Raw genomic sequence first — 142,203 nt, forward strand, 5'->3', positions numbered from 1 at the left:
TTCCATGGACTGTATAGTCCATGGGGTTGCAAACAGTTGGACACAACTAAGTGACTTTCACCTTCACAATCTGCAGCTACTATGGGATGCTAAAACCTTTAGTCAGTTTGACACTGACTGGGGCCTCTGGAGGAGAGAAACAGCTCTGTAGCTCTGGACAATTCCTACAAAACCCTGATCATAAACAGCCAAACTCACATTCTTGGATGCAGCTTTAGAAAAGACCCTTTCATACCTGTTTGCTAGTCTCTTACTTCCTTTTAATGCCCTGATGCTTTCTGTATCAAGTATGATTCCCTCCTGATGTTTATAACCTAATACTTAGCAACACCAGCCTGCCCACATTGTGGATATTAAGGCACAACTCTGCTCCACCCACAGAACTTCTTCCCTTGAATTATACTGGGGGAATGATGTGACATCCCATGTGAGAAAAAGAACAATTTATGCTGCTCCAAAAACCACTGGTGGTTCTCACTTGTCCTCACCTCAGGATAACTTCAGGACCCACCTAAAATTCTGACACACAGGTCTCAACATTAGTCCCAAGGAACCCTGCAGTCCACCCCAGAAGGCCTTGGACAACAATGCAAAGTAGACCTAAACTAGAGTGAACACTATTCTCTGTCATGATACTATTCTCAGTGAGGAATACAAAGATTGGAACACACACAAATGCAGTGGCTTTAAAAAGTTTTTATTTATTAAAAGAAAAGAGAATTGCTTAGAAGAAAGCACTTGTCAAGTAGGGTGACTTGAAGCTAGAAACATGTCATAAGCATGACATGACTCAATGCCATCAAAGAAAGTAAACCTCTGTCAGCAACCATCAGAACCCAGAGTGCATGTGCAAGGTCAAAGCTGCTTAGTTCCTTTCCTAGGCAGTTGATAGGATCTAAGAGCATGACACCACCCAAGTGCTCAGGTTACATGTGCTTTCCTTCAGGGAACAGGAGAGCACAAAGGTCTATCTACCCTGATCACACTGAGGGGACTGACGCCCATATGAGGATCTGCCACTTGGTGGAAGAAACTCACAATGACCAGAAATCTGGCAAGGCCGCTGCACAGGTTAGGAAGATCTTAGCTTCTTAGAGACTTCCAATGAATCGGGTACCCACAGGCTATATCCATACTAGGGCTGTGCAGATGGATGGCATTCAACTTCCAGGTGATGATTCCCTTACAGAGCCTGTTCAGTAAGACGTATTCACTAAGGACACAGCTCATTTGCTGGTCTCTTCCTCTGGTTTGAAGGCCTTTCTTGAGTATGAACTTTGCGGTGATAGATGAGGTTAGACCTTCAGCAGAAACTTTCCTACATGCTCTGTATTCTTGGGTCTATCTGTGCCACAGTGGTTTTGGTGCTTGGAGTAGACGTTTGACCAGAAAAAAAAAAAAAAAACCACCAAGTTTCCACAATACTGTACTTGTGAGGCCCTTCTGTGGTGTGAAATTTTCTTTTCAGGTGCTTTGGCTAAAGACTTATCCACATTTGGTGCACTCAGGTGACTTTTCTCCAGTGTAAATTCAGGTGCTTAATGAGACTAGTTCTATCCCTAAAGCATTTCGCACATTCACTACACTTATAAGGTCTTTCTCCAGTGTGAACTCTCTGGTGTTTAGTAAGAACAGACTTTTGGCTAAAACATCTCCCACATTTACTGCACTCAAAAGTCTTTGCTCCACTGTGAATTCTCTGGTGGCCTTGCAGGTGGGCCTTTTGCCTAAAAGACTTCCCACATTCACTACACTCATAAGGCCTTTCCCCACTGTGAATTCTTCTATGCATAAAAAGGCTGGAGAAGTACCTAAAGGCTTTCCCACACTCATTGCACTCATAAGGCCACTCTCCAGTGTGGACTCTCTGGTGTTGCTCAAGCATGCGTTTACAGGTGTAAGTTCTCCCACATTCAGCACATTCATAAGGCCTCTCTCTGGTGTGGACTCGCCGGTGCTGATCAAGTTTGGTTTTAGTACTGAATGTTTTCCCACATTCACTGCACTCATATGGTCTGGCTCCAGTGTGAATTCTCTGGTGCACAACAAGCTGGGAGTGTTGCCTAAAGAATTTTCCACATTCTCTACACTCATAAGGCCTCTCCCCTGTGTGAATTCTTCTATGTATAGCAAGGCTGGAGCTGCATCTAAAGACTTTCCCACACTCACTGCATCCATAGGGCTTCTCTCCGGTGTGGACTCGATGGTGCTGAGCAAGCCTAGACTTCCGGTAGAAGAGTTTCCCACATTCATTGCACTTGAAACGCTTTTCTCCATTGTGAAACTCTGCTACAAACTCCATCATTTGTGGTTTAACCTGGTGCTGGACATGGCCAGAGCTACCAGGGAAATCCTTCCTCGCCTCCTGGCACACAGAAGCCTTCTCCAATGCATGCACTGTGCAGTTTTTCATTAAGGACTTACCCAAATCTCTTCTCATGAGTTTCTCTCCACCATGCTGGTGGGATTTCACATCTGTCCCACACAGTGTCTGGCCAGGGTTTGTTCGCAGGACCTCGGGTACACACAAACCACCTTCTAAGGCCAGGTTACCCATCTCCCAGGGACAGATCTTCTGGCTGGACAGGTCTGTCTTTTTGGTATTTCTCTGTGGCACTTCTACAGAAACATTCTCTGCTGTATGCCAACACCCTGCAATTAAAAAGAAAACCTGTTAGTGAACTTCATGGAGAAAAATGTACAAAGAGGCAACCCCATCACAAATTTGTGTCTGACATAGAAAGAATAAATCCAACAGGAAAAACGAACTGTGGGCAGGACAGGAAAGCCCCGATCTGCTGTACTGGGCCTCTGCAGATCACAGAACAGGGAAGATTCACCAGGCAAACATACAAAGATGGAAAGTAGTGCAAAGAGCCACAGTCAGACAATACACTCCTATAGGAACAGTTTTCACCAGGGCCTTGGCTGCTGGTGACACATGTGTGCTGTGTGGAAAGCTATGTCCAGGCCCAGGATATTCTGATTGTCACTGAATAGCTGGTGTTCAGGACTATTTCAATGCTAGATGCAGGCCTCGTGACACATTAAGCATAGGTGAAAAATGGAAAGCATGAGAGTGAGGATGCTGAGGAATAATGAGGAGTGGAAGAGAGAGAGATATGAGAGATAATCCTGGGTTGGAAGCTAGAGTAGAAATCACAGAAGGAATCTGTCAGGAACTGAGGAGAAACAGAAATGAGATAATCAGTCACTGGTTGTAAATAAATAGCGTAAATAAATATTACTGGACAGTAAATAGCGTTGGGACCAGGGGAGGCTTCAAATTTGCTTTGAACCTAGCCATATCATTTCCTCCCCATGCTGCCAACCAGGACCAGACCCACTTTGGGCCCTTCTTCCTGTCGCTAGAATCATGTCCACTTTGGTCCTATATACCAAAGATTCTCCACCCAACTCCAACTGGACAGTAACATGGGACCTAGAAGATGCAAGTGCTAAGAGAAAGAAAGGACAGGTGAGTGGTCAGTACTGGCCCAGGAGTCCAAAATAATAGTACAAAGAATCTTCTATGATTGTTTCACAGAAACAGCCAAGAGTACCTCCTAAATAGGGACCACGTTGGATCCCAACAATTCCTGGAATAGTGAGCCCCAGGAAATGTCAGCTGGAAGGGAAAAGACTCTGGAGGACAGAGGTGCAGAGGTCTACAGAATCAACTTAGCACGCAATGGTTGAGAGAAATGGAACTCACTGAGCTGATTCAAATCATTTGACCTATAAAAGCTTCACTGAGAAAATTTCAGAATAGCTGGCATTGGGGCTACTTGTAAGCATTAAGAGAGAGGTGCCCACTGTCCAGTTGTTAAGACAAACAGACTTGCCTTTGGAGAAAGGGGAAAGGCAGAAAACTGGCCAGAATGCTAGGACAGGGGTGAGGGCCTTACCCAGGGATGCAACCAGTGCGAAGTTCTCCAGCATAACATCATGGTACAGGAGTCTCTGGGCCTCACCAAGGAGCCTCCATTCCTCTTGGGAAAAGTACACAGCCACATCGTCAAAGGTCACACGGCCCTGGGATGATGGGGACAGTGTGTGCATAAGCAGCCTTTCTCCCTAGGACCCCGTAAGTACCCTAACCCCAGTCCATACTCTGGACCACAAAGTTGGCTTATCTCCTGTCTCCTCATAGACCCTTCTGCACATGGCAACAGAAAATCCTTGTCAATGTAATAGGTTCCCACCACACCCCAACTCTTCACTGGTAGCTCCCCAGCCCTGTTCTGAAGGTTTCCCTACCAGTCCTTGGTCCTGACTTTATCCTCAGTCACAACATGCATATCTAGATACCCCTGGTCCAGCTACACTTCCATATTGCACATTATGTCTTTTCAACAGTTACAATCTTTGTTCATATAACACCCATTTAAAATGGTGTTATATGAACACACCTGCTTGACACATCTTCAGTAAACTCATCTGACATCCTGTCACAAATTTCCCAAGTTCCACTACAAAAGCCAGGTGAGTCACAGGAAGGGAAATATGCACCAGCCTGACTTTGCTATCACTTCATCTCCATTTCTGCTTTCATTCTGCATCAATTTCAAAGCTATTCTCCCAAAGAAACCTGACCTACTATCTGGACTTCCCCTTCCCTTCTCGCTGATGACCACTCCTCTTGTCTGTCTTGTGACAGTACCCCATCTCCTCCTCTGTCCCCTAATGGCATCCTGAAGCCTTCCCAGCACTCTAGATGTACATGTTCAGCCATCCACTTGTCTCCTACACTTGGGAGTCACTGGAACATCTGAGGCTCAATAGGGCTGAAACTCAATTCCTAATACTCTCACTGAAAACCACTGACTTTCCCAAATCAGTTGATGACACTTCCACTCTTCCAGATGCAAATAAAAAGACTTTGGAGGCATGTGACCCCTCCATATTGGAAAATCTGGTCAGCCTCTACTTAAAATCCAAATATTCCTCCTACCTTTACATCCACCACTTTGATCCAGCTATAACCAATGCAAATCTGGAAAATTAAGACAGTCCTTTGATTATCTCTTGTCTTCCTCTCCCCCAAGTGATTGCACACTCTGCAGCCAGAGGCAGCCTCTTAAAACCTAAGTCACATCACTTTTCCTCTCCATTCCAAAAATTCTATTTCCACTATCATTCTCAGAACAGAAACCCATCTTCTCATACTACCAGTCTACCCTAACTCTTGTCCCCTTGCTCTCTGTTCTTACCAGACTTTTAACAGAGACATACAAATTCTAAAACACACCCATCTCAACAGCATGCTCAAGCATCTGTGTGGACTTTCCCATGAACTTAAGACAACGTCTCACATCTCAGTCCAGTGGGTGCCCAAAATGGAAATCTCTTCAAGCTATCTCTGACCTGGACTTGTAAACCTGGGCTGAGGGATTCTGAACAGTCTCCAGGTACCAAGTCCAGGAAGAATAGCAGCAAAACACTTCCAGGACCCCCGACACTCACCAGTGAACAGTCCATAAGTGGTTCCGCTGAACGTGGAAAGAGCAGGGCAATGTAACTTTAATTTCCACCAGCTACATAGACAAAAAAGATGACCATTTAACATTTAAGGCAAAGACAAATACTCAAGGGAAAAGGAAAGTATGTAAAAGATGAAAGAAAATGTTATGGAGTTATGCAATAAAGTCATGTGGATATCTTGAGAAAAGGTTTTCCAAGAGTGGGACAAATAAGTGCAAAGCCTATCAGTCATATCTGATGTGCCTGAGTAGTACCCACGAGTCTAGTGTGACTGGAGCTCAATGATCCAGAAGAATGAGATATTGGGTTGCAGATGAAATGCTTGTGGCAGGTCATATAGGACTATTATAGCTCTGTGTGTGCATGCTCAGTCACTACAGTCGTGTCTGACTCTCTGTGACCCAATGGACTGTAGCCCTCCAGGCTCCTCTGTCCATGGGACTCTCCAGCCAAGAATACTGGAGTCAGTTGCCATGCCCTCCTTAGTGTTAGTCACTTAGTCATGTCTGACTCTTTATGACCCCATAGACTATAACCTACCAGGCTCCTTGGTCCATGGGATTCTCCAGGAAGAATACTGGAGTGGGTTGCCATTTCCTTCTCCAGGGGATCTTCCCAACCCAGGGATCGAACCCACGTCTCCCACATGGCAGGCAGATTCTTTTATCTCCTGAGCCACCAGGGAATCACTTGGGACCTTCCCTATTCAGAGATCAAGCCTGTGTCTCCTAGATTGCAGGTGGATTCTTTATTGCTGAGCCACCACGGAAACCCCTATTATAGCCGTAAGCCAGGTATTAATATATCAAAATTCAGTATATCTGATTCTGACACTTCCATTTGACTGGCTGCTTCTCTTTTCTCCCTTGCCAATAAAACATTTTTCTGTTCTCATAGATTACTACAGTTTGACCTAACTTTGAACAGTTTATGATTCCTTTTCCAATTTTACTTTGGTAATCTTAAAAATTGCTTTTTAAAAAATTGCTATACACTAAGTTCTGATCTAAAATTATTATAACATTATATAATAGAATTCAAGATGTTCAAACAGACTAAAACAGAATTACAAGAAAAAAATGGGACCAGAAAATTAATCTGTGATAAAGGGGTTGTTGCTAGAATCTAAAACTGCTTGGCTTCCAACAGTTTGAGATAACTGGACATCACTGATGACTCTTCAAACCCAAAACAGAGAAAAAAACCTATAGGACCTGACCTTTATTCCACCCTCATTATATAAACATGGAAACATCTTCTTGGGTTCTAAACATCTTGATAGGAATTTCAAGCATTATAACATTCTATCATCACAATGATTAATTTAGTCTCCCTGAAAACAAGTATTTTAACAAGATATGTTAATCATTTTCTCTTCCAGTATCATCAGAGGACGATGACTTAATAGTAAAGTAAGTATTACTAGCAGAGTACGATCACTAAAAAAGCAGAAAAATAAAAAATAAAAAAATAAAAAAGCAGAAAACCTCCAAGTGGCTGTATACTGCAAAACTGTTAACTTTACATAATGCATGAGTGTGTATGAAAATACAACTACAGGATCCATTAATAAGTACAATCATGTCATTCAAAGAACTAAGCTAAAATTAATAACATCTTTGAGCAAAAGATCAAAAAAGTGGAAACGTTCATTTAAATACACACTAACATGTCCTTTATATACAACAGAACACATGGAAGGTATGGCTAGAATAGCAATGATTATAAATACTGAAAGCAGAGAGAGAGAGAGAAAGCCTTCAACAGCAGGATTTATAGACATTTTACTCACTCACTCACTATATAGAATTACAAAAAATGAAAAGTTAGCAAATAGCCATGAAAAAAATGGGAAAAGTCACACCATCTTGTGCAAGTGAAGAAAAACATAAAATACTTATATGATTTCAGTCACAGAAAAGTTTTAAAACTGAGCAAAGGGAAACTCAGTCGTCGAATATTTTCCACACAGCCGGCAAAACTATCAAGAAAGTAAAGAAATGCTCACCTGAAACATCAGACAACGCCTTAACATTTGGGAGACAGGATAATTGTTTTGGCAGAACCTCCACAGGCGGCTTTTGGGTCCTACTTGTATCTCGTTTCTCGACGTGACCAGTGAACGGCTATTAATAACAGCTGCTTTTTCAACTGCAGGTGGAAGATCTCAGCAATTTTTTTTCCCACGCAGATATTTCAAAATTAGAAAAACAGAGGTTTGGGGAAAGAAATACACACACACAGAGGACACTAGTAAGAGAACACAGATAAGAACAAAAATACCGCAGAATGGTTAAGAGTTGGCTGAGGGCCCGGAGAGGGCAGCGTTTACCTCAAGCGGATCTGTCAGCTGGACGTCTCAGCAGAGCCTGAGAGCGATGGGGCCCGGGCACGGCGGCGCCTGTCCCGGACCCAAGTCAGAATCAGGCCGGATGGCGCCACGCAGCCTCAGACCCTCCTCAGAATTGCGGGCACAGCGTCTTTACCTGGGGACCTTTAAGACCCAAACTTCCCCAGCAGCTACCAGATCAGAGTTTAAAAATGTCGCCTCTCTGGACGCCGGAAGACCCGCCCGGACGCCGTCCTCTACAACGGAAGTGCCTCAGTCCTGAGCTTTCAGTTGGCCCAGCGACCCATACGCACCGCGCCTTGCATTCCGGGTAGTGTAGTTAACATCGCTCTAGTGCACTGCAAGGGGCGCTGCTACCCAAGTCAGGGAAAATTCAGCCTCACCCTAAGGCTCCGAATCCTGGCGGGGTTCACCCTTCTTAAAGGGGACGCACCCAGATTTCCTTGGAACACACTACTTAAAGGGGACACACACAGATTTCTGTGGAATGTAGTCTGTGCTGATCAGAGGGAGGAACCCAGATATTGGGACTTCCCTGGTGGCCCAGTGGTAAACAATCTGCCTTGCAATGCAGGGGAAGCTGGGATTGGATCCTTGGTCCCGGAAGATTCCACACGCGGAGGGGCAACCAAGTCCATGGTCAACGAAGTCCACATGCCACTACTAAGACCTGAGGCAGTCAAAATAAAAAAAATGAGAGGAACCCAGATACAGTATCTCAGATGTCTCTCAAACCTAAAGAGCAAATGGGCACATGATACCAGGTTGTCACTCAGACAGAAAGTGCATCTAATAAACTATCTTATTGCTCTACCAATACCTGTATGCTGAAGCTTTAGATTTATGAGTGTCACTGTGTTTGGTCATGGTCACGGAAGCAGAGAGTGAAGACAGAGCCATAGCAAGCAAGACAGAGGAGGGGTGACGGGTAACCAGAAGCAAGCGGGCCACGTGCTGCATCTCTGGATGCCTCAGAAGAAATGTAAACCAAGTGACAACGTCCAATCCAAGACCTGACACATATTTCTTACTTCACATTTTGATGTGTATTCAGTACTTTTCTAGCAGCTAAGACCTACCTATCTGAAAAGTGACTTCCTGCTTGCTATTTTCTCCCCAGACAGTGGCTGCATAGTCTCAGTCCTAGTATATTTCCAAAGCGGGCAACTGAAGCCTGAGATAAAGGATTGGATTACAAGATCCTCTTTCCTGGCTGGGGACAATATAATTTCACCAGCAACTGCAGTAAAAATGCAAGAAGAGTTGAACATATTTGTGAAGTGTTATAACTGCTGAAACCGATCATTATTTTATTACTCAGTTAGTGGTCAAAATCACTTTTCACCATGTGAACGTTTAGATCTCAGCAAGGTCCCTAGACACAATGATTTCTGAGAAGTAAGGGAATGAAGCAGAGCTCACAGTTACCTAGGAAACTTTGCCAACCTGTGATTACAGTTTTGTAACATGTGATCTATTAATTTATTTAAAAAAATTTTAAGTACACCTGGAAGGGCTATGAAAACAGAGCAGACAGCTTTGCCAGAATACTTAAAAACAAAGTATCTATAGCATCATATTTACTCCCTCTTTAAAAAAACAGATATTAACTATCTATCCAATTACAGGTACTAATTTGGCTGCATGGCACACATCAAGGGCCACAGAGTCAGAGACTAAAGCTTTCATGAGGCTATCATTCAAGTTAAAGGCAATGGACAGTAAAAATTAATGACAACATAGTCAATTACATAATACTTTTATTACTGAGCATTAACCAAAATTTCAGAAATGAAGACCTAATTGAACTAAACAAGCATTTATTGAGGGCTTGTTAGGACAGCAGCCCAGGAGACAAGAGATGCAAGAAGCACTTGAATTGTTTGACCTTGAACTGAAAAATGGAGAAAGCTTATAATGGCAAAAAATAAAGGCCAGAGTTGTTTCCATAAGTTGTTTGCCAAGAATTAAAATTGGAGCTGGCAACAATCAACAGTGCTTCTATTTATTTATTGATGGCTTCACGGAGTCTTCGTTGCTATGTGTGGGCTTTCTCCAGTTGTGGAAAGTGGGGGCTATTGCAGTTGCGGTGTGTGGGCTTCTCACTGCAGTGGCTGCTCTTGCAGAGCATGATTTCTAGGGCATGGGCTCAATAGCTATGGCTCATGTGTTTAGTTGCCCTGCAGCATGTGCAATCTTCCTGGAGCAGGGATCAAACCTGTGTCCCCTTCACTGGCAGCCGGATTCTTAACCACTGGACCACCAAGGAAGTCAAGGGTACTTGCAAAGCAAAGATTGGTTTGGGTCTGAAATGGCTGTACAGTTACAAGGGAGAATGTTGAAACTGCAAAGTTGCAGCTAGCAGATATTTTAAACAGTCTAGTGTGTTACTGAACTGAACCTGTTTGCACTCACCTACTTTCTTCTGATTGGTTGGTAGTAAGTTAACAAGGCAATGCTTCAGGAATCTTCATCAGCAACCTTATGGTTCCAGGAAGGCTCAGGTCAATGTGCTTGTGGTCAGCATGTAGTCACCATCCTCAACCTAGGTACAAATTTCTTTCTGTAAAACACCACAAGGACATGCCTTAGATTATTGTTTATATCCCTTTGGGAAGCAGTAGACTTCCTCTGATTGCTTTATCACTGATTTATTGTTCAAGGTCTCATAACTTTTCTTACTTGACTGCTTTTCCTTTTTTCTGGACTCTCTAGAATCTCTGCTTAGGAACTGATTAAGACTGCTCTTTGCAAGCAGGGAATGTCTAGGAAACTGGAGCCTTTCTCTACGAACAACAAATGAGGCTGGGTGGGAGCGGGGTGTCCCTGCTGGTCCAGTGATTAGGACTCCAAGCTTTCACTGCTATGGGCACAGGTTCAATCTCTAGTCAGGGAACCAAGATCCTACAAGTTATGTGGTGTCAGGGAAAAAAAAAAGATAAAAGAAATGAAGGACAAAGGTGGACTTGGGCCAGCCACCAAGTCAGTTCTCATCAAATGGTTTTCAACACGCATATGGCCACTGGTGACTAGTAAGCGCTGTGTTGAACATTGCTGATGGACATAGACATACCTGACTCTCAAAAACAATGCCTCACTTCAAGGACTGTAAGAATATGTACAGACTTCATAACATCTAACATGTAGGTCAAAAGTGAAACACCGTAAAGGGAGCAATGAAAGATCACATGTGACCAGTGAAGGCTGCGCGGGTGTCACTGGAGTGTAGCAACAAAAAGAAAAATGGGGAAAAAACGGTGTGTGTCCAGTGATCAAAGCATCAGTCAATGATGAACACGGGACAGGCACCCAGCTCTGTCATCACAACTTTCCTAGTAACCTCGCAACAACATCATGTACTTTTAAGCATCTCCTGCCATTGATATAGTAATGTCCACACTATCAAGCACCCAGGGTCCTTACTGCTCCACTGATGTGGCACCTGAAAGAGGTCAGTCCTATGTGAAAGAGAAAAAGGAGGGGCCAGCACACATAGCAAGAGATCAAACACAGGGCATCCAGCATTCTAAAATTCTGAGAACTTAAGAACATGAAATTGAGAATGTGGCAGATCCCAATTAGGTACAGGACTCAATAATGTCAACATTTTGGAAAATTTTTTTACAAGGTCATACTTAAGAGATTAAAGGCAATTAATCTACAAGTAATGTTTTGCATCATGACTGCAATGAATATACCTTAAAACAAACACATTTTTAAAAGACTCAAAGTGGCAGGCTGATTAATATCCCTGGAGACAACTGATTCCTCAACCCTGAACCTCCTCGTAGCTGTTACCTTACATGGTCAGAGACTTTGCCAGTGCAATTAGGGATTTTGAGATGAGATTAGCCTAAAGTTCATGTTGGCCTGGGGGGTGTACACACAAGTCTCCTCATAAAAGAAAAGCAGAGGGAGATGTACTCTGCAGAGGAAGGCGATCTGATGACTGAAATGCTGCACTGCTGCTCTTTGAAGATGAAAGAGGTGGTCTTGAGTAAACAAACACAAAGACTGCAGCTCTGGAATTTGGAAAAGGCAAGGATGGCGATTCATCACTAGAGCCTCTAGAGAGACCATGCCCCTACCAACACCTTGACTTCACCCCTGTGAAAGTGACTTAAGACTTCTGACTCCAGAACAATGAAATAATTAAACAGATGCTGTCTGAAACTATCAACTTTGAGCTTATTCATTACAACATCTGTAGGAAAGGAATACAATTTAGTAACATACATTACAGGTTGCTCCTGCCATCCTGAAGCACAGCTTTCCTAGAAAATATTTCATAAACTGAGATGCCATAAAGCAGGAGTATACCCTTCTTTCTCAAAGTTCTGATACACCACTTCAGTTTTATGGAAGAACCTCCATTCATATGGTGTAATGGCTTTTTCATAAAAGTGACTAAAATCCTTGCCAGGTTTCTTTCGATCTTGTGAAAATAAGTACTAACATAAGTCTTTTGAGACAGGACAAGGCTAGGCGTTCTATGTGAAAATGACCCATAATGTGAGAATATGAATGAACAATACCCAAGAAATTATCAATAATGGTGGAAAATTGCAAATTGGTTCACTGGGCATCAAACAGGGCCCTTCCCATTTTTGTTATGCTTGAAAAATATCTATTCCAGAAAGGATTTTCAGGTTTGTATTTTATAGTTAAAAGGGGGACAATTCTCAAATGGCATGAGAAAACTTTTGGCTTGAGAAGTATAAGCATGGGAAAAACTTTATCAAAGCCTGCACTGCTAAAATGTTTTACATCAATTATCCTTAAGGAAACCCTTTCAAAACAGAATTATGTTCCGGAATGCCCAAGACCACCCTCAGATTCCATAGGACTCACGGAACTCATGGAAGCTGTTTAATTGAAGGAAATGGCAACCCACTCCAGTGTTCTTGCCTGGAGAATCCCAGGGATGGGGTCGCACAGAGTCGGACATGACTGAAGTGACTTAGCAGCAGCATGGCTTATTACAGTGAAGGATACAGATAAAAATCAGCAAAGAAAGATGGCACAATAGGACAGAGTCCAAGAGAGATCACGTTGCCAGCTTCCAGTTGCCCCCTACCACTCCACTTCAGTCTGACATCGACATATGACAATGCACATCTAGTATTCCTAACAGGGAACCCCATGCAAGCCTAGGTGTTGTCCAGGTTTTCTGAGTGTCTGTCACACAGACAAGGGGCACCCGTGTGACTGACCTGTTACTCTCTAGCTTCTCCAAATGTCAAACTGGTATCGAGAACCTAAGCCTCTCAATATCCCAGTACAGTATTAACATAAACTGCACAGCCCAGCACAAGAAAGGCCCCAGGTAAACAAAGACACTCTTATTGAGCCAAAAATGTCAAGTGCTTAGAGGTTATCTCCCAGGATCTGAGCAAGTCAGTGCCAGACATTTCTTTGGAATGAAGAGGTTGCACAACTCAGGCGTGTATGTCTTCCTTTACATAGGCCAAGTAAAGATACTCAAAACTCATACCATTCCTATTTTAATGCATTTTAATATTATCTGGGTTCTCAAGGATAAAGTCATCTGATAATGGAAATAAGAGTACAAAGGTGTGCTACTGCACCTGTCTTCCCACGTCCACATCGGGTGACCTTGAAACATGCCCCAAGGATGAACAGAAGCTGACAAACGACAAATTCTTGGGCTTGTAATACAGAACTACAGAAAAGAAAACAGCATGTTAAAACCCTCCTGCTTGTAAGCTGCCTTCACTGATTAAGTTTGCTCTGGGGACCTCCCTCCCCCTCCTTTAGTTGTATATAAGTTTCCCATGGCCAAGGTGCTAACACAAGAGGTGACACCTTAACAAGCCCTAGAGGTGACACCTCTGACATATGGGTCACTATAGTAAAGGAGTCTCAAGTTCTTGGGAACCTGGAGTCAACTCTTTTCCAGTCTGAGCAGGCTACAAATGATCAAAACTACCAACCCCTAAAACTGGGCCTGCCCAGGTGTCTGATGAATTAATTTTGACATCAGATAGCTAAAATTCCATGCTCAGATCATGCAAAGTGCCTCCATTTATGAACATGTATCTGTGAAGAGGCATGTAATGCACACGCCAGTTAACTCACCTTTTCTCTGATCGCTTGTCCCCACACCTAAGAGCAGGCTGCCTCTTTATCCCCTAAATATCACAAGCACCTCACCTCCAAGAAGGTGGTGGTTCTGAAACTTGTCCTTCTGTGTCCTCATGTGGCTGTCTTGTGAAAGAAAATTCCCCCCAGCAAACCTCGGCATCTCAGCATTTAGCTTGCTGCGCCTCTGGTTCAGTAGCAACCACACACAAACAGCATGAAATTGCCCACAGTTGGAGGACTCGTGCCGGGAAATTGGCAAATACAACAAGGAAAGGTCAGTTGCCTTTTTTATTAACTGTCTAGGCCTGAAGTAATAGAAATATGTTAATAATGAGGAGTATACATGGTGAATAATGTTGTCAGTACAAATATTTATGCCACTCAGCAAAGTCAGTCACTGAAAGTCAAGTTCCCACATATTTATCTTATTCTCAGTCACTAATAAGAAAACAGACATTATGTCAAAGAAGATATACACTTGCCAATAAAATACAAAAATGGTCAACATCATGAATCAGTAGGGAAATGAAATCAAATCATAGGGAGATACATCTCCACACTTCTCAAACAGGTATATTTAAAATACTGACCATACCAACCAAGTACTGGTGAGGAATACAGGGGAACTGAATACTGCTGAAGGGAATGCAAATGGGTACAGTTATTCATTTTAGAATATGAAGCTGGATGTTCATATAAAGGATTTTATGTATGATTACAGTAAGCTCATCTGTGACAGGCAAACTAGAAACAAACCACAAAACCCCATTTTTTAAGAGATGAGTGGATTAAGAAATAAAATGAAAATATATCAAATAGCATATTTATCAGGAAAAAATGAGTTATTCACATTGGCAACTTAGATGATTCTCAAAATAACTGTGCATGGGGAAAGAAAATGACAATTACAAAAGTAATCATTTAGACTTCTTCAATGATATTACTGTGCTTAGTCCTGTCCAACTCTGTGCAACCCCATGGACTATAGCCCGTCAGGCTCCTCTCTCAATGGGAACTCTCCAGGCAAGAATACTGGAGTGGGAAAAAAAAAAAAAAGAATACTGGAGTGGATTGCCCTGCCCTCCTCCAGGGGATCTTCCAAACCCAGGGATCAAACCCAGGTCTCCCTAACTGCAGGTGGATTCTTTACCATCTGAGCCACCAGAGAAACCAATGATATTAGAAGTCTGGAAAACACTAATTTAATGAGAGAAAAATCAGTCAACAGTAGTTGCCTGGGATCCTGGGAGACATATGGTAGTGATGGATGTTTGCTATGATGACGGTTCTGTGACTTTACAAGCTGCTAAGTTTGTAATTCAGCTGCAGTTATGCTCAGTGCATGGCAACTGTACATCTCAACCAAATCGGGAAATTGGCTTCACAGAAAAATCTGAATCTCCATTTTGGAAAAGAACTCTGGCAATCACACCTCAAATCTATCACCTCTCCTGGTCTCATGGGAGGAATTGTGTCACAGTAGAAATGAAGACTGCTGAACAATAAAAAGGTGCTTACACTTGAGTTATTTAGGAACTCTGCCTGGGTCCTAAAAATCACATGCCTGGACTACAGGACTCTCACTCTCATTTACCCACTGCTTTCACTGTGCAGCAATGGCCTTAAGATAAACACTTTGCAGACGCTATGCGATGCTAAAACCTTTACATTCTTCAGTCACTGACTGCAGGCTCAAGAGGACGCAACAGAAACAGAAACTCGTCTGTAAGTTCTGAAAATTTCTGCAAAAACCTTATCATCAACAGCCACAGTTATGGGAACATTTATGAAGGCCCTTTTAGAAAAGTTGTATCCCTTCCTGTTGCTAGATTGTCAGTTCCTACCAATCCCCCGTTTCTGAACCAAGTATGGTTCCCCCTGATGTCTGTAGCCTAACACTCAGCAACACCAGCCTGCCACACTATGCACATTATGGCACATGGCTCTGTTCCAGCTGGACCTAGAGAACTTCTTCCATTGAACAGTACTGGGGGGATGATGTGATATCCCACGTGAAAAGAGAACAATTCACGCAGCTCCAAAAATCACTGGTGTTGCTCACAGTCCTCATCTCAAGGTGGCTTCGGGACCCAACAAAAATCCTTTCGGGACCCATCAAAAATCCTAACGTCCAGGTCACAGCATTAGTTCCACAGAGCCCTGGAGTCCATACCAGGAGCCCTTGGACAATGCAAATTAGACCAAAACTATACTGAACATTGTTCTCTGTCATATCATTCCAACTGAGGTATTATACAAAGTCTGAAACACCCATAAAACTTTTTTACTCTTCATCTTGACAGTCCAGTTTAGTTCTTAACAGCAGTCTGAAGGTGAACAAACCCCAAGATGCATGTTGTCTTAAACAATAGTCTTTATTTTTACACAAAGCAGTGCAAAATGAGGCAGTTCCCCAAAGGGTGACTTGGAGCTAGAAAATCCATCTTGAACATGACACGACCCAGTACCACCAGAGTAAACCTCTATGAGCTGCCAGTAGAACCCACACTGGATGCCCAAGATCAAAGCTGCCTAGGCCATATCCTAGGCAGCTGACAGGATCTAAGAGCATGACATCACCCAAGTGCTCAGGCTACACATGCTTCCCTCCAAGGGACAGGAGAGCACAGAGGTCTACCTACCTGATCACACTAAGAGACTGACAACCAGAACGGGAATCTGCCATTTGGTAGAGGGAAGAAACTCACAGTGACATGAAGTCTGGCAAGGCTGCTGCACAGGTAAGGAAGTAGATCTTAGCTCCTTAAAGCTTCCAGAGAACCAAGTATCCACAGGCCCTCTGCACACCAGGGCTGTGCACATGGATGGCATTAGCTTTCAGCTGATGATGCCCTCATAGTGCCTGTTCAGTAAGATGGATTCATTAAGGAGACAGCTCATTGGCTTCTCTTTTCATCTCGTTTGAAGATCTTTCTCCAGTATGAACTTTCTAGTGACCAATGTGGTTATACCTTCAGCTGAACGCTTTCCTGCATTCTCTGCACTCTTGGGTTTATCTGGGCTGTGAAGGTCCAGTGCTCAATCAGAGCTGACCTATGACAGAAAATATTTCCGTATTTGTTGCACTTGTGAGGTCTTTCTGTGGTGTGAACTTTTCAGCTTTTTTTTTTCTCCTTCAGGCGCTATGGCTAAAGAAATTCTCCACATTTGGTGCACTCAGGTGACTTTTCTCCAGTGTAAATTCAGGTGCTTAATGAGAGTAGATTTCTGGCTAAAACATTTCCCACACTCACAGCACTTATAAGGCCTTTCTCCAGTGTGAACTCTCTGGTGTGTAGTAAGAATAGAATTTTGGCTAAAACATTTTCCACATTCACTGCACTCAAAAGTCTTTGCTCCAGTATGAATTCTATGGTGGACTTGAAGGTGGGCTCTTTGCCTAAAGGACTTCCCACATTCATTACACTCATAAGGCCTTTCCCCACTGTGAATTCTTCTATGCATAACAAGGCTGGCCATGTATCTAAATGCTTTCCCACATTCATTGCACTCATGAGGCCACTCTCCAGTGTGGACTAGCTGGTGCTGAATAAGCATGCGTTTACAGGTGTAGGTTCTTCCACATTCTCCACATTCATAAGGCCTCTCTCCAGTGTGGACTCGCCGGTGCTGATCAAGTTTGGTTTTAGTACTGAATGTTTTCCCACATTCACTGCACTCATATGGTCTGGCTCCAGTGTGAATTCTCTGGTGCACAACAAGCTGGGAGTGTTGCCTAAAGAATTTTCCACATTCTCTACACTCATAAGGCCTCTCCCCTGTGTGAATTCTTCTATGTATAGCAAGGCTGGAGCTGCATCTAAAGACTTTCCCACACTCACTGCATTCATAAGGCTTCTCTCCGGTGTGGACTCGATGGTGCTGAGCAAGCCTAGACTTCCGGTAGAAGAGTTTCCCACATTCATTGCACTTGAAACGCTTTTCTCCATTGTGAAACTCTGCTACAAACTCCATCATTTGTGGTTTAACCTGGTGCTGGACATGGCCAGAGCTACCAGAGAAATCCTTCCTCGCCTCCTGGCACACAGAAGCCTTCTCCAATGCATGCACTGTGCAGTTTTTCATTAAGGCCTTACCCAAATCTCTTCTCATGAGTTTCTCTCCACCGTGCTGGTGGGATTTCACATCTGTCCCACACAGTGTCTGGCCAGGGTTTGTTCGCAGGACCTCGGGTACACACAAACCACCTTCTAAGGCCAGGTTACCCATCTCCCAGGGACAGATCTTCTGGCTGGACAGGTCTGTCTTTTTGGTATTTCTCTGTGGCACTTCTACAGAAAAATTCTGCTCAGAAGGTGTCTGTTCATCCTCTGCTGTATGACAACACCCTGAAATCAGAAAAACGAGGGTGAACTTAATGTAGGAAAAGGTTTTTTAAAAAGGCAGATGTGTTGCGCCATATGTGTCTGACATAGAAAGAATAAATCCATGGGACTAGTTCAGGACAAAGGAGCTGTGGGCAGGTAAGGAAAAGCCCCAATCTGTAGAACTGGGTTTCTACACATCACAGAACAGGAAGGACTCACCAGGCAAAAGACACAAGAGGGAGGATATTAAATGGAGGCGCCAGTGGTCCACAACGCACTCCTACAGGAACGGTTTTCACCAGGGCCTTGGCTGCTAGTGACACATGTGTGCTGTGTGGAAAGCTATGTCGAGGCCCACGATATTGTGTCACTGAGTAGCTGGTGTTCAGGACTATTTTAAGGAAAGGTGCAGGTTTTATGACACAGTAAGCATAGGCAAACAGTGGAAAGCTTTAGAGTGAGGATGTTGAGGAACAATGAGGAGTGGAAGCCAGAGAGGTGAGGGATAATCCTGGTTGGAAGCCAGAGTAGAAATCACAGGGGGAATGTGTCAAGAATGGAGGAGAAATAGAAATGAGATAACAAGTCACTGCTCTTAGACCACAAACAGTGTTGGGGCCAGGACATATTCAAAATTTGACTGAATCCAGCCACAACGTCACTGCTCCCTGTGATGCCAATCACCAGGACCAGACCCATTTTGAGCCCTGCTTCCTGTGCCTGAAATCATGTCCACTCTCTCCTATACCCAAGGTTGTCCTCCCAGCTTCAACTGGACAACAACTTGGGACTTAGAAGATCCACGTTCTAAGAGAACAAGACAGGTTAGCGTTAAGTACTGCCCATGGCAAAACAACCAATCTCAAAAGAATTCAAGAAAAAATGCTGGGTCCCAACAATTCCTGAAAGAGTGAGGCCCAAGGAAATGTCAGCAGGAAGGAGGCAGAAGCTGCACAAAGGTACAGGGGTCTAGAGAGTCAACTTGGCAGGGAGAGGCTGAAATGAATGGAAATCACTAAGCTAACTCCAAGGCTTATGATACAGAAAATTCTTTACTGAGAAAACCTCAGCCGCTGGCATTGGGGCCCCCTGTGAAAGGAGGTGGAACACACACTCACTCAGTCTTGGCACCCACAGCACAGAGGGGAGGGAAGCAGTAATAAAGAGGTGCCCACCGGCTAGCTGTGAACAGAACAGACTTGCTCTTAGAGAAAAGGGGAAAGGCAGAGACCTGTCCAGGATGCTGGGATAGGGGTGAGGGCCTTACCCAAAGACACAACCAGTGCAAAGGTCTCCAGCATGACATCGCGGTACAGGAATTTCTGGGCCTCACCAAGGAGTCTCCATTCCTCTTGGGAAAAGTACACAGCCACATCCTCAAAGGTCACAGGGCTCTATGATGATGGGAACAGATGTGTGCATGAGCAGCCTCTTTCCCCAGGACCCCATGAACACCTCCAACCCTAATCCACATTCACTCTGGTGTCATCATCCTCCCTGGCTCCCTAATTTAGAGGGCAGTGGTACCCAAAACTCTTCATGATTGAGCACTAGCTCTGAATCCCAGCAACAACACGCAGGTCTACAGACAGATGCCTTCTTGGCTGTGGGCCTGGCATGCAGGGCCCCTTTCCTCTCCTGTAAGACAACAGCCTGACAGTCCCCAGGGTGATCCACTCCAGACACCAGCAACTTGAACCCACCCTTCTCAAAGTACTACTACAGAGCCCTCAGTCAATCAGTTCACACACCTTCCCCACATGCATATCATATCACTCAGTGGACGTTCTCAGACATCTGACCCCCATCATCACCACCTGGACCACAAAGTTGGCTTTCTCACCAGGCCTTGATCCTGACTTTATCTCAGTCACAAGACACATAATCTAAATACCTCTGGTCAGATTCCACTTCCATACTGCACATTATGTCTCTTTAACAGTTACAATCTTTGTTCATATAACACCCATTCAAAATCCACACCCCCTTGACACAGCCTACAGAAACTGTGACATTCTGTCACAAGCTTCCCAAGTTCCACCACGAAAGCCTAGTGAGTCAGAGGAGAAGAAATAAGCACCAGCATGACTTTGCTATCAATTTATCCCATTTCTGCTTTTCTTCTGCATCAGTATCATAGCTTTTCCCCAGAGAAACCTGACCTACCAACTGGCCTTCCCCTTCCCCCTACCTCCTTGCTGATGACACTCCTCTTCCTTGTCTGTCTGTGTCTCCTCTGTCCCCTAATAGCATCGGAAAGCCTCCCCATTACTCTAGATCTACATGGTCAGCCGTCCACTTGTCTCCTACACTTGGGAGCCACTGCAGTATCTGAGGCTTAACAGGGCCGAAACTCAATTCCTAATATTCTCACTGAAAAGTCCTCTTACCAGACTTCCCCAAATCAGTTGATGGCACTTCCACCTTTCCAGATGCAAAAGGAAAAAACTTTGGAGGCATGTGACTCCTCCACATTGGAAAATCTGATCAGCCTTTACTTTAAAAAAAAAAGTAGAAATCAAGTGTTTCTTATATCTCCACATCCACCACTTTGGTGCAGCTAGAGCCATGCACATCTGGAAAATTAAGATAGCTTCTGTATTTCTTTGTCTTCCTCTCCACCAGGCTGTTGTGCATTCTGCACCCAGAGGCAGCCTCTTAAAACTTAAAGTCACATCAGTTTTCTTTTCTATTATAAAAATCCCATTTCTGCCATCATTCTCAGAACAGAAACCCATCTTATCAGGCTACCAGTCTAGCCCAGACTCTGGTTCCCTTGTTCTCTGTTCCTGCTGCATAAACAGAGACCCAACAGTCCTAAAATACACTCATCTCAATTGCATCCCCAGGCATTTGGACATACTAACCCCTATACCTACAATCTTTCACATTTCAGTCCCCTGGTTGCCAAATTTGGAATCTTTCCATATACCCTCTGGCCTGGACTTGGAATTCTGCACTCAGAGTTTCTCCAGGGTGTCCACACACCAAGTTCACAAAGAGCAGCAGCGAAACCTTTCAGCACACCAACACTCACCAGTGAAGAGTCCATACGTGGTTCTGCTGAACATGGAACCTGTAGGAAGAGGAGGGCCACGTAACTTTAATTCCCATCAGCAACACAGACAAGGAAGATTAATGAGATAACTATTTAGTATTTCAGGTGAAGACAAATCACTCAACAGAAAACTAAAGCATAGAGAGGGCAGAAAATGTTATGGAGTTGTGCCATAAGGTCATATGTCTGACTTCAGAAAAGGTTTTCTAGAAGTGGAACTAATAAGTGCAAAGCCTATCAGATTCATGTCTGATGTGTCTGAGTAGCTCCATGAGGCTAGTGCGACTGGAGCCCAATGATCCAAAGAATAAGGTATCTGGTTAGATAGGAGATGCTTGTGGCAGGTCATATAGGGCTATTATAGCCCCAAGCCATGCATATAAAAATTAAGCAGAGCTCTTTCTGACATTGCCATTTGATTCCATTCTTCCATTTCTCCCTTGCCAATAATAACTTTTTCCTCTCATAGCTTGTAGTTGGACCCAACATTTGGACAGGAGTCCCTATACTCCTTTTCCAATTATACTTTGGTTATATTAAAAAATTGTTTTTTAAAAAACTTATACTTTAACCATATTCTTTAATATATCCAGTTTTTTTCCCATAAATGTTCAAACAGATTATCTTTAACTTCCTACAAGCTTTTTTCTCCTGTTGTAGAGAATGGAAACACCACTGACTAACTTCACTTTGAAAATGAATCTCAGAATTCTATGGTTGCCCAGAGGTTAGAATGTTATACTTTCACTGCAGTGGACCCGGGTTCTATACCTGGTTGGGGAACCTAGATTCCATAAGCCAAGCAGTGCAACCCAAAAAAATAAAAAAAGAGAGAATTACAAGAAGAAAATGGCACCAGAAAATTAATCTGTGAGAAAGGGGTTATTGGTAGAATCAGAGTAAAAGTGCTTGGCTTCCAACAGTTTGAGACAACTGCATCACTGATGACTCTTTAAACTTAAGACAAAGGAAAGAACCTATATGACCTGATCACTATTCAATCCTCTTTAAATAAACATGAAAATACCTTCTTGGGTTCTAAGTATCTTGGTAAGGATTCCCAGCATTATAAGTTTTTATTGTTACAATGATTCATTTAATGCCCCCTTTAAAACAAGTGTTTTAACAAGATAACTTAATCATCTTCTTCCAATACTACCAGAGGAGCATCACATAACGGTGAAATAAATATTAACAGAGTATAATCACTGAAACAGAAGAAAAACTCTTAAATGTCTGTATACTATAGAATTGTTAAGTAGGCATAATGCAAAAAAAGAGTGTGAAAACACAACTACAGGATGCATTAAAAATAAGTATAATCATCTCATTCAAAGAACTAAATTAAAATTAGTAACATGGAGCAAAATAAGATCAAAAGGTGGAAATATTCATTTAAATACAATAATAATTTTAACATATATGCTAGACAGATATGTCCTTTACACACAACAGAAGGCAAAGAAGTTATGGCCAGAATAGCAATGGTTATAAATACAGAAAGCTGACAAAAAAAGCCTTCAACAGCTGATTTTATAAAGACATCTTACTCATATAATGTATGTGCTCAGTCACTCAGTCCTGTCTGATTCTTTGTGACACCATGGACTGTAACCCGCCAGGCTCCTCTGTCCACAGGATTCTCCAGGCAAGAATACTGGAATAGGGTGCCAAGGGACCTTCCACATCCAGAGATTGAACCTGCTTCTCTTGTGTCTTCTGAACTGGCAGGTGGATTCTTTACAACTAGCGCAAGCCCAGAAACCCCATAGACTGTACACTCACTATATAATACTGCAAAACAAAAGAAAAGAAAATTAGCTGATAGACATGAAAAAATGGGTGAAGTCACACCATCTTCTCCAAATGAAAACAAAAACACTTAATACTTACATGATTTCAGTTGTAAAAGTTTTAAAACAACTGAGCAAAGGGAAATTACGGTCGTCGAATATTTCCCACACAGTTGGCAAAACTATGCATGTGTGCTAAGTCGCTTCAGTAGTGTCCGACTCTTTGCGACCTTATGGACTGTAGCCCGCCAGGCTCCTCCGTCCATGGGATTCTCCAGGCAAGAATACTGGAGTGGGTTGCCATTTCCTCCTCCAGGGGATCTTCCTGACCCAGAGATGGAACCCACGTCACTTATGTCTGCTGCATTGGCAGGTAGGTTCTACCACTAGGACATTTGAGAAGCAAAACAATCAAGAAAAAAAAAAAATGCTCACCTGAAACAAAAGACAACATCTTAACATTTGGGAGACGGGATAATAGTTTTGGAAGGACCTCCACAGGCGGCTTTTGGGTCCTACTTGTACCTCATTTCTTGATTTGAGCGTTGAAAGGCTATTTATAACAACTGGTTTTTCAACTTCACGTAGAAGGTTAGAAGCATTTATTTTCCCCCAAGCAGGTCATATTTCAACATTAGAAAAACCGAGGTTTTGGGAAAGAAAAACACACACAGGACACTTGAAAGAGAACACAGATAAGAACAAAAACACCGCAGAATGACAAGAGTTGGCTGAGGGCTCGGAGGGCGCAGCGTTTACCTGAAGCGGATCTGTCAGCACGGCCGTCACAGCGGAGTCTGAGGGAGAAGGTGGGACCCGGGCACCGCGGCGCCTGTCTCGGCCCCAAGTCAAAGTCAGGCCGGATGGCACCGCGCAGAGCCTCAGACCCTCCTGAGAGCAGCGGGCACAGCGCCTTCCTGCCTTCCCTTACCTCAGGCCGGCCAAGTTCCGAAGTGGCACATACGAAATCAGGAGGGCGTTTAAAAATGTCGCCCGCGGTACCGGCCGGAAGATCCACCCAGACGCCGCCTTATAGAACGGAAGTGGCTCAGTCCTGCGTTTTCATTGGCCCAGTGACCCATACGGGCTGCGCTTTGCTTTCAGGGAAATGTAGTTAACACCGCTGTCTGCCATGGTTAGGGTCGGAGCTCCAGACTTCCAGGAAAATTCCGCCTGACCCCGGTGGGTGGCTGGGAAGCGGTTTTCCAAGGCTCCGAGTTACTGGCGGGGTTCACGCTTCTTAAAGGGGACGCACCCAGATATCCGTGGAACCACTCTTCTCAAAGACAGAAAAAGGAGGTGTTAGCACGCGTAGGGAGTCGTGCCACACAGGGCATCACGCATTCTAAAATTTTAACTTGTCAGCGTGAAATTGAGAATGTGGTAGAGGTAGAGGACTTAGTAACGTCAATATTTTGGAAAAATTATGAGGTCATACATACTTAGAGGTCAAAGACATTTATGATACACACCTACAAGTAATATTTTGCATTATGATTGCAATTGAATATACCTTAAAACAGACACATTTTGAAGGACTTAGACTCAAAGTGGCAGGCTGATGAATATTCCCTGAAGACAACTGGGTCCTCATCTTTGGAACTCATAAATGTTACCTTATATGGTCAGAGACTTTGCCAACTTGATTAGGGATTTGTTTGTATGTTTGTCCGGAGGTGTACTCCAAAGCCTCCTCATAAAAGATAGGTAGAGGAAGGAAATTTGATGACTGAAATGCTGCAGTGCTGATCTTTGAAGAAGGAAGTGGTCTTCAGCCTTCAAACACAAGGAATGCAGCTCTAGACTTTGGAAAAAGCAAAGACAACAACACATTCCTAGAGCCTCCAGAGAGACCAGGCCCCTAGTCACACTTTGACTTTATCCCTGTGAAAGTGACTTAGACTTCTGACGTCCAGAATAGTAAAATAATTCATAATGTTTCGTCTGAAACCATTAACTTTGTGGTTATTCATTATAGCAGCCATAGAAAATGAATATGGTTTAGTGACTTGAGCTTAATTACAGATTGCTCCTGCTCTCCCAATGAACAGTTTTCCTAGGAAATATTTCATAAACTGAGATGTCATAAAGCATAAGTATTCCCTTCTTTCTCAAAATTCTGATACACCACTTCGGTTTTCTCAGTGGACAGCCATTAATATGGTGTTATGGCTTTTTTCATAAAAATGATTAAAACACTTCGGAAGTTTCTTTGGATTTCATGAAAACAAGTAATAAGATGTCTTTTATAAAACCCAAGTGATGTAATCTGAACTTTTGCAAAGCAGGAGATTCCTGTATTTGATCAAATTATGGAAATTATGAGAAAGTGTCAATGTCTGGAAATACACTTTGAATTATTTAAAAGTTATATAAGGCAGGGTGGGGCTAAGTGTCCTATGTAAAAATGAGTAAATATTTTTTATGTATGTCAAGTATGTTAATTATTAGGAGTATAAGTGGTGAATAATGTTATGAGAACCTAGCCAAGTCATTCACTGAAGAAAACTGAAGTTCCAACACACTTATTGTCTTCTCAGATACTAGTAAAACACACTATATCAAAGAAGATATTTATCTGGCAAATGAAAACAAAAATGTCCAACATCATGAATTAGTAGGGAAATGCAATCAGATAATAGTCTCCACACTTTTTAAACAGATAATATTCAAAATACTCACCATACCAACCAACTACTGGTGAGGAATATAGGGGAACTGAATACTGTCAAGGGGAATGCAAATGGGTAGTTATTCATTTTAGAATATGAAACCAAGTGTTCAGATAAAGCATTTTATTTACTTGTTTGTTTACTTGTGGCAGGCGAACTGGAAACAAACCACAAAACCCCATCCTTTAACAGATGAATGGATAAATAGTTAAATGATGGTTTATCCAAATAATATATTTATCAGAAAAAAATTATTTACACTGGCAACTTGGATGATTTTTTTTATTTATTCGTTTATTTGACTGCACCAGGTCTTAGTTGCAGCACGTGGGATCTAGTTCCCTGACCAGGGATTGAACCTGGGCCCCCTGCATTGGGAGCTCAGAGTTTTAACCCCTGGGCCAGCAGGGAAGTCCCACTTGGATGATTTTTAAAGTAACTATGCATGTACAAAGAAAATGACAAATAAAAAAGTAAACAATAACACTCCAATGATATTAAAGTTCTGGAAAACACTGAGTTACTGAATTGGAGATGTACCCACAGGCCATCTCCACACTAGGGGTGTGCACACAGATGGCATTCAACTTACAGTTGAGGAGTCCCTTACAGAACCAGCTCAGTAAGATGTATTAACTAAGGAGACAGTTCATTTGCTTCTCATCTCACTTGAAGGCCTTTCTCTAGTATGAGCATACTGGTGACAAATGAGGTTAGACCTTTGGCTCAAAGCTTTGTCACATTCACTATACACACAGGGGCTCTATGGGTAGTGATGGATGTTTGTTATGATGATGGTTCCATGCATGGTTGAAATTTATCAAGTTGGACAATTTAGGGATGTTCTATTCAGTGCAGACCAATTATACATAAGCTCAATTAAATCTGGATAAAAATTGGCTTCACATAAAAATATGAATCTTTTTGGAAAAGGAGAACTCTGGCAATCACACCTCAACTCATTATCTCTCTTGGTCTCACGGCAGGGATTCTGTCACAGTAGCAATGAAGACTAGTGAGCAGTCCAAGTTATCCAGGAACTCGGTGTGGGTCCTAAAAATCACATGCCTGGACTACAGGATTTCTGCTGTCATCCCCCACTGTCTGCACTGTGCAGCAATGGCCTTAGATAAACAATTTGCAGATGCTATGTGATGCCAAAACCAGTTCTGTAACACCTGAGAATTTTTGCAAAAACTTTATCATAAACAGCCATGGGAACATTTGTGGATGCAGTTTTAGAAAAGGTGTGTCCCTTCTCGTTTGCTAGTCTCTCAGTTCCTATTAACTCCATGCCTGTTTCTGTAATAAGTATGATTCCCACCCAATGTCTGTAACCTAACACTCAGCAATGCCAGCCCCAAGTTGTGGACATTACGGCATGTGGCTCTGTTATGGCTGGACCTAGGGAACTTCTTCTCTTGAACAATACTGGGGGCATGATGTGACATCCCATGTGAAAAGACAACAACTTATGCAGCTCCAAAAAAAAAAAAAAAAACAAAACACTGGTGCTGCTCAAAAATATCCTCATCTCAGGGTGACCTGAAGACCTACCAAAAATTCTGACATCTGGTCACATTAGTCCCACAGAACCCTGCAGTCTACCCCAGGAGGCCTTGGACAACAATGTAAGTTAGATCAAACTAGACTGAATACTGTTCTCTGCCATTATCATTCCCACTGAAGTACACAAAATTTGGAACACCCACAAAACCTGTCCCTCTTCATCCTTATAGTCCAATGTGGTTCTTAACAGCAGTCTCAAAGTTAACAAAACCAAAGACGCATGTTGTGTTAAACAGTAGTCTTTATTTTTACACAAAGTAGTGCAAAATGAGGCAGTTCCCCAAAGGGTGACTTGGAGCTAGAAAATCCATCCTGAGCATAAAATGATCCAATACCACCAAATAATGTAAACCTCTATGAGCTTCCAGCAGAATCCAGACTGGCAAAGCTGCTTAGGTTGTGTCCTACGCAGTTGACAGGACCTAAGAGCATGACACCACCCAAGTCCTCAGGCCACTTATGCTTCCCTCTAGGGGACAGGACAGCACAAAGGTCTACCTACAGTGGTCTCACTGTATGTGGATCTGCCACTTGGTAGAGGTAAGAAACGCACAATGACATGAGGTCCATCAAGGGGCCTGGGAGGTCACAAAGTACAGCCTAGCTCCTCAAAGTTTCCTAGGAACTGGGTGCCCACAGATTATTTCCACATTAGGGCTGTGCACACAGATGGCATTCAACTTACAGTTGAGAAGTCCTTCACAGAGCCAGTTCAGTAAGATGTATTAACTAAGACAATAGCTCATTTGCGTCTCTCATCTCATTTGAAGGACTTTCTCTAATATGAGCTTACTGGTGACAAAAGAGGTTAGACCTTCAGCTCAAAGCTTTGTTACATTCACTACACACATAGGGTCTCTATGGGCTGTTAGGTTCTGGTGCTCAGTTAGAGCACACATTTGACAGAAAATATTCCCCCACTTGCTGTGCTGGTGCTGCACTTCTGTGGTGTGAACCTTTTGGTGTTAATTAAGTTGAGTGCTTTGGCTAAAGACTTCTCCACATTTACTGCACTTGTGTGGTTTTTCTCTGTTGTGAACTCAGATGCATAGAGTAGAGTAGAGCTTTGGCTAAAACATTTCCTACATTCACTGCACTGTCTTTGCTCAAGTATGAATTTTGTAGTGGACTTTAAGGTGGGAGCTATGCTTAAAGAACTTTCCACATTCACTACACTTGTAAGCCTTTCTCCAGTGTGAACTCTTCTATGTTTACTGAGGCTGGATATGAACCTAAAAACTTTTCCACATTCACTGCATTCATAAAGCCTGTCTCCAGTGTGGACTCTCTGGTGCTGAACAGGTTTGCTTTTAGTGGTGAAGCTTTTCCCACATTCACTACACTCATATGGCTTGGCTCCAGTGTGAGTTCTCTGGTGTACAACAAGTTGGGAGCTTTGGCTAAATAGCTTTTTACACTCTCTACCTTCATAAGGCTTTTCTCTTGTATGAATTCTTGTATGTATAACAAGGCTGGAATTACATCTAAAGACTTTCCCACATTCACTGCACTTGTAAGGCCTTTCTCCAGTGTGGATTTTCTGGTGCTTAAAAAGTATGGGTTTACAGGTAAAGGTTTTCCCACATTCGCAAGCACTCGTAAGGCCTCTCACCAGTTTGGACTCTCTGATGCTAAGTCTGTATTTGTGACAGAAGGATTTCCCACATTCACTGCACTTGTAAGGTCTTTCTCCAGTGTAAATTCGCTGGTGCCACACAAGTACATGTTTGTCACTAAAAGCTTTCCCACATTCACTGCACCCATAAGGCCTTTCTCTAGTGTGGACATTCCAGTGCTAAACAAGTATATATTTATAGCTGAAGGCTTTCCCACATTCAGCATATTCATAAGGCCTCTCTCCAGTGTGGACTCTCTGGTGCTGAGCAAGCTTGGACTTCCGGGAGGTCTTCCCACATTTGTGGCACTTATGCTGCCTTTGTCCATTGAGAAAGCTCCAAAAACTCAGTGTCCTTTTGCAGTTTAATCTAGTCCTGGAAATAGTGAGAGATACCAGGGAAATCCTTCCTAGCCTCACAGCACATAAAAGCCTTCCCCAGTGCATGGACTGTGCATCTCTTCATAAAGGCCTTACCCACGCCTCTTCTAAAGAGTTTATCTCCATTGTTCTGCTGAAATTTCACACCTGCCCCACAGAGGATCTGGCCAGAGTTTACTCCCAGGTCCTCAGCTACACACACACCACCTTCTACATTCAGGCTACACATCTCCCAGGGAGAGGTCTTCTGGGTGGAGAGGTCTATCTTTGAGGTATTTCTCTGTGGCACTTCTACAGAAACATTCTGCTCTGAAGTTCTCTGCTTGACCTTTATTCCATGCCAATAACTTGAAACTAGAGACATGAAGAGGAATTTCACATAGATTTTGGTAGCCCCATCACACATATGTGTCTGACACAGAAGGAATGTGGGACTATTTTGAGGACAAGGAAGCTCAGACAGGTTAGAAAAGCACTGCTGCGCAATAATGGACCTCTCCACAAGACAGTCTGACAGCAACAGCCAAGTGGACACCACAAATAGTGACCACATTGGTTCCCAATAATTCCTGGTCAGTCAGGCTCCAGGAAATGTCAACTGGATTGAGGCAGAACCTGGAGCACAGAGATGCAGGGGTCAACTGAGTCAAACTAGCAGTGAGTGGCTGAGAACCCAGTGAATTCATTCCAAGTCTTTTGACTTAGAAAATCTTCATTGAGAAAACTTCAGAGCTGCTGGTATTGGGGCTGCCTGTGAAAGGAGGTGGTACACACATTCACTCAGCCTTAGCACCCACAAAACAGAGGACAGGGAAGCAGTATCAGACATGCAACCACTGTCAAGCTGTGAACAGAACAGACTTGACCTTGGAAAAAAGGGGAAAGTCAGAGACCTGCCCAGGATGCTGGGACAGGGGTGAGGGCCTTACTCAAGGATGCAACCAGTACAAAGGTCTCCAGCATGACATCATGGTACAGGCATCTCTGGGCCTCATCAAGGAGCCTCAATTCCTCCTGGAAAAAGTACACAGCCACATCCCCAAAGGTCATAGGGCCCTCTGATGATGGGAAGAGATGTGTGCATAAGCAGCCTCTCTCCCCAGGACCCCATAATCAATCAACCCCAGCCCACTCTAACTCTGGGATCATCATCCTCCCATTTCCTAACATAGAGGGGAGTGGTACCCAAAACACTTCATTCTTCCTTGCACACTAGGTACAATTCTCAGTGACAACAGGCAGGTTGATAGACAGAGGCTATCTGTGTGGTGGGCCTGGCATGCAGGGCCCCTTCCTTTTCTTGTAAAACAACAGTCACAGTTCCCAGGATCATGTCTTCCAGACATACAGGAACTTAGGCCCACCTTTCTCTCAGACTCCTAGTACCTCAGGAAGTTAGTTCACACACCTTCCCCCAAGTAGATCACTCAGTGCACTATATATCTGACCCTCATCACCGCCACCTGGTTCACAAAATTGGCATATCTCCTGCTTCCTCTCATCCCCTTCTGAACATTCAGAAAGTGCCTGACAAATACAACACAACCCCACTGTATAGCCACTTTCCACTGGCAGCTCCCTAGCCCTGTTCTGAAGGATCCCCCACTAAACCTCGTTCTTGACTTTATCCTCAGTCACAACATGCAGATCTAAATACCCCTGGTCAGGTTCCACTTCCATACTGCAAATTATGTCTCTTCAACAGTTACAATCTTTGTTCACATAACAATCATTCAAAATCCACACCCAGTTGACAGATCTTGAGTAAACTAATCTGACATCCTATCATAAACTCCCCAAATTCCACCACAAAAACCTAGTGAGTATACAGGAGGATTAATAAGCACCAGCCTGACTTTGGTATCACTTCATCTCCTTTTTTGCTTTTCTTCTGCATCAATTTCATAACCACTATCCCATAAATACCTGGACCCCATGCTGGACTTTCCCTCCCCCTATCTTCCTGCTGATGACCTTTGTAACAGCCCCCCACCTTCCCTTGTCCCCTAATGGCATCATGAAGACTCCCCAGCACTCTGGGTCTGCAAGTTCACCCATCCACGGTTCTCCTATACTTGGGAGTCACTGAAACATCTGAGATTCAACACAAGACCCAATTCCTAACAGTCTCACAGAAAGGGACTCTGCTTGCTGACTCCCCCATCTCAGCTGATAGCACTGCCACCCTTTCAGATGTAAAGGGAAAATACCTTTGGAGTCATCTGTGACTCACTCCACATCATAAAATCTAGTCCACTGTTAAAACTTTAAAAACAAATTCAGGAGCCAAATATTTCTCCTACCTCCATATCTATCACTCTGGTCTAGGCAAAACTACTGCTAATCTGGATGACTACAATAGCCTCCTTGCTATCTGCCTGTCTTCCTCTTCCCCAGTCTATTGTGTACTCTGCAGCCAGAGGCAGTCTCTTTAAACCTAAGTCACATCACTTTTCCCCTCTATACCAAAAATTCCACATCTGCCATTATTCTCAGAAGAGAAACCCAACTTCTCAGGCTACCAGTTTATGCCTGACTCTGGCCCTCTTGCTCTCTGTTCTTACCAGACATTAACAAAGACCTACAAGTCCTAAAGCATTCCCACCTCTATCATAAGCTCAAGCATTTGTATGGACTACCCCTGTACCTAAGACAACTTTTCACATCTCAGTCCACTGGCTGCCAAAAATGGGAATCCCTTCATATAACCTCTGGCCTGGACTTGGAAATCTGTACTTAGGGTTTCTCTAGGGTCTCCAGACACCAGGTCCAGGAAGAGTAGCAGCAAACACTTCCAGAACATCTGACACTCCTCAGTGAAGAGTCCATAAAAGGTTCTGCTGAATGTGAAACCTATGAGAAGAGCAGGGCCATGCAACTTTAATTTCCATCAGCAACATAGTCAAAAAAGAATATCAATGAGTGAAACATTTTATATTTAAGGCAAAGAGAAATACTTAAGGATAAAATTAAGCATGTAAAAGATGACAGAAAATATTATAGAGTTCTGCCATAAAGTAATATGGATTTCTTGAGAAAAGGCTTCCCAGAAGTGGAAAATACAAGTGAAAAGTCTATCCGAGTCATGTGCAGTGTGTTTGAGTACCACGTATGAGGGTAGTGTAACTGCAGTTCAATGAGACAAAATGAAAGCAATCATGTTGGTGAGGAAATGGTTGTGGCAGGTCATATAACATTATTATACCCTGGGCTATAAATATCAAAATTAAGTCTCTATGTACAGCTCTGACACCTCCATTTGATTTCCTTGTTTCTCCCTTGTCAATAATACATTTTTCTCTTCTTCTCGCTTGTAGTTGGCCACAACAGGTGACCAGGAGTTCTTATACTTCCCCTTGAAAGTTTACTTTGGTTATGTTAGGTAGTTAGAATAGGAAAAAGGAGTCCAGAATGCTGGTGGCTAAAACACGAAGAAGGGAAAAGCCTATGAAAATAGAACAAAGGAAGGTCTGAGGACAGGAGTGAGAACCTCAGGCAAAGCAAACAGCCCTCCTGGCTAGCCCAATTAAAGCCTGTGAAAATAGAACAAGGGAAGGTCTGAGGACAGGAGTGAGAACCTCAGGCAAAGCAAACAGCCCTCCTGGCTAGCCCAATTTACATAGAGCAGGCTGAGGGGGAGGAGAAAAAACATTTCAAAAGAGGAGCCAAAATTGAACACCTGGCTTCTATTCTCTTCGTGTCTTTTGGGTTGGCCTGCTCTCACGCCTTGAGGATGTATTTTTCTTTGCTTGTCAAATAAAACTGAGTTGTAACACCAAGCTGTAACGCTGATCCATCCATCGCTTCAAATTTTTGCTGTGGCAAGACAGAACCGAGGAAATTACACATTTCCCCCAACAGTTATGTTAAAAATTGTTAGATATAAAATTTCAGCTTACATAATTCATATATTAAACTCTGATTTGAAGTTATTATTACATTATACAACAGAATTAAACAACATGTACTTTTTATTTATATTTTGATAAATTTATATGGGTTTTTTTCCACCAATGATCAGAGAGATCACTTGTAAATGTTCTTGGATTCTAAAACATCTTGATATGGAGTCAAAGCCTTATAACTTATTACCCTTAAAATGATTCACTCTGTTCCCCTTATAACAAATATTTTAACAAGATATCTTCATCATTTTCTCTTCCGATACCACCAGAGTAAAGACTTAAATAACTTATAAATGATAAATATTAGAAGAGTACAATGACTGAAAAAACAAAAACTCTCTAAGTGGGTGTGTAATGTAAAACTGTAAATGTATGTAGTGCATAATAAGTGTTTAGCAAAATTAACTACAGGTAGATTAAGTATAATCAAGCCATTCAAAGAATTAAGTTAAAATTAGTGACAAGGAATTTAAAAAAATTAGTAACAAGGAATAAAACAAGACTAAAAAGTGTAAACGTTCATTTAAATAAAATAATAATTTTAACATATATACTACACAAATATGTGCTGGGTATATCCCAGAAGACATGGCAGGTATATCTACAGTAGCAATGTTTATAAATACCAAAACAAAACAAAAACAAAAGAAGTTTCAACAGCTGAATTTATAAGGACATTGTCCTCATATGTTCATGCTATAGAATACTGCACAAAAAAGGAAAATAAGTGAATAGCTATGAAAACACGGATAAAGTCATGCCAAGTTGTGCAAATGAGGAAAACACATCATATTTATGTGATTCCACTCAGAAAAGAATTTTAAAACAATGGAGTGACAGTAAGCCATAGTCCTTGAATAATTTCCACATAGCTGGCAAAATTATCAAGAAAAGCAAGGAAATGCTTCCATGAAAGAAAAGAGATAATACTTTAACTTTTGGGGGATGGGATAATCATTTTAGAAGAACACCCACATTTATGCAGCTTCCAGGATCCTATTTATACTGCATTTCTTTTTCGTTTTTTAAATTTGGCTGCATCAGGTCTTAACTGCCACACTAGGGATCTTTACTGCCTTATGCAGGATCTTTTCCATATGGTTCAGGAACTCTTGAGTTACCTCATGTGGGCTCAGTAGCTGTGGCTCATGGGCTTAGTTGCTCTGAGGCATGTGGGATCTTAGTTCCCTGTGTGTATGTGTGCTAAGTTGCTTCAGTCGTGTGGACTCTTTGTAACCCCACGGACAGTAGACTGCCAGGCTCCTCTGTCCATTGGATTCTCAAGGTAAGAATACTGGAGTGGGTTGCCATGCCCTTCTACGGGGGATCTTCCAGACTCAGGGATCAAACTTGGGCCTTCCACATTGCAGGCAGATTCTTTACCATCTGAGCCACCAGGGAAGCCTCCTAATTTCCTGACCAGGAATCAAACCCTCGACCCCTGCATTGCAAGGCAGACAACTTACCACTGGACCACCAGGAAAGTCCCTATATCGAATTTCTTGGCTTGAGAAGAGAATGAATATTAGAGCTGCTTATTCAACTTTACTAGGAGGTTCTCTGCAATTTTTTTCTATACACCTCATATTTCTATATGTGGAAAACCAACCGTTTTCCAAACCAACCAACCGGAAACAATAAATAGAAATATATGACACTTGTAAGAAAACACTGTTAAGGACAAAGGTACCACAGAATGGTAAGACTTGACTGAGGGGCTTCCCTGGTGGTCCTGTAACTAGGACTCTGAGCTCCCAATGTAGGGGTCCCTGGTTGGATCCAAGGTCAGGATCCCAGCCACATGACTCAACCTGTATGCCGCAAAGAAGACCTGGCGCATCCAAATATATGAATAAAGAGAAAATATTTTTTAAAAATGAAGAGTTGAAAGTGAAGCCATTCAGTCGTGTCCGATTCTTTGCCACCCCATGGACTGTAGACTGCCAGGCTCCTCCGTCCATGGGATTTTCCAGGCAAGAAAACTGGAGCGGGTTGTCATTTCCTTCTCCAGGGGATCTTCCAGACCAGAAGATCGAACCTGGGTCTCTGGCATTGCAAGCCAACTCTACCGTCTGAGCCACCAGAGGGCTTCCTCAATGGCTCAATGGTAGAGTCCGAGTCCACCTGCCAATGCAGGAGGCATGGGTTCCATCCCTGATCCGGAAGATCCCACAGGCTGTGGAGCAACTAAGCCTCTGTGTCACAAATAATTAGCCTGTGCTCTAAAGCCGGAGAGCCACAACTACTGAGCCCACGTCCTAGAGCCCCGGCTCCGCAATGAGAAGCGCGAGCTCCACAACAGAGTAGACCCCACTCTCTGCCCTTAGAGAAAGGCCAGCGCAGCAACAGCAAAATAAAAGTATTGGGGGAAAAAACAAAAACAAAAACACAATACTTGCTGAGGGGCCCAGAGGTCAAAGCATTTACCTCAATCGTACTCATCAACGCAGCCGTCCCAGCCGAGTCTGTAGGCGAAGGAGGGGCCCGGGCACGGCGGCTCCCGTTCCAGCCCGGAGACAGATTCTGGCCGAATGGAGCCCACGCCGAGCCTTAGACCCGCCTCAGAACAGCTGTACCAGCGCCCACCCAGCTCGCTATACCTCAAGGCGGCCCAGGGTTCCCAAGATCCCCACCAGGGAGCTGATTTCACCAAATGTCAACTGAGTTCACAGAAAGTCGCTTACGGTTGACGCCGGAAGGTCCGCCCAGACGCGGTCCTCTAGAACCAAAGTGCCTCTCTTCTGATCCTTCATTGGTTCTGCGCTGCAGGAGGCGGCGCACTGCCTTCCGGGTAATGTAGTTTACGGAGTTTCAGGTCCTGGCAAGGGGCGGGGCTGCCCACCTCTGGGACAGCTCAGCCTCAATCACAGGGCACCTCAATAAGGGGTGTCCCTAGGCTCTGAGTACTGGGGTGGGGCTTCACGCGTCTTAAAGGCGATGCATCCAGATTTGCGTGTAATATACTCTGTGCTGATCACGACAGGTACAGAGACAGTATTTCAGATGGTCCCCAAACCTACAAAACCAAGTAGGCACAAGATACCAGGCTGTATCGTGGGGACGACAGAGGATGAGATGGTTGGATGGCATCACCGACTCAATGGACATGAGTTTGAGCAAGCTCTGCAAGATGTTCAAGGACAGGGAAGCCTGGCATGCTGCAATCCGTGAGGTCACAAAGAGTTGGACACAACTGAGCGACTGAACAACAACTACTAGGCTGTCGCTCAGACACACAGTGCATCCATCCATAGTTCGGGTCTAATAAATGGTGTCCTGCTGCTCTGCAAATACATGGAGCCTAAGCATTAGATTCAATTTATAACTTTCCCTGTGGTAGGTCAGGGTAAAGCAAGCAAAGATTAAAGACAGGGCCATAATGGGCAACACAGGAAGGCAGACTTCCGTGCTTGTACATTGGTTAAGAATTCACCTCCCAATGCAGGGAATATGGGTTTGAACCCTGGTCTGGGTATATTCCACACGTCACAAGGCAACTAAGCCTATTCTCCACAACTACTGAGCCCGCTGGCCTAAAGCCCATGCTCCACAGTCAGAAGTCACTGCAATGAGAAGCCCGAGTACTGCAATGACAGTAGCCCCACCGTCACCCCGCATTAGAGAAAACTAGCACACACAGCAACGAAAACCCAGCAAAGCCAAATAAAATTAATACATTTAAAAAATATATATATTTCTTTTTTCTGTCTTTACACAAATGCACGTGTGTGAGGATGCACACACACACACACTGATGGGTTGTTTTGCTAGAGATCCCAATATATCATGGAACTAAACACTCAAAATAGTTAGATGATAAAGTTTATGTTGTGTATTTCACCGCTAAAATTCCCTAGGAACTTTTATGACACAAAGATGTAGGATAATGACACTAGAAAAGCCAATTAAGAAGAGAAAAATCTAGAAAAATGTCAGTGGAAGCTGTGTATGATGCAAAAGGTTCAAAATTTTTTATTCATAAAGAATTCATACAAAACTGAATTTCAGTTTAGTTTCAACTTCAGTTCCCACTTTAAATAACATTTTTCTCAGTGATAATGAGAACAACAAAAAAACTACCCACATTTGCTTACAAACAATGCACCTCTAATACATAAGAAACCCCTGCTTATTTTTATTTGATGTTATTCCTTTGCACAAATATAATAAAAAATATATTTATGAACTTAGTGAAAATTCATATTAGAATACCTGTAGGATTTCTTTTATATAAAATTCTAGAAAATGTAAACTACAATGTCTACCTGGAGATGGCAACTTGGGTAGGGTTTGTGCTAATGGAAACTCTGTAAGTAATGGACATGTTCATTATCACAACTTTGGTGATAGTCCCACTGTGTACACCTATGTGAAAATACAGTTTATAATCTTAATAAATGAAATTGAGTATGCCAATACCTCAGTAAAGCTATTAACATATGTTCCATATAAAATCAGGATATCATGTTTCTCTAAATGTCATCATATCAGACAAACTTGTATCGACAATCAGCACTCTTCCCCACATTTTAGGCAGGTCAATTCTGATTCCTTCTCAAGGCAGAAGAAAATGCTGACAAATGCTTCAACATGGGGACATTATTCTAAGCTAAATAAGCCAGCTGCAAAGAGATGAAAAAGTGTATGATTACACTTATGAAAAGTATCCAGAGTAATCAAATTCATAGACAAGAATATAAAACAGAGGTAGACAGGTAGGGTAGGGAGGGAGAAGAGAGAGATGTTTAAGGGGTATAGTTTCATTTTTGCAAGATGAAAAAGAATTCTGGAGACTAGATATTAATTTTTAAACACACTACACTGAACATTAAAAGGGAGAGGGTAAATTTTGTTACACATGAAAATGAAAGTTGCTCAGTTGTGTCTGACTCTCTGCAGCCTCATGGACTATAGAGTCCATGGAATTCTCCAGGCCAGAATACTGGAGTGGGTAGCTTATCCCTTCTCCAGCAGATCTTTCTTACCCAGGAATCGAACCAGGGTCTCCTGCATTGCAGGCAGATTCTTTACCAACTGAGCTATCAGGGAAATCCTAAAGTTACTCAGTCATGTCCAACCCTTTTGCAACCCCATGGACTATACAGTCCATAGAATTCTCCAAGCCAGAATACTGGAGTGAGTAGCCTTTCCCTTCTCCAGCAGATTTTCTCAACCCAGGGATTGAACCCAGGTCTCCTGCATTGCAGACAGATTCTTTACCAGCTGAGCCACCGGGGAAGCCCAAGAGTACTGGAGTGGGCAGCCTATCCCTTCCCTGGCAGATCTTCCCAACCCAGGAATCAAATTGGGGTCTCCTGAACTACAGGTGGACTCTTTACCAGCTGAGCTACCAGGGAAGCCCAGCATTGTTAGATATATTTTACTATCATAAAAAAAAAAGATGTTCTCAGGGACAGATTAGAGCAACTTGCTAGTCTTTCTCCATTTGCAATACTCCCTCTGGTGTGAACTTTTTGGTGCTGAATAAGGTCGAAGTTTTGGCAGAACATATGTCCATAACTGCTGCACTAAGGCGTTTCTCCATTGTGAAATCATTGACATTTAATTGTTTAAGATAAAAACTTACATTCACTGAAAAGGTCTGCATTGGTATGAATTCTTGATGTCTAAAGTGGGGAGCTGTACCAAAACAACTTTCCATGTTTGCTGTACTCAGAAGTGAACACACTAGGGCTTCTCCAGCACCTATGAGTTAGGAGTTTGGAGTAGTACCTCATTTACCATAGCTTCTGTACTTATAATGGTCTTTTGTTTTTTAATTGAAGCATAGTTGATGTACAGTGTTTCAGGCATATATCAAAATGATTCAGTTTTATATATAAAATTCTTTCCCAGATTCTTTTCCATTATAACTTATTACATGATATAGAATATAGTTTCCTGTGCTATACAGCAGGCCCCTTCCAAAGGTCTCTACCACTGAACTCCCTGCTTCATGAGGTTGGAGTGGTATCTAAAGAGTTCCCCACATTCACAGCACTCATAGTGTCTTCAGTGTGAATCTTCTGGTGATGAACAAGGTGGGACTTCCTAATGAAGGCTTTGTGACATCTGCTGCACTCATAAGGCCTTTCTCCGGTATGGATTTTCTGATGCTCAACAAGTATATGCTTGTGGCTAAAGGCTTTCCCACATTCTCTGCACTCATAAGGCCTCTCTCCAGTGTGATTTCTCCAATGTTTAATGAGGTTGGAGTTGTACCGAAAGAATTTCCCACATTCGCTGCACTCATAAGGCCTCTCTCCACTGTGAACTCTCTTATGTCTAATGAGTCTGCAGTGATACCTAAAGGCCTTCCCACATTCACTGCACTCATAAGGCCTTTCTCCAGTGTGATTTTGCCAATGTTTAATGAGTTTGGATTTGTATTTAAAGTATTCCCCACACAAACTGCACTCATAAGGCCTTTCTACCGTATGAACTCTCTGATGTCTAATGAGGGTGGACGTGTACCTAAAAAATTTTCCACATTCACTGCACTCATAAGGCCTTTCTCCAGTATGAACTCTCTGGTGTTTAATGAGTGTGGAATTGTACCTAAAGAATTTCCCACATTCATTACACTTATAAGGCTTTTCTGCAGTATGAACTCTCTGATGTCTAATGAATGTGGAGCTGTACCTGAAAAACTTCCCACATTCAATGCATTTATAAGGAGTTTCTCCAGTGTGAACTCTCCCATGTCTTATCAGTCTATAGTTATACCTAAAGAATTTTCCACATTCTCTGCACTCAAAAGGCCTTTCTCCATTGTGCTTTCTCTGATGTTTCATGAAGTTGGCATTGTACTTGAAAAATTCCCCACATTTGCTGCACTCATAAGGCCTTAATCCAGTGTGAACTCGCTGATGACTAATGAGCGTGGAGTTGTACCTAAAACATTTCCCACATTCGCTGCACCGAAAAGGCCTTTCTCCAGTGTGGATTCTCTGGTGCTGAACAAGGTGAAACTTTCTAATGAAGGCCATGCCGCATATGCTGCACTCATGAGGCCTTACTCCAGTGTGGATTTTCTGGTGCTCAACAAGTATCTGTTTTCGGCTGAAGGCTTTCCCACACGGAGCGCACCTGTAACCGCTCTGTTCACGACCAAAGGCCTCCCGGCACTCAGTGTCCCCATGTGGCTGCCCCTCACCACGAGGGCCCAGCTGCTGCAAAAGGCCTGTGCTGCCTGGGAAGGGCTTCCCATCTCCACTGCAGGTCAAGGTCCTCTCTCCTGTGTGAACACTGCTGTTGGTCAGAAATGAAGGCTGCCTCTCAGCCCTTCTGCAAAGTTTGTCTCTAATCTCCTTCTGGTGCTGGAAAAGGTCTGCTCCACAAATGTACAGTCCTTCATCAGGGTACATTCCGTCATGCTCAGGCAGGGGCAAATGGTCTCTGGAGAGTGGGCCACACATGTCACTGGACTGGGCCTTCCTGGAGGATGGATCTGGCTTTGCAGTCCTGACCTCTGACATCCCTATAGAAACACCTTGCTCAGAAGAGGCCTCCTCACCCTGGGCTCCATGCCAACAACCTGTAACCAGATAGATGCTGGTAAAGTGCATGTTGATTTTGATGGAAAGGAGAGCCCCATCAGAAATATGTGTGTCACACACACCCAAGACCAAAGCCAGAGAGAGGAAGGTCTGCTGTGCAGAGATGGACCTGGGGAGCTCCCATGATGAGACAGTCCTGTCAACAGGTAAAGACTGAAGGAAGAGTTACTCTTTCAGTCCATTTGGGATCCTATGATAAAGTTATAAGCTGACTGGCTTATAATGAACAGAAGTTTATTTCTCACATTTCTAGAGGATGGAACCCAGAGACCAGTATGCATTTTTCTAGGTCACAGACTTCTCAATGTGTCCTCACACATGGTGGAAGGAGCCTGGAAGCTCTGTGGGGTCCCCTCCTTTTTTTCTTTTAATCTTTTGGGCTGAACTGCACATCATGTGGGAGCTTAGTTCCTCCAACAGGAATCTAACTCAGGCACTCTGCACTGGAAATGCGAAGTCTTAACCACTGGACCACCAGGGAAGTCTCAGTGGGGGCCCCTTTTAAAAGGGCACTAACCTCATTCTTAAAGGCTCTGCCCTCATGACCTAATCACCCCAAAGACCCCATCTTCTAATATTGCCACCTTGGGCATGAAGTTTTCAACATATGGAATGTGTGGAGACACAAACATTCAGACCACAGCAGGCCTCCAAATCAGTCCTCTGCAAAAGGCCTCCACCACACCCATGGCTATGGTTGACAGGTGAGCACTATGACGAAGATGGTGCCCAGACCTTGAAACACCTGATACAAAGGAGATGCTAAAGTTCTAGCACTATTTAAGGATACATACACGCAGACCTCAGGACATCTTACATACAGAGCAGTGATACGGAACGCGTGACAAGTGAGGGTCACAAAGGTGTGGCTGGAGGGTGACAGAAGAAATAAAAATTGTCAAGAGAAGAAAGAAATGAGGTACGATCAGCGGTCACAGCATCAGTCAATGGTGAACACAGAACAAGTTCCCAGTTCTGACGTGGTGCCATTTCCCAGGACCTCACACAGAGCTCGAGTAATTCTGAGTGTCTCCTGTCAGAGACGCAGTAATGTCCACACTATCAAGCACCCAGGGTCCTCCCTCTCGCACCAGGTGAGCACTGATGTGGCGTCAGAGAGACGCCAGTCCTACATGAAAGACAGAAAAAGGGGGGGGGGGGGGCCAGCATATGTCCAGAAACTCAACACAGGGCATCTGACGTGCTAAAATTCTAACAGCTTCACAGGGGAGACTGCAGAAGCAATAATGGTCCCAAAATTCGTATACTGGTTGGTGCCTGAAAGAAATGTCAGCAAGAGGAGGGGAAGGCCTGGGGCAACAAGAGTCCAAGCATCTAGTTTGATCACCTACCAGGGACAAGCCAGGTCAGAGGGGGTCTCAGATAAAATTTAGATTTCTGACTCCTGAGCCCTGTTGTGCAAGTTCTCAGAGTGGAAGACAGAGGGCTCTGTGCGGAGAACAGTGACACTTACACATGGTCCAGCCCCAGCACCACAGCACACGTGCCAGGAAACCAGGGAAGGAGCGTCTCAGTGTGGGGAGCACAGAGCTGCCCTGGGAAAGGGGCAGAACAGAGTGCAGCCAGAACACCAGGTGAGCGTGCAGAGCTTACCCAGGGAGGTCACGAGTGCCAAGTTCTCTGTCATCACAGCACGGTACAGGTGTCTCTGAGCTTCATCAAGGAGGCCCCACTCCTCCTGGGAGAAATATACAGCCACGTCCTCGAAGACCACACAGTCCTGCCAAAACCAAAAGAGTCTGGTTCATGAACAGTTTTGTGGATTCTGTATTTATCTATTTGCCATCCATTAATTACAGGGCTAAACTTAAGGCCAAATTTGTTCACATCTCCCTTGCTTCCAGAGCTCATACTCTGAACCAACTCCTGAACTAATACTCACTCACCAGGTCAGTATCTCCCCTGCCTTAAATCAGTCCAGAGCCAGGTACCAGACAGCTACAGACAGCTCCCGTACTCCAGGTACACAGAATTATTCAAACTAGTCATCCCTAAGCCTTCTGTCCAACGCTCCCCACATTTCCCCTGAAAATGAAAAAAAGGCTCTGACCACTGGTTTCCCCAAACTGGTGCTCGCACCTGCTAACCAAGTCTGGTGCTTCCCCACATGAGCCTGGGTTACACAGTGAGCCTCCTCTCAGGAAATATAAGTAATGAAATTGTCTTGAAATGTCACTGGCCTCTCTGTGTCACCACTCATCACCACTCACTCACTTCCACAAGTTAATATACTCTGAGTTCAACCACTGATACATGTCGCTCTCCAGGACTTTCACCCTCTCCCAAAGCCTCTGTCCCCACTCAGCCTCATCCCAGATGTCCCACCCTCAAGACACGCCCTAGGGGCATCAGTGCCTGTTCTCTCCTCATGACCATGGATCCCTGCGTCCAGTACACAGCAGAAAACAAACCACCATGTAGGCTGTGGACTGCCATGCATGGCCCTACCCCTCTCCTGCTGGACAATTTCCCTGGGGTCCCTCCCCCATATGCTGACCCTCAAACAAACTCAGATTTGTCCTTGTCTTTATAAGCTCAGTGCCAAGGCTCAGGGCCAACCATTCACTCTCCTCCTCACTGCATCTCACTTGTAGAACTGCACCTTCCTGACAACTCTCACCCCTCCCTGGTGACAGCACCACAGACACCCCAGCCCACACCATAGGCACTTCCTTCACCTCCTTACAGGGCACTCTGCACATGGAGTCCAGGCAGTGAATGGCAAATGCATCCAATATTTAATGCAGCCAATCCTGCCCCTGAACACCAAAGTCCTCTAAAGCCAGGCCCCACCCCAAGCCCTTGAGGCACACCCCAGAAGGTCTCCCCACAGGGCCCTGTTTTTTGCTTCCTCTCTAGCCATCCTGCCTACACAAGACCTCATGTGCCCTTAGCTCTCTTCCTCTTCTGAACTGCAAGGACTGTCCCACAAGCAGTCAACACCTTCCTCTCCCTTCACGTGAAGCCCAGGCACGCAGACCTCCCCAGTCACACTCCCACTGCACCCTAGGCCTAGAGACTCTCTCAGCTAATCCCTTTTCCATCCTCAACATCCATCTCCTGTTCTCCCTGGCCTGAAGACTTTCTCACACCTACACCCTGCTGTCACAGAGACACACGGACACTTTGCTTCCTCATCTGTCTTGGTGAAGCTCATCACCACCAGCCAGGTATCCAACCCAGAGACCTACTACTCAGGCCCTTCATCCTCACTCCTTGTCCTCTAATGGCATCCCCACCACCAACTAGAAATGATACTGACTAAATCTTACCTGCAGCTTTATCCTAGTCCACACCAAAGCCCCGATGCCATGGCTGTCTCCACCTTGGATCCTTCCCCTGAAAGCCAGACTCTGTGTGAAGGTGATTCCCTGGGGTTCCTCCCCCAGATGCTGCCCCTCAGACAAACTCAGATTTGTCCTTGTCTTTATAAGCCCAGTGTCAGGGCTCAGGGCCAACTGTTCATTCTCCTCCTCACTGCATCTCACTTGTGGGACTGCACCTTCCTGACAACTCTGGGATACCTCCCCTTGGGAATCTCTGGAACATCTGTGATTTCCAAATTTGGAAATTTCCATTTGGAAATTTTCCCTACAACTAGAGCTGCTTCCTCATTTTAGCTGATGAGGTACCCATCCTTCCTAATAAAGCCAGAAACCTGGGTCCTCCCTGATTCTTCCTATCAGCCTACCTCCTTAAGTCCCTCATTCTCCATTACATAAAATATGGACAACACATCATTGTAAACCACCTATACTTCAATTTAAAATATATGATAAAAAAAAACAAAACAAAACATGGGTAGCTCTATCCCTACCTTCACAGCCACCACTCAGGTGTAGCCCCCACCAACATGCACATGGATGATTGCAGAAATTCCTCTCATATCTCCCAGCCTTCATGCACACCTAGTCTCTCTTCTACTCTGCAGTCACAGGGAGCCTGTTAAAATCTGAGACATGGAACCTTCTTGCTCTGCCTCAAACCTTCCCTACATGCCCTCAACCTGAGGGTTAGAGAACCAGGACCTCAGGCTATCAGTCAAGGCCTGATACCTGTGCACCCCTATCCCAGCACCCCATTCCCACCAGATATGACAGAACCAACAGTTCCCTGCATATTCCACCTCAGTATCACCTGCAGCTGTCTGGACATTCTAAATCCTATGGTCAGGACTCCCTGCCACACCTTCCCCCATCAGCTGTCAGCAATAAAATCGCTGACCAATCTATAACCTAGGACTAAATATAAGATCCTAGGCATGGTGAGAGTACATGGTCTACAGATGCAAGACAGAAAATAGGGATATTAGTCTTGGGACACTACCATATCTCAAGGGCATATATATCAGGATAAAACTATCAGGTTGATAATTATGACTCACCTGTACAGGACTCATGAGCACCTCTACTACTGCCATGGGGCCCTGGGAGAAGAAAGAAGTCATGAGACAAGGACAACAGTACTAGAATCCTAGAGCAGAGTTGGACCTCCACCCCTTCCAGGCCCTGGTGTAACAGGACCTCTGCCTGTCAGTCTAAGCTCAGGCTTCCCTGATAGCTCAGTTGGTAAAGAATCCGCCTATAACACAGAAGACCCTAGTTTGATTCCTGGGTTGGGAAGATCCCCTGGAGAAGGGAAAGGCTACCCACTCCAGCATTCTGGCCTGGAGAATTCCACGGACTGTATAGTCCATGGGGTCACAAAGAGTCAGACACGACCAAGCATGTCAGAAAACAGTACTGCCTCTTACCAGGTGACCCTGGAGAAGGACTGAGCCTCCCTGAACTTCAGAAAAAAGAAAATTCTACTGAAGATAAGAATTATTTCAACCTCAGAAGACTCATATTGGTATCTAACCGAAGGAGGACATACCATGTATCAGCTATGACTGTCCATAGCAACAATAGTTTTATATGTATTTTCAGGCAATTGAAGTGGTATAGTTTTGAAATTTGGGGTCTTTACATTTTTAGGATCTCAGAAGATGTCATACATAAAACTTTACCTTGTAAGCAAATATATAGAGGTAAAGCAATGACAAGCCAATTACAAAGTGTTCACAAAGATTTAACTGAGTGAATAGGCTCATTTCTAATTGCCTGTGTGTGTATTTAGAGAAATTTTGATTAATTCTTGGTTAATTTTCATACAGTCTTAAGTTAATGAGTCACTGGGAGGGGCTGAGCAGGCAAGTCAGCTACTAGTCCAGCCAGCAAACAGGCCTACTCAGTAAATAAACCTCAAAAGGGAGCTTGCTGGGAGCCCTTGACTGAAGCAGAGTCTCATCCGTCCCGCCCTGAGGGGTGAGGTGAGGGGTGAGGTAGGGGTGAGGTGGGTCTAGGACCCACTGGCCACACCAGCCTGGTTGATCTTTCCCTCCTTCCATCCGGGAGGCAGTGAGGGTCGGCAGAGCCTGCCAGTGGAGAATCCACTCCAGCACCCACAGCAGGCTCCACAGAAGAGAAGCTCTTTACCTTGCAGACACAGGCCAGAATCCCTCCCCAGACAGGTATGCTGTTTCCTGGAAGGAGCATCAGGTATGCCAGCACCCAGCCTTCACGTCCTGCCCTCTTACTCTCAGCCCTCCCCTCCCTCAACACAGGGCCCATCTCAGGCAACAAGCTTATGGCCCCCCCTCCTCAATCTGATTCCCACGCCATGCTGGGCCAGCCCACATCCTCCTGGCCACACATGGAGCATCAGAAAGTCCTGTAGACTCTACTGAGGAAACCTACCCAGAGTCTTATCCCATCTCCGATGTCCTGCTACCTCCCTGGCCCAGCCTCTCCTAAAATTCTCCTGGGGTCTATAGCACCTCCCACTGCTGAGGTGGCCTCCTCAGCAGTCTTCCTGCTTCCATTCGCATCCTTTTCTCCCAACTTCTAACTCTAGACACGGTTCTCCCAGTCCCACCTCCTTCACAACAACCTTCCATGGCTCTCACCTGCTCAGGTTGCCATTTCAGATAAGGCACTTCGTTCCCTTCTGTCCCAGAAAAAAGTGACCCCAAGTTTCCCCAAGGCTGCCGACTAGGGGAGCACCTGCAAGCCGTCGCCTCCGAGGGAACTCTCTCCCTCACCTCAGCCCACTAGCTGAGGCGCGACCCCTCACAAGGCCGCCCTCAGTTCTGGACTCTGGGGCTGAACGGCAGGGACCTGAACGGGCACCCTTCCGTCCGGATCTGGGACTCGGAGTCGGGCCAGGTCGGGGCCCGGGAGACGCAGCACCCACCTGCGCCGACCTCGGTCACTGGCCGGTGGGATGAGCTGGGCCGGGAGATGCGGCGAGTGGGGCGGGGAGGAGGACACCGCCGACAACTACGGGCTCGAAGGGCCTCAGAGCCGATTCTGGATAACGGGGCCAACTTGTCTCCTCCCGCTTTTCCGCTAGGTCACCTCACCGATCAGCGGGCTAAGGAAGGCCCATAGCCGGTGAACAGCCGAACAGCCTCCCAAATGCTACGAGAGAAAACGCCGGAAGTCCCGCCCCAACGCAATGCGCACGCACGTACGCTTGCCTCTCCTAAGCTTTCACTGGCTCAGTCAAAGCCGCCTCGCACCGTACAGACTTCTGGGTGATGTAGTTTCCGCTGCCACCACACCTGCTTCTGCTCAGAGCAGAACTCACTTCCCTTTTTTCCCACGGGCTGAGGGAAACCAAGTTCTCAGGCTCCAACGATGGGGCGAAGCTTCGCTTGCTTTTACAAGAGGTGCACCCGGATTTCTGGAGAGCAGTCTAGAAATTCACATAAAGTTTCAGTTCAGTCGCTCAGTCGTGTCCGACTCCAGGCCTCCCTGTCCATCACCAACTCCTGGAGCTTACTCAAACTCATGTCCATCGAGGCGGTGATGCCATCCAGCCATCTCATCCTCCGTCGTCCCCTTCTCCTCCTGCCCCCAAGCCCTCCCAGCATCAGAAAGTTTAGGGACCTCTTATTTCAGAATGTGAAACAGAAGGAGGGTCTCAAATCTACAAATCCTAAGAGACAACAGCATATTATAACGACATTCTGTGTGCACTCCGATAATCAGCTGTGTTGTCGCTTTTCAGATACAGGTAGACTTGAAATAGAACTGGACCCTTTGGGGCTTTCTTGAAACAGACTTCTCTGCCCAACTCCACGTCCTGCCTCTTGTCTGTGAAAAAGAATTGTAGCCCCCTAGGCCTCCCTAGGTCAGGAAAGACAGCGACAGGTCCAGGGAGAGTGTCCTCATGAACAGGCAGAAGGCAAAGCCACCTGCTTGACTTCCCCCGCAGTGAGAAGCCATGCACCACAACTAAAGAGTAGTCCTGGCTCACTGCAGCTGGAGAAAAGGCTGTGCAGCAAGAAAGACGCAGCACAGCCGTAAACAAATAAATAAAATTATATAAATATAATGCAGCAGGAATAATTCTAGGGGAGCATAACTGTGACATGTAAAGAAAAAAAAATTAAAATCTTAGCCAAGTTTAAACTAGAGGTAGTGAAGTCTGAAAAGCCAGAAAATGAAGCTGAAGCTGTGGCTTTGTCTCCAAGATGTGCTTCTATTTCATACTTTGACACCTTCTCTGTGTATGCGTGAATGTTCCTGTTTCATAAGATTCTGTATTTGTCCGTTTAGCATTCATTTATAGCAAGGCCAAACTAATAATTTCTCTCTCTTGCAAGTCAGCTTTCTAAGGCTCACAAACATATTACATGTTTAATATTAATATTACATATTCTAAACACTCCTCATACAAACACTGACATGTGGGTTGTTTTTTTTTTTTTTTAATCCCTGCTGAATTAGGGATATCCCCACCTAGGCTCAGATGGTAAAGAATCTGCCTCCAGTGCAGGAGACCCGGGTTTGATCCCTAAGTTGGGAAGATCCCCTGGAGAAGGAAATGGCAACCTACTCCAGTATTGTTGCCTGGAGAATTCTGTGGACAGAGGAGCCTGACAAACTACAGCCCGTGGTGTTGCAAAGAGTTGGACATGACTGAGTGACTAACATTTTCACTTTCACTTAGGTATTCCATGCTTCTTCAGTCTCAAAGTCACTGTAAAAATTAAGTAACCTCAGCTAGTGAAAGTGTTAGTTGCTCAGTTCAGTTCAGTTCAGTTCAGTCACTCAGTCGTGTCCAACTCTCTGTGACCCCATGAATCGCAGCACGCCAGGCCTCCCTGTCCATCACCAACTCCTGGAGTTTACTCAAACTCATGTGCATCGAGTCAGTGATGCCATCCAACTATCTCATCCTCTGTCGTCCCCTTCTGCTCCTGCCCCCAATCCCTCCCAGCATCAGGGTCTTTTCCAATGAGTCAACTCTTCGCATGAGGTGGCCAAAATATTGGAGTTTCAATTTCAGCATCAGTCCTTCCAATGAACACACAGGACTGATCTCCTTTAGGATGGACTGGTTGGATCTCCTTGCAGTCCAAGGGACTCTCAAGAGTCTTCTCCAACACCACAGTTCAAAAGCATCAATTTTTCAGTGCTCAGCTTTCTTCACAGTCCAACTCTCACATCCATACATGACCACTGGAAAAACCATAGCCTTGACTAGACGGACCTTTGTTGGCAATGTAATGTCTCTGCTTTTTAATATGCTATCTGGGTTGGTCATAGCTTTCCTTCCAAGGAGTAAGCGTCTTTTAATTTCATGGCTGCAATCACCATCTGCAGTGATTTTGGAGCCCCCCCAAAAAATAAAGTCTGACACTGTTTCCATTGTTTCCCCATCTGTTTCCCATGAAGTGATGGGACCAGATGCCATGATCTTAGTTTTCTGAATGTTGAGCTTTAAGCCAACTTTTTCATTCTCCTCTTTCACTTTCATCAAGAGGCTTTTTAGTTCCTCTTCACTTTCTGCCATAAGGGTGGTATTATCTGCATATCCGAGGTTATTGATATTTCTCCCGGCAATGTTGATTCCAGCTTGTGCTTCTTCCAGCCCAGCGTTTCTCATGATGTACTCTGCATACAAGTTAAATAAGCAGGGTGACAATATACAGCCTTGACATACTCCTTTTTCTATTTGGAACCAGTTTGTTGTTCCATGTCCAGTTCTAACTGTTGCTTCCTGACCTGCATATAGGTTTCTCAAGAGGCAGGTCAGGTGGTCTGGTATTCCCATCTCTTTCAGAATTTTCCACAGTTTATTGTGATCCACACAGTCAAAGGCTTTGGCATAGTCAATAAAGCAGCAATAGATGTTTTTCTGGAACTCTCTTGCTTTTTCGATGATCCATTGGATGTTCGCAATTTGATCTCTGGTCCCTCTGCCTTTTCTAAAACCAGCTTGAACATCTGGAATTTTATGGTTCATGTATTGCTGAAGCCTGGCTTGGAGGATTTTGAGCATTACTTTACTAGCGTGTGAGATGAGTGCAATTGTCAGTTAGTTGCTCAGTCGTTTCCAACTCTTTGCAACCCCATGGACCACAGCCTGCCAGGTTCCTCTGTCCATGGTATTTCCTAGGCAAGAATACTGGAGTGGGTAGGCATTCCTTTCTCCAGGGGATCTTCCCCACCCAGGGATCAAACCCAGGTGTCCTGCAATGCAGGCAGATTCTTTACCATCTGAGTCATCAGGGAAGCAGTCTCCATGAAGGAAAAGTAAAAATAAGATAAATTCCTTAGGAAAAGAACATAGAAAATGGACCCAGTCTAACAGGAACATGGAATAAAATGGAGTTGGGAGGGGCTTTTCTCCCATCCCTGCATGCAGCTCCACTGTTGCCTTCTTGATTCTAAAGTTTTTTTAAGTGCAATGCTGACCCCCTTCTATCCTTGGCCAAGAGTAGCCCCGCCCCTCTGCAGCAGGGCTGCTGGATCAAGCAGACAGGGCACATGGGCCAATTCAGAAAGGCCAGCAAGGGCCTCTCCCAATATTCTTGAGGACCAAATATAGGGACAAGTCCCAGTGCTGACAACCAGAGCAGTAGAAATTCAGAGGCTCTCCCACATGATCCTGAACCTTCTCCATGACTGGGGCTTGAGGGTAGTTGATGTGCACCATTCACTTAGTAGAGTTCAGAACTCTCCCATCACAGTTATTTTATTTATTTTTTAATTTACTGACCCCTTGGCACAGCTTGCAGGATTTTAGTTCCCCAACCAGGGATTGAACCTGTGGCCCCTGCAGTTCTAGTGTGGAGTCCTAACCACTAGAATTCCACTAAGAAATTCCCTAGATATTTTTAAAAGAAAAAAAAGTTTTCTTGGGACTTCCCTGGTGGTCCAGAGGTTAAGAATCCACCTTGAAACCAAAGGGATACCGGTGTGATCCCTAGTCCCAGAAGATCCCATATGCCATGAAGCAACTAAGCCCCTGAGCCACAACTGCTGAAGCCCGAGCACTCTAGAGCCCATGCTCTGAAACAAGAGAGAAGCCACTGCAGTGAGAAGCACAGTGAGAAGCTGGTATACCACAACTAGAGATCAGCCCCTGCTCACCACAACGAGAGAAAGCCAGGGTGTAGCAACGAAGACACACCACGGCCAAAATTTAAATAAACAAATAAGATAAATCTTAAAGTTTTCTTTTCTCCCTCTTCCTGAATAAATGGTAAAATTTCATGTCTTTATCACTCCTTTCCTTTGGAACCATATCTAAAAGAGAGTACCTTGCCCTATACTGGTCTACACTGGTGGTTAAATTGTCCTATATTCCTGTTGTGTATATGCTGCATTTTTTACTTACTTATGGCAAAGGCTACTGTTCACGGGGTTCTCGAGGCAAGAATATTGAAGTTGTTTGTCATTCCCTTCTCCAGAATACTTTCTAATTGTGGTGCTGGAGAAGACTCTTGAGAGTCCCTTGGAAAGCAAGGAGACCAAACCAATCTATCCTAAAGGAAATCAACCCTGAATATTCATTGGGAGGACTGATGCTGAAGCTGAAACTCCAATACTTTGGCCACCTGACTGAGACCTGGTTCGATCCCTGGGTCAGGAAGATGCCCTGGAGAAGAGAATGGCTACCCACTCCAGTATTCTTGCCTGAAGCATCCCATGGACAGAAGAGCCTGGCAGGCTACAGTCCATGGGGTCGCAGAGTTGGACATGAGTGAGCGACTGACACAAAAAACAAACCCCCACCCAGGTGGAGGATGCTGATTACTTGATGCCTACAATTACATTCCCAAAACATCACCCAGGTACCTCAACACCAACCAATTAGAAGAAAGTCCACAAGCTGCACCCCTCAACCCAAATGTTGCCTCCAAACACCACTGCCTAAAATCCATCAGGAAGTCTGGGTCTTTTAAGCTAGAGCTGCCTGTTATCCTCACTTGATGTCCCACAATTAACAATGTACTCTCATTCACCACAACCCGGTTAGTAGATTGGCTTTGCTGTAAAGCGAATGAGTAAATGCAAGTTCAGTTCGATGTAGACACTAGATGTTTTAAAGATTCTGCTACTGGACTTGCCTGGTGGCTCAGTGGATAAGAATCTGCCTGCCAATGCAGGGGACAGGGCTTTTGATCCTAGGTCTGGGAAGATCCCACATTATGGGGAGCAACCAAGCCGGTGCGCCTCAACTATTGAACCCGCATCCTGCAAGGATGGAAGCCCGCGCCACCTCGAGCTTGTGCTCTGCAGCAAGAGAAGCCACCGCAATGAGAAGCCCAAGCACTGAAACCAAGAGTAGTTCCCACTCACTGCAACTAGGAAAAACCCACGCACAGCAACGAAGACCCAGTGCAACCAAAAATTAACAAATAAAGTTACTTCTAAAAAAATCTTCTACCTATAGCCTCGTGGTCTCAAGATTCCCCCTTGTAAGTATGCAGACATTTCCAGTTCCAATCAATCCTTGCTTTACAAGCATCCTTACTTCGTGACAGCTCCAATTACAATTCTTAACAATTTATTGAAAAAATCATAGCCTTCCATTTTTTTTTTCATCCTAAAATTCCTCCATTTTGTAGTCTGCTGCTGCTGCTAAGTCACTTCAGTCATGTCTGACTCTGTGCGACCCCATAGATGGCAGCCCACCAGGCTCCCCCGTCCCTGGGATTCTCTAGGCAAGAACACTGGAGTGGGTATTTTGTAGTCTAGGGGAACATGATTCTAATGCTTGTCAAAACTGAGTCTTCAAGGCTGCAGTCCTAACAAGCCCCAAACAAATGTCTCTATCTACCAATCAGGTATTTTTTTCTGAAATTTTGGTTAACACTCATTACACATAAATCTTATGTAATTGAATATCTTATCATTAAGTTTGTACTGTCTATCACTTTGACCAAAAGGTCAGACTCAAGAGGAAAGAGGTTCTTGGTCTCTTTGGATCTTGATGAGCCTATACAGCCAAATTAGTGCTTGGAATGGAATACACAATTTAATGAGTGCTTGTCAATGAGGGTACAAATATGATGCTATGGATTCCCTGCTTGCTTTCAGCATTCTGGCAAATCAATCTGCTCTCTCCACATCTCCCTTCAAGCTGGTATTGTTTCATATACAAAAAAAAGATTATTATTGTTTATTAAATAAATAAACAATAAACCACAATTTAGAGAGCCAGCTCCACAGACTAGCCAAGTTCCTGTGTAACTACATGCTTAGCTTCATTTCCTCATTCTCAGTCTTCAGTGTCCCTTTAAGCTTCACTAAGATTCTAACTTTGTGGACATGGCCAAGAGGTATTTTGGCCAGCACTTTGAATAACTGATGATTGGTTTCAACAACTTCAACATTTCACAGATATTTTCCTGAGGTAATCTCAAATCTGTGCATTGTCTCTGCGCTTGCAGGTGAAATTATATTGACTCCCCAGAAAGGAAAGAGGATCATGAAATTGCAAGGCTTTATCTCAGGGTTCAATTGCCTCTGCCCCAAATAAACTATGACTGTAACCATGGAGTCACTCTCCAGGCAGGAAGTGACATGTTATAAGTCACTCTTCTTTTCAGATAGGTAGATTTTAGCTTCTAGACAAGAACTGCTGCTGCTGTTAAGTCACCTCAGTCGTGTCCAACTCTGTGCGACCCCATAGATGGCAGCCTACCAGGTTCCTCTATCCCTGGGATTCTCCAGGCAAGAACACTGGAGTGGGTTGCCATTTCCTTCTCTAATGCATGACAGTGAAAAGTGAAAGTGTAGTCGCTCAGTCATGTCTGACTCTTCACGACCCCATGGACTGCAGCCTACCAGGCTCCTCCATCCATGGGAGTTTCCAGGCAAGAGTACTGGAGGGGGTTGCCATTGCCTTCTCCGAGACAAGAACTGGATATGTATTAAAATGTGGAGTCTGAAATATGCATCAGTTCCTGAATAGGACACGCCATCACTAAGTCTACATTTTTTCTGAGGGAACCAAAGACACAGTACATGGTCCATCTGCTTCTAGTTGCCCCACATCCCTCCTCTGTCTTGTTCACCATGGCCCTGTCTGGAGTCTTAGGTTGTTTGACTATGACCTAACACAGAGCCACTCATAAACTGTAGCCAACAAGTTAGGGTACATTTATATGAAGAGCAATAAGACAATATTTACTGGACTCCAGCTATGGATGGATGCACTCTGTCTGAGTGACAATCTGGTATCATGTGACCACTTAGTTTGGCCTGTTTTGTTGTTGAAGTTTAGTCGCTAAGATACCTCCGACTTGGCAACCTCATGGCCTGTAGCCCGCCAGGCTCCTCTGTCCATGGGATTTTTCCAGACAAGAATACTGGAGTGGGTTGCCATTTCCCTCCTGGATGGGATCAGGGCTAGAACACTGGGTTCCTATATTGGCAGGTAGATTTTTTTTTTTTTTTTTTTTTACCACTAGCGCCACTTGGGAAGCTTTGGGGGTCCTCTCAAAATTTCTTTCTTTCTTTTTTTTTAAGTAAAAGAAGGCTAAATCAGAAAGAGACACACTCCATAGACAGAGTGGGCCATCTCAGAAGGCAAGAGAGGCCAAACATCTGAAATATTACTGCCACTATACTTCTATGTGATCAGCACAGACTATGTTTCATGGAAATCTGGGTGCAACCCCTTTAAAGAGCGTGTAACTGGCCCAGTCTTCGCAGCCTGGGGACTTCACAGCAACCCTACTGGTGAGGCGGGGCAATTCTCCCGACTTGAGGAGCAGTACCTCTTGCCCCCGAAGGGAGCGCTATGAACTACATTACCCTAAAGGCACCGCGCCAGGCGCCAGGGACAATGGACCAATGAAGACTCAGGACAGAGACACTTCCGTTCTAGAAAACGGTCTCTGGGCGGACCTTCCTGTGTGGGTCCCCGGCGACATATTGTAAATTTGGTTCAGTTCACGGTTGGGGTGTCTCCTAACGCTGAGCCGGTCTGAGACCTGGGAGCTGGAAGGCCGCTGTGCCTGCTTCTCCGAGGCGAGTCTCAGGCTAGGCGTGGGCGCCATCCGACCTGACTGTGTCTCGGGGTCGGGACGGGGGCTGCAGAGCCCGACCCCGCCTTCGCCAACGGACTTCTTTGGCGGCAGCCACATTGATGGTTCCGACTCAGGTGAATCCTGCGTCCTCCGGGCCCTCCCCCCTGTTCTTTTCTTTTTTTTTTTTTATTAGTTGGAGGCCCCCTGTTCTTTTCATCCTGAGTTATCTTTGTTCTTATTAGTGTTTTCTTACTAATGTCTTATATGTATATTTATTCGTGCCCCCCAAACCTTGACTTTACGATTTTAAAATACGACCTGCGTGGGGGGAAAAAAAATCCCAGAGAACTTACTCGTGCAGTTGAATAAGCAGATCTAAAATTAGTATCCGTTAACCACCTGAGATAAAAAATATGCGTTATCAACAGGACCCCAGGAAGCCGCCTGTGTGCTTAGCCGCTTCAGTCGTGCCCTGGCGACCTCTTGGACTGAGAGGAGCCGCCAGTCTCCTCTGTTCTTGGGGATTCTCCAGGCAAGAATACTGGAGTGGGTTGCCACGCCCCCCCGCAGGGGGTCTTCTCAACCCAGGGATCAAACCCCGGTCTCCCACATTGCTGGCGGATTCTTTACCATTTGAGCCACCAGGGAAGCCCAAAACATACCCATCCCCCAAAGTTAAGGTATTGTCTGTTATTTAAAGAAAGGGTTTCCTTGCTTTTCTTAATAGTTTGCCAACGGCTGTAGTTTAGTTTCGCTCCTTCGTTTTAAAACTTAGTGAATGGAATCATAAGTATTACGATGTCTTTTTCTTCATTTGCACAATATGATGTGACTTTACCCATGTTTCTCATGCGAGGTTGTTGTTCAGTTGCTAAGTCGTTTCCGACTCTTTGTGACCTTGTGGATTGCAGCATGCCAGGCTTCCCTGTCCTTCATTATCTACTGGAGTTTGCTCAAATTCATGTCCATTGAATTGGATACCCTCCCTCATGCAGAGTAGCCAGTCATTTTCCTTTTTGTATAGTTTTTTATAGATATGAATATATGAGTAAATGTCTTTATAAATTCTTCTGTTAAAGGCTTTTCTCTGTGTTGATGGGGGTGGTCTTTGTTTTAGTCCGATATGTCTATAAACAGTGGTACTGTAGCCACACTTGCCATGTGTTCTGGGAAGATACATTAGCATACATCTGTTTAGTTTCTATGTTAACATTTTTATTGTATTTAAATTAACATCTCCACTTACTGAATTTGTTTTTCCTCCATACTACTAATTTGAACTTAGTTCTTTGAATGAAATTATTAAACTGTTTCACAGTTATATTTTGATACACACTTATGCCTTCTATAGACTTTTCTGTTTTACAGTCTATACACACACAGACTGTTTTAGTATTTTAAGAGATTGTGCTTTTCCAGTAATATTTATTTCACTGTTAAATAATTTTCCTCTGGTCATCTTGTAAGGGAAAATTATTGAGATATTTTATTAAATACATATTTTAAGTGGGCCAAATATATCATTATAAGGATAAAAAGTTATAATGCTTCGAAACCGTAACGGGATGTTAAGAACTGAAGAAGATATTTCCATGCTTCTATGATGAGGATGGACAAGAGTTCAGGTCCTATCACTTATATCCTTTCTCTTAAGTTTAAAGAGTCCAAAATGAGGTCCAGTTATCCCCAGCTGCTGGAGGCAAAGCACTTTTACTCGGATTTAAGGAACAACCCCTTTATCAGAGATTCATTTTGCATGCATAGTCAGTACATGGTGGTTCCATTCTCTACTGCAGGAGAGAAGAGCATGTAAAAAATTACAGATACTCTGAATATTTATGGAAAAGTTTTAACATCAAAGAATATGGATAAATAGCAAAAGTACATGTTCTTGAATTATACTATTAATGTTATAATAATTTCAAACCAGAATTTAATCTGGATTATGTAAACTGGAAGTTTATATACAATAACTTATAACCAGAAAAAAATTTGAAAAGGACATATAAGAACTCCTGGTCACCTGTTAAGAGCCAACAAGCGATAGGAAGAGAAAAATGTATTATTGGCAAGGGAAAAACAGAAAAGGGACTCAAATGGGAGTGTCAGAAACAGACCTAACATAAAATGGAGTAAATTTTGATATTTGTGGCTCAGTGTTATAATAGTGCTATGTGACCTGCCACAAGCATTTCCTCACTAATACAATCCCTTCTTCTTCTGGCTCATTGTGTTGCAATCACACTAGCCTCGAGGATGCCACTCAGACACACCAGACCTGACTCTGATAGGGAGGCTTTGCACTTGTTTATACCACTGTTGAAAAACCTTTTCTCAGGTTACCCACATGACTTTGTGGCACAACTGCATAACATTTTCTGCCCTCTTTTACATGGCTTTAGTTTTCCTTTATGTGTCTGTCTGAAGTATTAAGTGGTTCACTCTAATCTTTTGTCTATGTTGCTGATGGGTATTAAAGTTACACGGTCCTTCTCTTCCCACAGGTTCCACATTCAGAAGAACCACTTATGGACCCTTCACCGGTGAGTGTCTGGTGTCCTGGACGTCTTTTGCTGCTACTCTTCCTGGACTTGGTGTCTGGAGACCCTGGAGAAACCCTAAGCCCAGGTTTCCAAGTCCAAGCCAGAGGTTCTATGGGGAGATACACATTTTTGGCAGCCAGTGGCCTAAATGTGAAAGTTTGTTTTAGGTACTGGGGGAAATCCACACAAATGCTTGAGGATGCAACTGAGATGGGTGTGTTTTAGGACTTGTAAGTCTCTGTTAATGTCTGGTGAGGACAGAGAGCAGGAGGGCCAGAGTCAGGCCTGGAATGATACTCTGCTGAGAAGCTGTACTCTCAGAAGTCTGTTCAGAGTGATGGCAGCCATGGAGTATTTGGAATAGAGGAGAAGAATCATCTGACTTAGGTTTTAAGAGGCTCCCTCTTAAGTGCAGAATGCAGAACAGACTAGGGGAGGGAAAGACGAGGAGATAATGAAGGAGGCTATTGCAGTCATCCAGATGAGCATTTGTTGCGACTGGACAGAGGGGTGGATATGGAGGTAGGAGAAATACTTGACTTCAGGACTTTTACAAGTAGGGCTGACCAGATTTTCTAAAATGGAGGGTTCATACATAACACCAGAGTTTATTCCCTTTGCATCTGAAAGGGTGGAAGTTGCATTAACTGATTCAGGGAAGTCAGTGGTAGCAGTCATTTTCACTGAGAATATTAGGAATTGGGTTTTGGCCCTGATGAATCTCAGATGATGTTCCAATGACTCTCAAATACAGGAGACAAGTGGGTGGCTGAACATGCCGCTCTAGAGGGCCAGGATGCAATTATGGGACAAGGGAAAAAAGAGGGCTGTTACAAAGGTCATCAGTGGGAAGGTGTTGGGCGGGGGTCAGCAGGTGGCCCAGGTTTTCATGGGACAGTGGCTGTGAAATTGATGCAGAGGGAAAGCAGAAATGGAGATGAAGTGATAGCAAAGTCAGACTGGTGCTTGCTTTTCTTCCTGTGCACTTACCAGGCTTTCGTGGTGGAACTTGGGGAGTTTGTGACAGAATGTCGTGTGAATTTCTGTAAGGTGTGTCAAGTAGGTGTGGATTTTGAATGGACAGAGATTGGAATTGGTAAGGAGACATAATGTGCAGTATAGAAGTGGACCCTGACCAGGGGTTTTAGGTCTGCGTGTTGTGACTGAGGTTGGAACTAGGACCAAGACCTGGTGGGGAAGCCTTCAGAACAGGGCTGGCGAGCTGCCAGTGGAGAATTCGGGTTTGGTGGGATTCTGTTGCGTTGAAAAGGATTTTCAGGTGTCATGTGCAGAAGGATATATGAGGAGACAGGAGACATGACAATTTTGTGGTCCAGGTGCTAGTGATGTGGGTGACATAGATGTGGGGAAGGTGTGTGAACAGATAGTCCCAGTGCCCTCATTCCAGGAGGTTAAGAGAGGAGGATGAGCCCAAGTTGCTGGCATCTGGGGTGCATCACCCTGGGAACTGTCAGATTGTTGTCTTTCAGGAGAGGGAGTAGGCCTTACATCCCAGGCCCACAGCGTAGAAGGCGTCTGTCTGTAGACGTGCGTGTTGTTACTGGGGTTGGAGCTAGTGCTCAAGAAAACATGAAGAGTTTTGGGTACCACTGCCCTCTTAAGTTGGGTCGCCGGAGTGAGTTTGGACTAGGTTGGGGGTACTTATGGGGTCCTGGGGAGACAGGCTGCTTATGCACACTCTGTTCCCATCATCACAGGGCCCTGTGACCTTTGAGGACGTGGCTGTGTACTTTTCCCAGGAGGAATGGAGGATCCTTGATGAGACCCAGAGACGCCTATACTGCTATGTCATGCTGGAGACCTTTGCATTAGTTGCGTCCTTGGGTAAGGCCCTCACCCCTGTCCCAGTGTCCTGGGCAGGTCTCTGACTTTCCGCTTTTCTCCAAGGCAAGTCTGTTCGTCTCACAGCTGGACAGTAGGCACCTCTCTATTACTCTTTCCCTATCCTCTGTGCTTTGGGTGCCAAGGCTGAATGAGTGTGTGGACCAATTCCTTTCACAGGTAGCGGCTCTGAAGTTTTCTTAGTAAAGGTTTTCTGAGCCAAAAGACTTGGAATGCATTCTGTGGGTTCTCAGCCACTCCCTGCTGAGATGACTCTGTAGACCCCTGCACATTTGCGCTCCAGGCTCTTCCCCCTTCCAGCTGACATTTATTTCCTTGGCCCTCACTATACCAGCAATTGTTGGGACCCAACATAGTCACTTTTTCTGGGGTTCACCTGGCTATTTCTATGATACCCCCCCTCAAAGATTTTTTATGTGATAGTGTCTGTTTCCTGAGATTATTTTGGAATTGATTGCCCCCGTGGGCCAGTACTGACCACTCACCTGTCCTGTCTTTCCCTTAGGACTTGCATCGTCTAGGTCCCATGTTATTGTCCCGCTGGAGCTGGGAGGAGAACCCTGGGTACAGGACAGAGTGGACATGACTCCAGGCACAGCAAGAGGGGCTCAGAGTGGGCCTGGCCTTGGTGATTGGCATCAGGGGGAGGAAGTGATGTCATGGCTGGATTCAGACCATATCAGGAATGTGTCCTGTGCCCAACACTATTTTGGTGCCAAGGCCAGTGACTGTGAACCTCATTACTCTCTCTCCTCCCCACTCCTGACACTTTGCTCTTTCCGTCATACCTACTCTGACTTTGCGCCCAGGATTATCCCTCACCTCTCTGCCTTCCACTCCTCGGTGGTGCTCTCCATTCTCACCTCTCTGCTTTTCAATATTGGCCTACACCTAATGTGTCATGAGGCCTGCACTTATCCTCAAAATGGTCCTTGAACACCAGCTACTCAGTGACAATTGGATTTTCCTGGGTCTGGATACAGCTTTGCACACAGCACACACGTGTCCCCAGCAGCCAAGGCCCCGGTGAAAACCGTTTCCGGAGGAGTGAGTTGTGTTCTGCACCCCATCCTTGTGTCTTTTGCCTGGTGAGTCGTCCCTGTTTTGTGATGTGTAGAGGCCCTATCCACACAGCAGCCCTTTGCTAACCTGCTCCCACCTCCCTTGTCCTGAAAGTAATCCCATGGATTTATTCTTTCTCTGTCAGACATGTGTTGTGATGGGGCTCCCCCCTTCTACCAAGATGTACATGAAATTCACCCACATTTCTTTGCTTTCAGGTTGTTGGCAGAGAGCAGAGATAAAGGAGAAAACTTCTGAGCACAATGCTTCTGTAGAAGTGCCACAGATAATTACTTCAAAGACAGACCTGTCCATCCAGAAGGCCTATCCCTGGGAGATGGGTAACCTGGATGTAGAAGGTGGTCCGCGTCTACCTGAGGACCTGGGAGTGAACCCTGTCCAGACACTGTGTAGGGCAGGTGTGAAATTTCAGCAGCACAGTGGAGAGAAACTCTTTAGGAGAGACATGGGTAAGGCCTTTATGAACAGTCGTACCATTCATGCAACCAAGAAGTCTTTCCCATGCCAGGAGCCTGGGAAGGATTTCCCTGGTGGCTCTGCTCTTCTCCAGCACCAGGTCACTCCACAAGAGGTCACCGAGTGTGTGGAGGCCTCTCACAATGGACTGAGGCACTATAAGTGCAGTGAATGTGGGAAAACCTTCTGCCGCAAGTACAGACTTGCGCAGCACCAGAGAGTCCACACTGGCGAAAGGCCTTATGAATGCAGTGAGTGTGGGAAAACCTTCAGCTATAAACACATACTTGTTCAGCACCAGAGAGTCCACACTGGAGAAAGGCCTTATAAGTGCAGGGAATGTGGGAAAGCTTTTAGCAACAAACCCACACTTGTTCGGCACCAGCGAATTCACACTGGAGAAAAGCCTTATGAGTGTAGTGAGTGTGGGAAATTCTTTAGCCAAAGCTCCAGCCTTAGTGAACATCAGAGAATTCACACTGGATCACGGCCTTATAAATGCAATGAATGTGGAAAATTCTTTACATCGAACTCCAATTTAATTAAACACAGGCGGGTTCACACAGGCACAAGGCCTTATGAGTGCAGTGAATGTGGGAAATTTTTTAACCAAAGTCCCAGCCTCATTAAACATCAGAGAATCCACACTGGCGAAAGGCCATATGAATGTAGTGAATGTGGAAAAGTTTTTAGCCAAAGCTCTACTCTCATCAAGCACCAGAGAGTTCACACTGGAGCAAGGCCTTATAAATGCACTGAATGTGGAAAACTTTTTAGCCAAAGCTTTGGCCTCACTCAACACCAGAGAATTCATACTGGAGAAAGACTATACAAGTGCACTGAATGTGAAGAATTCTTTAGCCAGAGCACCCAGCTTACTCAACACCGAAGAATTCACACCAGAGCAGGGCCTCTCAAGTGCAGCAAATGTGGAAAAGTCTTTAGTCAAAGGTCTACTCTGATTGAGCACCAGAAACATCACAGCCCAGACAGACCCTATGAGTGCAGTGAGTGTAAGAAAGCTTTCAGCCGAAGGTCTAACCTTCTTCGCCACCAGAAAGTTCACACTGGACAAAGACCTTCTAATGAGATGAGCAGAGAAGCAAATAATGAACGGTCTCCTTAGCTAACACATCTTACCGAACAGGCTCTGTGAGGGACTCATCAACTGGAAGTTGAATGCCACCATCTGCACAGCCCTAGTGTGGAGATTAACTGTGGGCACCCGGTTCATTGGAAGCTTTTAAGAAGCTATGCTGTACTTTCTAATGTGCCCATGGCCTTTCCAGACTTCATGTCACTGTGAGTTTCTGTGGTAAAAATCATCTTACTTCTACCAACTGGTGGTCACTTCAGTGTGATCAGAGTTGGTAGACTTTTGTGCTCCTTCTTCTATGGAGGAAAGCTTAAGTAGCCTGAGCACTTGGATGTTATTCTCTTATTTCTAACTGACTAGAACATTGGCTTAACCATCTTTGACCAAGGTGACCCAGTCTGCCTTCTGCTGGTGGCTTGTTTACTGTCTTCAGTGGCATTGTTTCATGTCATGCTCAAAATGGGTTTTTCCAGCTGTGTGTCACCTGTTTGGGAACTCTGTATTCCTCAGTGAGGACAGTATCATGGCAGAGAGTAGTTTTCATTGCAGTTTTGGTCTAATTTGCATTGTTGTCCAAGGCCTCCTGGGGTAGACTACAGGGCTTTCTTGTGACCTGAATGTCATAATTTTTGGTTTCAGAGGTCACCTGAGATGAGGGCAGCCGTGAGAACCACCAGTGATTTTTAGAACAGCATGAATGTTCTCTTTTCACACGGGATGTCCCATCATCCCCCCAGCACTGTTCAAGGGAAGAAGTTCTCTAGGTCCAGCTGGAACAGAGCCACGTACCATAATGTCCACAGCATGGCAGGCTGGTGTTGCTGTTAGATTACAGACACTGAGCAGGGACCATACTTGGTACAGAAGACACTCGGGGAATTAATAGGTCCCGAGAGACTAGCAGAGAAGAAGGAATGGGCCTTTTCTAAAGTTTCATCCACAAATGTGACTGGTTGTTTAGATTTTTAAAAGAAATTCTCGGGATCTACAGAGTTACTTTGTCCTGAGCTTCCAGTCAGAGTCAGACTGAATAATGTAAAGGTTTTAGGATCCTCATAGCATCTGCAAATTGTTTTATCTCAAGGCCATTGCTGCAAAAAAAAAAAAGGGAGAGTAGAATCCTGTAGTCCAGGTATATGATTTTTTTTTAGGACCCAGGCAGAGTTCCTGGAGAACTCAAGTGGAAACACCTTCCATTGCTCATCTGCTTTCATTACTACTGGGACCCAACCCCTTGCATGAGACATGGAGAGGTGATGTAGTTAATGTGTTGGTTTCCAGAGTTCTACTGTTCTAAAAAGGAGATTTGGATTTTTATGTGAAGCCAGTTTTTATTTAAACTTAATTGAGCTGTACAGTTGATATGCCGTGGACTGAATAGACTTAAAATGTATAGCTTGGTAACTTTTACTATGTGTAAAATCACAGAACCACCATAATAACAAACATCCATTACTCCCACATCTACCTTCTGAAATCTCCCTGGGCTCCCAGGCAACTGGGATTCAATTTCTTTATTTCACATTCTATTAGTTAATGTTTTCTAGAACTTGAATGTCATTGGAATGTTAATGTGTTTACTCTTGTATTTGCCTTTTTCTTTCATGGTACATAATTATCTTGAGAATTATCCATATTGCAGATATGAATGGTTGTGTTTTTGTTTGTTTTTGCCATGCCACAAGGTTTTGGGATCTTAGTTCCCCAAGCAGGGATTGAACCCAGGCCCTCAGTGGTGAAAGCACAGAGACCACTGGGGAATTACCTGATGGTTAATTTTTTTAATTCCTGAAAAATACACTGTTTGGACACACTACCTGTGGACTGTTTATCCATTTATCTGTGAATGGATGAATGGGATTTTGTGCTTTGTTTCCAGCTTGGCTATCACAGAAAGTTTACTGTGAACATGTACATAAATTTTCTTAAATGAATATATGGTTTCATATTCTAAAGTGAATGACTACCCTTTTGCATTCCCCATCAACAGTACTGGGAGCATTCCAACTCCCTTATATTCCTCACCTGTACTTGTTTGGTATGGTCAGCATATTAAATATTACCTATTTTCAAAGTGTGTAGTTACCTCACTATTGCCTGATGGTCTGTCTGGTTGAACATTTTTAATGTGTTCACTTGCCAAATGCATGTCTTTGATAAAATGTTCATAATAGTTATTTACCATTTGGTACTGAATTTTGGCTGATATTTCCTTTTTTATGAATAACTAAGAAGACAATAAAAGAAATGTGTTAGAACTTGACTTTTCTTCAGTTCAGCTTGGCTGGGTGGAATGAATGTTTGTGGTATTCCCCATATATAGTCCTCATTATTAACTCATTCTGCACTACTTTTTAAAGTCTCAAAAATTTATAAAACAGCAAATTGACCCCTGGTTGTAGTGTTTGCCATTTTCCCTGGTACAAATACTCCAAACTATGGCAATTTCAAGCTGTGAATGAGGTTGTTACCAAACCAGGTCACATTTCCAGAGGTGCACAAGCCAGAAACTGAGACACTAGGACTTAAGCAATGGGGCAACTGGAACCTGCCAACATGGTTCCTCTTGGAGTCTGTCACATTATGCCATCTTCCTTTGCTACTCTTCATCTGTATCCTTTTCACTGTAATAAACTGTAGCCACTGAGATCTTAAGTTTAACTTTTTATTTCCCCTATAACAGTTAAGTTTCTCTAGAACTATATATTTTTTCCAATTTCATTGAGTAACTACACAATCATTGTTAATAACTTTTTGTAATGTTCAAGTATTATTAATGTTGAGTTTAGCACGGGATTTAGCTAAGAGGAGAAAAGAAAAGGAATAGATTTTTGGATAGGGAGGTTACTCATAAACTCAGCAGGGGAACTCAGTTTCTGAGGTGGCGCTAGTGATAAAGAACCTGCCTGCCAAAGCAGGAGGCTTACATAAGAGACATGGGTTTGATCCCTGGGTCGGGAAGATCCCCTAGAGGAGGGCATGGCAACCCACTCCAGTATTCTTGCCTGGGAAATTCCCATGGACAGAGGAGCCTGGTGGGCTACAGTCCATAAGGTCAGACACAACTGAAGCAACTTAGCATGCGCACACAGTTTCACCACCTTTTCCCAATAATTCCTCTTAAAACTCCAAATACCAGTTACTTCTGAAGATCGACCCCAGCTGTGAGTCACATGCAGAAAATTGTAGAATTTAAACCCTGGACCTGAGCTGAATTAAAATATATAACTACAGATTCTCCTCAACCCAAATAAACCAGCAAGTAGTTATTAAAAAATTTAGAATTCTCTAGGGTACATCTAACTAAGGTCATCTAACCTATACAACCTTGTTGGCTGGAACATAAGATGCTAAGCTTATGTGAAAAGGTAACAAAAGCTGATTGGAAACTTATCAGGAAGGGATTGATGGGGAGTTCTCGTTCTACAAAAACTCTGGGGATCATAGAAAGGTCAGGAAAGGAAGTCTAAGGCTCCTAAAATCCAGACCTGAAGTATTAAAAAGAAAAATTGATTGCAGTTTAATCAATGAAACAAAAATATGTTTAAGTTGTAGATTTTCAGGACAGATTAGCATATTTATAAGACGGGATCCAAAGAAATGTGTCCCTGCAGATGATGAGCAGAGGCTAAGGGGCCCACATCCCAACCAACTACCTATTGGCAAGGACACTTGTAAATAAATGGAGTGAACACTGGAGAAAGATTTTCCTATCTTATGGAGAAAAACTGGCACACAGAATATGCCTCAATTCAAAACAGGGTGCCTTGAGGAAAGGAAAGTGCCCAATAATCTGTCATACCCTTTAGTACTCAACATGAGTTGACTGTACGTGGTCATCCTCATCAAATTCTGGTGGACATGGAGGCTAATCCTACATTAATCACCAACAGCTTAGCTCAATCTCTTCCTGACAGTGGAAGGTATTTCAGATAACCCAGATTTTCCCCATTTCAGCAGTAAATACTTGGACTGAAAAATCATAAGCATTCTTCCCACTCTTGTACCATCCCTGCAAATTTAATAGGAAGATTTATTAAACTATACACTGCCCAATATCTTAATTACAAGGGGAGTTTTTAAAGGAAATGTATAGCTTTATTTACAGTTCATTACAGAAGAATGATGTCAATAACCTAACCTTCCTTGTTGAGAAACCTAGAAAATAAGACCAAACCCCAAAGCAAAGATAAGAAAGGAAATGATAAAATTAGAACAAAATATTGAAAAAAAAACTTTTTAAAAATCAATGAAGAAAAATGTTGGTTCTTCCAAAATTGACAAAACTGTAGGTTGACTGAAAAGAAGACAACAAAACCAAGAGTGAAGACACTACTGACTAGAGAAATTGAAGGTATCATAAGGGAATGATTAAAAATAAACAAACATTTAACAAAATAAACAGATGCACAAACTTAGAGAACAAACTTGGGTGGTGGTGGGGGGAGGGGGATGGGAGAGATTATTGAATTGATTGACATGTACACAGTTCTGTATTTAAAATAGACAACCTACAAGGACCTACTATATATAGTACAGGGAACTCTGTTCAAAACACTGAAATAACCTAGATGGAAAAAGAATTTGAAAAGGAATACATACATGTATATGTATAACCAAATCACTCTGCTGTCCACCTGAAACTAACAGAATGTTGATAATCAACTATACTCCAAAGCCATTCAAGAGAAAAAAACTGAAAAAATTACTTGACTGTATTTTTATTGAAAGTCTTCCCACAAGAAAATTCCAGGCTTAGGTGCCTTCATAAGGAATTTCAGCAAGCATTTAAAAAAGAAGTATCATTTATCCTTCAAAACTCCTCCAGAAAATAAGGAGGAGGAAACAATTATTCTTTGACATCAGAATTACTCTGATGCCAAAGTCAGAGAAAAACAGATCTATAAACCCACTACCATTCATCTATCTATACAATACATTAACAAAATATCAGAAAAATGACTCAGCAATATATACAATGGATTATACAAGATGATCATGTGGGATTTCTTGCAGGAAATGCAAGATTAGTTCCCATGGACAGAAGAATCTGGCAGGCTACAGTCCACAGGTGTACAGAGTCGGACATGACTGAAGCAACTTCGCACACATGCACCATTTAAATAAAAGACAACAAGGAAAACAAAAACAAAAACACAGCCACGTGATGATTATCTCACTAAGTGCAAAAAATGAATAGAAACCACAGAAACAGATCCACACTAATACAGTAAACTGATCTTTGAAAAGGGAGCAAAGGCAAAGGAATGAAGAAAGGATAGTCTTTTCAACAGATGGGGCTTTAAAACATGATCCAGTGGTTAGGACTCCCTGCTTCCACTGCAGGGAACATGGGTTAAAATCCCTGGTTTGGGAACTAAGACCCTACAAGCTGCACAGCACGGGGGGAAAAAAAAAAGTGATCCAGACACAGACCTCACACCTTTCACAAATATTTTCTCAAATGGATAATAAGCCTAAATACAAAACAGTAAAACACGTAGACAATAGTACAGGGGACACAGACCCTGGGTTAGGCAATGATGCATTAGACACACCAAAAACACAATCCATGAAAGAAACACTGAGTAATTTGGACTTGACTAAAGTTTAAAATTTCTGTTCAGCAAAAGACACTGTTAGAAGAATATAAAGATATTCAGCATATTTCATTAGAGAATTGCAAATGAAAGAAACAACAATATACTATTACTACATACCGACTTGAATGGCAAAAACCAAAACATTGACAACACCAAATATAAGAACATGGAGCAACTGGAACTCTCACCTACTGTTGGTGGGAATGCAATATGATACAATCACTTTAGAAGGCAGGTTTTTGTTTTGTTTGTTTTTTAGTTCTACCACTTTATTGCTACCAACCCATCTCCCTCCACCCTCGTGCACACATGCTCAGTCATGTAATCCCATGGACTTCAGCCCGCCATACTCCTCTGTCCATGGACTTTTCCAGGCAAGAATACTGGAGTGGGTTGCCATTTCCTTCTCCAAGAAGGCAGTTTTTAATAAAACTAAATATTCTCTTACTATGTGACCCAGCAAATCATGCCCTGAGGCTTGAACCCAAATGAACTGAAAATGTATACCCACACAAAACAATGCATAATGCAGGTTTAGTCATAGTGCCAAACCTTGGAAGCAATCAAGATATCCCTCAGTGAATGGATAAACTGTGGTACATCCATACAATGGAAGGTGATTGAGTGATAATTTATACACAAATTGTCACAGTGGTTTTATCTGTGATAGCCCCAAACTGGAAACAACCTAAATATACACTAACTGGCAAATGGATAAAAGACAATTGTGGTATATCTATATAATGGATGAATATGCAACAATACAAATGAATAATTGATACATGCAGCAAAATGGATCAATCTCAAAATAGTTATGGCTCGTGAAAAAAGTCAGAGTTCCCACTCCCCAGAAAGTATATATCACATGATTTTGTTTATATAAAATACTACAAAATGCTTGCTATTACTCGTGAATTGTGGGAAAGGGGGTTAGAAAGGACTGTGCGAGAAACATAAAGAGACACAGGGAATCTCTTGGCTGTGTTGGATATCTCCATTATCTCCATGTCTGGTCTCATCGATATATACACATGCTGAAACATAACACATTTTATATTTTACATATATTTATTTCATATCACCATACCTCAATAAAGATGTTAAGAATTAAATATTCCCCATAAATATCCATATTTACCATTCTTCTTGGAAACTGCCAAGTTCTGCCAACTGTTCTGGTTCTACCATATCCCTTTCCACACAACATAGGAGCATAAGCCCTGCCTCAGGATCAGCAAAAACTGCAGAACAATGAAGTCCACGTCCACTTCAGTCACTAGGAATATTGGCTGGTCTGAGAAGCCTGAGCCCTGGATCTCTCTTCTGTCACTGCTGGGGTTCCTGCCTGTGCAGTGATGGCCAGAAGGTAAACAGCCTAGGGAGGTACAGGAATCCACAAACCTTTATTTACTGAGACAGTGTGTCAGCCACAGGAGACTTAGAGGTGTGAAGGTCCTGAGAATTTCTGTATACTTTCATGCCATAGAGCCAAAATCGCAGGGACATATAGAGACGCCGCCTTAAGAACAGACACCCATCCTCTCACGAGCCTCAGTCATCCCCACTCCACTATCTCAGTGTCTCTGTACCAACGATGATTCCCACCTTTGCTGGTGTGAGTCCTATAATCTTAAACAAGGACACAGCGCATTGACTGCATTCATAAGGCCTTTCTCCAGTGTGAAGTTTCCCAGTGTTAAACAAGTTTAAGAGACGCAGCTAAAGGGTCACCAAAACTGTTGCATTCATGACGTCCTTCTCCGGGGTGAGCTTTCTGGTACCGAACAAGATGGGAGCTTCTGCTATAGGCCTTCCAACATTCACTGCACACGTAAGGCTTTTTCTCCAGTGTGAACTCTCTGGTGTAAAATGAGGCTAGAGTTGCGGCTAAAGAATTTCCCACATTCACTGCACTCATAAGGTCTCGCTCTAGTGTGAACTTTCTGGTGTTGAACAAGGTAGGAGCTACTAATGTAAGCTTTTCCACATTCACTACACACATAAGGCCTTGCTCCACTGTGAACTCTCTGGTGTAGAATGAGGCTGGAATTGTGGCTAAAGCATTTCCCACATTCACTGCATTCATAAGGCTTCGCTCCAGTGTGAATTCTCTGGTGAACAATAAGGTTGGAGCTATGGCTAAAGAGTTTTCCACAGTCATTGCACTCATAAGGCCTTTCTCCAGTGTGGATTTTCCAGTGCTGCACAAGCATGTGTTTACAGCTGAAGGCCTTCCCACACTCACCGCACTCATAAGGCCATGCTCCAGTGTGCATTATCTGGTGCTGATCAAGTGTGTCTTTGCAGCCAAAAGTCTCCCCACATTTGCCGCACACATAAGACTGCTCCTGTGGGGACTCTCCTATGTTTAATGCGGCTGGAGTTATGGCTAAAGAATTTTCCACATTCAATACACTCATAAGGACTTGCCCCGGTGTGACTTCTCCAGTGCTCAATAAGGTGAGAGCTTTGGCTAAAGAATTTTCCACATTCACTGCACTCATAAGGCCTCGCCCCGGTGTGACTTCTCCAGTGCTCAATAAGGTGAGAGCTTTGGCTAAAGAATTTTCCACATTCACTGCACTCATAAGGCCTTTACCCTGTGTGAATTCTATGATGCTGCACAAGGTGGGAGCTTCTGCTGTAGGCTTTTCCACATTCAGTGCAGTCATAAGACCTTTCGCCAGTGTGAACACTGGTGCTGAACAAGTGTGTTTTTATGACTAAAGGCTTTTCCGCATTCACTGCACTCATAAGGTCTTTCTCTGGTGTGAGTTCTCTGGTTCTGAACAAGGTGCAAGCTTCTGTTGTAAGCTTCTCCACATTCACTGCACATATATTGTCTTTTGCCAGTGTGAAATTTCTGGTGGGTTTTTAGGTGAGATAGGTGAATGAAGGCCTGTCCACATTCCTTACACACATGTGATGTTTCCCCACCAGGAAGTTTTCTGTGATGAATAAGAGCGGATTTCTCCTTGGACAGATTTCCACACAGTAAGTACCTAAAGGCTCGCACTTCATCCTGAGTTATCTGGTTGTCAAGGAGAGTGAAAGCGTTCAGGAAGGCTTTCTCATTGTCAGTGCAATTGAAAAGCATCAGTTCACCACTGTCTCCCTGGTGTTGCCCAAGACTGGACTTCTGTGAAAAGGTTCCACGAACTCAGCTGTTCTCTGTGGACTCAGTCCACTGTGAGTGCTTTGGTGTTGGAAGAGGCCAGAGTTACCCGGCACGTCCATCACTGCCCCCCGCAAGTAAAAGATCTCCCTAACTCATGGACAGCACAGCTCTTCATACGTGAGGCCACAGCATCATCTTCACGGACAGGATGCTTACCACTATGTGGTTTCTGGTGCTAATGAAAGTTTTCACTCAACAGGAATCCTCACTCACAGGGGTCACAAATGTCCAGGTTCAGTGCAGGGCATGACCCCTGTTGTTCATCCAGGTGTTAAAATGCCTTTCAAGAGCAGGTCATCTGTCTCACATGGATGAGCTTTCTGGATAGGTGCACAGGACCCAAGAGCCCTGAACTCTTGACACTAATTCAACAAAAACACTCCGCTCAGAAGGGGCCTCCTCACTGCTTCACAGCAACAACCTGAAAGCAAAGAAATGCTAGTGAAGGACATGCTGACTTCAGTAAGAAGCAGCAAGTCCATCACCTCTGAGTCTGTAACACATCAATGAGTGAGTCCACGGACCTTTGGCAGGATGAGGGGGCCAGGATCAGTGAGGAAGGGCCCACTGTCAGTCCTGGGCCTGAAAAAGTCATAGTACAGAGTACTTCTAATGATGGGTAAAGACACAATGATGGTGAACAGTACTGGAAGCAGAGGCGAGGTCTCCAACTCACTCGTTTAAGAAGGGTTTAAACAGGGTATCAGCTGTTGGTGTCAAGCTCACCTGTCAGAAGGCTCTGTCCAGGCCCAGGAAAATCTGATTGCAAGTAAGTAGCTGGCTCTTCAGGACTACATACAGATATGTGCACAACTCGTGGCATACTGATGCAGCCTATGTTGCAGAGCATTGCAGGGTGAGCAGAGGAGAATGAATGACAGACATGGAGGCCAGGAGGTGGGACAACAGCCAAGGGAAGGAAGACAGAAGAAAAACGTCAAGTGCCAAGAATGGTGAGGAAAGGGAGACGTGAGGTACTGCTATGGGCCTTGGCAAGAAAACACTGGTGAACACAAAGTCGGCTGATGGTATGATGTGAGCCCAACCCTCAGATGGCTCTCTCTCAGCTCCCGTGTGGCAAGGCAGACCTGCTCTGTGCTGTCAGTGTGGCTGGAGACAGGTCCACACACAGGTACCCAGGGTTTTCTGCCTCTCTGCTACTAGGCAACTACATGGGATCTGGAAGGTGGAAGTTGTAAAACAAACAAACAAACATAGCACAAATGAGTGGCCCAGACAGACCCATCTCAGAGAGAAGAAAAGGTTAAAATAAAAAAGACAAAAAACCACAAAGGAGGATTTGGCAGAACACCCCTATGCCCTCCACAAGCAGTGACATGCCAATAGCTACAATTTCTGGCAAAGTCAGTCCCTGAGAACTGTCAGCCAAAGGATGGGGGCAGAACATAGACATAGATGCATCATGGATCTGGAAGTGCCCAAGCTAGGGAGAATCTGTGAAGCCAACTCAAGAGCCCTAAACTTCTAACCTGATCCAGAAAGGCTTTGGGCAGCAGGTGTTGGGACTGCTCAGCGAGGGGACACTACACACAGCCCTGGGCATCCACAGCCCCTACCCTGGGAACCAAGACGGGACGGGGAAGAGCCCCTGATTTGGCAGGACAGGAAGAACTGCCCCCGGGGCACCAGGGAAAACACCTAAGGCCACTGCAGCAGGTGTGGCAGTGGGGGGCCTGGGGCAGGCAGCCTCTCCGATGGCCCCAGGAAGACCTGTCGCCCAGTGATCTTGCCCTTGCGTGAGCCACTTTCCCTTGACCGGAGGTTTTACTGACTGACCCATTTCTAAGAACAAAACAGGGAAAAATGATGGGATCACTGTTTCCAGGTGGGATTAGAAAAAGACCAGCTACCATCCTGAACATTCTCTCCGCTCAGAGAGAAAGTTCCTTCCCCGCTGTGAGATGTGCTATGGAAAGGCTACGGTGACAAGGAAGCCAGGGGGCGTCTGACCAACAGCCTTACAGTCCAACAAGCCACAAGAAACGACCTCTTGGAAACACAAAACATGAGTGAGTTTGTGAATGAGATCCTCCCAAGAATGGCCTTCAGATGAGAACAGTTTGGCTGAGAGCTTGACTGAAGCCTCATGAGAGATCCTGAGCCAAAAGCATCAGCTGTAACGAGCTGTGATGAGCTCGTGACACACTGAAGCTTACATGAGGCCTTTCTATTGTTTTACGTCACTCACTTCTGGAGTAGTGTGACATGTACCAATGGGTAACTGAAATGGGGACTTACCCATGTGCGAAGTTCTCCAGCATCACATTGCAGTACAGGAGTCTCTGAGGTTCCTCCAGCACCTCCCACTCCTCCCGGGAGAAGTACATGAACATATCCTCAAAGGTCACACCGCCCTGCCACGATGGGGACAGCTGAGCCCACAGACAACAGGACTCCCCAGGCCCCCCACTCACCTCCCACCCCTTGGCTCTGGTGCTCCCCAGCCTCCCAACTCAGAGGTGATACTCGGCCATGACACCACTACTAGCTGCCCTCTCCTGTCCCTCTGACCACCGTGTGCAGCCCAGAGCAAAATCAGGCAGGTGGGCAGACAGAGACTATGTAAGCCACGGGTCCAGCAGGAAGGGCACCAAATCTCTCCCACTGGCATCCTCCTGACTATGCCTCCCAGACACAACTTTTAAGGCCATCAGTCTACGCTCCTCCCACCATGAACCTCACTCTGAACCACACCTTCCTCATATCTGGGGTCCCCCTCCATTAAGACTGAAAACTTTCCAGTCCACACTTCCAAGGCTCGCCCCACCCCTGAAGCCACTCTGCACACAGAATCCAGGAAGAACACCTTTGTGTCTGACAGGCTCCACTGCCACCCCAGTGCCTGAGCAAGACACCCAGTCCTCAGTGCCCAGTTGGGACTTTCTTTGCCACCATCAACACTTCTGTAGATCACTGCAGTAGCCTCCTCCCTCATGCACACACTCCATTCTCAACTAGACAGCAGCCAGAGGGAGCCTATTTTGATTTGATTCTCTCTTCTCTTCCAAATCTTCCATGTCTTTTGTGCATGCTACATGTTCACTTAGTCGTGTCTGCCTCTTTGGGACCCCAAGGATTGCAGCCCACCCGGTTTGTCTGTCTATGGGATTTCCCAGGCAAGACTACGGGAATGGGTTGCCATTCCCTCCTCCAGGGGATCTTCCTGGCCCAGGGATCAAACCCGTGTCTCTCGCATCTTCTACACTGCAGGTGGAATCTTTACCACTGAGGCATCCGGGAAGCTCATGTCTTTCATCACCTTCAAAACAGAAGCCCAGCTCCTCAGCCTGCCATTTGCCCAACTTCTGGCCCTTTTCTCAACAGACAGAATGAAGACCTGTGGTTCCTTGATGACTCCCAACTCAATCTTAACCTCTTAAGCACTTGTGCAAGCTCTTCCTGAGTCTAATACACCTGTCCAGTCTTTCTCCTACTGGCTGCCCAAAGCAGGAACCTCTTCATATAACTCTTAGCTTAGATTCAGGGTGCTGGGCTAGAAAGGACTCCTTCTGAAAGAGCCCCAGACTCAAGTGCAGAGGGAGGGACAGGTGAAGAGTTCCAGAACATCACTACTTCTCATCACAAAATCTCCACCGGCCCTAGTTTAAAAACATACAAAATCCAAACACTTCTCTAACGTCCACTTTTGGCCCCACCATCAACACACCTGGGCTATTGCAGTCGATTCCGCCTGGTCTCCCTGTCACCCTCAGGCTTCGCCAATCTTTCCACTTTACTTAGAGGGAGCCTGTCAACACCGACGTCAGACCACCTCCCTTCTCTGTTATAAACCTTCCGTGGTTCCTATCACCGTCAGAATAGAGGTCCAGCTCCCCAGGCTGCTGTACCAGTTCGGACTCCTGACTGCCTGCTCTCTGTTCTCAGCACACATAACCGCAGAGACCTGCCATTTCCAGAACGCGCCTAGTTCATCCTCACCTCCAGGTGTTTGTACCTGGGGCTCCTAAATCCTGGAAACCATTTCGCACCTCATCCCGTCAACACTGCTAAGGGATTCCTTGCCACATGTTCACCGTCACTGACCGCCCTTCACCGCCTTCATACTCAAGAGAAGTGAGCGACGAAGGCCAAGTTCGGAAAGCCCGAGAATACACCATCCCCCACACCTGAGTCGGGAAGGCTTGAGGACTCTCCACTCACCTGAGCCCAGTTCATAAGCGCGGCAGCGGCCATGGGGTCCTGTGAGCAAAACCGGGTTGAAAAGCCGGCGGAACCCTCACACTCCCCTGGGAGTGGTGGGCCCGAGAGGACGGTCGAGCTCCGAGCCCCGATCTCCTCCTGGTCAAAGGGCGCAGAAGCTCAGGATGCTGCCTCCAGAGGCGGACGAGGACAGAGGGCGGCTGCGAAGGCCCCCGAAGGAGCGCAGCCCCAGGCGACAGCTCCGCGATAGGCGGCCCGTCCCACGACAGCGACCATGGTTCGTAATAACCAAGCGGACGGAAGTACCATCCTTTTTCCTGTCCTATGTTCGCCTCTCCAGAGCCTCCCCAAAAGCGGACCCCAATGAGGACTCCCAAGCCTACACAGCAACTCGAGGATCCCGGCCACCAGCAAAAGACGTCACAATCGCGACGCCAGAAATCCCCTCTGCTTGCAAGGGCTTCCGGAAACGCCCATCTTCTGGGCGGCCACTGGCACAGCGCGGATGCGCTGGGCAGAGACCTCTAGGTTAAGGAGTTTGTTCGCCCCATCCAACCAGGGAAAGGGCACGTTTCTGGTTCTCCCTGATAGCTGCAGAGGCGGATGGAGGCGGAAAGGTCGGGGAGAAACTGTGTCCCGAAGCGCCAGACCTCCTGGTAAAGGCAACGCGCCCCTATTTCCATGGTGACCTGTGACAACACTGTGACCCTCCGTTCTCAGTTGCAGGTTATTCAACATGGGCGGATCCCCTTCTAGGCCAGAAGAAGCGCCCTTGGAGTGTATCCTTAAGAATTGGAAATTCTTCAAAATCGAAGGGTTAAAAAAGAAGAGACTTAAATTCTACTGTAGCAGTGCCTGGCCTTTTGATCAGTTGGGGAACGGAGAAAAACGGCCTCCAAACCTCCAAACGAGTCTCTATATTAATAACACCACTCTGCAGTTGAATCTTTATTGCTGCAGAATGGGCACGTGGAGTGAGATTGCCTCATGCCTGCCTCAGAGAAGCAGAAGGGTCAGGCTTCCCACCTCCCAGATGTCGGTCTGGTCCACCGTTTCCAAGCTCCCCACCAAGTAAACACATCCGTATTTACAAAATGTCACCCGCGGTGCACACCAACAGACCCGCCCAGACATCGTCCTCCAGAACGGAAGTGCCTGAGTCTTCAGTGATCCTGTGACAGTTCGGCGCAGTGCCTTCTGGGTAAAGTAGCTCACTGGGTCCCAGGTCCAGGTAAAGGGCAATGTTCCCCAGATCCAGAAAAGGTTCCCCCCACACCACGGAAGAGTTGCTGGAGAGGAGGATCCTTAGGCTCCAGGCCCAGGGCGGGGTTTCAGGTTTCTTAAAGGGGATGCACCCAGATTTCCATGGACTGGACTGTGGTGGTGGTGGTGGTTTAGTCTCTAAGTCGTGTCTGACTCTTGCGACCCCATGGACTGTAGCCCACCAGGCTCCTCTGTCCATGGGGATTCTCCAGGCAAGAATACTGGAGTGGGTTGCCATTTTCTTCTCTAGGGGATCTTCCCAACCCAGTAATCAAACCCAGGTCTCCTGCATTGCAGGCAGATTCTTTACTGTCTAAGCTACACAGGAAGCCTTGTGGCTTTCAGATTTCTTAAACGGGATGCACCCAGATTTCCACGGACTGGACTGTAGGTCCTTCATTCTGTACACTCTCTTCCCACTTATCTAGTTACTGGAACACATGCCCATTTGGAAGGGGCTTATCCATTCTAAAAGGCTTCCCTGGTGGCTCAGATGGTAAAGCGTCTGCCTGCAATGCAGAAGACTCAGGTTCAATCCCTGGGTCGGAAAGATCCCCTGGAGAGGGAAATGGCAACCCACTCCAGTACTCTTGCCTGGAAAATTCCATGGACGAGGAGCCTGGTAGGCTACAGTCCATGGGGTTGCAAAGAGTCGGACACGACTGAGCGACTTCACTTTATCCATTCTACATTGCTGCAATCTCCCCCAGTCTCTATTAACCCAGTCACTGTTTCTGTACACGATATGATTCCCACCCTAGGCTTTCTTAGATCTTAAGTCCATGGACATATACCTACATGAGTTTTTTCTTCAGGACACACAGTTCCTATGGTGGATCTCAGAAGACAGCTGTCTCTCAATTTTGCCATGGGACATCCACTAAATTCAAGGGCCCCAACCAAATACCCAGCCAAATGCCTACTGCCAAATACCACTGTTTGCAAACCATTTGTCCCAAGTGACTGTGTGGATCCACAAATAATTTTCATGTCTAGGGCATGAGATCCTGGTGCAGGGGCCCCTTCAGATTTTCCTAGGAAGTCTCAGGAAGCAATACAAGTAGTCCAGATTTGCACTGAGAGCTGTTCGTTGTCCTCCTACTATTTCCTTTAGGGCACACAAATTTAAAGAGTAAAGATAGCTTAAACAATAAGACCGAGGGGAGGAATGGAATAGGAAGTTAGGATTAGCAGATGTAAACTTTTATACATAGGATGGATAAACAACAAGGTCCTACAGTAAAGTGCAGGGAACTCTATTTAATACCCTATGATAAACCATACTGGAAAAGGATATTTTTAAAAAGGAATATATATGTATAATTAGTCACTTTGCTGTACAGCAGTAATTAACCCAACATTGTAAATGAACTATACTTCAATTAAAAAAAAAAAAAAAGACCTTTATTGCAAGAACCAGGAAGGTCAGCCTGGAGTTTGAGGAGTGGGTAAAATGGAGGCTGGAAAAATCTGTCAAGACTATCAGGAGACAATCACTAATGACCCTGAACAAGGGAAACCTCTGAAAACTGCCAGCAAAGCCAGATCCAGTCTTCTGGCAAAGCTGGGTGATGTTCACACTGTAACCAACCAAGGGGGTGGGGCACAAATTCTTAGCAAAAGGCTCAAATGGCTGGCGATACTCCAGATAAAGCAAGTGAAAGTGAAGTGAAAGTGAAAGTCACTCAGCTGTGTCCAACTGTTTTTGACCCCATGGACTGTCCATGGAATTCTCCAGGCCAGAATACTGGAGTGGGAAGCCTTTCTCTTCTCCAGGGGATCGTCCCAACCCAGGGATTAGAACCCTGGGCTGCCACATTGCAGGCAGATTCTTTACCAGCTGAGCCACAAGGGCAGCAGAGAAAGCAAGAGAGCACAGAAATCTGTTCTCCTTGGTTTTTAACAAAATTGCTGTGGCCTGGGTTCAGTCCCTAGTTGGAAGCTGATATACCGCAAGCTGTGTGATGTGGCCAAAAAAAGAGAAAGGAAATGCAGAATGGATGAAAGACCTAAACATTAAGGTTTAAAAGCATAGTACTCTGAGAAGAAAACATAAGAAAAAGGCTTCATGACAGTGGATTTGTGATAATTTCTTGGACATGATAACAAAGGCACAGGCAACATTAACAGAAATAAACTAGACTACACTAATATTTAAAATTTCTGTGCAAAAAAAATTACTAAGTCGACACAGTGAAAAGACTACCCTCAGAGTGGAAGAAAATATTTGCAAACTATTTAATAAGAAGTTAATACACAGAATATATAAAGAACTCCAACATTTAAATAACAATAACAATGACCATAATAACCACATTAAAAAATGGGCAATGGATTGGAAGAGACATTTTCTCAAAGGACTAATACAAACAGCCAACAAGCAGATGAAAAACTGTTCAACATCATTAAATGCAAATCAAAATCACAATGAAATATCATCTCGTGTCCCTTAGGATAGTGTTATAAAAAATAAAGCAAGAAGAAAATAAAAACATTGCGGAGGGTGTAGAGAAATTGGAAACCTCGAGCTGCATCAATGTAAAACAGTCCAGCTACCATGGAAAACAGCCCCTCAGTTCCTAAAAAAATGTAAATATTGAATTACTATATGGTCCAAAAACTCTATGTCTGGGAATATACCTTAAAAGGACTGAAAGTAAGGCCTCAAAGAAATATTTATGCCATCATATTTATAACAGCATTACATACAACAGCCAAATAGGGAAAGCAACTCAAGTGCCCAATGATGAAAGGAAACAGAAAAAGTAGGATGTACAGAAGATGGAGCATTACTCAAAAAAGGAATGAAATTCTGATACATGCTAGAACACGGAGGAACCCTAAGAACATTATGCTCAGTTAAATAAGCCAGCCAAAAAAGAAGAATAACTTGATGATTCTTATATAAGTTCCTCAGTGAGAACAAATTCATACACGGAAAGCAGAATAGTTGTTATCAATCAATAAGAGCGGGGACGAAGAGTTGCTGTCTAATGGGTTTAGTTTTATAAGATGAAAAGACTTTTGAATATTTGTGCACAATGTGAATGTATTATTACTACTGAAGTTACACTTAAATATGGTTGACTGTAAATTCTGTTACATATACTTCACAATTAAAAAAATTTTAAACACCTAGATAGCAGTCCATCCCAGTGCTAAATCAGACCAGACTTTGCTTTGAAGTCTTCCCCTGTTTGCAATACTCTTTAGTGTGAACTTCTTGATGTCGAAGGAGGTGGGAGTTTTGGCTAAAGCCTTTCCCACAGCTGACACATTCATAAGGCCTTTCCCCAGTGTGAACTCTCCGATGTTTAATGAGGCTGGAGTTGTACCTAAAGACTTTCCCACATTCTCTGCACTCATAAGGCTTTTCTCCAGTGTGGACTCTCTGATGAATAATGAGGGTGGAGCTGTCCATAAAGAATTTCCCACATTTGCTACATTCATAAGTTTTTTCTCTGGTGTGGACGTTTTGGTGCCGAATGAGGTGGGAGTTTTGACTGAAGAGTCTACCACATACACTGCACTCATAAGGTCTTTCTCCAGTGTGATTTCTCCGATGCCTAATGTGATTTGAGTTATGCCTAAAGAGTTTCCCACATACGCTGCACTCATAAGGCCTTTCTCCAATGTGCGCTTTCTGATGCCGCTCAAGTGTGAAGCGGTACCTAAAGAATTTCCCACATTTGCTGCATTCAAAACGCCTTCCCCGAGTGTGAACTTTCTGATGAATAATGAGCCTGGAGCTGTCTACAAAAAACTTCTTGCACACACTGCACTCATATGGTTTTTCTCCAATGTGAACTTCCTGATGTCTTTTGAGTGTGAAGCTGTACCTAAAGAATTTTCCACATTCGCTGCACTTATATGGCTTTTCTCCTGTGTGAACTCGCTGATGAACACTGAGTGTGAAGCTGTCCTTAACACACTTCCCACACTGGCTGCACTCATAAGGCACTGACCTAGTGTGAACTGTATGGTGTGCAGTGAAGCCAGACCTTTGTGCAGAGAACCTTCCACATCCAAGCTGCTCAGAGAATCTTGTCTCAGTGTCGGTTTTCTGCTGCTGAACCAGGTGGAACCTTCTGATTAAGGTCTTCCCGCTTTCACAGCAAAGGTTTTTCTGGTGCTCAACAAGTGTGTGTTCTTGGCTAAACGTCTTCCCACATTCACTGCGCTTGTCATCATTCTGTCCACTTTCAGAGGCTGCCCTTCCCTCCATGTCACTGTGCTGTTTCCCTTCCGTGTGAGGGGCCTGGTGCTGGAGAATGCTGGATCGGGCTAGGAACTCCTGCCCTTTCACCCGACATGGCCAGGTCTGATCTGTCACATGAGCACTGTCATTCTTCACACAGAAAGTCTTCCCCTCACCCCATCCAGGGAGTCTCCTTTGATGTGGCTCCTTTGGATGCTGGGAAGGACTCTCCCCACATGTGGACACCACCTGCTCAGGTTGTGTCCCACCATGCCCAGCCAGGCACAAAGTGTCTTTCAAGAGTGGGCCGCACGTCTTACACGGGTGAGGCTTCTGGATGCATGGGCCTGGCTTTGGAGTCTTGACCTGTGACCCTGCAGCTGCATCATGCTGCTCTGAAAGGGCCACCTCATCCTGGGTGCCATGCAGACAACCTGGAAGGAGAAATGCTGATAAAGGCAGTCCCATCAGTGTGTCTCAGACCGGCCCAGCGATAAGTCTGTAGGATTGCAGAGCCCATGTGAGGAAGGCCTGGAGTACAGGGTGGAGCCTGGGAGGCTCATCTGAGGGCAAAGCCCAGATGACTGACAAGGACAGGAGGAAGGGGTATGGTGCAGGGAGGGGAGGAAGGTCTACAATTCACTTGAACAAGGCCTGGCTACTGGTAACTGGTGAGCAATGAATAGAAGGCTCTGTCTAGACCCCAAATGTCTAAATGCAACATGGCAGCTGGACTACAAGGAGTATTTAAGGATGCATGCATATGTTCCACCACTTTTAATGGAGGTTATGTTGCGAACACTGCAAAAGGAGCAGTGGAAAGGAACGGGTGAGAGCCAGGGCCAGAAGTGAAGAGTCAAAAAATCAATGGGGAAGAAAAGGAGGAAGTGAGGTGTGGACTCTGGCACCACACACTGCTGGATACAGGACACATGCCTGGTGTGACAGGACCCCAGCTCTGATGTCTCATCATTTCCTCATCCCCAGGTACCAGGGCCATGTGCCCTTGAACCTCTCCTGACCTTATGGAAATAACGTCCACCCTGTCAGGCACCCAGGGCCCTCCTATTGCTCAGGGTAAGCAACCACCTGGGCCTGAAGAGACCACTCAAAGAGGAAAGACTGGGAGAGGGATGGGGCCCACTGTATGAAATCCCACACTCTAAAATGATCAATACAAGGACATCAAAGGAGGGTCTAAACAATCCAGTGGTAGATCAATGAAGTAGAATGAACACTCTCACCAGACATGAAACTAACTCAAAATGGGTTAAAGACTTAAACATAAGTCATGACACCATAAAACTCCTAGAAGAGAACATAGGCAAAACATTCTCTGACATAAATCAGACCAATGTTTTCTTAGGTCAGTCTCCCAATGCGACAGAAATAAAAACAAAAATCAAGAAATGGGACCTAATCAAATTTACAAGCTTTTGCACAACAGAGGAAACCATAAATGAAACAAAAAAAACAACCTACAGAATGAGAATCAATTGTGGGAAGGTCAGAGGCACCCCTAGAAAGTGACGAAGAGCAGAGCCCAGCCCAAGATGCTGCAGTGGGCAGGGGGGCCTTACCTACGGAGGACAAAAGTGCAATGTTCTGCAGCATCACTTGACAGTACAGGAGTCTCTGAGCCTCATCAAGAAGTCCCCACTCCTCCTGGGAGAAATATATGGCCACGTCCTCAAAGACCACAAAGCCCTGTAATAAAAATTAAGACATTTCACCCCATAAGCAGCTGCATGTGCTGTATTTCCTTCCATTTTGTATTGGTCTAGTCTTCATCCACCAATTCCACGGCCAAACTAACCACCAAATGTGTTTATATCTCCCCTACCATTTGGAATCTGTGGTCTGACATGTATGAGCACTCAGTCACTCAGTCGTGTCCGACTCGTTGTGACCCCATGGACTGCAGCCTGCCAGGCTCCTCTGTCCATGGAATTCTCCAGGCAGGAATACTGGAGTGGGTTGCCGTGCCCACCTCCAGGGGATTTTCCCACCCCAGGTATTGAACCCACATCTCCTGCATCTCCTGCATGGGCAGGTGGATTCTTTTACACTGAGCCACCTGGGAACCCCTCCATGGTCAAACTCACACACACCAAGTCAGTATTTTAGAAGGCACAAGGGCTTCAGTGTCTCCATCTGCAAAATGAGAATAAGGATGGTTTCAATTCAGAGGCCGGAGACTGGCATCAAACATAAGCAGTACACACTATGTGTCAGTGGTACCATTCACACAATCAAGGGTTTTGTGTACACTTTCAGTACAAATGAATCGGTACAGTTTTGAAATTTGGGTGTGTGTTTTTCCTACTTTTTAAGGTTTAAGAGGATGTGACAAGTAAAATTTCACATTGTAAGCAAATACATAAATGTATATTATCATGCAAACCAACAATTAAGTGTCTGGATAAATTTAACAAATTCAATATGTTCATTTCTAATGGCCTACATACATGTGAATATTTAGAGGGATGTTGGTTCATTGGTGTTTAAATCAGTAAGTGTGTCATGTACTCTTAAGTTAATGAGGTGCAGGAAGGCACTGAGCAAGTGGATCAGCTACTAGTCCTTTTGAGCCTGCCTGTAACACAGTACCCTGGAGGGAGCTGCAGGGAGCCCTGGGCTGTACAAAGCACCACCCCTCTTGCTCTGAGGGCTGGAGGAGATGAGGCAGTGCCCTGGTCTGGGACCAGCTACTCCAGTAGCCCAGGTGACCTCTGCCGTGTTCTACAGGGAGTGGTTTTGAGGGCCTATGAAGCCTGCAGTGGAAAGAATCTACACCAACTCACCACTCAACCTCCTTCCCAGGTCAGCTCCCGAGTCCACCTGGATGGACCCTTCTATAAACACAGGCCAGAATCCATCCTACAGCAGGGCTGCTCCCTCCTACACCCATTTGTGCCCTCACCTCCATTCTCAGACCTCGCACACCTCACCACAGAAACCATCTGAAATAATAACGACTCTCTTCCTTCAGTCTGACCACCAGGCTACAACTGGTCCAGTCCACACAGTACATCCCTCGGAAAGGACCAGACCAGTGACCTTCCCAGTCCTCCAGACCTTTATACTCCTCTACCCACAAAATGTCTCCATCTTCTAACATCATATCAAAATGTCTCAGAATAACCATATCCAAATACAACTAATGATCTCCTTCCTGAATCCCATTCACTGCATGGACTTCCTCATCACCATTCCTTAAATGTTCAGGGGAAAAAAATTGGTGTGGTCTTCTATTCTCTACTCACAGCCATTGTGTTGCAGGAAGAAATTCTGCGAATTCAATCCAAATTCCTGTCACAATTCTCCTGAATTCTTTGACCACATCCTCCTCACCAGCCTCCCTGACTCTATACCTCATCTATTAAAAAAAAAACAACTTTATACTTCAAATCTGGATAGGCCCTAAATTAGGTTCCTGGATCCAGTGCCAATGGGGGGTGGGCATCCCACACAAAACCAAGCAATCCTCAGGCAGCAGCAGGGCGCTCAAAAATTAAACTTCATTCTGACACTATGTACCCGGAAACAGTTAGTATTCCACAGGTTAAGGGTTCTGCTCCACAAAACTGCCCCTAGCACTTTAGATTTCAGTCCCAAGCCCAGGCCCTCACTTGAGCTTCTGACCCGCAGGGTATAAATCACACATTCCTAAAACCCCTTCCTTGGGCTTGAATAAACTGTTAGTACAGGTTCCAGAAATGAAAAGAACACTTTACTTACTAGATTACTGGTTGATTATAAAAGGGCGCAGCTCAAGAACAGCCAGGTGGAAGAGAGCTGCCACATTCTCTGAGAACTTCACCTCAACAGCGCCTCCCTATCTTCCCAACCCGGATGCTTTCCGAACCCTGGCCCTTTGGGGTTTTTTAATGGCTTCATTATACAGGCATGACTGATTCAATAATTGTCTTTGGGGGCTTCCCTGGTGGGTCAATGGTAATGAATCCACCTGCCAATGCGGGGAAGCGCGGGTTCCATCTCTGATCCGGGAAGATCCCACAGGCCTCGGAGCAACTAAGGCCGTGTGGTACAAGTACTGAGCCTGTACTCTAGAGCCTAGGAACCACAACTACTGAGCCCACGTGTGGCTAGTACTGCACAGCCCTAGAGCCCGCGCTTCCCAATATGAGAAGCTACTGCAGTTGAGAGGCCAGCGCACGGAACAGTAGCTCCAGCTCACCGCACCCCGCCCCCGCCGCAACTAGAGAAAGCCCAGTGGGCAGAAAGGAAGACCCAAAACTGCCAAAAATATATAAAACTATTTTTAAAATAATAATAATACTTGGCTATGGGAACCAGATTCAACGTCCAGACCCTCTCCTCTCCCTGAAGGGGCGTGAGGTGGGACTGAAACAGGCAGCCCTCTAATTCTAAAATTGGTTCTCCTGGTGATCAGCTCCCATCCTGAGGTGCTTCCTCAAGTAAGCTCACTCACATTACAAGACACAATCACTCTCAACACTTAGGAAATTCCAAGTGTCCTTGCAGTTGTGAGTCTACAACTGTGGATCAAGACCAAATACACAAGGGAAATACATTATGACCATCCGAAAGAACACATCTATACTGCTTGTAAATCACAATATCGCAGGTCCTGTCTTCCTCAGTCCCTTCGCAACCTTCCACGATTCCCATCCGCTTAGGATGTCGTTTCAGGTGAGACAGCTCGTTCCTCTCTGTCCCCGAAAAAAGTGACCCCAAATTTCCCCAATGCTCCGGACTCGTGAGCATCTGCAAGCCGTGCACCGTCGCCCCCGAGGGAACTCTCTCCCTCACCCCTGTCCACTGGCTGAAGGGAGACCCCTCACAAGGCCGCCCTCAGTTCTGGACTCTATGGCTGACAGGGAGAGACCTGAGTGGGCACCACTCCGTCCGGATCTAGGACTCGGAGGCTGGAGTCAGGCCGGGTGGGGGCCGGGAGACGGAGAACCTACCTGAGCTGCCGTCATCGTCGCGGCTTCGGTCGCCAGCCGTGGGAAGAGCGAGGACGGACCGAGGGCACTGCCGTCAACCACGGGTTCAGGGGGCCTCACAGCCGCCACTGGGCAGCGGGGCCAACGCCTCTCCTCTCGCTTCCCGTCCCGTCTCCTCGGTGCCCACCAAGCGACTAAGAACCCCTGAACAAGTAAGCAGCGGGACGCCAGCTCAAAGACCACAAGGCAAACGCCGGAAGTCCCGCCCCCAGGCGATGCGTACGCACGTATGAGAGGCTCTCTTAAGCTTTTATGGCTCAGCCTACGCCGCCTCGCACTGTAGAGACTTCTGGGTAATGTAGTTTCCGCTGCCGCAACGCCTATCAACTCTCAGGGTTGCCTAGGGTCCCTCTGGCGCGCTGGGAAACGGAGTTCCAAGGCGCTTAAGAAAAGATGTTAAGAAGAGGTGGCACGAATACACAGAGGAACTATACAAAAGAGATCTTAATGACGTAAATAACCATAATGGTGTGATCTCTCACCTAGAGTCAGACATCTTGGAGGGTGAAGTCAAGTGGGCCTTAGGAAGCATCGCTAGAACAAAGCTGGTGGGAGTGATGGAATTCCAGCTGAACTATTTCTAATCCTAAGAGGATACCGTTAAAATGCTGTACTCAATATGCCAGAAAATATGGAAAGCTCAACAGTGGGCACAGGACTGGAAAAGGTCAGTTTTCATTCCAATCACAAAGAAGGGCAGTACCAAAGAATGTTCAAACTATCCCAAACTGCACTCATTTCACATGCTAGCAAAGTAATGCTCAAAATTCTCCATGCTAGGCTTCAACAGTACACGAACCGTGAATTTCCAGATGTTCAAGCTGGATTTAGAAAAAGCAGAGGAACCAGAGATCAAATTGCCAACATCAGTTGGATCATAGAAAAATAAAGAGAATTCCAGAAAAACATCTACTTCTGCTTCATTGACTTCACTAAAGCCTTTGTGTGGATCACAACAGACTATGGAAAATTCTTGAAAGAGATGGGAATACCAGACCACCTTACCTGCCTCCTGAGAAATCTGTATACAGGTCAAGAAGCAACAGTTAGAACCAGACACAGACCAAGAGACTGGTTCAAAATGTGGAAAGGAGTACATCAAGGTTGCATATTATCACCCTGTTTATTTAGCTTATATGCAGAGTCCATCATGAGAAATGCCAGGCTGGATGAAGCACAAACTGAAATCAAGATTGCCGGAAGAAATATCAATAACCTCAGATATGCAAGCAACACCACCCTTATGGCAGAAAACAAAGAGGAACAAAAGAGCCTCTGTATGAAGCTGAAATAGGAGAGTAAAAAAGCTGGCTTAAAACTCAACATTCAAAAAACAAAGATCATGGCATCTGGTCCCATCACTTCATGGCAAATAGATGGGGAAACAGTGGATACAGTGATGGACTTTATTTTCTTGGGCTCCGAAATCACTGCAGATGGTGACTGCAGCCATGAAATTAAGACACTTGCTCCTTGGAAGAAAAGTAATGACCAATCTAGACAGCATATTAAAAAGCAGAGACATTACTTTGCCAAGAAAGGTCCATCTAGTCAAGACTATGGTTTTTCCAGTGGTCATGTATGGATGTGAGAGTTGGAACATAAAGAAAGTTGTTGCTGAAGAATTGATGCTTTTGAACTATGGTGTTGGAGAAGACTCTCGAGAGTCCCTTGGACAGCAAGGAGATCAAACTAGTCCATCCTAAAGGAAATCAGTCCTGAATATTCATTGGAAGAACTGATGCTGAAGCTGAAGCTACAATACTTAGGCCACCTGATGCGAAGAACAGACTCATTGGAAAAGACCCTGATGCTGGGAAAGATTGAAGGCAGGAGGAGAATGGGTTGACAGAGAATGAGATGGTTGGATGGTATCACCGATTTGATGGACATGAGTTTGAGCAAGCTCGGGGAGTTGGTGATGGACAGGGAGGCCTGGCGTGCTGCAGTCCATGGGGTCACAAAGAGTCTGACATGACTGAGTAACTGAACTGAACTCCCAGGTGGCACAAGTGGTAAAGAACCAGTCTGCCAATGCAAGAGAGACACAAGAGATCTGGGTTTGATCCCTGGGTCAGGAAAATTATTCTCTCCTGGAGAATCCCATGGACAGAGGAGCCTGGTAGTCTAGAGGAGCCTGGTGGCCTCCAGTCCATAGGGTCGCAAAGAGTTGGACATGACTGAAGCAACTTAGCACATACACACACACTTGGAAAAGCTGAGAAAGGTTGCACGCTAAGTCACCGCAGTCATGCCCAACTCTTTGTGACCCTATGAACTGTAGCCCACCAGACTCCTCCCTCCATGGGATTCTCCAGGCAAGAATACTGGAATGGGTTTCCATGCTGTTCTCCAGGGGATCCTGTTGACCCAGGGATCAGACCCATGTCTTTTATGCCTCCTGCACTGACAGACGGGTTCTTCACTACTAGCATCTCCTGGTTGAAGTCAAGTCACTCAGTCGTGTCCAACTCTTTGCGACCCCATGGACTGTAGCCTACCAGGCTCCTCCCATGGGATTTTCCAGGCAAGGGTACTGGAGTGGGTTGCCATTTCCTTCTCCAGAGGATCTTCCCCACCCAGGGATCGAACCTGGGTCTCCTGCATTGTAGGCAGACGCTTTACCATCTGAGCCACCAGGGAAGATCTCCTGGTTAGGGCCCTGTTATTTCTGTCACTCCCAGGTGGTGCAGTGGTAAAGAACCCGCCTGCCAATGCAGGAGACAGAGGAGGCACAAGTTTGATCGCTGGGTTGGGAAGATCCCTTGGAGGAGAAAATGGCAACCCACTTCAGTATTCTTGCCTGGAGAATCCTTTGGACAGAAGAACATTGTGGGCTATAATGTATGGGGTAGCACAGATTTGAACACAACTGAGCACACACACATTCCATTCCTATTATTTTAGACTCTATGGAACACAGCAAGTTCCCGGTCCTACACACCACAATGGTTACAACATAGCATGACAGTCTGCCTCCACTCTTAGCTATCAGCTATCTTGTTACTTTTCAAATACAACTACATTGACGTTTCAGAGGCTGTTCATTGCATACAGAGTTCCATTTCTGCAAGTTGAAACTAATTCTGGAGATTAGTTGCACAAATATGTAAACTTTTAAACACACTAATCCGTTAAGAATCTTAACATTCACTGAACTCAGAAGGCCATCCTCGGGTGTGAACTCGATGTCTAATGAGTGGGAAAGTGAAAAGTGAGTCACTCAGTCGTGCCCAACTCTTTGTGACCCCATGGACTGTACAGTCCATGGAATTCTCCAGGCCAGAATACTGGAGTGGATAGTCTATCCCTTCTCCAGCAGATTTGTCCACCCAGGAATCAAACCAGGGTCTTCTGCATTGCAGGCAGATTCTTTACCAACTGAGCCACAAGAGAAGCCCTGTGGATAGCTCTACCAATACAACATTCCATGTTCACTGTATTCAGAAGGCCCATCCCAACATAACTCATAGGAACTTTTCCAGTGTTAAGAATTGGTTGTGGTTTTTGTTCAGTTGCCAAGTCGTGTCGGACTCTTTGCAACCTCATAGACAGAAGCACTCCAGGCTCTGTCCTCCACTGTCACCCGGAGTTTGCTCAACTTTATGTCCATTGAGTCGGTGATGCTATCTAACCATCTCATCCTCTTGCCCCTTCTCCTTTTGCCTTCAATCTTTCCCAAGATGAGTCTTTCCCAATGCATTAGCTCTTCCCATCAGCTGGCCAAAATATTATAGCTTCAGCTTCAGCATCAGTCCTTCCAATGAATAATCGGGATTGATTTCCTTTAGGATTGACTGGTTTGCTCTCCTTGCTGTCCAAGGAATTCTCAAGAGTTTTCTCCAGCACCACAGTTCGGAAGCATGAATTCTTCGGTGCTCAGCCTTCTTTATGGCCCATCTCTCACATCCATATATGACTACTTGAAAAACCATAGCTCTCTGACAATACACACCTTTGTTAGCAAACTAATGTCTCTGCTTTTTAATATGATGTCTAGGTTTGTCATAGTTTTCCTTCCAAGGAGAAAGTGTTTTTTAATTTCATGGCTACAGTCACCATCCTCAGTGATTTTGGAGTCTAAGAAAATAAAACTTGTCACTGCTTCCACTTTTTCCCCTTCTATTTGCCATCAAGTGATGGGACCAGATGCCATGATCATAGTTTTTTGAATGTTGAGTTTTAAGCCAGTTTTTTCACTCTCCTCTTTCACCCTCATCTAGAGGTTTCTTAGTTCCTCTTCACTTTTTGCCATTAAACTGGTATCATCTGCATATCTGAGATTGTTGATATTTCTCCCAGCAATCTAGGAGTTTGTTGTTGTACCTAATTTACCATAACCTCTGAACTCATAACATCTTTTTTTCTTAAAAAATTATAATTGATTTACAATGTTTCAGGTGTACAGCAAAGCGATTCCATATATATATATATATATATATATATATATATTTTTTTTTTTTCCTTCTATGTCATTCAGTTCAGTTAAGTTCAGTCGCTCAGTCATGTCCAACTCTTTGCGACCCCTTGAACCACAGCATGCCAGGCCTCTCTGTCCATCACCAACTCCCGGAGTCCACCCAAACTCATGTCCATTGTGTCAGTGATGCCATCCAACCATCTCATCATCTGTCGTCCACTTCTCCTCCTGCCCTCAATCTTTCCCAGCATCAGGGTCTTTTCCAATGAGTCAGCTCTTCACATTAGGTGGCCAAAGTATTGGAGTTTCAGCTTCAGCATCAGTCCCTCCAATGAACACCCAGGACTGATCTCTTTAGGATGTACTGGCTGGATCTCCTTGAAGTCCAAGGGACTCTCAAGAGTCTTCTCCAACACCACAGTTCAAAAGCGTCCATTCTTCGGTGCTCAGCTTTCTTTATAGTCCAACTCTCACATCCATACATGACCACTGGAAAAACCATAGCCTTGACAGGACGGACCTTTGTTGGCAAAGTAACGTCTCTGCTTTTTAATATGCTGTCTAGATTGGTCATAACTTCCCTTCCAAGGAGCAAGCGTCTTTTAATTTCATGGCTGCAATCACCATCCGCAGTGATTTTGGAGCCCAGAAAAATAAAGTCAGCCACTGTTTCCACTGTTTCCCCATCTATTTGCCATGAAGTGATGGGACCGGATGCAATGATCTTAGTTTTCTGAATGTTGGGGTTTAAGCCAAATTTTTCACTCTCCTCTTTCACCTTCATCAAGAGCCTTTAGTTCCTCTTTACTTTCTGCCATAAGGGTGGTGTCATCTGCGTATCTGAAGTTATTGATATTTCTCCTGGCAATCTTGATTCTCCCTTGTGCTTCCTCCAGTCCAGCATTTCTCATGATGCTCTCTGCATATAAGTTAAATAAGCAGGGTGACAATATACAGCCTTGACGTACCCCTTTTCCTATTTGGAACCAGTCTGTTGTTTCATGTCCAGTTCTAACTGTTGCTTCCTGACCTGTATACAGGTTTCTCAAGAGGCAGGTCAGATGGTCTGGTATTCCCATCTCTTTCAGAATTTTCCACAGTTTATTGTGATCCACACAAAGCTTTGGCATAAGACATTTAATATAGTTCCCTGTACCATACAGTAGCACAGACCCTTTCATATAGTCTTTACCACCGTGGATTCTGTTTAATGTGGTTATATCTAAAGAGTTCCCCACAGCACTCATTCTGTCTGCAATGTGGATTCTCTGGTGATAAATGAGATGGGACTTTCTAATGGAGGTTTTCTGATATTTGGTGCACTCAAAAGCCCTTTCTCTAGTAAGATTTTTCTTCTATGTTGCCATCACATAGAAGCTTTTTTGTATATTGTATATTCAGGGGACAACACAAAGCCTGAGACCACCTTGCCTTCTCATCTGGCCTTGTTTGAAGATGTCTCATCCTAGATTCAGCGAGCCTCAGGGGACTCCCATCTGGGACAAGCCAAAGATCAAGACATACCACTGGAGGGCTTCCTTCATGGTTCAGTGGTGACGAACCTGCCTGCCAATGCAGTAGACCCAGGTTTGATCTCTGGTCCAGGAAGATCCCACATGCTGAGCACCACAACTATTGAGCTTGTGTCTAAACCCCGGGAACTGCAACTAGTAAGCCCATGTGCTGTAACTACTGAAACCCGCGTGTTCTAGAGCCCATACTCTGCAATACGAGAAGCCACCGCAGTGAGAAGCCCACACACCACAACTAGAGTGTCGCCCGTTTGCCACAACCAGAAAAAAGCCCACGCAGCAACAAAGACCTAGCACAGACAAAAAATAAAAATAAAAAGCAGTCTCATCCCTTCCATTAAAAAAAAAAAAAAAAGGTGGATCACTAGAAATGCAGATAGGACACGTGAGACCACAGATAAACTCCCCAGAGGGAGAAAGTCCCTGGGAAAATGAGCCCTGAACACAATACGATGGTTTAGGAAAGATGATGGTCTACACTCAAGGATTGTAAAACAGAGCAGGGTCCTGTGGTCCTTTCTCCACCAGCCCCATGTCCTCTACCTGCATTTTGTCTGTGCAAAAACCTTAGCCAAAGAATAAGATTAATCAGAGAAGTGAAAAAATGTAGAAATAAAGGAAAACAGTCAAAGGAGTTCCTGCCTGCCCCACTGGCCTCCTGCACTGCAGCTGAGCCTATTCCCTGCAGAGGTCTCCGGAGGAAGGATACAAGACAGCGGCCGTCTGCAAACCAAGGAGGCCGCAGGGGCACCTAACAGCATCTTGATCTTGGACTTCCGGCCTCCAGAACTATGAAAGGATATGTATCTATTGTTTAGGCCATCCAGTTTGTGGTATTTTATGATGACAGGCCTAGCAAACTAGTACTATTACCAAGTGATTTATGCATGCGCATTTGCAGAATCTCTTTTTCCTAGCTATTGGCTCTAATAATGAAAAAAAGCTGCTGCTGCTGTGAACAGTAAAGTACAAGCATTTCTGTGGACACAGTTTTTTTTTTTTACTTCCTCTTGGCAATATACCTACAGATTACATGGCTGTATCACATGATAAGTGCATCTGTCATTTTATAGAAATTGCGAGTTTTTTAAAGTGGGTTTTAACATTTTGCATTCCACCAGTAATGTATGGGAGTTCTACTGCACTGAAGTATGTTTTGGTGTCTTGTGAATAATTTGCACTTTTCTTAGTGATTAATGATATTGATCATGTTTTCACATACTTATTACTTTTTGTTGTTGTTGCACCGTGCAGCATTTGGGATCTTAGTTCCCCAACCAGAGGTCGAACCCTTACCCCCTACATTGGAATTGGGGAGTCTTAACCACTGGACTGGACTATAAAGAAAGCTGAGTGCTGAAGAATTGATGCTTTTGAATTGTGCTGTTGGAGAAGACTCTTGAGAGTTCCTTGGACAGCAAGGAGATCACACCAGTCAATCCTAGAGGAAATCAATCCTGAATATTCATTGGAAGGACTGATGCTGAAGCTGAAATTCCAATACTTTGGCCACCTGATGCAAAGAACCAACTCACTGGAAAACACCCTGATGCTGGCAAAGATTGAAGGTGGGAGAAGGGGATGACAGAGGATGAGATGGTTGGATGGCATCACTGACTCAATGGACATGAGTTTGAGTAGGCTCCGGGAGTTACTGATGGACAGGGAAGACTGGTGTGCTGCGATTCATGGGGTCGCAAAGAGTCGGACATGACTGAGCATGTGAACTGAACCACTGGGCCACCAGGGAAGTCCCATATTCACGTTACCTTCTTTGGTGAAACATGTATTCAAAAAAGTTATTTTTAAAAAATCGGTTTTCCTTATTCTTGTAAAGGTTATTTTAAAATTCTGGACACCAGTTATTAATCAGATGAAGCTTGGTTTATACTTTAAACTTTCTTCTTTCCTTTTTCTGGCCCCACCGTATGGCTTGTAGGATCTCAGTTCCCCAATCAGGGATTGAACCCAGGCCACCGCAATGAAAACACTGAATCTTTCCCATTGGACCACCAGGGCATTCCCTTAACTCTCACAAATGGGTCTTTTTAATAGCAAAGATTTTTAATTTTGAGTAAGTCTCAATTTATTATTTTATTTGGGTTTTGGTTTTTATGTCTGGTTAAAAAAAGTCTTTGTTTAACACATGTTCAATGAGTGCTCCTCATCCATATCTCCTATGAGATGTATAGTTTGTGTTTCAGACATTCAAGGTTACGAATTTCAGATTAATTACTAAATGACAAGATGTTGAGGGTTTCTGTTACTTTATTTTTCACATGGATGTTATCTTAGAGCATTTTGTTGAAAACATTGTTTTAGTCTTAAAATACATTGGCAATTTTATTGAAAATAGACAGTACAGGTGTGGGTCTGTTTCTGTACTCTATATATTTTGTCTATCCTTTCAACAATATTACACTTTTGTTAGTAAAGCTCTATAGTAATTCTGTAATTGATTCTTAAAATCAAACTAAAACCTCTAAAATTTGTGTTCTTTCCAAAATTTGAGTATGTTAGGTTTTTTGAACTTTCATATGAATTTTAGAATATTTTGTCAATTTCTACCAAAGTCACTGGGAATTTGATAGCTGTGTGAACCAACAGCACAATTACAGGAGAATGAATTAAAATATTAAGTCCTTAGGTTCAGAAACATGGTTATGTCTCAGTGAAGTTTTGTGAATTTGCTTTGTAGTTGTTGAGTGTATTTTGTTTCATACATTCCTATATATTTCATATATTGATGCTACAGTAAGCAGTATAGTTTTTCAATTTCCAAACATTTATTGTATATTGACTTTTTATCCTGGAACCATGACTAGTCAATTAGATCTTTTTTTTTAATATACAGTGAAGGGTTTTCTAAATAGATAAGCATGTCATCTGTGAATAACAGCGACTTTGGTTCTTCCTTTACAATTTGCACATCACTTATTCTCTTTAATTTTCTTATGTCACCAGAACAGACTCTCAGTGCAACATTACATAGAAGCTGTCAGAGTGGACATTCCTCCTTATTCCTGGTATCAGGGGAAAGCATGCAAACTTTCCCCATTCAGTGTAATGTCAGCTTTTGGTTTCCAGTGCTACCAGGTTAGCATTAGGTTAGGTTAAGGAAATTGGTTCTGACATCAATTTTCTGACACCAACTACCCAGTTTGGGTCGGTCTCCACAGGTTTAAGGGTTCAGTCCTCCACAAGAAAGTCCTCCTCTCTTCAGAAAGGAGTTTCAAGCCACATTGCCCAACTGCACTTCTGGCCAGCTGGCTATAATTTCAGGAGTTCTCTTGATCCCCTCAGGTTCAAGAATTGGCTAGAATGGCTCAGAGGACTAAGAGTGCTATACCTATAATTCCAGTTTTGTTATCAAGAATACAGCTCAGGAACAGCCAATGGAACGAATGCAAGGGCAAGGTATGAGCAGGTCCCAGGTGTGAAGTTTCCACGACCTGTCTCTGGGGAGTACAGACATACCACTCTCCTGCACATCAGTGTGTTTACCAACCAGAAACCCCACCCAGTCTTGTTGTCCATCCAGTGTTTGGATCGGAATTTGATTACAGAGACACAACTGATTAGATCATGGTCACATGCCAGAACAAAACATCTAGACCCTTTTCTCTCCCAACAGGTCTGTCAGTTTCAAACTTTTAATCATACAATTGGTCTTTCTGGTAACCAGTCCTCATCCTGAAACTTTCTAGGGGCTTATCAAGAGTCACTCCATTATCACCAGAAAGACTCCTATCACACCAGGAATTTCATGATTTCTCAAGCTCTGTGACAGGAACCTGGGACAAAGACCAGATATATTCATTATACCACATCTTCTAGTTAATATGGATTAAATTAATATATGTTCAATTGTTAAGCCAACCTTGTGTGCGTGCATGCCAAGTCGCTTCAGTCAGGTCTGACTCTTTGCCACCCCATGGATGGTAGCCTGCCAGGCTCCTCTGTCCATGGGATTCTCCAGGCAAGAATAATGGTTGCCATGCCCTCCTCCAGGGGATCTTCATGACCCAGGGATCAAACCTGTGTTCCCTACATTGCAGGCAGATTCTTTACAGCTGAGCCACCGGGGAAGCCTCTAAACCAACCTTATATTCATGATCAATCTCACTAGGTTATAATCATCATCAGGAGTGTAAAACTGGCTTAATGATTCAAAACATGTCATATATAAATACACACACATATTTAATTCTCTAAAATTTTAAGGATTTTTTTTTTTTTTTTGCATCTACACTCACACACTGATATATTTAATTACCTGGTTTTGCTCTTAGGGAACTAAGATCCCACATGCCACATGGCGCAGTCAAAAGATAAAATAATCACACATTATCCATTATGTCTCAAAGATATCTAGTGCTATACCTTCTTTCCTTGCTTACATTTATAAACATGCAATTTCTCTTTTTTTTTCTGATGTAATTGAAGGTGTTATCAATTCTACCAGTTTATTCAAAGTATCTGCTTTAGGAGGATTCATAGATTTTCTTGAAAAAAAGAAAATAAAGTACATGAAATTGATTCTTAATATACTCGAAATAATACCAGTGACCTATGAGAGAGAGCAAATAAATATGAGCCCTGTGGCCATCTCAGGTTTCCATGAATGGAAGTTCCCAGGCCCTAATACAAAAATGCTGAGACCAGGGAGACCCCCAAAATCATCCTGATATGAGAAAGAACTTACAGTCTGGGCCTGCTAAGGTGTTTGGAGTCCAGTAAGCACAGGACAAGAGAGACACACACAGAGGGTCATCTTCAAGTATTCAGCTCAGTACAAATCTGTACGTGTAGGTAGGGAAGGACCAGACGTTGGGTAAGAAACATCCAAAAGGATTCAGTGAAATAATCTCCAAGGCTAATGTAGAGAACAGAATAGCACCGTCCAACCAGTTTAAGTCAGAAAGCTTAGGAAGCATAAGGCAGAAAATACAGAATGACTTGTGTCTCAGCAGAGGCTGAGAAAAATAGCCTTAAAATGAATGTTGCGATAATTCCACCTAAAAATGTATGGAATCAAGATCCCAAAAGATCATACTCTTTCTAAGGAACTTAAACATGTAAAATATTGAGACTATCTCTGGGACTTCCCTGGTAGTCCAGTGGTTAAGACTTCGCCCTCCAATGAAGGGGGTGCAGGTTTGATCCCCAGTCAGGGAGCTAAGATCCCACATGCCTCATGGTTTAAAAAAAAAAAAAAATACAACAGAAACAATATTGTAACAAATTAAAAAAGACTTTCAGAAAACAGTCCACATTAAAAAAAACCTTAAAAATATATAAAGAATATCTACTGAAAAGCAGATATTTTCAGTACCCAAAAAGGCAAAGGACTTCCCTTGTGGCTCAGCTGGTAAAGAATTTGACTGCAATGCGGAAGAGCTGGGTTCAATCCCTGGGTTGGGAAGATCCCCTGGAGAAGGGAATGGCTACCCACTCCAGTATTCTGGCCTGGAGAATTCCATGGACTGTATAGTCCATGGGGTCGCAAAGAGTCGGGCATGACTGAGCGACTTTCACTCACTCAAAAAGGCAAAATGAGTACTGAATCAAAACGACACAATGTTAACAGTGTGTGACAAGGTGGATTTTAGGTAAAAGAATATCACTACAGATAAAGAGGACCCCAGGCTTTAGTTGTGGCGTGGGGATCTAGTTCCCTGACCAGGGACTGAACCTAGGCCCCTGCATTGGGAGTACAGAGTCTAATGCTCCAGTGGCGCCATCAGCTAGCACACGGTATTTATACAGAGTCTTAACCACTGGACCACCAGGGAAGTCCCAAGAGGGCCTTTTCTTAATGCCAAAGAGGTCTACTCATTAAGTGGACACAACAATAGGAAATGTTTATCCACCTAATAAAAAGACACAAAGCAAATAAAAAAACAAAAATAGAATAAAAATAAACAGCACAAAGAAAACATGATAGAACTAAACAGAAAAATAGGAAAATCCACTTTTAGAGTCAGAGAGTCAACAACCCCATTCAAATAACTGACAGAGCAGTGCCCATCCCATCAGTAAGGATACAGAAAACTTAGACATTATTAGTTACATTAACTTGAGATGACATTTGTAGAAACTCTCCACCAAACAAGAAAACAATGTACATTTATTTCAAGTTAACGTGAAACACAGGATAACCCATATTCTGGGCCATAAAGCAAATAGCTATAAATGTAAATAATTCAAGTCGTAATGTGTATACTTTGACTATAATGAATTAAATTAGAAATCAATTTCCAAAAAGAAAGGCCCAAATAACATACTTCTAAAAGAACCGTGTGTCAGAAGAAATTTAAAACAAAACTGGAAAAGGTTTAAAATAATTTAAATGAAAATACAACATATTAAGTTTTGTGGGAGGTAACTAAAGCAGTTGTTACAGTGATTCTTAGTATTCAGCACCTATATTAGCAAAAAACCCAAAGGTTTCAAATGAAGGAACTCAGCTTCTATGCTAAAAAGTAGCAGAAGAGAAATGAAAGATAATAAAAGAAAAAGGTAACAGTAAAGTCAAAACGAGGGAAAACAAAACAAAATGGAAAAATCAGTGAAGTCAAGAAGATCAATAAAGCTGATAAATCACTATAAAGAAAAAAAAAATACAGACATTATCAGTATAAAAATAAGAGAGGAAGCACCACTACAGATTCTACAGGTACTAAAATAGTAAGAGAATAGCTTGAAAAATTTTGAGTACCTAACTAAAAAACTTCACGAGAAAGATACAAACTACCAAAACTCAGTGTGTATGGGTGTGTTGGGGGGTAGGGGGGGAGAGGGTAAATTCTATAAACCTAGGTCCACTATGGCTTCCCAGGTGGTGCTAGTGGTAAGCAATCTGCCTGCCAAGTCAGGAGACGCAACACAGGCAAGATCCCTGGAGAAGGAAATGGCAACCCACTCCAGTACTCTTGCCTGGAAAATCCCATGGACAGAGGAGCTGGGTAGCAAAGAGTCAGACATGACTGAGCAATTTCACTACACTGCTAAGAGGCAAGTTCAATCCCTGGGTTGGGAAGATCCTCTGGAGCAGGAAATGGCAACACACTCCAGTATTCTTGCCTGGAGAATCCCATGGACAGAGGAACCTGGTGGTCTACAGAAGGAGAGTTGGACACAACTGAGTGACTAAGCATAACACAGGTTTACTATGGAATTTTACAGTTAGAAACTTTTCCACAAAATAGACTCCAGGCCTACATACTTTACTGGTGAATTCTACCAAACAAGAAAGAAATACTGTCAATTCTTCACAAACTTGTCCAGAAAATTAAAGAGCAGGAGATAGTAAACCAACTTATTCTGTAAACCCAAAATTACACTGATAGCAACCAAACACAAGAATTAAAAATATCAGAACCAAAAAAAAAGAGAGACAGAGAGAGAGAGAGACTAACAGCTCTCAGGAGCATAGATACAAAAATCTTCAACAACAACAAAAAAGAAAGAAAACCAGCGTATAAAATTGAACCATGCAGAGTAGTGCATCATGATCAAATGGGGTTTACCTCAGAAATGCAAGGTTGGTTTAACTTCTGAAATCAGTCAATATAATTCCTCATTAAAAGGCTATACACAAAGGTAAAAAAAGAAAAACAACTATGATTGTAGTCACCAGTATCCAAGAAATGCTCCCACAAATACCTACCACGTTGCATTCTCACTGTTGTGAGTCCCCTTGCGCTGTGTACCAGGATTAGTCTGTGTCATCCATAGAATAAGTCAGAAACGGTGGCACATCACTTCCAGGTTAAGGTCATAACAGAAACTATAGCTTTGTCTTTGTGAGTTCTCTCCTGGGTCACTTGCTTTGGAACTATTTCTCTAAAGTGGAATACTTTAAGCAAAAGTATGGATGAAAAAGAATGAACTGATACACAGAACATTGATAAATCACAAAATAATTATGCAGAGTTTCAAAGGCCAGAAACATAAAAATACATTTTAAGTTATTTTATACTCACACACATTTCAACTTCTAAGAAATGAAAGCAAATCTATAGTGACAGAAAGCAAGATGAGTGGTTGCCTAGCAAGGGTGAAGGGAAGAGATAATACAAAAGGAATCAAGAAACTTGGTTTCAAAGGTGCAAACATGTATCAAAACTCAGTGGTAAAGAATCCAACAGGAGTTCAGGGATTTGATCCCTGGGTCATGAAGATCCCCTGGAGAAGGAAATGGCAACCCACTCCAGTATTCTGGCCTAGAAAATCCCATGGATAGGAGGACAGAAGCCTGGAAGACTATAATCCATGAGGTCACACACACACATAAAAACATCAAATTATACACTGTAGATGCACGTAATTGCAGAATATTTTCATTGTATTTTAGACAGTAACCATCGCCGTAAGATCGTGAGACACAAATATGAGAGTCCTGAGAATTTCCATAAACCCTCATACCAAAGTCACAGTGATGGACAGGTTTGTGGATACACCTTTAAAAGAGTTACATTCCCTGTAACTGGCTATGGTCTCCCAACTTCCTATTAATCAGTGTCTCTGTATCAATTATGATTCCTAACTGGTCCTTGAAGGAGACAGTGACATCTGCCTACCAAATAATAGATGTCAGGGATGCCGGCAGGTCCCAGGGAATCAAATTCTGAAACATTCCCTGGGAACAAGGGATCCAATTCATGCTGCTCCCACATACATCAGAGGTTGTCAAGACCTTGACAACGTGCTCAAGAAGACCTTGGTCACACAAATCATCTCAGCATACAGGACACACAATTAGCCTGCAAAGCCTGGTATTCTTTCCCAGGAGGCCTTGAGCAGTGATGTAAATTAGGCTGAAACTAGAATAAGAGCTGTTCTTTCTTCACCATTCTGCAAATACCACTGAGACTCAACAGTTGGCGCTCTTGCATAAGCTGTTCATTCTTTCAGGCTGGCAAGCCCAATTCTGTTCTCAACTCAACCCACAGAGTGAACAAAATTCCCAGGAGTAAAGATAGCTTAGAAACTAAGGCATGTGTTGCAAAACCAGAACAATATGAGGCAGACAGTTTCCAGGTCAGGTGACTCAGGGGCTGGTCAAACTCATCACAGGGGTCACAAGAGAACAACACAGTCTGAAAAATGGACATCTCTGTGGGCAACCAGCAGAACCAAGCTTGCATTCTTCTGACCCAAACTGGATTACACCCATGCTTCCACCAGTAGGGAGCAGGAAGGAATAAGGATCATCAATAGGGTCAGGCTACCGATGGTGCCCTCTAGGGAAGACAGGAAGAGAAGAGATCTTGCCCATCAAAGCATCTGGGGTGACATACGCACAGTGTGGGGCCCTGCTGTTGCACAGATGTATGGCTTCTTTCAGACGCTGGCAGTGACACACTTCTGGCAAGCATGCAGAGGCCTTTCACAGTGGCCAAGGCATGTTACAAAGTACAATACTGCCCCAGAACGCTTCCCACAGAGCTGGCACACAGAAGAATCTCCTCAGGGTGGGAGTTCAAACAAGAGGCTCATCTTCCAGCTTATGGCTACTCACAGAGGCTCCTCTCGGAGCCTCTCTCTGGTGTCACCCACTATGTTGAATAAGATAGAGTATTCCCTGCTCTCCTAAGACCTTTCTCCAGCGTGAACCTTCCAATGTCTGATGAGGGAAGCCCTTTGCCTGAAGGCTTTCCCACACTCACTGCATTTATACGGCCTTTCTCCAGTGTGGATTCTAAGGTGCTGGATAAGCACATGTTTGTGGCTAAAGGCTTTTCCACACTCACTGCACACATACGGCTTCTCACCATTGTGAACTCTCTGGTGGGCAATAAGATCGGAGCTCTGGCTGAAAAACTTCCCACATGCAATGCACTCATAAGGCCGTGCCCCAGTATGAACACTCCAGTGTTTAATGAGTCTGTATTTGTGGCCGAAGTATTTCCCACATTCGCTGCACTCATAAGGCCTTTCTCCAGTGTGGATACTCTCATGCTGAACAAGTGTGGATTTGTGACTGTAGGCTTTCCCACATTCGCTGCACTTGTAAGGCCGTGCTCCAGTGTGGACTCTCTGGTGTACAATGAGATTAGAGCTATGATTAAAAACTTTCCCACATATGCCACACTCGTAAGGCATCTCTCCAGTGTGGATCCTCTGGTGCTGCGCGAGTATGGGTTTGCGGCTAAAGGTTTTCCCACATTCGCTGCACTTGTAAGGCCTCTCTCCAGTGTGGACTCTCTGGTGCTGAACAAGTGAGTCTTTGCGGCTGAAGGCCTTCCCACATTCGCTGCACTCATAATGCTTTTGTCCACTGTGAAACACCTCTGCACGGTGGGTGTCACTTTGTGGCTTCCACTTGCTAAGAGGGTAATGGTGCTGAAACACACTTGAGCCGGTTGGGAAATCCTCACAACCCTCCCCCGTGGTAAAGGGTGTCTCCGACAACTGGACAGGGCAGCTGCTCACAAGAAGGGCCCTGTGCATGTCCCTTCTGTGGGGTTTCTCTCCATTGTGCTGACTGTGGAAGGTGAAGTTTGCACTGAACCACAGCTGTTTCCCACACGCCACACACAGGTATGGTTTCTGCCCAGGACGTGTTTCCTGATGCTTAGCCATATGCAGAACATCTCTCAAGATCGGGCCACATGTCTCACAGGGGTGGGCCTTCTGGGAAGATGGAATCGTCTTAGGAATCATGCCCTGAGATGCTCTTTTTACAGAAATGTTCTGCTCAAAACGGATCTCATCCTCCTCCATTCCATGCCAACAACCTGAAAGCAGACAAATGCTGGTAAAGTACACAGTGACACTGGTGGGAAAGGGGCAGTTATTACAAATGTGTGTTTATCAAAACTAAGACTGAGGTCTGCCATCAGGACAAAAGGCCAGGGTGCAAGGTGAGTAAAGGGCTGCTCCACAGTCTTTGGCATCTAAAGGTCATAGGCTGGAAGCGGCCTTGATGGGGAGAGGACACAGATCTGAGGAACAGCCCAGAAAGAGCCAGGGTCCCCAGTGAAATTATCCACAAATGCATTGTAGGAAGTCCTTGGCAGCTGGGGAGACGTGCAGAAGAACATTGTGCTTGCTAAACAGCCACAAATGAACAGAATAGCTGGTATTAAACAATTATTTGAAGTATGTGCACCTCTCACGACACACAGCATATAAGCCAGTGTTGGAGAGCAGAACAGAGGTGGCAGCAGAGAGGAACAGCTGAGATGTGGGCAGAGGTGAGGAACTGCCAAAGGTCACAGCAGAAACGGTGTGTGCAAACAGGGCAGTAAAGACAGGAGTGAAGTGTGGGCAGTGGCCCCGAGAGGCTGGAGAGTGGCCAGAACCCAGCCCGACATCACACCTTCCCCAGCTCCCACTCACCAGGGGCACCTGAACTCTGAGCCTCTCTGGTCAGGACTGGAGTCGTGCCGGCCCGGTCAGAGACCCAGGGCTCCCTGCCCAGCTCCTGTGGGGAAACCCCATGGGACACGGAAGATGTGTATCCTAAGGAAAAGACAGGACAGGTAAATGGTCAGTACAGGTGTGGGTGACCCACCCCTCAGAGAAGAAACCTAAATATCATGAAAATAACTCTGAAGTATTGTATTGCAGGAATAACCTAGTGGTCCCAACAAGTAGTGATTGTACTGGGTCCTTGGGATTCCTGATACAGGTAGGCTATGAGAAATGTCAGCTAGAGGAAGGGGGCACAACCTGGGGCACAAGAGTGCCATGGATCTGGACAGAGGCACCCAGTCAGGGAGAGGACAAATCGGACACGATCTACTGGGTAACAACTGGACACGTCATGCCTGCACTCCTCCACGCAAGCCTTCAGGGCAGCAGGTAGTGGGACTACTCAGAAACCAGAGGTGCTAGAGCCCACAGTTCACACCTGGCACCCAGGGCATCTACTCCAGGGCAGGTGGTGGTACTGCCTATGGTTCTGATCCAGGAAAAAGGGAAGGGGGAGAGCCCAGTCCAGGCACTGCAGGGAACAAGAGGGCCTTACCCAGTGAGGCCATCAGTGCAAAGTTCTCCAGCATCACTTCACGGTACAGGAGCCTCTGAGCCTCATCAAGGAGCCCCCACTCCTCCTGGGAGAAGGACACGAACACATCCTCAAAGGTCACATTTCCCTGCCACAATGGAGAGAGCAGTCTGTGAGCAGTCTCCTTCCCAAGGATCCCATCTGCCCCACAGAACTCCCCTGACCATTCCTACTCACCCAGCTCCTCAACTCAGAGGAAACACCAGCACCAGGTGCCATGTATGTCTGCTCTCTCCTCAGGGTCCTGTTGATCACTGTGTCCACCCACAGCAACAACAGGCAGTTGGCGCAGAAAGACCTGTCTAAACTCTGGGCCTGGCATGGGGCGCAGCACTCCCACCCACCTCCTTCCAGCCAGTTCTTTGAAAGCTGCTAAAATCATGATTACCAGGCAACCAAAGTTAGGCTCATCGTTTTTTCCTTAAGTCTCCCAAACCAGGGCCCAAGGGCCATCAATTCACACTCCTTTTCCACATGCACATTGCTCTTCTGGATCACTCTCTCACAGCTCTGGCCCCTTACCCAGTTGTTGGCCTCCACCATCACCTTCCTACCTCATTAACTGCCACACAGAGAGCAGAGCCTGCTGGGTAACGTAGTTCACATGCCACCAAACCTTGAGGAAATCGACGCATAATATAGGTGCGGAGCTGGCGCGCAGCCATTTGCAGGCACTGAGTATCCGTTACCAGGCAACCATTCCCGGAGACAGCAGGAGGGTGTTGCAGCTTGGCGCAGAGACCAGCACCTGCCCCACGACTCCAGGGTGCGGCAAACTGCGCCCTCCTGACTGTCCTAGTAAGTATGCCAAACGGACATTCTTAGGGTGGGAAGTGCTCTCTGCTCTGCTTCACTGCCTGCCCGAGTCCATACCCATGGAAACAAACCAAGATGTTCCTAACCAACAGCAGAGCCATAACTTTACTCCCCCTTTACGGTGCGCTGATCAAACTCCCCAGTATAGCTATTCTCTAATGATCTCATGTGACTTCTGCCAATAAAAGTGTGGGCTGAAAGGAGCCATTTTGTCTTCCTGTCATGGAGAGCAGGAGGGTCCCCTGACTCCCCACTTGCCAAATTATATGTGTCTGTTTTTTCCTTACATGCTTGCTGTATCAGGTCTTTCTCATCAGCTGTGCTGGATGTGGCAGGAGGGTACTGTTCTGTTGCTATAGTTTCTCTCTTGTCAACCTATATACATGCCATCTTCTCCTTTTTGGATGTCTTTCTCCTGAACCCCTCCATATAACTTCAGCCCTGTGTCCAGCAGCTCACTGGATACCCCAAGGGTTCTCTGGCACATCTCAGACTCTCCACATGGCCACAAATAAACTACTGATACCCATAGGCAGAGTTACTTCTACCACTAACTTGCCCACCTCAGCTGATGGAGTTTCTACCCTTCTGACTGATATGGCCTAACACCTTGGGGCTGTCTCTTTCCTACACAGAAAATCTGACCCAAATGCTTCCATCTACACAGCGACCCCTCTGCCCCAACCATTATTACAACTTGCCTGGCATACAGAAGCAGTTTTCTCCCCAGTCTTTCTCCTCACCTCTATCCTAATGTCCTCAACCCTCACCACACAGCCTGTTCTCCACTTGAAATTCAGAATTATCGTTGTTGCTGTATAGTCACTAAGGTGTGCCCAACTCTTTACGACCGCATGGATTGTAGCTTGCCAGGCTCCTCTGTCCATGGGATTTCCCAAGCAAAGACACTGGAGTGGATTGCCATTTCCTTCTCCAAGGGATCTTCCGAACCCAGGGATCAAACTGGAATCTACAGGGAAGCTGTGAAAACCGAGATCAGATCAGATCACCTCCCTCCTCTGTTCCACATCTGCCACGGCTACAGCACCCTCAGAACAGAGGCCTAGCTGCTCAGTTGGCCATTTCAGGCCTGACTCCTGCTACCAGACTTGGTAAAGATCTGTAGTTATTTAAAAAAAAAAAAAAAATCCCAATTCAATCTCACCATCAGGTATGCTGGTTCCTGTGCCTGGAAAAACTGCCACACCTTATTCCAGTGGTCACCAGGAGTCAGAGCCCGGCCATATAACCCCTGGACTGGACTGAGAAAACTCTTAACTTGGTATTTCTCAGGGGTCTTCGGACTCAAGAGCTGGGAGAGTACGAGGTAAAGTGTTCTATGACATCACAATCCTGGAACCCTGATGGGTGAGGGTGAAGCTGGAATCGATAAGAGACTGGACATCCTGTCTCACCTGTATAAACCCCATAATTACTTCTGAGGTCGGAGAACCTGTAGGTACAGGGAGACTGTGAGAGAGAAGCAACCACGAAAGAGCCCCAAGAGAGCCTCAGACCTCTCTCCTGCTGCTGCTCTGCCACAAGGACCTGGGGCTGACAGTCCGCCCTGTGTGCCGCAGTCCTCAGGGCCATCTAACAACTGCGTGGCCTTGCACTATCCCTCAACATTGCTGGGCTCCACTGTCCTCACTCTCATGTCAAGTCTGTTCACACCTGGACAGTCTACATTTTAAAACATCTTTAGTGGTCTCTTTGTTTAGAACCTTCCGTGCTCCCATCACCTTCAGAATGAAGGCACAGCTGCTCAGACCCTCTGATCTTTTCAGACACCAAAGACTCAGACTCCAGGTTTCCCAAATGCTCTGCACATTCCGGCCCCACCTTCTGTAACGTCCTGTCATCCCATCACGCGGGCTGTCAGGAATGTCCGCCCAAGAGCGCCCCCACAGTCCGGACACAGGCCCCAGAGCTGGGGCTCTGAGGCTTCCTTCTTTCGAGGCTTCAGGATTCAGAGACGAAGGTCGAGGGAGGACCCGGGGGCGCAGCACCCACCTGCGCCGGGTCCGTCAGCACGGCGGCCGCCATCGGCACCCGAGGACTGGGGAAGACTAGTAGCTACAGAGCGACAGGTGCAAGGTCCCGGGCTCCGGCGGCCGGGTCACCCGAGCATTGCCACCTCCAATCCTCAAGTCTGCCTCTCTTTAGAGCAACAACGCCGCTCACGTTTTCCGCTTCGCGTCACCTCGTGTGTGACGTAGCCTTCTGGAGCCGGACCTGTCGGACTAATCCGAAAGCAAACAACATGTCCGCCCAAAACGAGAATAGGAAGTCCCGCCCAGGCATCGTCCCTGTGAACAGAAACTCCTCTTTCTTGGGGCTTCATTGGCCCAGAGCTGCCGAGGCTCCTGGGTAATGTAGTTCCCACAGCACCAACGATGAAGTGGGGCATTGGCGCCACCTCCAGGTCACAAGTGGAGCTACCTAGCTAACACCGCGAAAAAAAGGTTTCTTTCAGTTTGAGGATTAGGCAAAGCGTTGCATCCTCTTAAAGGAGGCACTCCTATATTTCCAGGGAGTGTATTCCATAATGCAACACAGAAACGTTCAGTAGTCATGTATGGATGTGAGAATTGAACTATAAAGAAAGCTGACGCAGCACTGTTTATAATAGCCAGGACATGGAAGCAACCTAGATGCCCATCAGCAGATGAATGGATAAGGAAGCTGTGGTACATATACACCATGGAATATTACTCAGCCGTTAAAAAGAATTCATTTGAATCAGTCCTAATGAGATGGGTGAAACTGGAGCCCATTATACAGAGTGAAGTAAGCCAGAAAGATAAAGAACATTACAGCATACTAACACATATATATGGAATTTAGAAAGATGGTAACGATAACCCTATATGCAAAACAGAAAAAGAGACACAGAAATACAGAACAGACTTTTGAACTCTGTGGGAGAAGGTGAGGGTGGGATGTTTCAAAAGAACAGCATGTATACTATCTATGGTGAAACAGATCACCAGCCCAGGTTGGATGCCTGAGACAAGTGCTCGGGCCTGGTGCACTGGGAAGACCCAGAGGAATCGGGTGGAGAGGGAGGTGGGAGGGGGGATCTGGATGGGGAATACGTGTAAATCTATGGCTGATTCATATCAATGTATGACAAAACCCACTGAAATGTTGTGAAGTAATTAGCCTCCAACTAATAAAAAATAAAAAATAAAAATAAATAAATAAATAAATAAAATAAAAAAAAAGAAAGCTGAGCGCCAAAGAATTGATGCTTTTAAACTGTGGTGTTGGAGAAGACTCTTGAGAGACCCTTGGACTGCAAGGAGATCCAACCAGTTCAGTTCAGTCGCTCAGTGCCCGACTCTTCACAACCCTATGGACTGCAGCATGCCAGGCCTCCCTGTCCATCACCAACTACCGGAGTTTACCCAAATTCATGTCATTGAGTCGGTGATGCCATCCAACCATATCACCCACTGTCATCCCCTTCTCCTCCTGCCCTCAATCATTCCCAGTATCAGGGTCTTTTCCAATGAGCTCTCAGCTTTTCACCCGAGCTCTTCACATTAAGTGGCCAAAGCACCGGAGTTTCAGCTTCAACATCAGTCCTTCCAATGAACACCCAGGACTAATCTCCTTTAGGATGAACTGGTTGGATCTCCTTGCAGTCCAAGGGACTCTCAAGAGTCTCCTCCAACACCACAGTTCAAAAGCATCAATTCTTTGGTGATAAGCTTTCTTTACAGTCCAACTCTCACATCCATACATGACTACTGGAAAAACCATAGCCTTGTCTAGACGGACCTTTGTTGGCAAAGTAATATCTCTGCTTTTTAATATGCTGTCTAGGTTTGTCATAACTTCCCTTCCAAGGAGCAGGCGTCTTTTAATTTCATGGCTGCAGTCATCATCTGCAGTGATTTTGGAGTACAGGAAATCAGTCCTGAATATTCATTGGAAGGACTGATGCTGAAGCTGAAACTCCAATCCTTTGGCCACCTGATGTGAAGATCTGACTCACTGGAAAAGACCCTAATGCTGGGAAAGATTGAAGGCGGGAGGAGAATGGGATGACAGAGGATGAGATGGTTGGATGGCACCACTGACTCAATGGACATGGGTTTGAGCAAGCTCTGGGAATTGGTGATGGACAGGAAAGCCTGGCATGGTGCAGTCCATGGGGTCGCAAAAAAGTCAAACACGACTGAGCAACATGGAGAATGCTCATCAGAAAAATCAAATGAACACACCAGATGCTAACACAAATCAGACCTCTATAGTGGGAAGCTAATATATAGTATGTTGTTATCAAATGTACACCCGGATTGTGAAGCGCTAGGATTGCTTCTGTGGGCCTCAGGATTTAGTCAGAAACAAGAGCAACAGAGACTCCAGACATGGCCACCATGACATGAAAGTGCAGTAGGGATTTGGGGTGCTACCGAACAGGTGGACAACTCTGGTGTCTCTGGTTACTTTAGAAAATATTTGTCCTGCCATTACAATTAGTTTTTGTGTCTAACCCAGGGATTAACACTTTTTTATAAGATATGTTATGGGGCCCAAGCTTGCTCTGCTCACTGTATTACAGGCCAATAAACTGGAAGACAATGAAGACATTGTTGGAACAAGGAATGATGACTTTATTCAGAAAGCTAGCAGACCTAGAAGATGGCAGGCTGGCATCTCAAAAAAAAAAAAAAAAATCTTCCCTCAGTCTGGACTCAGGTTACTTTTATACAGAAGAGGTGGAGGAGTTCACTGCACCCCTGAAACCAATGGCTTAGTGGGACTGCTTTAGCTAGGGCCTGCCCTACCCCTATTACAGAAATATTTCTCACTCTGTATATACAGATGTATTCAATTCATTTTAGGTATCATAAAAATATCTGAAGAGAAAAGTGACCAGAGAAATTTTCATTCACTAAGGTATGGGATGGACAGGGAAGCCTGGCATGCTGCAGTCCAAGGAGTCGCAAAGGGACACAACTGAGCAACTGAACTGACTGAAGTTATGGGAAAGTCATTCTGGCTTATACAAAAATTTAACTTGAACTTTAGGCTAATCAAAACAGCCTGTTTGTGGCTTGTCAAATATGCACTGCATATCTGCATTAGTTATTAAAGAAAAGAATACACTGACCAGAAGTAACAACTGTCCATTTTTGAGATAAAGATAAAAACAACTCCGCTTCGTGGGATGCCAAAGCTGGTACTCCTTTGATGATAAAACTCCTTTGCCAGGTGCCAAGATGTGTTTTTTTATTTGCTTTTGTTTTTTGGGATCCTTGACTATGTCATCACCTACACTCAGAACTCAGTCTTTGCTTCATCACCAGGTTTTTTATATTGGGCATAGCACTGGCAAAGGAAACTTGGTAACATATAATTGGTTTACTCTAAGGAAACCACTTTCTTATGGCCCTCAAGATCCTCTTTAAGTCCTTCAAGAGAATGAAATACTGGAGCACCAGCTGCGCAGGGACATTGAAATACAAGCCCATCTACAATAAGGAAGGTCTTTAGAGAGTCTGGCAGAGTTTCTCACTATGATTTCTCCTCCTACACAATATCTGCAGCGCTGTTACTCAATGCAAGTCCGTGTGGCCCACCAACAGTGAGGCCAAATTTTACCAAAATGTAGGGTTTTGGAGCAGTGAAAGGTTCACTGCAGAGACAGGTAAGGAAATGGATGTCTCATGCCCCAAACCCCAAACTCCCTAAAAGTTTTAAGAAAAACTGAAAAGTCAGGGAGGGTGATTAGTTGTATTGGGTAGAAAGTTAGACATGAGTGTTGAGGGGAGGCCTGCCTGAAAGGGATGCAAGCTGATCTCTAAACTCCATCCCAGACATACCCAGGAGAACTCACATATATGCTATAAAATAACTGCAGAGACTTCAACTACTACACATGTGCCCTAGGCACACTGTGGATACAAAATGACCACAGGAGCTTCTCCAAGTAACCTTGGGCAGTTAGGCAGTTAGGAGCTGATAAAGGGTTTATGACTAGTCTACACCTAATTATCATAGGTGGAATTATGGGGAGATATAAACAACATAGCCTGCTGTTATGTAAATTACAATTGTTAATCAGCCTTGAGCGTATGCCCATTTGTATTCCCTTTCATAGATTCATGGTGGGTACAAGCCCTACTTTGTACAGGACATAACCAAAAGGAGGAGTTGTTGTTGCTCAACCTTTGCTCCAAGGAGCAAGTGTCATTTAATTTCATGGCTGCAGTCACCAACTGCAGTGATTTTGGAGCCTCCCAAAAATAAAGTCTGTCACTGTTTCCATTATTCAGTTCAGTTCAGTTGTTCAGTCATGTCTGACTCTGTGACCCCAGGCGCAGCATGCCAGGCCTCCCTGTCCATCTCCAACTCCTGGAGTTTACCCAAACTCACGTTCATTGAGTCAGTGATGCCATCCAACCATCTCATCCTCTGTCATCCCCTTCTCCTCCTGACTTCAATCTTTCCCAGCATCAGGGTCTTTTCAAATGAGTCAGCTCTTTGCATCAGGTGGCCAAAGTATTGGAGTTTCAGCTTCAACATCAGTCCTTCCATTGTTACCTCATCTATTTGCCGTGAATTGATGGGACCAGAGGCCATGATCTTAGTTTTTTGAATGTTGAGTTTCAAGCCAGCTTTTTCACTCTATTCTTTCACTTTCATCAAGAGGCTCTTCAGTTCCCCCTTTGCTTTCTGCCATAGAGTGGTGTCATTTACATATCTAAGGTTATTGATATTTCTCCTGTCAATCTTGATTCCAGCTTGTGCTTCATCCAGCCTGGCATTTCACATCATGTACTCTGTATATAAATTAAATAATGGGGGGGGGGGGCGCGGGCGGAGACAATATACAGCCTTGATGTACTCCTTTCCCAATCTGGAACCAGTCTGATGTTCCATGTCTGTTGCTTCTTCACCTTCATATAGGTTTCTCAAGAGGCAGGTAAGATGGTCTGGTATTCCCATCTTTTAAGAATTTTCCGCAGTTTTTTGTGATCCACACGATCAAAGGCTTTAGCATAGTGAAGCAGGAGTACATGTTTTTTCTGGAATACTCTTGCTTTTTCTATGATCCAACAGATGTTGGCAATTTGATCTCTGGTTCCTCTGCCTTTATTAAATCCAGCTTGAACATCTGGGAGTTCTCACTTCACATAGTGTTGAAGTCTGTGTCTGAAGACTGAAGTTCCAGTCCTTTGGCCACTGCGGAGTTTTCCAAATTTGCTGGCATATTGAGTGCAGCACTTTCACAGCACCATCTTTTAGGATTTGAAATAGTTCAACTTTGAAAAGACCCTGATGCTGGGAAAGATTGAAGGTGGGAGGAGGAGGGAATAACAGAGGATGAGATGGCTGGATGGCATCACTGACTCAAAGGATGTGAGTTTAAGTAAACTCCGGGAGTTGGTGATGGACAGGAAAGCCTGGCGTGCTGCGGTCCTTGGGGTTGCAAAGAGTCGGACATGACTGAGTGACTGAATTGAACTTAACTGGAATTCCTTCACCTCCACCAGTTTTGTTCGTAGTGATGCTTCCCAAGGCCCACTTGACTTCGCACTCCAGGATGTCTGGCTCTAGGTGAGTGATCACACCATCGTGGTTATCTGGGTCATTAAGACCTTTTTTTTTGGTATAGTTCTTCTGTGTATTCTTGCCACCTCTCCTTAATATCTTCTGCTTCTGTTAGGTTCATACTGTTTATGTTCTTCGTTGTGCCCTTCTTTGCATGAAATGTTCCCTTGGTATCTCTAATTTTCTTGAAGAGATCTCTAGTCTTCCCATTCTGTTGTTTGTCTCTATTTCTTTGCATTATTCACTTAGGAAGTCTTTCTTATCTCTCCTTGCTATTCTTTAGAATTCTGCATTCAAATGGGTATATCTTTCCTTTTCTCCTTTGCCTTCAGCTTACCTTCTTTTCTCAGCTATTTGGAAGTCCGCCTCAGGCAATCATTTTGCCTTTTTGCATTTCTTTTTCTTGGGGATGGTTTTGATCACTACGTCCTGTACAGTGTTACAAACCTCCCTCCCTAGTTCTTCAGGCACTCTATCAGATCTAATTCCTTGAATCTATTTGTCACTTCTACTGTATAATGGTAAGGGATCTGACTTAGGTCATACGTGAATGGCCTAGTGGTTTTCCCTACTTTCTTCAATTTAACTCTGAATTTGGCAACAAAGAGCTCTTGATCTGAGCCACAGTCAGCTTCCAGTCTTGTCTTTGCTGACTGTATAGAGCCTCTCCATCTATGGCTGCAAAGAATATAATCAATCTGATTTCAGTATTGACCATCTGGTGATATCCATGTGTAGAGTCTTCTCTTGTGTTGTTGGAAGAGGGTGTTTGCTATGACTGGTGCGTTCTTTGGGAAAACTGTTAGCCTTGCCCTGCTTCATTTTGTACTCCAAGGCAAAACTTGCCTGTTACTCCAAGTATCTCTTGACTTCCTACTTTTGCATTCCAGTTCCCTATGATGAAAAGGACATATTTTTTTTGGTGTTAGTTCTAGGTGTTGTAGGTAGGCCTTCATAGAACCGTTCAACTTCAGCTTCTTTGGCATTAGTGGTTGGGGCATAGACTTGGATTCTGTGATATTGGTTTGCCTTGAAAACAAACCAAGATCATTCTTTCATTTTTGAGATTTCACCCAAGTATTTCATTTCAGACTCTTTTGTTGACTATAAGATACTCCATTTCTTCTAAGGGCTTCTTGCCCACAGTAGTAGATATAACGGTCATCTGAATTAAATTTGTCCATTCCAGTCCATTTTAGTTCACTGATGCCTAAAAAGGAGAAGACTAGAAGTATAAAAGGGGAAAGCCAAGACGGCTTGACTGGAGGATGAGGAGGACTGCTTTGGGAGTGTGAAACTAATAAACCAACCTGACGGTTGTTGCAAATTTTGGCTTCAAGATCACTTGTTCTTGAGATCAAGTCATGGTCAAATGATGTTTCTACAAGCCTAGAGCAAATGAATGTTATTCTCTGTTATAAGGAGAAAGGGCAAGAGCCCAGGGCACAACTTTCACCCTCCAAGGTCTAGGTCCTGGCTGATGAGAGGAGAGTTCCTGCTTGGGCCCATAATCCTGTCAGGGAACATTCATCCAGTGCTCAATCTGGGTCCTCCTGCCAGTGCCCAGGTTTGGCAAAAAGAGGCAGGTTTTAGCTGGCAGTGCCCTCAAGGTCAGGTCCCCAGACCCTGCAGATGTCATCATTGAAGGAACCAGGTGCCCAGGACCCAACTAGCCCTCAGGCTCCTCTGATGCCCCAACGGGAGTGGAGTGCACGTGCGTCCCAGGTCCTGCGGACTGCGACCCGTGCACACTGCTGCTGCCACCAGGTCATGGAGGCAGGGATGGCAGAGAGGTTCCCCGTTGCCTCAAGACCTAGGTCCCACCAGTGGGCCAGGGTGGCAGGGGCTCTGGAGCTCAGTAAGACACGGCCCCAGCCTCCCCCCAACAGTGACCCCAGCTCACCTGCAGCCGTGAGACCTGGAAGGTCCCCGGGAGAAAGCCACCCTCTGCCACACTCTCCACCAGAGGACCAGCACCTGTCCGGTTGGCCCAGCGGGACCTCTAATCGCCCTACCTAGGTCTGAAGCTAACAGTCCCCACAGCTGTCTCGCGGTAACGGTTACCAGGTAAGGACTATGCGGTAACTGGCGGGAGCAAACGGCTGCGCCCAGCCCCGCCCTATTACCGGTCCACTTCCTGCAGGTTTGGCGGCGCGAGAACTACATTACCCAGCAGGCGCTGCTTCCTGCGGGGGCGGTGCTCAGCCGACAGCGCAGATATTTCCCCTCTGGAACCCGCGGGGCGGGACTTCCGCCTTCGGTGGTGGGAGGGGCGGTCGTTTTGAGGGGTCTCTTGGGTCTGTGTGTTTGATGAGAGGCTCCGGGAAGCTGGTGTTGAACTGGGGTGACGGGAGAGGGAAGGCGCGAGAGGAGGCCGGCGTTCTCTTCTCGGCACTAATGCGGGTCTGACGTTCAGCAGCGGCGCCCGGGAGTCACCTGATTCCTACACCGGGACAGGGATGCCTGGGGCCCGACCTGGTCCACAGCTCCTGGCCCCGCTCCGCCCACAGAGTCCGATGGCAGCGGCCGCTCTGACAGTCCCGCCTGAGGTAAATGTTCGTCCTCCGGTCTCTCACCGCCGTCGCCCCACTAGACGCTAAAGGCCCCCTTGATCGTCCACTGCTCAAGACCCTGGGTCCAGGTCTGTAAGGAGATGGTGAGAGGCCGTATTTCTGTCAGCCAGTATGATGGGGCGTGGGAGAGGGTTACAGGCCGCGGGACCGGCACGATCAAAGCCTTGAAACAGTAACAGAACTGAGAGTCTTAAACTTGAAATTTGTCTGGAGTCTGCACGCAACCGCATGAGAGGATGAGTCACACGGGACAAGGCAGCCGCAGCAGCTGGACCTTCATTGTGCGGCCGCCAGTAGCCAGGGAGGGTTGTGAAGAGGCGAGGCTCAACCTGTGTGTCAAAATTGTCCAAAGTCTTCGCAGGGAAAAAGAGACAGGGGTAGTGGTGATGAGAGTGTGAGTGGAGACTATCCCTAACCCTAACCTGTGAGGGAGTAAATACCATGGAGTGCTGGTGGCCAGAGAGAGGAGAAATGATCAGGTCTCTCACAGGCTTTAGAAGTGGGACAGGGGGAAAAAAGGGGGGCGGGGGGACAGACAGGATTTCCTGCTGCACCAGCTGTGGCTGTGAAGGATGAACCTGTTTTTTTGGTTTGCAAGGAGCAGGTTTCAGGGAAAAGATGGGAGTTGGATTTTGGACATGGCAACCCTGGGGTTTCCCAGAGTGGATGTGTTGCATGGGCAACTTGCTCACTCACCTGAGGGGTTCCGGGGTTCCAGGGAAGGATCTGGGCTGGAGATATCCAAGGGATGGTGGGGAGTGGTCTGGTCCGTGGCACGGACTGGGGCTTATATTTAGAAGGAAGAATGTTAAGGTTTTTATTTCAGATGAGCCTGCAGCGTGGGCCACCTCCAGAGGGGTGGATTCCTGTGCTCCAAAGTGTTTCTGGCTGGTTTGGAGGAATGGTTAGCGGATCCAGGTCTGGGCTGGAGACTGAGATGGTCAGTGGTGTAGATTTGCCATGCCAGGCTCAGCAGGCCCTCTTTTCCCCTCGTGGAGAAAAAGAACACTCAGGCTAGTAGGGCATCTCCTTTGATGCCTAAGTTCCCCCAGGAGAATGAGTAGCTGCTCCAGTGGAAAGGCCTCTAGCAGGCTTCCCTCCAGGAGGGTGTATATACCAGGCAGCCAGTTGCCAACTGGACTAGTAGCTACTCAGTTTTCTCAGGCCCAATCCCCCAGTTCCTTATCTTGTGAGTTTATGAAATAAATACTCATTTAACACTAACTGGTGAAAATACATATGTACATAAATATGTATGTATATACATACACACATAGGCAGTTAAGACAACACAGCTTTAACAAGCTAACATATAAAAATTAGTTGAAATATCAATATCCTGCTAAGCATTTGATTAAATCAAACATCTTCAATATTGTATTTTCTTAGTTAAAAGGCATGTTGAAAAAGTACATTTTTAATACCAACCAGGAAATACTGACAGAATCATCACTTATGAGGGCAGTGAGAGTCAATAGTTAGAATTTGATGCATAGAAATGAGCAAACAGTAGCCCTCTTGGGTGGACACCATTATTATCCACATTTGACAGATCACAACACTGCACAGGGAGGTCGAGTATTTGTCCAAGATTACACAGCTGTTGAGAGGTATGTATCACCGAGGACTGAGGTACCTTGGTTGAGCCATTGGGGCCCAATATTATTGCCTGCTTCTCATGGCCTGGCTTTTCCATAGGTTGCTGTGGCTGCAGAGTGGCTTCCAGACCATGAAGAGGTAAGTGATAAAGTGTCCTAGATCCATACTCTTTTCACCTCCCACTTGCCTGGGCTCCAGGATTATAGCATCCTGGGACTTGTTTTACTGCTATGCTCCTCACCCTGCCATCTAAGATCCCTGGAAGGTGGTCATCCAAGATCAGGTTCCTGAGTGCAGACCAGGAATCATACGGTTTGGTTCCCATTTCTGGCAGCCAGTGGCATGAGGCCTAGAAGAGAGTCCATTCACAGTGATCATTAGAAAATATTAGAAGAGGTGAGGTTGAGTTAGGAATGCCCAGCAAACTTAGGTCCCCCTCATGTGTGGTGAAAACAGCAAGAAGCAGAGAAGTTAGACCTGGAATGGTGGTCTGCTGAGGTGCGCCTCAATTCAGAGGGTGGTGGGAGCCACAGGGGTTTAGAGCCAAAGAAGGAACTGATCTGAGCCAGGCTTAATAAGCAGACTGTTGGGTGGTAGGGAGACCAGGGAGGAGGCTACTACAGGAGCCCAAGTGAGTGTGGTGGTAGATGGGCCAGAGTAGTGGCAGTGGAGGTGCGCAACGTGTTGGGAGTGTGTGTTTGTTCTTTCAAGTAGGTCTGAGCAGACTATCTGATGTGGAAGGTTAGGAGAGAAAAGAGGAAGAGTCAGGTGATTCTGAGATGTTTGGCCTCAGTAGCTAGAAGGAGGGAAGTGCCACCACATCCAAGTCGGTGGCAAGAGGAATTCTCACTGGGAATAAGGAGTTAGGTTCTGGCTGTTGAACCCAGAAACCCTCGAGTGAATTCCTCCCCTGGGCACCTGGACCCACAGGCTAGAGTTCAGGTGAAGGGTTCAGATTGGATTCACCCACAGTGTGGGTGGTGCATGGGCCAGGATGGAGCTGTGATCAGATTTGGCAGGGAGTGCCTTCAGTTTCCGTGGCAGCGCATTAGGTAACAAGAGAGGGGAGTGTGGGGCTGAGGACTGGGTCTCTTGCTGGACGGGGTGCTGGGTTTCATAGAAACACATGAGGGGAGTGTAGTGGTCATGGTGGGGAGGCATTGTAGCAGGGAGGAGGATCTGGCTGGGGGCCAGGTTTCCATGGGGAGTGGACATGAGATGTAGGTGGAGACCAGGCAGGGAGATGAGAGCAAAGCTGGTGCTACTGTTGATTCATCCAGCTGTGGGCTCCCCAGGCTCTTGTTCTTATCACTGTAGGAACCTTGAGGTCAGCACAAAGTCACATGGGGTCCCCTGGGACTCTTGGTGGGCATGATGTGAGACAAGTGGGCCTGGGCTTTGAACAAGTGTCAGAGGACGCTAAGACAGAGGGGACTGCTTTGTAACACAGAATGGAAGAGGGCTGAGTGTACCAGAGATCTACTTCAGGTTTCAAGATGCTGAGGATGAAGCCAGGGTAAGGGCCAAGTAGGGTCAGGGCCATGAGGGAGGTGTGGTATGAAGAACAATATGCATGTTGGGAGAGAGTGCCAGCTGATGGCCCCAGGCCCTTGTACTGGGGTGAAAGGAGAAGGGGACTCAATTTTGGTTGTTCTTGGGAACCACAGTCTGAAGGATCCTGGGTGAATTGTCTTGCAGAAGGGTGAGGCTTTGGAGGTCAGCACCAGAGCTCAGATGACACCTGTCCCCCACCTGTTGTTGCTGAGGGCAGAACATGGTGATTGCTGGGGTGGCCAGGAGGGTGGGCATCAGCAACACCAGGGCCTGGTATCTCCACTGAGGCAGGGAGCTCGGGAGGAGGGTTAGAGTCCCAGGAAAGAAGGCTGCATGTAAACTGAACCATCCCCATCGTGGCAGGGCCAAGTGACCTTTGAGGACGTGGCTGTCTACTTCTCCTGGGAGGAGTGGGGGCTCCTTGATGAGGCCCAGAGGCTCCTGTACCACGGGGTGATGCTGGAGACCTTCTCACTGATGGCGTCTCTCGGTAAGGTCCTTGCATCCTATAGCTCCTCCCCTCTCCAAGGGCAGGTCCGTCCCTCCCAAAGCTGGTCTGGTACCGCATCCTTTCTTGTGTCCTAGAGTAGGTATAACAGCCAAGCCTGGGTGCACCACCCCCTCTGTCCCCAAGCTGCTCCATGGTTGTACAGGAATGGGTTTAGGGACCCCAAGTGTTGCGGTCAGATGGATCCTACGCTACTGGCCTCTCCCTGGCCTGGTGACACCAAAGAGATCCACGGCAGTCCAACACCCCACTTTGGCCCTCCTCTTTTGGCTGATGTGGGATCTGCCTGTGTCAGGAACTGAGGTGCTGACCTGGCCACTGCTTGATCAGGATGTTCCTGCAGCATCTTTTTCCCACCTTCTTGTTGGTTACACTCAGCCTTAGTTCCTGTGGGCTGCTGAGGAGTGGGTCACTTTGACCCTCCTGCCTTGTTCCTTCTGTAGGACTCACATCGTTCAGGACCCATGACATGACTCAGCTGGAGCAATGGGAGGAGCCCTGTGTGCCTGCCGAGGGAGTCTCAACCACAGCCACACCAGCAGGTACTTGGAGGGAGGCGGCGGAGGGTTGGGGTGAACCCAGGGATGAGTTTGCACCAGGAGTCTCCCCAGGGGGCCCTGATGTTTTGGTCTCAGAGAAGGGGCCAAGGCTGATTTCCATCTTTTTTCCCTCAGCTGCCCACTTCTCAGCTGCCAGGGCTGTCCCCTACCCTCTGTTCCACTCTGCAGTGCTCGGCAGCAGTGGCTTCATTTAGAAAATGAAGTGTTTTATGACATGGCTAGTGTTTTATGACATGGCTAGTCTGCTGTGGCCATGAGAGGAAACACAGGAGAGCCTAAGGAAAAAAAAACAAAGTTGATTGTGCTCACAGCCCCAAAGAGGTAGTCCCTACCCACCAAGGGGAGGAGCGGGGGTCACACTGGAGGGAGTGGGCTCCAACAAGCAGGGGAAAGCAGAGGGTGAGGACCTGTCAGCAGGTGCCTTTGTTGGTAGGGGGAGTACAAGAAAAGGCACAGTGGGATTTTATGGGTGCATTTGAACATAACTAGGTCACACTCAGGTGAGGACAAGGTCTGCTTGTGCGGGGGACCGGCCTCCTCACACCAGTGTGCCTGGGCAGGGTGCTCCAGCCTGTGTGTTGGGATGCTGAACGCAGCCGGAAATAGAGAGCTTCACAGGTTATGGTACAGTCGATGCTGTGGTATCTCAACATCCTTAGCAATGCTCACTGTGATGGGTGACACTTTCCACCTAAGTTGTGGTGATGCTAAAGGTCACTGAAAGATTTGGGTTTTGCCACTGAAGGCAAGTTGCGACAAAGGTGACAACTAAGAAGGGTCCCAGGAACCCCTTACTGCCTGTGTCAGACATGTGTGAGGGTGCTGCCCCATCCCGCCAAAGTCTACGTACTCCACAGACACTTCATCAGCATTTCTGTGTTTGCAGGTTGTTGGTGTGGAGCAGAGGTTGACAAGGTACCTTCTGAGCAGAGTGGTTGTGTAGAAGTGGACAGAGCAAACCTTCACCAACACCAGGACTTGAACTCTGGAGAGAAACCCTCAACAAGAGAAGAGTATGAGGGGAGTGGGAAGGTCTCCCCAGGAAGCTCTGGTCTTCCCAAGCCTCAGGTGGCTCCTAGTGGAGGGGAGCCATGCAGGAGCACCAGAAGTGGGGAAGGCGTTCCCCCTGGAAAAAGGCATTACAGGTGTGGTGAGTGTGGGAAAGCCTTTGGTCAGAAATACTTACTTGTTCAGCACCAGAGACTACACACGGGAGAAAAGCCTTATGAATGCAGTGAATGTGGGAAATTATTCAGCCATAAATCCAACCTTTTTATACACCAAATAGTTCACACTGGTGAAAGGCCTTATGGGTGTAGTGAATGTGGAAAATCCTTTAGCCGCAATGCTGACCTCATTCAACACCGGAGAGTCCATACTGGAGAAAAGCCTTTTAAATGCAGTGAATGTGGAAAAGCCTTCAGGCACAATTCCACACTTGTTCAGCATCACAGAATCCACACTGGAGTAAGGCCCTATGAGTGCAGTGAATGTGGGAAGTTCTTTAGCTTTAACTCAAGCCTCATGAAGCATCAGAGAGTTCACACTGGAGAAAGACCTTATAAGTGCAGCGAATGTGGGAAATTCTACAGCCACAAGTCAAGCCTTATTAATCACTGGCGAGTTCACACTGGAGAAAGGCCTTATGAATGCAGCGAATGTGGGAAATTTTTTAGCCAAAGCTCCAGCCTTGTGCAACACCGAAAAGTTCACACTGGAGAAAAGCCTTTTAAGTGCAATGAATGTGGAAGATTCTTTAGTGAGAATTCTAGCCTTGTTAAACACCAGAGAGTTCACACTGGAGCAAGACCTTATGGGTGCAGGGAATGTGGGAAATTTTTCCGCCACAGCTCCAGCCTTGTTAAGCATCGGAGGATTCACACTGGAGAAATGCCTTATGAGTGCAGCAGTTGTGGGAAGTCATTTAGCCAGCGTTTCAACCTTATACAGCACCAGAAAGTTCACAGTGGAGAAAAGTCTTGCAAGGTTCAAATGTGACTGACCCTTGCTTTTCTACCTGAGTATTAGATTTTCTTAAATACATGTTTAAGTGCTTCAGAGCACTTCCAGAGGCTTTAAATGATGTTTTTATAATTTTCACCCATTTCCCTGGGAAGCCGGCCTGCAAAGCTCCTCACACTGTCATGCTGGAAGCTGATGCAAATATTTAACTTTTAAAAAATGTGACACCTTATATTCTAAATTGTTATGCCATTTCACATTTCCTGGAGTGTTTTTGCTTTCCAGTTTATTCATATCTTTGCTGAGTTTTGCATGTAAAATATTGGCCATATACTTTTAGCAATTCTAGTAGATGTCTAGTAGTATTTCATTGTGGTTTAAATTTGCATTTCCCTAATGACTTGGTGTTCAGTATTTCTCCCTTTGTATTTGCCATCATATTGTATTGCCATCAGTGAATTACCTGATCAAAGTTTTTTGCCTACTATTAAAAGAACTGTCTTGCAATTTCTTAGTATGTTCGGGATGCAAATGACTCATTTGATATATACTTTACCAATATTTCCTCTAAGTCTGTGGCTTTGGTTTCCATTTCTTAACAGTATCTTTCCTAGAGTAGAATTTAATTTTTTTGAAATACAACTTATCCATTTGTTCTTTTATTGATTATACTTTTGGTATTGTGCTCTTTTTCTCTCATGGTACTTTATCATTGCCTGTTTAAAAAAAAACACAAAAAAAACCTTATCTGGGTATGCTATTGGAGCCCTAAGAGCCCTTTTAAATATCCAGTCTTGTGAAATTTTTGTTAATTTAAATACAAAGAAGTTCAATGTATGTAGAAATGTTTATGTATGAACATATCCCCTACCTATTCAGTGACAGCCTAGAATGCGGAGGTATTTCAGCAGCTGTTAGCATATTTAATGTCCAATTATTGGCTTATGAATACAGTATTTCAGTAAAAAGAATCAGAACACCTTACATAAGAGGCCACTTGTAGGTTAGAGCTGGAAAAGTTTACATAAGCCAAGGAAATATCCTTGCCTTAGAAAGTAAAGAAGTACTTAGGACTTACCTTGTGGTCCAGTGGTTAAGACTCTGCATTCCTAATGCATGGGACAGGGTTTGATCCTTGTTTGGGGAACTAGGAATCCTACATGCTGTGCAGCACAGCCCCCAAGAAAGTTAATAGTCAAAGAATAATGATGCAGTAGCTTTCTATTGCTGTACTGACAAATAACCACAAACCAATGGCTTAAACAACACCAAGTTTATTATAATATGGTTCTGTAGATCATACAACCAGTAAGAAAGGGATGGGTCTGACTGGGCTAAAGTCAAGTTGTTACCAAGGTTGTGTTCTGTGTTTTTTTTTTTTTTCTCCTGGAGTGTTTAAAGACAATTGTTTCCTGCTCATTTGAGTTGTTGGACAATCTCAGTTCTTTGTAGTTCAATTCAGTTCAGTCAGTCACTCAGTAATGTTCGACTCTTTGTGACCCCATGGACTGCAGCACTCCAGGCCTCCCTGTTTATCACCATCTCCCAGAGTTGTCCATTGAGTCAGTGATGCCATCCAACCATCTCATCCTCTGTCATCCCCTTCTCCTCCTGCCTTCAATCTTTCCCAGCATCAGGGTCTTTTCAGATGAGTCAGTTCTTCACATCAGGTGCCCAAAGTATTGGAGTTTCAGCTTCAGCATCAGTCCTTGCAATGAATATTCAGGACTGATTTCCTTTAGGGTGGACTGGTTGGATCTCCTTACAGTCCAAGGGACTCTCAAAAGTCTTCTCCAACACCACAATTCAAAAGCATCAATTCTTAGGCACTCAACTTACTTTATAGTCCAACTCTCACATCCACACATGACCACTGGAAAAACCATAGCTTTGACTGGACCGACCTTTGTCGGCCAAGTAATGTCTCTGCTTTTTAATATGCTGTCTAGGTTGGTCATAACTTTCCTTCCAAAGAGCAAGCATCTTTTAATTTCATGGCTGCAGTCACCATCTGCAGTGATTTTGGAGCCCCCCAAAATAACGTCTGTTTCCACTGTTTCCCCATCTATTTGCCATGAAGAGATGGAACCAGATGCCATGACCTTAGGTTTCTGAATGTTGAGTTTTAAGCCAACTTTTTCACTCTTCTCTTTCAAGAGGCTCTTTAGTTCTTCTTCACTTTCTGCCATAAGGGTGGTGTCATCTGCATATCTGAGGTTATTGATATTTCTCCTGGCAATCTTGATTCCAGCTTGTGCTTCATCCAGCCCAGCGTTTCTCATAATGTACTCTGCATATAAGTTAAATAAGCAGGGTGACAATATACAGCCTTGACGTACTCCTTTCCCTCTTTGGAACCATTCTGTTGTTCCATGTCCAGTTCTAACTGTTGCTTTCTTACCTGCATACAGATTTCTCAAGAGGCAGGTCAGGTGGTCTGGTATTCCCATCTTTTTAAGGATTTTCCACAATTTACTGTGGTCCACACAGTCAAAGTTTTTGGCATAGTCAATAAAGAAGTAGATATTTTTCTGGAACTCTCTTGCTTTTTCAAAGAAGTAGATATTTTTCTGGAACTCTCTTGCTTTTTCAATGATCCAACGGATATTGGCAATTTGATCTCTAGTTCCTCTGCCTTTTCTAAATCCAGCTTGAACATCTGGAAGTTCACAGTTCACGTACTGTTGAAGCCTGGTTTGGAGAATTTTGAGCATTAACTTACTAGCATGTGAGATGAGTGCAATTGTGCGGCAGTTTGAGCATTCTTTGGCATTGCCTTTCTTTGGGACTGGAATGAAAACTGAACTTTTCCAGTCCTGTGGCCACTGCTGAGTTTTCCAAATTTGCTGGTGTATTGAGTGCAGCACTTTCACAGCATCACCTTTTAGGATTTGAAATAGCTCAACTGGAATTCCATCACCTGCACTAGCTTTGTTTGTACTGACGCTGCCTAAGGCCCACTTGACTCCACATTCCAGGATGTCTGGCTCTAGGTGAGTGGTCACATCATCGTGATTATCTGGGTTGTGAAGATCTTTTTTGTGTAGTTCTTCTGTGTATTCTTGCCACCTCTTCTTAATATCTTCTGCTTCTGTTAGGTCCATACAATTTCTGTCCTTTATTGAGCCCATCTTTGCATGAAATGTTCTCTTGGTATCTCTAATTTTCTTGAAGAGATTTCTAGTCTTTCCCATTCTATTGTTTTCCTCTATTTCTTTGCACTGATCACTGAGGAAGGCTTTATCTCTCCTTGCTATTCTTTGGAACTCTGCATTCAAATGGACATATCTTTCCTTTTCTCCTTACTTTTTGCTTCTCTTCTTTTCACAGCTATTTGTAAGGCCTCCTCAGACAATCATTTTGCTTTTGCATTTCTTTTTCTTGGAGATGTTCTTGATTCCTGTCTCCTGTACAATGTCACGAACTTCCGTCCATAGTTCTTCAGGCACTCTGTCTATCACATCTAATCCCTTGAATCTATTTGTCACTTCCACTCTATAATCATAAGGGATTTAATGTAGGTCATACCTGAATGCCCTAGTGGTTTTCCCTACTTTCTTCAATTTAACTCTAAATTTGGCAATAAGAAGTTCTTGATCTGAGCCACAGTCAGCTTCCAGTCTTGTTTTTGCTGACTGTATAGAGCTTCTCCATCTTTGGCTGCAAAGAATATAATCAATCTGATTTCGGTATTGACCATCTGGTGACGTCCATGTATAGAGTCTTCTCTTGTGTTATTCGAAGAGAGTGTTTGCTATGACCAGTGCATTCTCTTGGCAAAACTCTATTAGCCTTTGCCCTGCTTCATTCTGTACTCCAAAGCCAAATTTGCCTGTTACTTCAGGTGTTTCCTGACTTCCTACTTTTGCATTCTAGTCCCCTGTAATGAAAAGGACATGTTTTTTGGGTGTCAGTTCTAGACGCTCTTGTAGGTCTTCATAGAACTTGTTAACTTCAGCTTTTTCAGCATTACTGATCGGGGCATAGACTTGGATTACTGTGCTATTGAGTGGTTTGCCTTGGAAACTAACAGAGATCATTCTGTCATTTTTGAGATTGCATCCAAGTACTGCATTTCAGACTCTTGTTGACTATGATGGCTACTCCATTTCTTCTAAGGGATTCTTTCCCACAGTAGCATATATAATGGTCAGCTGAGTTAAATTCACCCATTCCAGTCCATTTTAGTTTGCTGATTCCTAAAACGTCGATGTTCACTCTTGCCATCTCCTGTTTGACCACTTCCAATTTGCCTTGATTCACGGACCTAACTAACATTCCAGGTTCCTATGCAATATTGCTCTTTACAGCAGCGAACTTTGCTTCTGTCACCAGTCAAATCCACAACTAGGTGTTGTTTTTGCTTTGGCTCCGTCTTTTCAGTCTTTCTGGAGTTATTTCTCTACTGATCTCCAGTAGCATAATGGGCACCTACCGACCTGGGGAGTTCATCTTTCAGTGTCCTATCTTTTTGCCTTTTCATACTGTTCATGGGGTTCTCAAGGCAAGAATACTGAAGTGGCTTGCCATTCCCTTCTCCAGTGGAACACATTTGTGGTTGTGGGACTGATACTCTTGTTTTCTTAAAGATGAAACTACCAATTGTATAGATAAATTCTTCTAAAAGAAAATTCAAACACTTCCCAACTATTAATCATTAAGTGAATGTCATAACTGTTAATCAGCTAATGTGTGTGCTAAGTGGCTTCAGTTGTGTCCAACTCAGTGTTATCCCATGGACTGTAGCTCTCTAGGCTTCTCTGTCCATGAGATTCTCCAGGCAAAGATACTGGAGTGGGTTGCCATTTCCTCCTCCAGGGGATCTTCCCAACTCAGGGATCGAACCCATTTCTCTTATGTATCCTGCATTGGCAGGCAGGTTCTTTACCACTAGCACCACCTGGGAAGCCAATACTTCAATAATCAGTTAATACTTCAATATAAAATAAAAAGTTAAAAAAAAAAAGGGGGGCTAGCACCCACATGAACACAGCAAACTGAATCCAGCCATATACATATGTGAACACATAAACCATAACCTAGTGCTGTTTATCAAAAATACAAAGATGATTTAACAGTTGAACCTGTTATCTATATTAATAGACTAAAAAATAATCATCTCAAAGATGTAGTGGAAGCATTTCACAGAATTAAAAAACCAGTAAATGATAAAAATTCTCAGCAAATTAGGATTAGATGGGAACTTCCTGATATATTACATCTATGGGGAAAAAAAAAAAAAAAAAAAACACAGCTAACACATTTGATGTTGAAAGCCTAATGCTTTTGCCCTGATATTGGGAATAATGCAAATGTGTCTATGCTCATCACTTCTACCTAACATTGTATTGGTACTAGAGATCTGTGTTAGTAACATAAGGTGGGGGGGGGGGGGGAATGGTCTAAAGATTGTAAAGGTAGGGACTTCCCTCGTGGTCCAGTGGCTAAGATTCTGTGCTCCCAAAGTGGAAGGCCAGGATTCAATTCCTGGTCAGAGAACTAGATCCTACATGCCACAACTAATAGTTCACGTGCTGCAACTAAGAACCGGTGGAGCCAAATAAAAAATATTTTTTAAAAAAGATTGTAAAGGTAGAACCAAAACTTCTATTCAAGTAAGACACGATTATGTTGAAAATTACAACTCATTCACTAAAAAGCTACTAGATTAAATGATTGAGAATGATTGAGTTTATCGAGGTCACAGGATAAAAGGCCAATATACAAAAATGACCTGTTTCTGATACTAGCAATGACCGTTTGGAAATTTTAAAAAAATTAAATCTTTTATAATAGCATCAAAATATGATGTATTTAGAAATAAACAATAAAAATATGTTCAAAAAACAATAAAAAAAATCATCATACACCACTGAGAAATATTAAGGACCTAAATAGTTTCACTGGCAAATTCTACAAAACATTTAAAGGATAAATAATACCACAATAACATGTCATTTCAGAAAATAAGAGGAACGAATGCTTTTCAACTCATTTTAAGAGATGAGCCTAACTGATACAAAAATGAAACGAGTACACAAAATAATTACAGAACTATTCCCTGGTGGCTCAGTCAGTAAAGAGACTGTCTGCAATGAAGGAGACCTGGGCTCGGTCTCTAGTTTGGGAAGATCCCCTGGAGAAGGATATGGCAATCCACTTCCAGTATTCTTGCCTGGGAAATCCCATGGACAGAGGAGCCTAGTGGGCTACACAGTCCATGGGGTCACAAAGAGTCAGACACAACTTAGCAATGAAACCACCACCACGACCACCTCTAATTAATAGAGGTGAAAAAATATACAGCAAATTAAATCCAGAAGAAAGTAAAAATAATAAAACATGCACCGCTGGATTTTACCAGAGGAAAATATGGCTGACTGAACACTAGAGAAACAATCGACCCTCACCCCCAGCCTGTTCAGGAACCAGAGCGAGTCTGTTGATACCAGCAGGGCCCTGTGGGACTCCTGGGCACAAAGCCTTTCAGTGTCCCTCATTTCTTTGGTTACAGGAAACAGCCTTCATTCAGCCTCCATGACCTTACCTGAGCTCCAAGAGACAGATCCAAGCAGTTGTTAATTAGGGAAGGGAGGGGATGTGAGACCAGGGAGAAACAAGCAGTCAAGAGCAGCCTTGGGGCAAGGTCCAGTTTCCCCACCAAGGGATACATACAACAATATCTTTGAGCTATTTTGTAGATACTGAAACCCCCTCCAGGTGGGAGAAATTAATGATTAAGAAGGTATGCTGCCCACAAGCCTGCAGACCCCAGACCAGTTGGACCTGAAGGTTGATGATGCGGACTCCTACTCACTTCACCATCAAAACCATTCAGAAGAATATTTGATGCTGATCACGCCCTCTTTGAACAATTACTACAAAACTCTCAACTATCTTCTCCAAGCGGGGACACACGGTTTAGAGGAAACATGCTGTGTCCTCCTCCTACTTCATCCAAAACTTTCTCTGTGATTCGATTCACACAGGTGAACAGAAAAGCTGAGCTTTAGGCATCACTATTAAGAGCTGAGTTAAGGTACTTCTCTCAGCTCTAACTTTCTATGGCTCCCACAACGCTTACAAGGCCCAGCTCCTCATTTGCCATTCAGTGGCTGATTTCTGCCTACCTGGTCTCAGGTCCCAAAAGACATAAAGTATACTTAGGGTTTCCAGAACATCCCCAGTTCAGTGCCACATCGAAGCATATGCACATGCTAGTTCTTGAAACCTTTACCTCATCCTACTGGGTTCCCAAAATGGAAGTGTTTCACACAATTCCCTACTCAATTAAGAACCATGGGCCAAGAATGACTCACCTCTGGGTACCCCAAACTCCAGGGCAGAGAGAGAGGAAGGAGGAAAGTCCTAGGACAACAGCATCCTCTCTGTCGTGTCCCGAGGCTTACAGGACCATGGTTCCAGGGACTGGCGGCCTAAAGCCCACCCACACACCTGCGTCCGGCCCAGTTGACCCTCACCAGCGGACCCCGTGAACTGAGCGGGGAGCCCGGCGGGTCCTTCAAGCTTAGTGGATTCCCTAGTCATCCGGCCCTGGTTAGGCGTAACCTCGGCTGACCCGCTCTAGGAGCCTCAGCTCCCCACGTGTAAAAGGCACACAAGGACAAGTACGTCGACACCAAGAACCAGAAGGAAAGAGGGCTGGTGGAGAGGCCGAAGAACGCACAGCCAGGCGGAGGGCTTGCACAAAGGCGCAGAGAAGAGTCCAATTCTCTTTCCCTTCCTTCCTTATTTGATCCCTAATAGCTACCCAGGAAATAGCCCCAGGCCTGGACTCCGGTCTCCACCAAGGAGGGGCATTGTCGCCCATCAGCCTCTGTCACGTCATTGGAAGTCCGGCCTCCACCTCCGCGGGAGGTACCGGCTCTGTCCTGGGTCGTCATTGGATGAGTGTCGCCGCTCACGCACAAGCACAGCCCGCTGGGTAATGTAGTTTCTGTCTTGCATCCCGCCCTTCCCATTCTCCACAGCGAAGGCCAAGCAAGCCGGCGAGACCCTGGAAAACAATGCTGTGCGGTTCCGAAGATGAGCACGCTAGATTTCTGTGGCCATGCTGGTCAAAGCCATCCACAGGAGATATCGGATTGGAGACCCCTGCCTGTGAAGTCCTCAGCACGCTTCTTAAGTCTCTCACACCCTCAGGAAAAGTATGTCACTAAGAAACGTAAGGAAGGGTACTCCTCGGTGGTCTTGTGGTGAAGACTCGGTGCTTTCACCGCTTAGGACCCGGGTTCCATGCCCAGTTGGGGATTTAAATGTAGGTACTAGACTACGGCACAGCAGTGAAGAATCCACTTGCAGTGCAGGAGACACAGGTTTGATCCTTGGGTTGGGAAGATCCCCTGGAGGAGGAAACGGCAACCCACTCCAATACTCATTTGGAAAACCCCACGAACAGAGCTTGGTAGGCTACAGTCCACGGGGTTGCAAAAAGTTGGACATGACTGAGCAGGCACGCACAACGCCCAGCGTATGAGTAAGGGAGCAGCTGATAATTTGGTATTCTGTCAGTGTCTGTTTCTGAGAGTGAATGGTTCACGGCTGACGAGTATCCAACAGAGCAAAAAACTGAAAGAAAAAAACCACACACACACAAAAAAACCCCAAAATGGTACTAAAAAGATAAGTTGCTTACACTGTCTTTGTGAATCAAGTGATGATTTCACTCAGTGGTTCCCAAGCCGGTAACATCAGCATCACCAAGAATTTGCTAAAACTGCCTGTACATGGTCAGTCCATAGATAACCTGAACCTGTAGCTCCCAGGACAGCATTAAATCCTGGGGCGTCTGAGAACAGCAATCGCACACCCACGGGGACATCCCAGCAGAGAAGCGAAAATGAGATGTTGCCGTCAAGACACAATTTCACAATCACTTCTGCCCATATGCCATTGTTCGAAACTCATCGACATGGTCCATGGAAAAGAAGCTGGGTGTTGATAAAGAAACAATTGGATAGGAGACCATCTACCCAGTTTCTAGCACAATCTATCAGCTCAGTCACTGGGATAATGGATTTTATTATCCCTCCTACACATTCAGCACTATTTATTACTTTTGGGTTGAAAACCTCAAACCCCATTCCTCTGTTCTTAACCTAAACTAAGACAACAAGGCAATAAAAAAAATAAGTTGGCACTCATTCCCAGTATTATTATGGTTTTAGACTACAGTGGCAGGAACTACTGAAGGACCTGCCGAAGAAAAAGGCCTGCCAATCTAGATTTCTATATGCACAGCTAAGTTGCCTTTTAAGAAAAAGTATGAGTTGGCACTTCTCTGGTGCTCCAGTGCTTGAGTCCTCACTCCCAATGCAGGGAGCAAGGGTTTGAATGCTGGTTGGGGAACTAAGATCCCATGCGCCACAGGATGTAGCCAAAAAAAGAAGAGTATGACTCTTTTGAACTCCATATGGGAAATTTAATAGAAAATTAACACACAAAATGAAATCCTGAAGTTTATATTTAAGGATTTGGAAACTGATCTCAGATGGAAGAACTGCAATGATTGAAACGACGAGGATCCAAGAGGGTAAATGCCTGCGTAGATGGATATAACTGCTCATAATTTGTATTAAACATGAATGATGGTTTCCTTGTGGAGTTAGAATGATGGAACTAACATACAAGGTCTCAACACATAGACTGAGATACCGATATACTGGTAAGTGTCTTACATAGTAGGGAAGAAGAAAAAGTAATGATAATTCTGTGCTCTACTGTTTTTAATAAGTGCCTATAAATCTTAAACAATAACAAACACAATTAGAGAATATGCTTTCCAAACTAGAATAAAGAAAACCTATAAGTAATTAATAGAAAGTTTAAAGGGGAGGAGGGCAGAAAAAGAACAAGTGATGCAAAAAAATCCAAAAAATAAGAGTGCATATTTAAACTCAAATTATGTATATCAACTATAACATTAAATAAATATGGGATAAATTAAATTAGCAGTCAGTACTTTTGGACAGCTCAAAATTCCCTTCACAAGAGATTTTTAAAGGGAGGTTTTGAATTTCTATTCAGAGAAATAGAAATTTGACTGATGGAGAACCAAGACTTTATGCTGAATGTCACTAGAGCCCATGATCAAGCTTCTTAAGAACTAAAATCTGCTGAGAAGCCATTAGGAAATTACAAGCACCGCATCTCCTGATGAGGAAAGAAGAGAATGGCATGGAGGGGTAACTTGTGAGTAACAGCAGCCAGCTTTTAAGCACACCCACATACCCAGCTATATGACAGTCTTTTTACAACACTGTCCTTTAACCTGCACAAGCACCTAGTGAGGCATGTTGGCCAACACACTTGTTTCATAAATAATGAAGCTTCCAATGGTTAATCCAACTCCCAGTTTACAAGGGAGAAAACCAAGAACCCAAAAGTTCCCTGAGTTGGTCTGAGTTATGGGCACCACTAAATACCACAGCTGAGAATGCTGGCCCAAGTGACAGAAATCTCATCACTGCTCTACTCACCCTCCTGCCTAAAGTCATATAATCTGGGCAGGGCCAGGACCCTTCCTGAGTCAGAGAAATAAGGTCATGGAAAATTCAACTGCCCAAACTACCAGAAGGAACTACAAGAAGTCTTTCTGACTTTTGTGTGTCCCAGAAAAGGACCTTCAGCCTCACTCACCACACTTGTAAAACTGGGAACTGTGAAACTTGTGACTAAGAAACTGGAACACACTGTCAAGCCATGGGTCATGTTTCCTATGGACGCAGAGGGCTCTGTTCAGGACTGAAGGGGCAAAGTCATTCCCGGAGACGCACCCCAACATCCAAACTATGCACATGTCCCATCAGCTCTGCCTCTTAACGTGTCCCAGGTCATCTCCAAAGCCACCATCCTGGGCCAGTCCACTGTCAACGTCCTCCTGGACTGTAGTGGCCTCCTCTCTCCAACATCAGTTCTTGATCCTCCTCAGTCCGTGCTCCACACAGCAGCCAAAGGGAGGCTTAGAGACAAATGACATCATCCCACTGTCCTGTGAGTCCCTTCCTCAGCTCCCAGAGCAGCTGCAATGCAATCCACATTTCTCATGATGCCCTGACCCTCCATCTCACTGCCCACCACCTGTTTCCTTTGGACCCACTGGTTTTCAGCTGTTTCCTCTGCCAGTCCCTGCTCTGGCCTGCCTCAGGACCTCGGCACATGCTGTCTCCTTTGCAAGTCGTGCTCTTCTCCATCTTCAAACATGACTGAGGCTCTTCCGTCCCTCACAGTCTGCATGTCATCCCTGTATACCTTCTGTTCCTCTTCCCATGCATTACAGTTTAAGAGACATCTTTCTACTTTCACAATGCAGACAGACTTGTGGGGAAATGACATGACTAAGGTCATCCAGATGGTGATAGGCACAGCTCAGGAATGTTGGCATCCCATCTGTCCCCAGAGTCCAAGCTTGCAGCCACTGGACCACTCCTCCTGATCACATCTGGCCTCCATGCCAAAGTCGTGACCTTGTTCTCCATTATGCAGAATGGGGACTGCAGGGTTACTATCACAGCAACAATACTGACATACCTCACCTGTGTGTTATCACGTCTGTTTCCCACTCTAGACATGAGTCACAAGACTCGTGTCCCAGTCACCCATGTATCTCCATAACCCAGGACACTGCGTGGAGCAACAGGGATGAAAGATGGGGTTCTCACGACTCCTGCCCATCAAACCAGCAAGAACACAGTGGACCCCTCTGTACACAGAAAATTAGATGGGGTGACACAAGTCATTAGGGAAAGGGGTCCTTCATCCATGGGGATGCACATAACTCCTGTGTTGGGACAAAGTGAGTTCCAGGTCTCTTTGTGGGCCATGTAACAACAAGGAGCTTTGAGGTGTAGAAAGAAAATCCTTCTGCTGAGAACCAAATCATGTCTTGGGACAAGACCTCCGCAGTGAAAGGGCTCAGCTACAGCTAAAGGTAACACACAATCACAGCAAAACTGAGCACGTGAGGGGACACACGGTGTTACTTGGGTACATAGTCTCAGATGCCAAAGAACATTTTTCCTCTGGCCAAACTATTCACCACAATAGTTACTTTAAAGAAGTCCTCCCAACATGAGTTCTCTGATGCTGGCTGAGCCCAGCCTTCTTGTAAAAGGCCTTGCCACATCTCATACACGTGTAGGATTTCACTCCACTATGAATCTTTTGATGGGTGGTAAGGGTTGAGCTGTAGCTGTAGGTTTTTCCACACTCACTGCACTCATAGGGCTTCTCCCTAGAGTGACACCTCATGTGGCGAGTTACAGAAAAGCTGTCACTAAAGGCTTTCCCACACTCTTTGCACTCAAAGGGCTTCTCCCCAGTGTGGGTTCTCTTATGCCGAATGAAGTCAGATTGGTGGGCAAAGGCCTTTCCACACTCACTGCACACATAGGGCTTCTCTCCAGTGTGACTCCGCTGGTGCTCCGTGAGGTGTGACCTGCGGATGAAGGCTTTGCCACACTCAGCGCACACAAAAGGCTTTTCTCCAGTGTGAATCCGCTGGTGCTCCGTGAGGTGAGACTTGCGGCTGAAGGCTCTCCTACACTCGCTGCACTCATAGAGTTTCTCCCTAGTGTGAATGCTGTAGTGTAGAGTGAGGTCTGCTTTCTTGGGAAACGCCTTCCTACATTTTCTGCATTTATAGAGTTTTACTCTAGTGTGAATCCGCTGATGTTGAAGAAGGAAGCGATTCTTGACAAACCCTTTCCCACATTCCTTGCATTTGTAGGAATTCTTCCCTCCGTGAAACAGGAGGTCTGCCCTTGATCCACGTGACTCACATGCGTGAAGATCATCTCCTGAGGAGACTTGATCTTGTAAATCTTTAGAGCCCAGACTGTCACCTCTCCCCAAATCACCACATTCAGGGATCCTCTTTCCAGGGAGGGTTTCCTTGCGAAGGACTGTTCCTGTCTTCAAATGCCCTCCCTGCTTTTCTGACGCTCCTTCCAGTTCCCAAGCTTGCCCCAACGGAGAAACACTGCAGCCTTCCTGAGACACTGACCTCTGAAGTAAGTGTCCCTTGAACAAGGCTTGCTGAGCAGCAGTAGTCTCTGTGGTCTTGGTTTTTGCTTTGTCGCCTGAAGGGAATCCAATACACAAATGAGGCCTATTAGCAATGCCAACACAGAAGAAACAAAATCACCAAGCAAGCAGGAAAAGGAAGATGGAAATGTTACCCCCTGACACCCTGCTGTGGTTTGGCTGGAGGTATGTGGTCCTGAGAACCTCGTCTAAAGTGCCACAAAGAGAAATGAGAGAACACCAAACATTGACAGGCTGGGGAGCAATGGGAACTCACACGTGGCTGGTGGGAGTGCCGGAAGGTCAACCACACTGGAAATTGTTGCGTGCTTTCTCTTCAAGTTAAATGTACACCTATCCCATGTCTGAGTCAATCCAATTCTGGGTATATGCCCAAGATAACTGCTCATAGTGGTTATGTTTATAATGTCCAAAAAAATGCTTTGGTCACCTGATATGAAGAGCCAACTCATTGAAAAAGACCCTGCTATTGGGAAAGATTGAAGGCAATAGGAGAATGAGGCAGCAGAAGATGAGATGGTTAGATAGCACCACCAATTCAATTGGACATGAATCTGAACAAACTCCGAGAGAAGCTGAAGGACAGAGGAGCCTGGTGTGCTGCAGTCCATGGGGTTGCAAAGGGTCAGACATGACTGAGCGAATGAATGGCAACTACTGATGTTCATCAACAGGAGAATAGATAACATAAACTTCAACATATTACTACAATGAGATATTATACAGTATGAAAGCATCACACTCCAAGTAACTGCAACCACATGAATAAATTTGATTTCACGTAAATCAAATCCCTTACGATTATACAGTGTAAGTGACAAATAGATTCAAGAGATTAGATCTGATAGACAGAGTGCCTGATGAACTACAGACGGAAGTTTGTGACACTGTATAGGAGACAGGGATCAAGATCATCCCCAAGAAAAAGAAATGCAAAAAAGCAAAAGGGCTGTCTGAGGAGGCCGTGCAAATAGCTTTGAAAAGAAGAGAAGCTAAAGGCAAAGGAGAAAAGGAAAAATATAGCCATTTGAATGCAGAGTTCCAAAAAACAGCAAGGAGAGATAAGAAAGCCTTCCTCAGTGATCAGTGCAAAGAAATAGATGAAAACAATAGAATGGAAAGACTAGAGATCTCTTCAAGAAAATTAGAGATACTGAGGGAACATTTCATGCAAAGAAAGAAAGTGAAGTCGCTCAGTCGTGTCCGACTCTTTGCGACCCCATGGACTGTAACCCATTAGGCTCCTCCATCCATGGGATTCTCCAGGCAACAACAATGGAGTGGGTTGCCATTTCCTTCTCCAGGGACTGAACCCACGTCTCCCACATTGTAGGCAGACGCTTTTACCATCTGAGCCACCAGGGAAGATGGGCACAATAAAAGACAGAAATGGTAAGGACCTAACAGAAGGAGAAGATATTAAGAAGAGGTGGCAAGAATACACAGAAGAACTATACAAAAAAGATCTTCATGACCCAGAAAATCACAATGGTATGCTCACTCACCTAGAACCAGACATCCTGAAACATGAAGTCAAGTGGGCTTTAGGAAGCATCACTATGAACAAAGCTAGTGGAGGTGATGAAATTCCAGTTGAGCTGTTTCAAATCCTAAAAGATGATGCTGTGAAAATGATGCACTCAGTATGCCAGCAAATTTCAAAAACTCAGCAGTGGCCATAGGACTGGAAAAGGTTAGTTTTCATTCCAGTCCCAAAGAAAGGCAATGCCAAAGAATGCTCAAACTACCGCACAATTGCACTCATCTCACATACTAGTAATGCTCAAAATTCTCCAAGCCAGGCTTCAGCAGTATGTGAACTGTGAACTTCCAGATGTTCAAGCTGGATTTAGAAAAGGCAGAGGAACCAGAGATCAAATTGCCAACATCCACTGGATCATTGAAAAAGCTAGAGAGTTTCAAAAAAACATCTATTTCTGCTTTATTGACTATGCCAAAGCCTTTGACTGTGTGGATCACAACAAACTCTGGAAAATTCTTAAAGGGATGGGAATACCAGACCATCTGACTTGCCTCTTGAGAAATCTGAATGCAGGTCAGGAAGCAACAGTTAGAACTGGACATGGAACAACAGACTGGTTCCAAATCAGGAAAGGAGTACGTCAAGGCTGTATATGGTCACCCTGCTTATTTAACTTATGCACAGAATACATTATGAGAAATGCTGAGATGGATGAAGCACAAGATGGAATCAAGATTGCTGGGAGAAATATCAATAACCTCATATATGCAAATGACACTACCCTTATGGCAGAAAGCAAAGAAGAATTAAAAAGCCTCTTGATAAAAGTGAAAGAGGAGAGTGAAAAATTTGGCTTAAAGCTCAACATTCACAAAACTGAGATCAAGGCAGCTGGTCCCATCACTTCATGGCAAGTAGATGGGGAAACAGTGGAAACAGTGACAGACTTTAGTTTTTGGGCTCTAAAACCACAGCAGACAGTGACTGCAGCCATGAAATTAAAAGACGCTTGCTCCTTGGAAGAAAAGTTATGACCAACCTAGACAGCATATTAAAAACCAGAGACATTACCTTGCCAACAAAGGTCCGTCTAGTCAAGGCTATGGTTTTTCCAGTGCTCATGTATGCATGTGGGAGTTGGACTATAAAGAAAGCTGAGCGCCAAAGAATTGATGCTTTTGAATTGTGGTGTTGGAGAAGACTCTTGAGAGTCCCTTGGACTGCAAGGAGATCCAACCAGTCCATCCTAAAGGAAATCAGTCCTGATTATTCATTGGAAGGACTGATGCTGAAGCTGAAACTCCACTACTTTGGCACCTGATGTGAAGAATTGACTCATTTGAAAAGACCCTGATGCTGGGAAAGATTGAAGGCAGGAGGAGAAGGGGACGACAGAGGATGAGATGGCTGGATGGTATCACCGACTCGATGGACATGAGTTTGAGTAAACTCTGGGCATTGGTGATGGACAGGGAGGCCTGGCACGCTGCAGTCCATGGGGTTGCAAAGAGTCAGACATGACTGAGCGACTGAACTGAACTGAATGAATCTCACAGACATCCTGATGATCAATAGGAGATAAGCGGAAAACACACTATGAAGTTCTGTTTTACCCACTCGTGAATAGTGAAAATTCCTTGCTGTACTGGTGTTTATGTTTGTAAAAGGTTGTATGGACTAAGAATGCTTGCAAGGAGCCTCCTAAGGTCAGGATCTTGACCTGACGGCAGTTATTTGAATTTATTCATGTGTCAAAATTCATCAAGCTAAGCCCTTAAAAGTCATGAACACTGATATGTGTAAATTACACTTCAGTTTTAAAAAATCAAAAAGAATAAGGGGGATGAATGGAAGTCTGTTTCTTCTACAAACAGCCTCTGAGAAGCTGGTTGTACAGACAGTCACACTGATCAGAGGCCATTCTAGAGCTCAGGGAGTGGGGGGTGGGGGGTGGGAACTAAGAGATGATAAGAACTCCCAAGAAGGTGGGAGGTGTTTCTAATGCAGGAATTTGTCTTGGGAGGGACAGAGGGAGGTGAGAAGAAAGGCTTCAATTGGCAATCAGATGAGTCTGAAAGGACTGAGTGAAGGAAAGAGAAGCAAGCAGTCTTTACTTCCAACATGAATTTTCTCATAGGCTGAGGTCCCAGCAGGTGGGGAGTGGTGAGGGTTTGAGGTGAGGTGAGTGGCTGGGAGAGTTGGTGTAGGAGACGGAGCAGAAGTGTGGAGATCATGGGGTGTGCAGTATCATGCAGACAAGAGATGATGAGAGAGGTGGACCGGGATGAAGTTCAGGAAGGGGATGGAGTCAGGAATGATGAGGGGTATAAAAGGGATAGGAACTAGGCACGACTGGGTGAGGGATCTAATGATTGTTCGCATATAATGAACAGGAGCTGGGCATGGCTGCACAAGGGATCTAATGTTCAAAGCTGGTTCTGGCCTTTTCAACTTCTTGGGTGTAACCTATGTCCCCAGGGAGGTCTCAATAAGAAGCTTCCCCAGAATTTCAGAGGCAACAGTCCCTCCCAGTCTGCAGTGACCTCCACTGCCTGGATCTTGGCAATCCACCTGAAGAAGTGCTTGGGGAAAGTCCTCTCTTCACCATCCATAGCTCTCGTCCAGGATGCAACAGGCAGGTCAGTTCTGGTTTGGAAATGGGATACCCTGTTTGTGGAGATACAAAACAAAGGTGTTTTGTAAAGACTATGAAGACTCTCTTTATAGAGTGTGGTTTTTAGGACAGGGAAGATTTCAGAATAACGGCGCTCCCATGCACGAAAAAAAAAAATGCTGCCCTGGGTGCTGCAACCAAGGCACAAACACCAGCCTTCGGCAATGTCTACACAACAGCCTCCATCCTGTAGAATCCAAAACCTGCTCACGTGCAGCCACGGGACCCCTGGAAAAGATACCCACTCTTCCCACAGATGTTTTCTGATTAATCTAAGTCCGTGTGTCTCACCAGGTGATGCCGATTCTCACCACAGGCCAGTTCAAATCAGGTCTCTGGGATCAGGCCTGGGGCCACCTGACCCAGCCAGGTTTGTCCAGTCAGATCCCTGACATGGGAATCTTTTGCAGGGGCCCCAGGCTGAACCCCTGCTGAGTGCTGGGGCAAGAGGTCACTTCCTGCCACAAAAACACCTTCACAGAAAGGGCATGACATAGGCACGCACAAAAAAGTAGAGACAAGAAATCTGAGGATCTCAGAGAGAAGGACTGAGGTGCCCACTCCTACCCAAAGTTGTGAAAAGACAGTTACCCGAGCAGACTCACAGAGAGAAGCCAGGGTGAGACCCAGAGCCAGGGCACGAGCACGTTTTCTTCCAGATCTTGAGGACAGGTCCTCAGGACACCCTGCTCCCAGAAGCCCCACTTCCTCCCGCCAGGAGGACCAGGCTTCTTGCTCAACCATCCGTGTTGGAGACAAAAGGAGAGCAAGTGGGAGGAGGCGAGCCCCGAACATGGCAGGGAAGATGGGCTGGGGGAGGTGGGGTGGGCGGCACCACCCTCCAGGCCTTGAAAGGATGGAACCAGAAGGAGGCTGCAGAACTCCCACCCCTGCCATCACGGAGGTGAGGAGAAACTTACCCACTGAGACCAGGAGCCTGGAGGTCTCCAGCACCACCTCCTGGTACAGGGTCCTCTGAGTCAGGTCCAGTAATTTCCACTCCTGCTGGGTGAAGGTCACAACCACATCCTTGAGGGTCACTGGTGCCTGGCAAGTCAAACAGAGTAGCATCATGCGCTTTAGGGCTGTTGGATGGGATCAGAGCCTGCTTATTTCAGGTGTTCGCCTCAGGCCTTTCCAGCCTGCTGTAGTTGGGAACACAGGTTCTGGTGGTGGATGGACAAGGTGTGAGTTTCAACTAACTTGAGAGTTGTGTGACCCGGTGCAGGTAACAACATTTCTGAGCCTCAAGTTTCTCTTCTATAAAGCATTCTGTAAAATAACAGAAACTAACTGAGGAGGTGGGGACTGAAGGAGATGAAAGGTAACAAAGGTCCTTCGGAGCAAATCAAGGGCCCCATGAAAGCCCGCTATGACCATTGTTTTTTATGATTATTTCTCCTCTTTGCCCCTCTAAGGCCCTGGAAAATCTCAACCAGCACACAGCTCTGCACAAAAAAAGCCAGATCCCAAGCAAATGGGTGCAGGCGGTACTTTAGCTGGAACTAGAAAGATCAGGAACCGCTTCAAAGAAGAGGTGGTATTTGAGCAAAGATCTGAACAATGCACACAGATGAACTGGAGACCATCCTGGGTGGGGGGGACTGCAAGGGCAAAGGCTGGGAAGTCGGTAGGAGCTTGGCAAGTGGAGGATGGTGCAGCTGGAGGGCAGTGAGCTGGGGAAGTATGGGAGGGGAAGGGGACACATAGTCCACACAGAGGGAGTCAGAGGGACAGATGCAGGGGGCCGTGCTGGGGTCTGAACTGATTCCAAGTGTCATGAGCGCCCACCAGTTCACAAGCAGCTAGTGAGCCCATTACATATAGGGCCGGCCCTGTTCTAGGCCCAGAGATAAAGCAGCAAACAGGGATTCACGGATCTTCAATAAGCAACTGAATATCTGAGCAAGACAACATCAGCTGGCTCTAAGGATTCTGGTGATGAGGAAACAGAGTGGGGGGCAGAGGGGCGGCTTCTCTCACGGTTCAGTGGTAAAAAACCCGCCTGCCAATGTGGAAGAAAGCCGTTTGATCCCTGGTCCAGGAGGATCCCACATGCCTCAGAACAACTAAGCCCACGTGTCACACTCAGTCTGTGCTCTAGAGCCCGGGAGCTGCAACTACTGAGCTCCTGTGCTTAAACTACAGAAGTCCCAGTGCCTGCAGCCCAGGCTCTGCAACAAGAGAAGCCTTTGCAATGAGAAGCCCGCGCATCACAAAAAAAGAGTAGCCCCGGCTCACCGCAAGCAGCAAAAGCCTGTACAGCAACAAAGACCCAGAACAGCCACAAATAAATAAATAAAATTATTTCTAAAAAAGAAAACAGAGTGGGAAGATTAGAGAAAGTGAAAGTGAAAGTCGCTCAGTCATGTCCGACTCTCTTTGCAACCTCTTGGACTATCCAGTCCATGGAATTCTCCAGGCCAGAATACTGGAGTGGGTAGCCTTTCCCTTCTCCAGGGGATCTTCCCAAACCAGGGATCAAACCCAGGTCTCCCACATTGTGGGCGGATTCTTTACCAGCTGAGTCACAAGGGAAGCCCAAGAATACTGCAGTGGGTAGCCTATCCCTTCTCCAGGGGATCTTCCCAACCCAGGAATTGAACCGGGGTCTCCTGCATTGCAGGCGGATTCTTTACCAACTGAGCCATCAGGGATGAGGGAAGTGTGTAGGTTGGGAGCAAATGTGAGAAGCCCTCTCTGATGAGGGGCCACACAAACAAAAAGCAAATACACAAGACAATTCCTGGCGGTGACTGGGGCTGTGACAAGAGCAAACAGCATCACATGCTGGAGAGAATCCTGGGGCCTGCTGTGTGTTGACATTCAAAGGCTCCCAAAAGACACCATCACCCTATATTTAATCAATTCACTTTTCACATAAAAGGAAATGTCTTTAATAAAAGGATGAATGTGCTGCTGAAAATGGCAAGCTAGTTTTGCATAAACAGATGGCAACTGCCAAGATGAATCCAGTGACCTTCCTGGCTCCCAGCCCACCCCAGGGTCCTCCTAGCAGAGGAGCAGTGAGGTGGCACTAGTGGTAAAGAACCTGCCTGCCAATGCAGGAGACGCAAGACACGAGTTCAAACCCTGGGTCTAGAAGATCCCCTGGGGTAGTAAATGGCACTCCACCCGAGTATTCTTGCCTGGAGAATGCCATGGACAGAGGCACCTGCAGTCCATGGGGACACAGGACTGAAGGAGGTCTGACACGACTGAGCATCCTGATTCTAAAAATGCTGTACACACTGTGAATCTGTCCCCAGGCTCTCCTTCCTGCCGGCCTCAACTGGACACAGACCTGAGACCAGGGGAACCCCAGGACCTGATTCCCTGGGAGGGGTCCCTAAGATCATCTCAGGACAAGGGGCTCTGCTCCTGAAGTGTCTGGAGCCATGCCACCTGGCTGGATACTGGGGAACACCCTCTCGGATCAACTCAAGCCAGGAGAAGGAAATGTTAATATCTTCATTAACCCTAAGGGATGGGAGACAAGGGCAGCAAGGAGACTTGCTCAAGGTCACAGCCCTGGGAAGGGCATGGACACAACATACACGGAAGTCTCCATACTGTTCCTTGAGCGCTTTCCTCAGTCCATTCAGGCGGTCCAGGGACAGAGAGGGTTCTGAGCCCATTTCTCTTGCACTGCCCTCAGGACAAGCCAAGGGAAAAAGACCTCCTTCGACCTTAGAAATCAGAGAAATGGAAAAGAGACAACTAGCATTTCCTGAGCGTCTCTGGGTGCAAGGTGCTGCATTCAATAGTTTTCACACCCTGCCCTACTCATCTCTCACCAGGACCCTAGAAAGAAGATAAACCCCATTTCAAAGCACAGGAAACTGGAGAGTCAGGACCTAGCAACCTTCCCCATTACTGGGCAGGGGCAGACCCTGGAGCTGAACCCAGGTTGTGAGCTCTAAAGTTCGTTCTGCACACAGGCAACACATACATGGAGGATGGTACAGAGGGTTCTACGTACGTGTCGGGGAGGGAGCCCTCTCCTTCGCTGGCGACTCCACTCGACATGTAGAGGAAACCTATTAAAATCTGGATCAGCTTGCTTCCCTCCTCGCCTCCAAATCCTCCATGGTGCCCACCAACCTAAGAAGTGGACCCTTTCTTCAGTCCGCCATTTCAGACCTTTCTCCACGGTTTCCAACAAGCTATGAGATTCACAACTTCACGCCGCTCAGCCTCACCTCCAGCATTTTCATCTAGTGGTTCGTGTGCTTGGGACACCCCTGCACAGA

General features: G+C 45.1%; 7 protein-coding genes, 1 non-coding gene and 2 pseudogenes across 19 annotated transcripts; 2 read left to right on the forward strand and 8 right to left on the reverse strand.

Annotated features, from left to right (window-relative positions):
* Positions 1-681: 681 nt before the first annotated feature.
* Positions 682-16,206, reverse strand: LOC133054966 (zinc finger protein 501-like). Its single transcript, XM_061140410.1, is given in 7 exon segments — positions 682-1,531; positions 1,533-2,652; positions 3,909-4,035; positions 5,467-5,537; positions 7,493-8,504; positions 10,250-10,397; positions 13,423-16,206. Coding segments are annotated over 4 exon segments (1,308 nt in total). The 5' UTR covers positions 5,482-5,537; positions 7,493-8,504; positions 10,250-10,397; positions 13,423-16,206; the 3' UTR covers positions 682-1,485.
* Positions 16,207-16,295: 89 nt separating this feature from the next.
* Positions 16,296-24,118, reverse strand: LOC133054965 (zinc finger protein OZF-like). The gene is made up of 5 exons (XM_061140409.1): positions 23,878-24,118; positions 22,876-23,119; positions 21,305-21,343; positions 19,535-19,661; positions 16,296-18,288 (listed from the first exon to the last, which is right to left on the reverse strand). Exons 3-5 carry the CDS (start codon positions 21,317-21,319, stop codon positions 17,117-17,119), a joined length of 1,314 nt encoding a protein of 437 aa, XP_060996392.1. The 5' UTR covers positions 21,320-21,343; positions 22,876-23,119; positions 23,878-24,118; the 3' UTR covers positions 16,296-17,116.
* Positions 24,119-27,640: 3,522 nt separating this feature from the next.
* Positions 27,641-36,348, reverse strand: LOC133054969 (zinc finger protein 551-like; annotated as a pseudogene).
* Positions 36,349-37,209: 861 nt separating this feature from the next.
* LOC133054968 (zinc finger protein 548-like) lies at positions 37,210-47,307 on the reverse strand. The gene is given in 5 exon segments (XM_061140411.1): positions 37,210-39,274; positions 39,277-40,797; positions 42,434-42,560; positions 45,225-45,266; positions 47,075-47,307. Coding segments are annotated over 4 exon segments (1,764 nt in total). The 5' UTR covers positions 45,261-45,266; positions 47,075-47,307; the 3' UTR covers positions 37,210-39,194.
* Positions 47,308-55,046: 7,739 nt separating this feature from the next.
* On the forward strand, positions 55,047-64,456 carry LOC133054971 (zinc finger protein 304-like). 4 transcript variants are annotated; one of them, XM_061140414.1, is made up of 4 exons: positions 55,047-55,291; positions 57,662-57,700; positions 59,419-59,545; positions 60,844-64,456. In XM_061140414.1, exons 1-4 carry the CDS (start codon positions 55,277-55,279, stop codon positions 62,226-62,228), a joined length of 1,566 nt encoding a protein of 521 aa, XP_060996397.1. In that variant the 5' UTR covers positions 55,047-55,276; the 3' UTR covers positions 62,229-64,456. The 4 variants fall into 4 exon arrangements, with proteins under 4 accessions (XP_060996397.1, XP_060996400.1, XP_060996399.1 ...); XM_061140417.1 differs by lacking the exon at positions 60,844-64,456 and adding an exon at positions 60,069-60,820; XM_061140416.1 differs by lacking the exons at positions 55,047-55,291; positions 57,662-57,700 and adding an exon at positions 60,069-60,651 and having other exon boundaries at positions 59,424-59,545.
* A 4,394-nt stretch (positions 64,457-68,850) lies between these two features.
* Positions 68,851-73,362, reverse strand: LOC133054974 (zinc finger protein 304-like; annotated as a pseudogene).
* Positions 73,363-75,165: 1,803 nt separating this feature from the next.
* Positions 75,166-85,815, reverse strand: LOC133054970 (zinc finger protein 548-like). 4 transcript variants are annotated; one of them, XR_009692551.1, is made up of 4 exons: positions 85,578-85,815; positions 82,734-82,776; positions 82,203-82,329; positions 75,166-75,200 (listed from the first exon to the last, which is right to left on the reverse strand). XR_009692551.1 is itself a non-coding variant. In XM_061140413.1 (4 exons), the coding sequence occupies exons 3-4, from the start codon at positions 82,234-82,236 to the stop codon at positions 79,588-79,590; spliced, it is 1,503 nt and encodes a 500-aa protein (XP_060996396.1). In that variant the 5' UTR covers positions 82,237-82,329; positions 82,734-82,776; positions 85,578-85,815; the 3' UTR covers positions 77,973-79,587. The 4 variants fall into 4 exon arrangements, 2 of the variants coding, with proteins under 2 accessions (XP_060996396.1, XP_060996395.1); XR_009692550.1 differs by lacking the exon at positions 75,166-75,200 and adding an exon at positions 77,973-79,003; XM_061140413.1 differs by lacking the exon at positions 75,166-75,200 and adding an exon at positions 77,973-81,056.
* A 2,372-nt stretch (positions 85,816-88,187) lies between these two features.
* Positions 88,188-88,259, reverse strand: TRNAC-ACA (transfer RNA cysteine (anticodon ACA)). Its single transcript has one exon. It is a non-coding gene; the product is annotated as a tRNA-Cys (tRNA).
* Positions 88,260-93,829: 5,570 nt separating this feature from the next.
* ZNF772 (zinc finger protein 772) lies at positions 93,830-106,641 on the reverse strand. 3 transcript variants are annotated; one of them, XM_061140424.1, is made up of 4 exons: positions 106,417-106,641; positions 103,549-103,633; positions 102,918-103,040; positions 93,830-102,313 (listed from the first exon to the last, which is right to left on the reverse strand). In XM_061140424.1, exons 1-4 carry the CDS (start codon positions 106,447-106,449, stop codon positions 101,166-101,168), a joined length of 1,389 nt encoding a protein of 462 aa, XP_060996407.1. In that variant the 5' UTR covers positions 106,450-106,641; the 3' UTR covers positions 93,830-101,165. The 3 variants fall into 3 exon arrangements, with proteins under 3 accessions (XP_060996407.1, XP_060996406.1, XP_060996405.1); XM_061140423.1 differs by having other exon boundaries at positions 103,549-103,675; XM_061140422.1 differs by lacking the exon at positions 106,417-106,641 and adding an exon at positions 103,765-105,504 and having other exon boundaries at positions 103,549-103,675.
* A 7,599-nt stretch (positions 106,642-114,240) lies between these two features.
* LOC133054972 (zinc finger protein 773-like) lies at positions 114,241-121,238 on the forward strand. 4 transcript variants are annotated; one of them, XM_061140419.1, is made up of 6 exons: positions 114,241-114,521; positions 116,098-116,155; positions 116,244-116,282; positions 118,062-118,188; positions 118,650-118,748; positions 119,653-121,238. In XM_061140419.1, exons 4-6 carry the CDS (start codon positions 118,155-118,157, stop codon positions 120,762-120,764), a joined length of 1,245 nt encoding a protein of 414 aa, XP_060996402.1. In that variant the 5' UTR covers positions 114,241-114,521; positions 116,098-116,155; positions 116,244-116,282; positions 118,062-118,154; the 3' UTR covers positions 120,765-121,238. The 4 variants fall into 4 exon arrangements, with proteins under 4 accessions (XP_060996402.1, XP_060996401.1, XP_060996404.1 ...); XM_061140420.1 differs by lacking the exon at positions 114,241-114,521 and adding an exon at positions 114,569-114,613; XM_061140418.1 differs by lacking the exon at positions 116,098-116,155.
* Positions 121,239-142,203: the final 20,965 nt, after the last annotated feature.

This window comes from Dama dama, chromosome 4 (assembly GCF_033118175.1).
Source record: "Dama dama isolate Ldn47 chromosome 4, ASM3311817v1, whole genome shotgun sequence".
In the NCBI taxonomy this organism is placed as follows: domain Eukaryota; kingdom Metazoa; phylum Chordata; class Mammalia; order Artiodactyla; family Cervidae; genus Dama; species Dama dama.

Excerpts from the sequence above, each read along its gene's own strand:
- ZNF772 (XM_061140422.1), bottom strand. The coding sequence starts at position 103,806 with ATGGCACCTGGTGCTGGTGTTTCCTCTGAGTTGAGGAGCTGG. Across the intron at positions 103,041-103,548 it reads TGCACTGATGGCCTCACTGG|GATACACATCTTCCGTGTCC; the intron begins GTAAGGCCCTCT and ends TCTTTTCCTTAG. Across the intron at positions 102,314-102,917 it reads TCAGAGTTCAGGTGCCCCTG|GTTGTTGGCATGGAATGGAG; the intron begins GTGAGTGGGAGC and ends GTCTGCTTTCAG.
- LOC133054970 (XM_061140412.1), bottom strand. Across the intron at positions 81,057-82,202 it reads TGCACTTTTGTCCTCCGTAG|GTTGTCTGCATGGCACCCAG; the intron begins GTAAGGCCCCCC and ends TTCTCCTTCCAG.
- LOC133054965 (XM_061140409.1), bottom strand. Across the intron at positions 18,289-19,534 it reads TGCACTGGTTGTGTCTTTGG|GGTGTTGTCATACAGCAGAG; the intron begins GTAAGGCCCTCA and ends TTCTGATTTCAG.
- LOC133054972 (XM_061140418.1), top strand. The coding sequence starts at position 114,432 with ATGCCTGGGGCCCGACCTGGTCCACAGCTCCTGGCCCCGCTCCGCCCA. Across the intron at positions 116,283-118,061 it reads GGCTTCCAGACCATGAAGAG|GGCCAAGTGACCTTTGAGGA; the intron begins GTAAGTGATAAA and ends CCATCGTGGCAG. Across the intron at positions 118,749-119,652 it reads AACCACAGCCACACCAGCAG|GTTGTTGGTGTGGAGCAGAG; the intron begins GTACTTGGAGGG and ends CTGTGTTTGCAG.
- LOC133054971 (XM_061140414.1), top strand. Across the intron at positions 57,701-59,418 it reads CACTTATGGACCCTTCACCG|GGCCCTGTGACCTTTGAGGA; the intron begins GTGAGTGTCTGG and ends CCATCATCACAG. Across the intron at positions 59,546-60,843 it reads TGCATTAGTTGCGTCCTTGG|GTTGTTGGCAGAGAGCAGAG; the intron begins GTAAGGCCCTCA and ends CTTTGCTTTCAG.